Here is a 106956-nt window from a genome sequence, read left to right as displayed (position 1 = left end):
GGATATTAAATATACTAACATACAATAAGTAATACGCTTCTTGAGCCATTGAATTCACTCCTATAATAGTAGGTCTACATCTATTATAATAGTATCTAGACTCTAGATCTAAGTCTAAATATATGTAGACCTACAAGCAAATGTTTTTATTTAAAAAAATGGATTTAGGTCAATTAGCTATTTTAATAGATCCATTCATACTATTTTTTTAAATTCACGCATTCGCTTTCTTATAGCATTATTATTTCGTTTAATTGTTTCCAAAACACTAACAGCGATTATATCAAGAGTGATACGCAAATTAAGACCCGAGGGCCGAGGGTAATATATGTTTAGTAGGTTTATAATTATGAGTTATTATCTATGGCCGAGGTTGTCATTGAGTCAGATCTCATCCATTCGCTATTTAATTTCTATATTCTATTTTAATCGGGATAAAGGTAATCAAGAAAATGACTACTAATCAAATTTAAATCAAAACACTGAAAGACAGTTGACATACACAAACGTAGATTAATTGATTTATCTCAATACCGCATTACTTCTGTTCTTTATAAAATCATGGCTTTGATTTTTTTAGAGTGTGTTCTCATCTGTCGTTTGACTTTCATGGTAGGGGCGCTGTGACGGTTCGCTTACAGGAGCTAAAGAATAGAGGAGCTAAAGAATACATGACCTAAAGAATACAAGAGCTAATGAATACACAAGCTAAGGAATACAGAAGCTAAAGACTATAGAAACTAAAGAATACAGAAGCTAACGAATACATGAGCTAAAAATACTGGAGATAAAGAATACAGTAGCTAAAGATAAAGGAGCTAAAGAATACAGGAACTAAAGAATCCAGGAGCTAAAGAATACAGAAGCCAAAGAATACAGGAGCTAAAGATACAGGAACTTAAGAATACAGAAGCTAAAGAATACAGAAATAAATTATTTGTTTTTCTCTCTAAGTTACAGATAATGCACTTGTATCTTCTTAGCCACTATTGTTATGATACCAGCTATTGTATGATTAATTTACGCCATAGTACTAACAAATACACTAGCTCTGTTCTGACATTTGAGCATATAAGTTAATTCATTGTTACATTTATAGCAATTTTTCAATTTATTATGTCCATACCCCTTGCAGGACACTAGAGATGACAGTCAGGGTTCGAACCTTTGGACTATCCTGATGACAGTCCGAAGAGCGTACCAAACGACCACGCTGCTATTCAACTTGACAGTTTTCAGGACCTTACGTTCAGTATTAAACTTGTCACGGAGACTAAACATGTCTCTTTAGAACGAGGCCATTTATGCAGATCAATTTATAGATTTCTTGTCCTCTAACTACTTTTGTTTTTCAAGTTAATCAATACGATTTTGGAATTTAGAAGAAAAAAGATCATTGCATGATTTGCCTCAATTTGATATCAACATGTGCTGAAATGTGCTTAATCTTTATCACCATTTATTGGCAGCTGAAAGTTCCGCAATTCTCTTACTCAAGCAACTTGTTGTCATTTCTAATTCAGGTGCACAACACAAACTTCCTTCGGTCCTTTAAATTATGGCAATTTGTGGACATATTTGGTCAGTTAAAAATACCGTGCATAGAAATGTCAATGTCTGTGATTCCAAAGATTAAGTTTGAGTGCAGTGTTTCACATGACTAAACAAACCCAGTTTCAACCTGCATATTTTTTTCCACATCTGATGCAGACAAGCCGTTGTCAGATGAAGGTGTATTTAAGTTATCTTTACGCGGGACGCACTTTTAAGACCCAAAGAAAATCCTTTGTTAAACAGGCCCAAAAGACAAATACCATGTATAATCATTTGTTATAAGCTTACATAGCCTACATATTTATATAGTAACAAACGCCATATATTAATTATTTCATATGCCATCGGGAGCCAGGGAAGTTGATCGAATTTCATTTGAAATCGGCCAACTGACTTTGCTTTTAGATAAGCTCCATATGTTTATTACTATGCATCTTCAGAATTTTTCGTCCAGTAAGTGTAAAGGATAAGGCGTGATGGCTTAGCGATAAAGCTTTTGTCGTTCGAATCTAGAGGTCTCGGGTTCGAATACGAGTGAAGACTGGGATTTTCAGTGTGCCCAGGAGACAACCAAGATCTAAATGGGTACCTGACATTTGTTGGGGAAAAGTAAAAGTCGAGTGGTCATTGTGCTGGCCATTGACATCTTCGTTAACCATGTCCACAGAAACAGACGACCTTTACGTCGTCTGCCCTATGGAACGCAAGGTCTTGGAGGGGTACTTCACATCTTTTTAAATTGTAAATGAATTTATAAATGCAAAAATTATTTCAGCGACTGTCAAAGGCCTGTTTTAATAATACGTGTATCATGAAAGTGGGTAAAAATCCAAGTACATGTCCATATAAAAGACGGATAGAATGGGGTGAAAGTAAACGTTGTTTCTTTCTAGCTCTGAAATTAATTCAGCTTCACAACGACTCCATTTCCTGGCTTGAGTGTCAGCTTCTGAAGATCGACGGTAGAACCCTTAGCAATGGCGGCGTCAACGTTTCCGGTGTCAGAGACGACGACTCCAGAGTTGGTGTTAACAAGGTGAAGGCTGTAGTCATCAGTGGACTCACTCTGACCAAAGTTAATGGCCACCAGATAGCGGTCAGTGCTTGACATTGAGGGGAAAAAATATATAAAAAAAAACAAGTTAGAAGTTAAATACAGAAACGCATGTATCGCAATGACATACCCAGATATAAGCATGAGTAATATAGAAAGTTAGAAGCATCAGAAAACAGAAAACAATGATGTTCGAAAAAGATTCAACCGACATAAATGTATATAATGTTGTTAATGATGCTTCTAGTTATTTTGTTTCTCTTCCTCCCAGCCTTCTCTCTTCTTTTTCACACCTTCTCTACTTTATCAAGCCTTCCACCTCTGTCTACTTTCTTCTAGCCTCTGTCTACTTTCTTTCGAATTCTCTACTTTCTCAAGCCTTCGATGTACTTTCTCCAACCTCTGTCTACTTTCTCCTAGCCTCTGTCTACTTTCTTCCGAATTCTCTACTTTCTGAAGCCTTCGATCTACTTTCTCCCACCTCTGTCTACTTTCTCCCAACCTCTTTCTACTTTCTCCAGAATTCTCTACTTTCTCAAGCGTTCCATTCACTTTCTCCCAGCCTCTCTCTACTTTCTTCCACCTTCTCTACTTTCTCCCAGCCTCTGGCTACTTTCTCCCACCTTCCATCTACTTTCTCCCACCTTCCATCTACTTTCTCCCACCTTCTCTGTTTTCTCCCGACTTCCATCTACTTTCTCCCAGCCTCTGTCTACTTTCTACCACCTTCCATCTACTTTCTCCCAGCTTCTGTCTACTTTCTCACACCCTCTCTCTACTTTCTCCCATCCTCTCTCTACTTCTCCCTCCTGCTAGCTTTTTCTAGTTTTCTCTCTCCCCTCTCTTCTCTACTGACATCTTCAACTATATGTACAGAGCTCAGTTTGTCTTCTTCTCTTATAAAATATAGACGTTACTTCAGTGAAGAAGATGGTTAGATTCTACACGTGTTCCTATGTCTACCTAGGCATGCATGTTAACCAATGACTTAAATTCTGTCATCATCACTGGTTTTTCTGGCTGGCTCAGGCAACCCATTTCATGCTATAATAGCACTAGGGAAGAAAGAGCATTTGTACAAATTTGTCCTAGCATATGGGACGAGGAATGTGCCTTTGTATTTTATTAGTTTTTAGCGGCCCCCGAAAGGGGAAAAGACGCTATTAGTTTTGTGTGAAATGTCTGTCCGTCTGTCCGTCCGTCCCGATAAGAATTCGTAATTCGTAAACTAGAAAAGATATTGAAAATCCGACATCACAATATTTTAGACCAGGGGTGGGCAACCTTTTTGTATCGAGGGCCGCATTAAAAAAAGTTTGGGAATGGCGGGCCGCATATATGTATATACCTTAGAAAGATACGCTAGCTAAGTGTATAGACAATTTTTTAATTCATATTTACAGTGTATTATAGTCAAGTTTCTTTCTTTTTGTTTTCACACTCCGCGTTGAAAAATTACAACAAGAGTTTGCAATTTTTGAAACCAATTTTACGATTTTTAAAAAAATTGCTGTTGTCTTTTTATATCACAATATCCCCACAAATATACAGTTGTACTGAAGGAGCAAGTATTTTACTTTTTACACTCGTGCATAATGTTCCGGAACTGCGAAAATAGCTTACTAGTTGTTACCCCTGCGAATGCTGTCAAATTACAGTCAGTTAACATTGACCTGTGATAATACTTGATTAGTTTCCACAAATTAATGTTTGCTCACTGAATGAGACAATAATATATGTTCCGAAAGTTGCATGTCGGGACGAGAGAAACCTGCCCTTGTGGAGCATCCCCAGAGAATGCTGACCATGTACTTCAATGGTGCATACTAAATCAAGAGACCCGAACAAGACTCTCCAAAGACTATTCGGAGAGCTGCCTGATTCGGAAACCACTGCGCGGTTCATCTCAGATATAGAATTACTGATCTGAACCCTCCAACATGTAAAATGAGAACGAAGAAGAAGAACGGATGTATGTGTACCCAAATAGTGGGAACAGCAGCAACGTTTTTTAAAGTGTGGAAATACAGCTTCTGGCACCCATAAGACTCCCGTGGTAATACTGACTGGAACTTTTCTTTGCTTGGAATTATGGCCTCTTGAGCTGAATCAGCTTCTGTGATAAATGGTGAGCTGAATCAGCTTCTGTGATAAATGGTGAGCTGATGGTATTGAAGACTGGTTCTTGACGTCTCAAAATTTGCTTTTATAAATTGCACAATTAAGGTAATAAGTGTTGTACTTTTAATTATTTCACTAAAAATAGTTTCACCTTTCAGCAAAGAAAAATGACAAAAACTATTTTCTTTTGTTTGCCTATAGAAATGTTTGAAATATTTAACATGCATTTATATTTCATATCTAAACAACCAACCGCAATAGTGGAAAACATTCAATCTGTCTTCCACTCTTCATTAGAAAAATTGGTAACAAGGTCACAGTCCTTAAGGTAACATAACAATTTCTTCCTTGTGATTTTATATCTCATTTGCATTCCCCGTGATAGGCTGGCGGATACATTGGATTATTTTGTTCATAAATTGGAACCACCTGTGGTTAACACCCCCTAGCTATACTAAGTTTGATTACTGTTTGTATTGAACCATTGTGATGTTGAAATTTTGATGCAGCTTTGTGCAAACTTTCCTGTTTAGAATTTATGGTTGGGATATTTTTTATTTAAAAGAAAAAAAATTTTCTCAGTCAAAGATCGAGCTCCATCAGTTGTTACACTACCATCTTGTTCCAAGGCTACCCAACACTCAGACATTGTGTCTTGAATAGGGGTGCACCGGATAGTCGCTCCGGCTCCGGCTTCTGCCGAATATCCGGCATTTTTTACTATCCGGTGCTATTCGGCTCCGGTCGGATATTACTACCGGATAGTAAACCGGATAGTAAAAAAATAAAATTTAATATGCATAAAGTGGACCTCGTTCCATTAATGTCTGTTGTAGAATGTATTAATGTTTATATTAAAACAAAATAATGTGCTTAAAAATAGAGCCATTATGAATATGCACCAAACATCGTTTATTATAAAGACAAGGCGTGGTAATAACTTAATATAAATTGAGATGAAACTTAACATCATAAATGCGCTTTACATACAGAGCAGCAATGGCTGACACTTTTTTCAATTTGTCTTGACCTTTGAGTAGGTTAGTTAACATGTTAAAATGCTACATTCCTTGACTACGTCATGCTGACCAGACGTCTGTCTAGCTGTGCGGGTATATCTCCAGAGGTAGAGATGAACAATGCCCACCCCTTTTATTTGTTTAGTCCATCACATTGAGTTTTTTTTATAGGCAGGTGACCACAAGTTAAATACGATGGACGTAGGTTTAATGTCCGCGTATTGACACTCTCTAGAGGTCACACCTTTCGAGGGAACTGAGTTTGTTTATTTAGTAGTTAATCTTTATTACGGGGCTGGACTACCATAGCCACACCTCTAAGGTAACCAGGTATATTTCCAGATGAACAACTCCCTCCCCCTTTTATTTGTTTAGTCCATCACATTGAGTTCATTGATTGACAGGTGACCACAAGTCAGATACGACGGACGTAAGCGCGCTCTCTAGAGGTCACACGAGGGGACTATGTTTGTTTACTTAGTAGTTAATCTTAACTAGGGGGGGGGGGTGGACTGGACTTCAAGCCAAACATCTACACGGGTATCCGGACAAAGAGTTTGCTTATTTGGAGAAAAATCTTGAACATAAATCTCAATTAGTAAGCTGGACTAAAGATCACACGCACCTAAACGAGTGAGCTTTAGCTACACAGAACACAAACCGCGAGATTATATAGCTCAGTAAGCCAGTAACTAATTATTTTGTAGAAGACACGACCAGGGCTATCTTTAAATGGAGAGCTAAACACCCCCTACTCTTTATTTTATTTCTTTGGTCCTTGACACCTAATTTATTGATAGACATTGACAATTTTTTAAGCCAGAATGAAAAAACACAACGTGCTAACAAAGGATATTACACTGTCAATAAATATTACGGTTAAATATTTTTTCTAACATGTTAACTTGAATATTACTCATGCAGTTAAGTGTCTTGATTTGATAACAATATTCTTAATAATTTGTGACAGTCAATTAACTCCTTGTTATTACTAATTTTTTTTTACTTAAGATGTGCACTTAGCCACTGTGTATCAGGCTAGGACGACTTTTACACACCTGCCATCCATAGGCTTACTGTGTTCCCTTTTGTAACAGTTACTGAAACCACGAATAAAATAACTAAAAAGGAAGATGTTTCTAACATACGTTCTTTGCATTTAATGTTTCTTACGTACGTTCTTTGTACAATAAAATAAAACAAAGATGTGCATGTTTGCGTGTGTGTATTTTTTTGCCTTTAATTTCATTGTTTAATGCTTTTGACTTAATAAATAACGGAAAGCCTTACACTAAATTTTACAATCGCATAAAATAAATTGAATAATAGTACCGCAGTTAGATCTAGCAAACAAAGAAACAATATGCTGGAGCGTAAAAAAAAACAACAACCCTTGACCTCTAACTAGTGGACGGGTATAATTTATCTATATGCTTGACTGACCATGCCAATGTGTTTTCTTTTTTGACTGACACCCAACTCTATTGCGTGCGTATGCTCAAGGAAAAAACAATGCTTGATGGTTAACACAAACAACTATACACTAGGACTTCATGTGTAGGCTCACTAGGTATATCTGACCAGGTTGTTGGTCTGAAATTCATGAACACATACATCCGACCACTATACAAGGCAGATTGCACTTTACTTATGAGATTTACATTAGTAACTAGTTAAATATATACTAACATTATTTACATTGACCTTCCTACACACATCCTTTACAGTTGGTGGCATCGTACATACACACAGACACACTCATGCTATACAGATTTTTTGAAATACTGTTAAGCTTGAATAAATCAATCAGTAACAGAGTTTAAAACAATAAGGTATATAAAAGGAAAACAAATAAAACCAACCAATATAGGTATGTTTTTTAACAGTTTCGTAAAATGTTCAGCAACACAAGCAACACAAGACACTTAGGTATCCGGCTCCGGCTCCGGCCCCGGCCGAATATCAAATTTTACTATCCGGTCATATCCGGCCCCGGCCGGATATCAAAAAGTACTATCCGGTGCACCCCTAGTCTTGAATTGAGTGTATTGATGTATAGTCAAATGGTATAATCTTTGTTTACTTAAAACTTTTATAATGAGACAGTTTTAATAATTTATATAAATATTATTTTTCAAATTTGCATTTTATATTTTTATATGTATACACTCTGGGCACACCTGAATCTATAGGTGTCTGCGGGCCGCATAAAACAATTCGGCGGTCCATAATTTGCTCACCTCTGTTTTAGACCATTAAAAGTTCTGATGCAACGGCTACTTTTTTTTCTGAAAGCGAAAAATTCTAATTTATAAAATGAGTTATGCTAGCAGTTTTTTTAAAGAGAAAAAGCTAATTAGTATGCATTATAAATTAGACCTAATTTAAAACAAATAGTAATCTTGTAAACATTTATTTTCAAAAAAATTTTTCTATTGCCAAAATCTAATTTTCTTTTGAGTATTCGATATTGAGCGTTTTCAAAACAATTAGATTCATTATAAGACATCAGTTAGGCCAGGGGAGGCGCGTTAGCTGAGCGCGGTAAGGCGCTTGGCTTCCGAACCGGGGGTCCCGGGTTCGAATCCTGGTGAAGACTGGGATTTTCAACTTTGGAATCTTTGGGCGCCTCTGAGTCCACTCAGCTCTAATGGGTACCTGACATTAGTTAGGGAAAAGTAAAGGCGGTTGGTCGTTGTGCTGGCTACATGACACCCTCGTTAACCGCAGGCCACAAAAACAGATGAACTTTACATCATCTGCCCTATACACCACAAGGTCTATAAGTGGAATTAGTTAGGCCAGGTTCACATCTAACTTTACATTCACTTTCACCTATCCTTTGATCTGCTGGTCCGTTGGGGCACTACACAAGATCTGCTAACCTTCTTTCTAAATTCTTATCTTTCATTAGTCTTTGATATAATTTCATTCGGATGTTCTTTCTGAAAATATTGAAGCCTGCCTGGGTGGACCACTTTGAGTTTGTGTTTCCACACACACTGTGTTTTGTAACCTTGTTGTTTTTGTATTTGAAGATTATGGTTCAGTGTTTAATGTATAATTGCTACTTTAGGTTTAAGCAGTGATTTCACTGCTCTGTTTTATGTCTGTTCCTGTCTCTTCATGTATGAGGGTTCCCAAACCGAGGATGGATATTCCATTATTGGCCCTAACCAAGGTCTTGATGGATTCTTTTTCACGTTTTTTTTTTCTTCAACTTCCCATTCTCAGGTCAGATTGAAATTTTAAACAATTATTCATAAATCATGATAACACATGAATCAATCAAAAAATTAACTGATTAGCTAATCAATTAGTGGTATTTCATTAATCATTTTTATATAGAAAAAGAGGTTAACCTTGCAGTATTGAGTCAGTTATTGTGCGGTTGTTCTCCTAGCTAAGTGATCTTTTTAGTATTTTGTATATTTCGTTCTCAAATTCTTTTTCACTCATTCCCCACCCTCTTTCTCTCTCTCTCTCTCCCTCGCTCTCTCTCTCTCTCTCTCATTCTATGTCTATTGAGCGGCTTAGCTTACCTAAATAAACACAGCTTCTAATGTTTTTGCTCTCATTTGTTTAATGTTCCGGACCTCCACATCACGTGATGTTTATTATTGAAGTTCTTAGACTTCTCACGTGACTCCATTCTCCCCCAAACTCTGTAAAACAAAACTAAAAACAACAAAGAAGTGTTACCTGAAGTATCTCAGGTAAGACAGAACGTTGTCATTGGTGACCATATTGACGTTAATGTGTCCATACTTGAAGGCCTTCAACTGTCTGAGACTGGCGTATTCCTTGTACAGGTTCAAGTGAGATCTAGCCTGGACTTTCTCTATCTGGCAGACGTACAAATTACCGCGATTTAAGACATTCACTTTCTTTTAGTATTTATATAATACCAAAACCCTTGATAAATTATATGGTGAAGATTGATTTGTTTATACCACACTTGTCAAACTCATGAGAGCATCATGTATCACAATACTCTACATAAGCCTAGGCAACGAAAGTCATCTTTTAGAATCTAAAATATAAAGTACGATATCACCTGTAAATGTCAGATGCTAATTGGCATAATAGGCATATATTTAATTTATTCCTTTGTTCAAACACAGAAACACAAAATGCTCATTATTTACTAAATATTCGCTTTGAAATATATCACACACACACACACGCACACACATCTTTCTTTCTTTATTTTAACACTACTTTACTCTCTCTCTCTCTCTCTTATACACGCACACTGATAAAAAACACTTAAATCAGTTTCCTGTTAAAGACTATTTCTATCAACTCTTTCTCTCCTAATTGACGATACCATCGTTGATTTCGACCTCATTAAAATAAATTAATGTTTAATTTTATAAACTTGACTTTGTGTTATATAAAAAGAGCATGTATTTCCTTTAATTCTAGACCAAATACAACATTTTCTGATAACAAACAACAAAGCTATTGAAGCTTAATCATAACAGGTGAGTGAAATAGTAATAAGCAAAATGAAGAATTCCTTCGAAACGTGGACAAATAATTACGGAGAGAAAGAGTTAAAGTCACGTAGTAATAAAACTAAGAGTTATTAACATAGAAAAATCTCTCTACAATTTCTAATAATAGCAATAATAATGTCTTCTATTCTGACGCGTGCAGTGTCTCAGAAATAGGGTGCGGGGAGACTATTCATAAAATGTTACAGTTTTTCGAATCCTTACAGAGTGATCTCCCCTGCGCTAGGCGTGAATTCCCTGTCCACTGATGTTTTAATTAATAAAATATGAGCCGATAACAAACTTTACATCCGGGTAACTAACAAGCCGACTTGCCATTTTAAAAGTAGCAGAAATCGATAAAAAAAAAAGGTTCGTCTGGAAGTTTGAAGTTTGGTGCACACATGTCACTGGCTTCACTGAGAATTCGGTGTGTACAAGTGGGTGTAGAATGAAACTAAAAGTCTTTCAATAGCATAATTCATCTCTCATCTTTTTCAACCTCTTTTTTTTTCTCTCTCTCTTTACTCAGTCTTCACATCTCTTTATTTGGCTTCATTTTTTTTCTCTCTAATTACTCTCTCTCTCTCTAACACACACACCCACACACATAGACATAGGCCTACATATAAATACATATATATATAAATATATACCGGTATCTAATATATAAATCAGAAAGTAAGGCCTATTTTTGTATGCCCCGAATAGAAATCATAACCGTTTGAGCGATCTTAACAAAACTTTGCATAAATGTTCCTTAGATCATGACCGAGATCGTAGTGCATGTTTAATGTCCCTCTCATAACCGGAGGGCCCTTAAAAATAGACAAACAGTACTTAATTATATCTCTATTAAACAACGAAACGTTTTAACGGATTGGGTAAACCCGTTTTCACAGTATTTTATATTTGCTATGAAAAGGGTCGGGTAAATTCCATTATCACATTCTACTTTTTATTTTCGTGACAAAATAAATAAAATGTGAAGGGACTATTCTCCATGTCTGACATCTCAATTCAACCCAGATGATCAGTAATGCCCAATCTAAGACCCACAGGTCGCGGGCCATATCCGGCCATTTTAACTTTTAAATAGTGAAACAGTTCCATATTTCTTGTGCACTAAATAATACTAAAAATATGTTCTCAGACTAAGGGCAACGTTAGTCTAAACTCCGGCACTATGTGAATTAACTCACCTCAACATTCAAACTGGTGTAGTTGGCCTGGATGGGGAGCCATGTCTTATTGCCAGTGGTGAAACCGGCCTGGGGGCTATCTGACCACTGCATGGGTGAGCGGTTCACATCCCTGGACACCAGAAGGTAACGATCCTAAGTCATAATAAGATAGAATCTATGTTTTAAAAAAAATCATAAGTAGGTTAGTAGCAAGGTGTCTAGTTACTTTATCTAGGTTAGTGTGGTGACCTATAAATGAACTTTGTAAACTTAAAAAGACAGAGATCAGCCTGTTCGTTGTGCTAAGAAATGGGGATAATTTTTAAAAAACCTATTTAAGTGTAAGTTGAAAATGACATCAGACCTTTGGAAATGCATGTATTAGCAATATCAACTTATTGGGGGGCGGGGGATGGTGGCAGAGTGGTAAGGCGCTTAGCTTCAAAATTGGAGGGTCTAGTGTTCGAATCAGAACTCTAATGGTTACCTAACATTTGTAGAAAAAATTTGGGTTAACTTATGGGAGGGGACGGGACATGGTGGCAGAAAGGTAAAGCGCTTAGCTTCCAAAGCCAGAGGATCTAGGGTTCGAATCCCAATTCTAATGGTTACCTAACATTAGAAGGGAAAATTTAAGGTAGTTGGTCGTTGTGCTGGCCGCATGACACCTAGTTAACTGCAGACCACAGAAAACTTTACATCGTCTGCCCTGAAAGGAATACTTTTTTTCAGACTTATTGTGGACTGGTGTCCATTAATGTCCAAAGTATTTACCGGACCGGCATTGATTGCCCAGGGATCTTGGGACTCTTGATATGTCAGACTTATGTCTTCCATGCCAATTTCCTCTCCGTAGTAGGTCGTGGGCGTTCCCTTCAAAGTCATGAGAAGCATATTGAAGGCGTTGACCGTGTAGCGGCCATATTTGCTGGCAATGCGTTTCCTGTCATGGTTACCCACCTGTAAAATAACAGAAGCGTTACCATCTATCTATGTTACTAGATGACTTGATACAACACTACATGGATAAGTGAGAGAGAGAAGAGAGGAGAAGGGAGACAGAGAGAGAGAGAGAGAGAGAGAGAGAAAGTGATAAATAGAGAAGGAAACTAAGAAAAAGACAGAATAAAGAGAGACAAAGAGAAAAAAATGAATTCAAAGCTAGAGAAAGGCAGAGTGCACTAGAGAAGTTTAGAGACAGGCAGAGTGCACTAGAGAAGTTTAGAGACAGGCAGAGTGCACTAGAGAAGTTTAGAGACATGCAGAGTGCACTAGAGAAGTTTAGAGAAAGGCAGAGTGCACTAGAGAAGTTTAGAGACAGGCAGAGTGCCCTAGAGAAGATTAGAGACAGACAGAGTGCACTAGAGAAGTTTAGAGACAGGCAGAGTGCCCTAGAGAAGTTTAGAGACAGACAGAGTGCACTAGAGAAGTTTAGAGACAGGCAGAGTGCACTAGAGAAGTTTAGAGACAGACAGAGTGCACTAGAGAAGTTTAGAGAAAGGCAGAGTGCACTAGAGAAGTTTAGAGACAGACAGAGTGCACTAGAGAAGTTTAGAGAAAGGCAGAGTGCACTAGAGAAGTTTAGAGAAAGGCAGAGTGCACTTGAGAAGTTTAGAGACATGCAGAGTGCACTAGAGAAGTTTAGAGAAAGGCAGAGTGCACTAGAGAAGTTTAGAGACAGGCAGAGTGCCCTAGAGAAGTTTAGAGACAGACAGAGTGCACTAGAGAAGTTTAGAGACAGGCAGAGTGCACTAGAGAAGTTTAGAGACAGCCAGAGTGCACTAGAGAAGTTTAGAGACAGGCAGAGTGCACTAGAGAAGTTTAGAGACAGGCAGAGTGCGCTAGAGAAGTTTAAAGACAGGCAGAGTGCCCTAGAGAAGATTAGAGACAGGCAGAGTGCCCTAGAGAAGATTAGAGACAGGCAGAGTGCACTAGAGAAGTTTAGAGACAGACAGAGTGCACTAGAGAAGTTTAGAGACAGGCAGAGTGCACTAGAGAAGTTTAGAGAAAGAACGAAGGAAGGGTGCAAGAGACACTGATATGGAAAGTCTGTAGATATTTGTGCATTAACTCTTTCTCTCCGTAATTATTTACCACATTCAAGTGGAATCAACTTTTTTATCGTCAGTTAGGAGAGAAAGAGTTAAAGTTTCGTCTATTTCATGTAAAATTCGTAGAGCTTTATATTTATTAGTAATTTGACAATTTTACATATGTGAGATTTACATAAATTTCAAAAGCTACATCATAGGGGGCGTGGTGACTGAGAGTTAAAATGCTTGGCTTCCGAAAGAAAGGTCTCGGGTTCGAGTCTTGGTGAAGACTTTTTAATTTCGGGATTTTCAGGACGACCCTGACTCCACCCAGCTCTAATGGGTACCTGACTTAAGTTGGGGAAAGTAAAGGCGGTTGGTCATTGTGCTGGCCACAAGATAACCTGCTCGTTAACCGTTGGCCAAATAAACAAGGTCTGAAAGGGCGCCGAACCAACAAAAAGCTGAGAGAAGAAGCAGGCCTGTCTGCAACTGACCAAACCTACCCATGCCACGTATGCGGCCGGCTTTTTAATGCTAGGATTGGACTTTACAGTCATCTTCGAGTCCATAGGAAATGAGAAATATACTCTTCTTTGATCACGAAGGAGGAGCTATTATTATTTATAGAGCTTATCTGCAATAAATATTGTTAAGCTTTAATTCATCAATCAGTAACAGAGTTTAAAACAATAAGATATATAAAAGGAAAAATAATAATACGAATTCGGTATGTTGTTTTACAAAATGATCAGCAACACAAGCTATTTACAAGACGTAAGTATGTAGGTATCCGGCTCCGGCTTCGACCGAATATCCTATTTTACTATTCGGCAGTATCCGGCTCAGGCAGAATACAAAAAAGTACTATCCGATGCACCCCTAATATATATATATATATCATGGGCGTAGCCAGGGGGGGGTTCTTGGGGTTCAAACCCCCCCCCGAAATGAAATCCCCCCCCCGCAATTAAGTGACTAATTTTTGCTTTCATTTTGTTTATTTTAGGTGAGATTTTAATACTAAATCATCACTTACCACAGCACAGCCGAGGCAGTTTTGAGTTAAAAACCCTCTACCAGGGGGTTTTGAGTTTAAATCCCCCTACCAGGGGGTTTTGAGATTTTAAAAACCCCTATCAGGGGGTTTTGAGATACAAATCCCTCTACCAGGGGGCTTTGAGTTTAAAACCCCCTACAGGGGGTTTTGAATTTTAAACCCCCTACCAGAGGTTTTTGCAGTTAAATCCCCCTCTTCTATAAAACAAAACAAAAAAAAATGCAAATTCCAACAGCACAGTTGAGGAAGATTTTGATTTTAAAACCCCATCCAAAATTTACGATAACCCCATCTTCAATATAAAAAAAGCTAATTACACACTCAAAATTCTATGAGCGTAGCTAAAGGGGTTTTGAGTTTAACCCCCCCTCCCCTTTCCAGTTGGGGTTTGAAGCTAAAAAGTACCTCTTCAATATTAAAAAAAAAGCAAATTATACACTATAAAATCTATGAGCGTAGCCAAAGGGGTTTTGAGTTTAAATCCCCCTCCTCCAGATGGCTTTTTCTTTAAAGTTTAAAACCCCTCCAGATGGTTTTGAGTTTAAAATTCCCCTACATAGCGTTTAGAGTTGAAAACCTCTCTCTTCGATATTATTTTAAAGCAAACTACAGTCACCAAATTCTATGATCGTAGCTAAATGGGGTTTTGAATTAAAAACAAAACAAAAAAAAAACCCAGAGATTTTTTAGTTTAAAACCCCTCAACAGATGATTTGACGAAAAAACTTTCCTTTTCCATATTAAATCTAAAGCGAAATACAGGCATGTTATTCCAAGAGCGTTGTCAAGAAAGGTTACAAATTTCTACCAGTGGCTTGGGCTCCATTAATTAAGTGTGAATAGTCTTCTACCGAAATTGAAAATCATTAAATGTGTCTCAACAAAGATGGCTAAGACAGATTTTAGAAGTCAGTCATAGAGATCGGGTCTAAATCAAAGAAATCATATGCCGAACTGGCAGTCGAATCCTTAGTAAGGTTGTGACAGAGCGTCGCATGAGGTTTTGAGGGACATGTTTTCCGACAAAATGAATTACGCAAAATAAGAGTTGCGGAAACAGCTTGCCGGAAAATGCGCCGAACGGCGCGAGAGGGTCTAAGTCAATAAAAATAGCACATTAGGTTTTTGAAATAAAACTTTTTAATAGCAAGATAATGCACTGTAGATACCTCAGAATATGCATTTTGTTGGCTTTCAATACCAGAAATAGTGCTCGGCGGCGGGGCTTCGCCCCGCGCTGGGGGGAGCGCTGCGAACTCCCCCAGACCCCCTTGCTAGCAAGGGCGGGGAGTCTACAATAAACAATAAACGTCTTCCGAAAGGGTCAGAATGTAATAAAGATTAATTATGTACACACACACACATATATATATTTTTTTTTTTTCGCGGGGGGGGGGGGGGGGGTCGGGGGGGGGGGAATTCCCCCCCCCCCCAAAACCCTCCCCGAAAAAAAATCCTGGCTACGCCCATGATATATATATATATATATATATATATATATATATATATATATTTTAATATATATATTTGGTCTTTACTCACCACGAATGTGGGCCAGTATGATGCAGGTTTGTTGGTGTACTCCTGGGACACTAGGCCCATGATTTGACTGGCGTTAAGTGGAACGGTCAAGCTGTCCACCAGGTCCATGTTGAATGGGTGGGCACCAAACTCTGCCATTTTGGAGCGTGTGTCCGAGTCTGTGTAGAACTCGAGAACCATAAATCTATTAGACAGACACAAAAATACTTGAAATACCTGCGTTCTAGTCTCCGATTTACTTACTGATTGACAATGTTTTCTGACATAGGTTATAAAGGAATATCGATATAGAGAAATGCAAGTGAAAAGAAAAGATTTAACGACGATTTTATACAGGATTTAAATAGAAACTTTTTTTCATATTGTTGGCCATCTTCTGTCGTAACGACTGTGGATAATCTCGTAGAATACTTTTTCATGTGATTGTGGAGGCCTATTTTGGACATTCCCGTCCACATATATCAAGTTCAGGTTGCTTTCACTTTGGTGGTGGAGGAGCCAGCCATTTTTCATATAGCACGCTTTTCTACCTTAGCTGAGGTCCATGTTTTTTCACTGTCTATAGCTTTCTTGGTCACCATCTCTCGCCATCTAGTGCGGTCTAGGGCTATGTCTTCCCAATAGTCAGTATCAATGTTCACTGTTTTGAGGTCCAGTTTTATTACATCCACGTAATGGAGGTGGGGGCGGCCAGTTTTTCTTGAGCCAGACGCGAGTTGCCCGTAGAGAATGACTTTCGGGATGCGACTGTCTTCCATCCGGCGAACAAGACTAAGCCAGCGCAGGCGGCGTTATCTGAGGACTGTAACGATGCTGGAAGACCCGTTCGCGCAAGTATCTCAGTATTGCACACTCTCTCTTGCCTTATGATTTTCAAGATCCTTTCGAAAGATTAAATGATTAAGATAGACATGGACGTTGAATTAAAACAGTTTAAACATTTCTGCAAAAGCGTTAAGGGTCTGGAGTCTAGTCTGTGTGTTAGGACACATGAATATTACGACAATCTTGAGAAGGTATTAGAGAAAGAGTTATCGAAAGAACTGGTTTATGACGGAGTCAGGCTCTTCCTAATACGTGGACAATGAGACCCTATGACACACCATTTAAGTTCGCGTACTAAAATAGACCAAGTCATGATGAAAGTGGTATCAAATAAGTACCTACCTTTCTTTGCCATCCACTTTGGTCATGCTATCAAACACACTTTGCCACCGAACTATTTCTTGGGGCACTTCCGGTTGCAGGTAGTTCGTATATTTTGCAATCAAATAGTTCCAGTCGTCCTGTTGGCGTAGAGATACAATCACATAATTTTTTTTTAGTATAGTATCGAATGGTTACAATCAATCAACCAAAAAGTAGCCTTTCTGTGGTCAGTATTCAATCGAATCGGGCCATATTTAGTTGTAATGCCTGAGTGGTTAAGCGCTTAACTACCGAACCGAGGGACCCATGTTTGAATCCTGGTGACGACTTGTATTTTAAGTTTCAGGATTTTTAGGGTGTCTTGAGTCGAGGCAGCTCTAATGGGTATCTGACATATGTTGGGCAAGTAAAGGTCGTTGGGCAAGTAAAGGTCGTTGCGCAAGTATAGGTCGTTAGGCGTTGGTCTTTGGCCACATAACACACTCTTTAACTTTCGATGAGCTTTACATCATTTGTCACCATAGGCCAAAAGGTCTGAACGAGATATCTACACAAACTTGGTAGCTAGATAACAAGAAATACGTACTGGACCTGACACACAAACTTGGTAGCTAGATAACAAGAAATACGTACTGGACCTGACACACAAACTTGGTAGTTAGATAACAAAAACACGTACTGGACCTGGTACACAAACTTGGTAGCTAGATAACAGAAACACACACTGGGCCTGACACACAAACTTGGTAGTTAGATAACAAAAACACGTACTGGACCTGGTACACAAACTTGGTAGCTAGATAACAAGAAATACACACTGGACCTGACACACAAACTTGGTAGCTAGATAACAGAAACACGTACTGGACCTGACACACAAACTTGGTAGTTAGATAACAAGAAATACACACTGGACCTGACACACAAACTTGGTAGCTAGATAACAGAAACACACACTGGACCTGACACACAAACTTGGTAGTTAGATAACAGAAACACACACTGGACCTGACACACAAACTTGGTAGCTAGATAACAGAAACACACACTGGGCCTGACACACAAACTTGGTAGTTAGATAACAAAAACACACACTGGACCTGGTACACAAACTTGGTAGCTAGATAACAGAAACACACACTGGGCCTGACACACAAACTTGGTAGTTAGATAACAAAAACACGTACTGGACCTGACACACAAACTTGGTAGCTAGATAACAGAAACACACACTGGGCCTGACACACAAACTTGGTAGTTAGATAACAAAAACACACACTGGACCTGGTACACAAACTTGGTAGCTAGATAACAGAAACACACACTGGGCCTGACACGCAAACTTGGTAGTTAGATAACAAAAACACGTACTGGACCTGGTACACAAACTTGGTAGCTAGATAACAGAAACACACACTGGGCCTGACACACAAACTTGGTAGCTAGATAACAAGAAATACACACTGGACCTGACACACAAACTTGGTAGCTAGATAACAGAAACACACACTGGGCCTGACACACAAACTTGGTAGTTAAATAACAAAAACACGTACTGGACCTGGTACACAAACTTGGTAGCTAGATAACAGAAACACACACTGGGCCTGACACACAAACTTGGTAGCTAGATAACAGAAACACACACTTGACCTGACACACAAACTTGGTAGCCAGATAACAGAAACACACACTGGACCTGGTACACAAACTTGGTAGCTAGATAACAGAAACACACACTGGGCCTGACACACAAACTTGGTAGCTAGATAACAGAAACACGTGCTGGACCTGGCACACAAACTTGGTAGCTAGATAACAGAAACACGTACTGGACCTGGCACACAAACTTGGTAGCTAGATAACAGAAACACACACTGGACCTGACACACAAACTTGGTAGCTAGATAACAGAAACACGTACTGGACCTGACACACAAACTTGGTAGCTAGATAACAGAAACACACACTGGACCTGACACACAAACTTGGTAGCTAGATAACAGAAACACGTACTGGACCTGGTACACAAACTTGGTAGCTAGATAACAGAAACACGCACTGGACCTGGCACACAAACTTGGTAGCTAGATAACAGAAACACGCACTGGACCTGGCACACAAACTTGGTAGCTAGATAACAGAAACACGCACTGGACCTGGCACACAAACTTGGTAGCTAGATAACAGAAACACGTACTGGACCTGGCACACAAACTTGGTAGCTAGATAACAGAAACAAGTACCGAGGGCACAGGCTGGCCAGACAATGGGTTATCACGGAGCTGCTCGTCTTCGTAAAGGTTGGCTATAGCGTCCATTCGAAGTCCATCAATGCCTTGGTCAAGCCAATACCTCATGGTCAGCTACAAAGAAATAATAATAACGTGTACACAAATTGTATCAGACAGACAGAGATGATATACGTTTTGTAAAAACAGTGTAAGTGATCAGTAATGTACACAAATCTCGGTGAAAATACCAACGACTAGATGATACCTAATCGACTATATATGGCTCCTTTTGTCTCGAAAGGCAATGGATGCGCCCAAGTGAGTCACTGGTTTTGGCTTAATCTTGAGACGGGGCAGAATCTGGTGTGGCTAATCAAGCCAATTCTAGAACGGCAGACTTTGCCACAATTCGTACATTTGTATGCCTCTGATTTAGGGCTAGCAGACAGGGCAGCTTTCTTTTTTTCCCTCTTGATTAAAGCCGCTTCAATTCTTTTGTTCTCAGCAAGGGTTGTCCCAGCACGCACAGTCTGTCTCCATGCACTCCGGTCTTTGGCTATGTTTTCCCACATACTTTCACTGATGCCTGAGGCTCTCATGTCTCGCTTGCAGACATCTCTATATGTTAGTCTTGGGCGGCCCTTGGGTCTGACTCCTTCCACAAGCTCAGCATATAAGATATCTTTCGGGATTCTACCATCTGGCATGCGGGTGACATGTCCGAGCCAGCGTAATCTCCTTTGTGTCAGGAGAGCATACATGCTGTTCATATTGGCCAATCTCAAAACTTCCTGATTGGAGACATGGTCCCTCCAAGAGATGCCCATTATGCGTCTCAGGCAGCGCAAGTGGAAACTATTCAATCTGTGCTCTTGGTACATGTATGTTGACCAGCTTTCACTGCCATAAAGGAGAGTGCTCACAACACAGGCGTTGTAGACTAGGATTTTTGTCGCTGTGGTCAATTTACCATTTTCCCAGACGCGCTTGGAGAGTTTTGCCAATGCTGTGGTAGCTTTTCCTATCCTTTTTGTCAGCTCGATGTCTAAGTCTAGGTTACTGACAATTGTTGAACCCAAGTAGGTAAATTCCTGATCGACTACATGATACTTAATCTCAAGACTATATGATACTTAATCTTAAGACTATATGATACTTAATCTCAAGACTATATGATACTTAATCTTAAGACTATATGATACTTAATCTCAAGACTATATGATACTTAATCTTAAGACTACATATGATAGTTAATCTTAAGACTACATGATACTTAATCTCAAGACTATATGATACTTAATCTCAAGACTATATGATACTTAATCTTAAGACTACATATGATAGTTAATCTTAAGACTAGATGATACTTAATCTTAAGGCTAGATGATACCTAATCTAAAGACTACATATGATAGTTAATCTTAAGACTAGATGATACTTAATCTTAAGACTAGATGATACTTGATCTTAAGGCTAGATGATACCTAATCTAAAGACTACATATGATAGTTAATCTTAAGACTAGATGATGCTTAATATTAAGACTAGATGATAGTTAATCTTAATTTTGTCTAATTATTTGTGGTGGGTTTGGCACAGACAACTAAATTCTAAATGATGAAAGGAACTCGTAGGCCGATTTCATTCTCTTTATTACACACTGCAGCCGTACATAAACACAGGGTGTAGAACCAGGCACAAACAGGGAGTGGAGACGACGTAGGTCCAGTAACATACGGACACTACAGCGAATAGAGATGCCGGTCGAATGGGCAGTGCCCACGTTGGTCTGCCTTTTTATGCGCGGACACAAGGTGCCATCTAGGGGGAAGGGTCACGTGGATATCGGGTCGGCCGGTGTGGCCTGAAAAAGTATCCACTCCACTACATATGAATGTAGGAAGTTTTGTTTTAAAATATAGTTTTGTTGAGTTTGTATTTGACTAAGCCTGCAACCCTCGCTATGCCACTGTGACTTTGGATCTAGTTTAGTCAAACTAATGACTCACTAAGACTCTCCTGGGATATTGTATAAAGAATTATTTACTCACCATCACTTCCTCTCTGACGTCAGGGTTCCTAAAATTCAGGTCAGGCTGGTACGGAGTAAACTGATGGAGATAGTACTGCTGACGTTCTGGCACCCAGGTCCAAACGGTTCCTCCAAATATCCCCAACTGTAACAAAGATAAACGCAACTCTTACATTTCATTCGACGACCTATCTTGGTCTCACTGATGCTAATTTCCCTTACCACTTAAAATATCAACAAGGTTTAGGCTATCAAGAAAACTGAGGTGCTAGTATCGAGCAGCCGGAACATAAATGACATTGACTTATAAATTTTTTTTACTGTTAGTTATTATTAAAACAAAAAGTTATCCTAAATATAAAAGGAAAGTTATCCTACTTTATTAAAGGAGGATGAAGGGTTATCCTACTATATTAAGGAGAAGTTATCCTAGATTGACCTAGAATACTTATCATTATAAGAATTTATCATCCTAGGAATACTATTATTACATATCAACGGAATGTTTTCCTAGTAAATCAATAGAAGATGACACAACTATACTAAAGGGAGGCTATCCTACTATATTCATTTTTGTTAGACTTAATAGGTGGTCTCCCTTAACTTACCCAGTTATTAGGACGAATGAGAGTCCCGTTGTCCAGTAACTTCCCATCGGCCCAGACATAGAAGTCGGTATACTTGCCCTCCTTCCGGAGACTCTTCTGAAACCAGTCGTGTTGGTCACTTGTATGGTTAGGAACAAAGTCCATCAGGATGCGGAGACCTGTGCATAGAGCCATCCGGAAAAGTGTACCAAATTTAATGTATTTCTAAAAGGCCGGTGTTACGTAAATATGAAATTCCTGCGCTACTTTCATATTAGAGATTCAGAGATTCTGGTCTATTGAGAATGAAACTATAAATAGCCAACATTGTGGTGCTACCGGTGTACAGAATAAAGGAATTTTGCTGAATCAAAAGCTTCTAAGTTCTTCCGTTTTTTTTTTGTTTTTTTTGGGGGGGAGGGGGGGGTATATATATTCAAAATAACAGACTACGTTGAGCAGGTCACCTTGAAAGAACGTCACATAACAGAGGAGCGAAATTGTATATAGGCAAGAACCAAAAGGCAGGCGATCCAAAGGCAGACCCCGAATGCGATGGATGGATGATGTGAAGGCAGATCTGCAACACTACCGGCTCATGGTGTATTTTTTTTTTAGAGTGGCGGGAATGTGGGGTACATCTGTTCGTATTGTATTTTAACTTGGTTTTTTTTTTTTTACCAATGCAACACACTCTTGATGCTTTGTTTGGGCGGTCAACCCTGATCAACTCTTGTAACGCCGACTTCCCTACCCATCCTAGATCAATGATGTAGCGAGGTATCCGTGGGTTCAGGCTCACGAAAATGGATGCTGAGTCTGCTCTTAGATACCCAAATGTTAAATTAGGTACCTTAAAGATCATAAGGCCGGGTTCAATCATGACCCTTCGCGCCATATTTGCTACACCGATACCACCAGGGCAGGCCTTAGGTTATTGGAGGTCCAAGGCGAAGCGAATAAGGAAGCCCTCTGGTTAGACGAAGCGAATGGGGTGGCACTAAATCAACTCGAAAAAAAAAATCGAAAACTACGCAATGAATTATTAACCATAATGTTTCTAAATCGAATTCAACAAGTAAGTTAAATTATAAAGCACGTATGTGCTTCATGGACGATTCATGATCCTCAGACTAGAAATAACGTTTCGATTCGACATTTCACCAGAAAGAAGAAACATTAATGGCCTTCTAACATTTGTAGTCTAACAAGTATAGGCCTAGATCTAAACATAGGTCTTCTGACATTTGTAGTCTAACAAGTATAGGCCTAGATCTAAACATAGGTCTTCTGACATTTGTAGTCTAACAAGTATAGGCCTAGATCTAAACAATGGTCTTCTAACATATGCAGTCTAACAAGTAGATCTAAACAATGGCCTTCTAACATTTGTAGTCTAACATGTAGATCTAATTATTGGCAAATAAACATCAAATCATAATAAAGACTTAGATCTGCCATACTTGAGATTCGATCCATGTTTCGTAATTATTTCACTAAAAATAATTTCTTTGTTCTGTGCGAGACCCACACCAATCGGAGGCCCTAGGTGGCTGCCTAGTTTGCCTATGCCTAAGGCCGGCCCTGATGTTATCGGTCTCTTCCAGTTTCCCTAGTGATTCGACTTAAGTGTCAACTTTATCGTAAAAATCTCACGGTGACCAAAAGTGAAGGCATAAATATGGAACCAATGCCATTTTTGGCTGTCGGCTGACCTAATAATGATGTTTACATAATGGGCTCGAGACCATGAAACGATTGGTCAATGGTGCTTCGTATTAGGCGGGTGACAGAAGTGGGTCAAGGCTACTAGAACAGTAACGGCTTCTGGTGAAGATGATTTATTGAGCTACAAGTCATGAGTGCCTCTTGATCGGCCAGTGTGGCTTGACCAGATGAATCAACTGGGAGTCGATCAATAGATATGTTTTACTTTTTTCCAGGATCTAACAGTTGGCGAAACAAAAAAAAAAAAATACATGGCTCTTGTGGCTTGCCATAATAATAGAAAACTGAGAGATGGACGTTTTCGTACAATATGGATGACTCAGTATCTGGAAAGTATACACCGTCTTTGTTTCTCTCACTAGCAAGAGATATGTATTTATCTTTAGGCCGGTCTCTATCGCTCATGAGAATGTCTGTATCCGGCAGTCTTTTTTTTTTTTTTACAAAGCTTGTATTTACTCACTCCGTTTGTCTGTCTGGGTGGACTCTTTTTACACGTTAGTTCTCCCAGCTTCCAGTTTCTGATCAAGCTGAAACTTTGCACAATTTATTCAGTGTCGATGACGTCATATGAATCAATAAAAAAAAACATTAACCAATTTATTAATCAATTAGTTGTAATTAATTTATTTTGTTTTGGATAGAAAATGTACTAAGCTAAGGGGAGATAAGCCTTATGTAGAGCGTTACATCGCTCGCTAAAAATGTTAAGCTAAGAATAGACTATAAAACCTTTTTTTTTTTAAATGTTCTTGAATGGCTCAGTGTTAAACGCGTCAGCCTTCTATCGTGAAGATGTGAGTTCAATTTTTCTTTATCGAGCAACTTTAAAAAACAAATCACTTTTAAAAAGGGCAGCACAGAAACCTTCTCCTTGATACAATCTTCCCCACCTAGTCTTAAAAAACAATAGGACCATAGCTCACTGATTATAATATAAGCATGAAGGTTGCGGTAAACAAAAACAAACAAAATGTTTCCAATCACACACATTTATTATTGTTAGTCCAGGGACTAATGACATAATTAATGGAAAAAGTTCCCCTTTCAGACCATGCGGTCTATAAGGCAGATGATGTAAATGTCTTCTGTTCCTCTGGTCCACGGTTTACGAGGATACCATGTGGCCAGCACAACGACCTATGCTTTTCCGCTACTAATGTCAAGTACTCATAAGAGATACGTAGACTAAGAGGGGTTAAAGAGCCAGAAATTAAAAAAAAAAAACTAGTCTTCACCAAGGTTCGAACCGGGGATCCTCTACCAAGCCAAGCGCCTTATCACTCAGCCACCGCACCTCCTAATTAGACGATTGATTCAAATAGATGCAGTTTCACTCTCGTTTTGTGTCTGTTTCAATAGGCCTATCTTTCCATCTGTCTGTTCATATACACCTATTTTTCCATTAGTCTGTTTTTATAGGGCTATTTTTTACATCTTTCTGTTCATATAGACCTATCTTTCCATCTGTCTGTATATATGGCCCATCTTTCCATCTGTCTGTATATATGGCCCATCTTTCCATCTATCTGTATATATGGCCCATCTTTCCATCTGTCTGTATATAAGGCCCATCTTTCCATCTGTCTGTATATATGGCCCATCTTTCTATCTGTCTGTATATATGGCCCATCTTTCCATCTGTCTGTATATATGGCCCATCTTTCCATCTATCTGTATATATGGCCCATCTTTCCATCTGTCTGTATATAAGGCCCATCTTTCCATCTGTCTGTATATATGGCCCATCTTTCTATCTGTCTGTATATATGGCCCATCTTTCCATCTGTCTGTATATATGGCCCGTCTGTATATATGGCCCATTTTTCCATCTGTCTGTATATATGGCCCATCTTTCCATCTGTCTGTATATATGGCGGCTATGGCACGTCTATATATATGGCCCATCTTTCCATCTGTTCATATAATCATTTATCGGAAGGCAAGTGGGGCTACAGGCCCGGTGATTACACAAGAAAGGGGCCTCCACAAAAGAGATAAATATATATTTAAATTTTGTCAGGTTAGAAACTTAATTTTTTCTTTTCTAACATTTTTTTTTCGGCATTTTTACGGCTTGCAAAAATGTCATGATGAAGAATTGTACGCTTCTAGCATGCTCGGAATAAGTAAATACAGCTCCGGATTTACGACAGTGCTTCTACCAAGAGCCTTACCCTTCACAAACCTCAAAAATATCAACTTTTTAAAACTAAACAAGGTTACAAAAGACAGTTTGTGTGGTCAAAATCGGCCCCCGAAGTAAAATGTTTTACATAATTCGGATAATCCTTCAGAGTTGAAGATAGTTTACTTCCTAGTCCAAACCTCCCGCAGGACGACGGGGGATGGGAGCAGGCAGGGTTTGAACCTTCGATCGTCGATAAATCCAAACGACAGTCCAGCGCGCAAACCGCACGACCAGTGGTCCACCCAGGTAGGCTTCAATATTTTCAGAAAGAAAATCCGAATGAAATTATATCAAAGACAAATGAGAGATAAGAATGGAGAAAGAAGGTTAACAGATCTTGTGTAGTGCCCCTACCGTCCCGCAGATCAAAGGATACGTGAAAGTGAATGTAAAGTTAGATGTGAACCTGGCCTAACTAGTTTGTGTTCTATAGGGCAGATGATGTAAAGTTCATCTGTTTTTGTGGCCTACGGTTAACGAGGGTGTCATGTAGCCAACACAACGACCAACCGCCTTTGCTTTTCCCCAAATAATGTCAGGTACCCATTAGAGCTGGGTAGACTCAGAAGTTGAAAATCCCAGTCTTCACCAGGATTCTAACCCGGGACCCTCGGTTCGAACTAAATAAGTTAATTGTTTAGAAAAGGCTCAATCTCATATTCGAATCCTCAAAAAAAAAAAAAAAAAATTTCCGCTATATAGAAAAAATGTTCACGAAAATGATGTTTATAAGATTATTATTCGTCTTAAATTAGGTCTAACATATAATGCATACTAATTAGCCTTTTCTTATAAAAAAAACTGCTTGCATAATTAATTTTAAAAATTAGAATTTTCGCTTTTAGGAAAAAAAAAGTAGCCGTTGCATCAGAACTTTGAATGGTCTAAAATATTGTGAAGTCGGATTTTCAATATCTCTTCTAGTTTACGAGATCTAAACGGGACGGACGGACAGACGGACAGACAGACAGACGGACAGACATTTCGCACAAAACTAATAGCGTCTTTTTCCCTTTCGGGGGCCGCTAAAAATGAATATTGAATATTTTTTAAGGAAAGTGAGATTAAATTTACAAGAACTTTATTTCTTTTTTTTTAAATATAAGATATAATCATTCATAAGTGGATCTTTATTAAAGCTTTCGAAAAATTGTTGGGGCATCCACCAAAATTTTGTCCCGGAGCCTCCACATACGGAAATCCGGCCCTGCTTATAGGTTTATTTTCCCATCTGGTTGTTTATATAGAGACATCTTCATGTTTGTCTGTTTATCTCCTTGTAACTTTCATTCAACTCTTTATCTTTTTGCATGTTTTCCATTATTTTCATAGCTGTAACCTTCAACAATGAAAACATGTCAATGAAACATGTTGCCATGTTGTTGTTGCCAATCTGTCCTCACCTGTGGCAGATTCAATTCTCAAGTCTCCTGTTTACTTACTACTAGTCGACCGGCGGCGTAGCATACGCCGCTATTTTACGTATGCGACCTCAGTGGGCCCCGCACTATCATAGGATCCGCGCTAATTCTAGGTGTATAAATTATTAAATTAAACCATTTTATAACTTATAACAGATTTCCCGAGGCTTCCTATCGATTTACCAGGAGCTCCTGGAAATCTCCTGAAATTGCAAAATATCCGAAAAATTCTTGGAAATATCCGGAAATTATTGAAATCTTTTGAAAACTCATACAAATCTCCTGAAATATATAGACAAAAATTGTCATTTCGGGGTGTCAGACAATATGGAAAACGCCAATCCTACGCGCGATAAAAAAAACGGCATTATCATGTAATTGTGGAATCTGGTAGTTATTGCTATTGAGCGTGATCTATGTAAGCAATAGAATTTTTATGATTTACTGTATGACTTTGCTACACGCAAGGCTCGTAAAGTAATTCTGTACGTAGTAAAGAATGAATAAAATGCATAGACGAATATATTTTCTAATTCCAAACTCTTAATTTTCACTTATTATCCGTATCCCTATCCAACTGGGCCCCGCGAAGTCCGGCCCTGCTATTTAGTAACGGGTGAATACAGAGTAGTTTACTTGTTCTCTTTCCATGAATTCTTGGTCACAATGGTTAAGTCCTGCCCTGCTATTTAGTGACGGGTGAATACTACTTGTTCTCCCCCCCCCCCTCTTTTTTTCGCCTCTATAATTACGTGGGGTAACTCTAGCCCGTCCGACTTGCAGAAATAAAAGAGTGATCTTTCCATTACTTGGTGTTCAAACTCTTGAGCCACAAAGAGAATTATATATATATAGATGCTTTCAATGTTAATCAACCATAGAGTGTTTAGATGAAAAAGAGTTAAAATAGTTTCAAAATAATTGTGCATATGGCATGGTTGACCTAGAAACAATCTAAGAATGTCAAGAATCAATAGAGCGGTTAGCCCGTTCACAAACTTGCTGTTGGAACATTTTTCGTCTAATACCTTTAAGTCAGCGATTCTCAACCTTTTAAGCTCGGCGACCCCTTTATACAATCCTCCACTCTGCCGCTACCCCCCCCCCCTCACACACACATACGGCAATAGAAGAATAGACAATACCAATCCATATTTTCAATGGTCTTAGGCGACCCCTAGCAAATGGTCAATCGACCCCCTAGGGGTCACAACCCACAGGTTGAGAACCCCTGCTCTAAGTCATCCAGTTGTTGTGTTCTTTCAGGACAATTAAAGTACGATACTAAGTAAACGTGCGATACTAAGTAAACGTGTGATACTAAGCGAAAGTGCGATACTAAGTAAACATGCGATACTAAGTAAATGTGCGAAAACTAAGTGAACGTGCGAAAACTAAGTGAACGGGCGATACTAAGCGAAATTGCGATACTAAGTAAACATGCGATACTAAGTAAACGTGCGATACTAAGTAAACGTGCGATACTAAGTGAAAGTGCGATACTAAGCGAAAGTGCGATACTAAGTCAATATGCGATACTAAGTAAACGTGCGATACTAAGTAAACGTGCGATACTAAGCGAAATTGCGATACTAAGTAAACATGCGATACTAAGTAAACGTGCGATACTAAGCGAAATTGCGATACTAAGTAAACGTGCGATACTAAGTAAACGTGCGATACTAAGCGAAATTGCGATACTAAGTAAACGTGCGATACTAAGTGAAAGTGCGATACTAAGCGAAAGTGCGATACTAAGTAAAAGTGCGATACTAAGTGAAAGTGCGATACTAAGCGAAAGTGCGATACTAAGTAAACGTGCGATACTAAGTAAAAGTGCGATACTAAGCGAAATTACGATACTAAGTAAACATGCGATACTAAGTAAACGTGCGATACTAAGCGAAATTGCGATACTAAGTAAACATGCGATACTAAGTAAACGTGCGATACTAAGCGAAATTGCGATACTAAGTAAACGTGCGATACTAAGTGAAAGTGCGATACTAAGCGAAAGTGCGATACTATGTCAACATGCGATACTAAGTAAACGTAGAAGATAAGAAAGTGATAAGAACGATTTAGTGTACTTTAAGAATGATGACGTTATAACCTTGTGATAGTGACTGAGAACTATTGAACACTTTTCGAATTGTACAAGAAAAAGTTCTACTTAAAAACCATTGAATTAACAAGACTAGCAATAGTTCTTCTTGTTTCCATTGGCAGGCCCGGACTTAACTGTGCGTAAAGTATTGAAGCTAAAGGGGGCCTCGTACATAAATGATCAGCCGTAAATATATGATCAGCACTGGTTCCTCCGTCTAAATTATTAATTACTGCTGCTCAGAATGCAGGAATTGGCCGGGGGGGGGGGTTACACTGCACTATTTCAAACATACTTGCGGAAAAGTCGGGGCCTCTTTTAAAGAGGCCACGTAATAAAACCTGATAATATGAACAGGGTCGTAACATCCCAAAACCAGGCATGCCAAGGTTATCTGTTTAAGTAAAAAAAACAAAAAAACTAGAACTTTGAAAATGCACAATGAACATGAACTTGAACAAAGAGTGCAGAGAATTATAAATGCATAATGAACTATACCTAGTAAGTGCACAATAAACTAGACTTCATAAATGCACAATGAATTAGACATTATAAATGCAGAATGGGCTATACCTTTTTAAGTGTACAAATAATTAGACCTTTGAAGTTGAAATACTGTTAGACCTAATAAGTGCACAATAAACTAGACATTAAAAGTGCAAAAAGACATAGACCTTATAAGTGAATATTAGATTAGACCTTATGTTCCAAAAAGAATTAGACCCTAAACGTGCACAATGATATTAAAGTTATAGGTGCACCAAGAAATAGACCTTATAGGTGCACAACTCACCCAATTTTTTGGCCTCATCTACAAGCCTCCTGAAGTCTGAAATGTTACCAAACAATGGGTCAACATCTCGAGCATCCGATATGTCGTAACCAAAGTCCCTCTGGGGAGACTTGTAGAAGGGGCTGATCCACAATGTCTCCACCCCAAGATACTTAAAGTAGTTCAGCTGTGAGATGATGCCTGGATAGATAAATGTTAAAGTCAGTTTTTGTGGGGGGGTTTTCAATCATTTTTTGCCTGTGATAGTATATATATATATATATATATATATATATATATATATATATATATATATATATATATATATATATATATATATATATATATATATATATAGAGAGAGAGAGAGAGAGAGATAGATAGATAGATAGATAGATAGATAGATAGATAGATAGATAGATAGATAGATAGATAGATAGATAGATAGATATACACACACAACAGAAACAGAAAGAAGGGTGAAAATGCAACGGCGCCTGGTAATTACATATGCCCAACCTGTGACCGCAGCTGTGTATCAAGGATTGGCCTCTTTAGTCACACAAGAAGTTGCAAAGGGAAAAGATCGTCTCTCGAGACGTAAAATGCCACAGATACATACTTATATACATATATATATACATATATATATATGCATATATAAAACTTTGAGTAAGCTAAGTTTAAATATACGAAAATAAATATAGGAGTGTTATGGATTGTATGCATGTGTTTCCAAGGTAACGACGAGGGAACAGAGCGTTTTTTTTTTCTTGGTTGTGTAGGCTGATGAAACTACGAGCTGGTCTGTCATAATGGATATTAATATAATTCACGTGGGGAAGAGTTGGGACGAGTTTGAGAGACGTGAGACAAAAAGGACATGTTTTTTTGTTGTTGTTGTTTTTAGTTATCTCTCTTGTTTTTACATACATCTACTAATTTTGAAGCTGAATCTATGTCGATTTTTTAAATAAAAGTTACATGAAGTCTTATCTAATCAGGAAGTTTGTTCAAGTTTATTAAATTTTCTACTTTTAAAATGTAATACGCCTACATCGGTTTAGTTGTATTAACATGAAAGGGGGTTTTATCATATATGAAGTATCAGATGTATCCAGGAATTAGAATATGGAAATATTGAGAAGATATAATAATTTTAAATCACATAATATATATTTCGTTTGCTTATTTTTAGCACAGAAGAGTGCCATCCAAAAATTCGAAAAGAGTTTTGCTTATTTTTTAGTTGGCAATAGGGATTTTTAAAATAAACGCTTGTGACTGATCTCACCGAACGGCGCGGAAAGATTTAAGCTGGATTTAAGCAGGACCTGAGCTAGCCAGGAAAACCAGTGACTTGGCAGAATTTAATTCATTGGTTAAATGCATGACGCGTAGGACGTAATCATCTTCTTTTTTTTTTGTTGAAGTAACGTCTGTATCATATAAAATAAGATAAGCAGGGTCGGATTTACACTTGATAAAGCCCTAAGCTATTTGAGATTTAAGGCAATTTAAAAAAAAAAAAATATTTGGGCGACCTCAAGCAATTTAAGTGGGGTCCCTAAGCTATGTTGCCTATTGGTAAATCCAGAACTGTGTGTAAGTCTAAGTAGGTAAGTCTTAGAAATATAGAGAACATCTAGGTTGTGTAAGCCCAAGCTGCTTCTTATTTTCCTTTAAGAAAATAGAAATTTGTAATGATTTAATATATAATTAATTAACACCCTCAAAGCCTATAGTAAAAAATGTTTTGTTTGTTTTATATGTTTCGGATGTTCCTTTAGAGTTGAAGATAGTTTACTTCCTAGTCCAAACCTCCCGCAGGACGACGGGGGATGGGAGCGGGTAGGGTTTGAACCCGGGACCATCGATGAATCTGAACGACAGTCCAGCGTGCAAACCGCACGACCAGGCAGCCATCCATCTATTTATTTAGTAATGTTCATCTTCGCCTCACAGCTAAAACCAACCTGGAAATCTCCTTACATCTCAAACAAGACTAAACTAAGAATCTTTAATTCTAATGTCAAGGCTGTCCTACTGTATGGTTCTGAAACATGGAGAACAACTGAAGCCACAACAAAAAAAATACAGACCTTCATCAACAGATGCCTGAGAAATATCCTAAAAATACACTGGTATGACAAAGTAGAAAACACCAAACTGTGGGAGATGAGTGGACAGAAAAATATAGAAGTGCAGATCTTAGAGAGGAAGTGGAGATGGATTGGTCACACCCTTAGAAAAGATACCAGCAACAGAGCTAGGCAGGCCATAGAGTGGAACCCCCAGGGAACAAGACGCAGAGGAAGACCAAAAAGAACATGGCGACGCAGTGTACTTGAAGAAGCAGAGAAGACCGGGAAGAGCTGGGACACCATCAAAAAGCTAGCAAGAGACCGTGGAGAGTGGCGTGTTTATGTCGAGGCCCTATGTTCCATGAGGAACTCAAAGGAATGATGATGATGATGATGATCTTCGCCTTTCCCTTAGTCTGTTGGGGCACCACATGAGATTTAGAAATGTTAGCTTTTAATTTATCAACTAAATAGTACATTAGTCTCCTTCTGCCGTAAGACAGCTAGGGTTCTTCTAGTGGAGAGTTTGGATTTAGCTATGATCGGAACAGTCCGCCATAAATGAAGAAACACACATTATATAACAAGATCCAGATATATATATATACATACAAACTAAAACTCACTCCAAAACTACTGTTTTCGAAATGAAATACAAAAATCCCGCGTTGTTCTGTCTCCCATATTCCTATCATCTGCTGTTTACCCCCTTTTTTTTAATTCTCTCATCCAAGGCAATTGCCCTAAAAGTTTCGAAGGCCTCTCATCCCTCTCCACAACAATTGATTTGTCTTTTTCACTTTGTTTCCTCTTGAAATAAGTGTTATGTTCTGATAACGCCTTGAGCCTACGCTACGTTTGTTAACAGCGCTATAGAAGTGAAATAATTATTATTGCATGCATTAAGATGTAGATCACTCAGTGTCAGCGTTGAGCCCAGTTGGAAGTTAGTTAGTTAGTTAGTTTAGTTAGTAAGTAAAACAAGACCCTAGTAGAGGTGCCAAGGAATTTAATTCATTGCAATGGTTGGGGATGGAAAAGCATTAAGATGTAGATCTCTCAGTGTCAGAGTTGAGCCGAGCTGGAAGTTAGTTGTTAGTTTAGTTAGTAACTAAAACAAAACCTTAGTAGAGGTGCCAAGGAACATAATTCATTGCAAAGGCTGGGAATGGAAGAGAGCCTGAATAGTCCTGTTCCAATCCATACATCGTTCCTCAAGGGGCCGTTTTAAGACGGACACCCGCAAGGTCACTGAGGTACATGTCAGGGCGAGAGTGAATATGTTACTTTGATATTCTGGTATGATAGTCATATCCAGGCCCAGGTTATGAATGTAAATAGTCTTGAACGTGTTATGAACTGAATGGTTTAGTCTTCTTTGAATGTGCGAGAGAGTGTGTTAGACAGTGAGGTCTTGTTCCCGGTCCAGGAAGGATGGACGGTCGCTTCCTGGACTGGTGATTGTGTATTAATATTTACTGAGAGTTGATGGCATTGTGTGCTTTATTAACTATTAAAGTTATTATTGTTATTCATGGATTGGAGTATATTTAGTATTAATTGTTCTTATTTAAGAAACCCCTAACGAGCCAAGCAAGAATAGAACATGACAGTACAGAGAATGAAAATGACGGTGTTTCCCTGTGATTCTCGGCCTTATGCCTCGCCTTTTAGTCTCGAGTTTCTGGGGATATGAGCCCTGGAAACAGATGCAACACATGTTGCTTGGATCCCTTTCAGGCAGGAACATTGTTCAAACAGGCGGAGTAGGGGATCTTCCATAGACGTAGAGTTTCAAAGACATAGTCTTAACTCTCACAACGATTCCGGTTTGGCACGGAACAAACCCTAACGTGTGAATAGGTCCAACAAATATTTGACTTACCTTGAATATCCCCGACCCCGTCCCCGTCCGAGTCCTTAAATGACCTCGGGTACACCTGGTAGATGATAGTGGTCTTCCACCAGGGCAGGGTCTCCACTGGGTCCGGGTCATCAAACAAGAAACAGGAGCAGCCAGATAGGGCAAGTAGAACCAAACAGCATAGTCTAATCATTGTGAATATATGTTTTTTACTGCAAGGTTCAAGCTCAACAAATGGTTAAATACATTGCACCGCTAGCTGATAAGATAGGAGCAAACAATAACTAGAATACCTATGTCAGGACTGAGTTCTGGTCAGCCTGGGTCTCCTGTTTACTGTAGAGGAGAAGGGGGGCAATCCAGGTTGTTGGTTTCAAAACTGTTGTTGTTTTGGGTTGTTTTTATTTGGTGAGATGTTTTGAAAAACATAATGTAACTCATGATAAGGGGTGTGTTTTTTGTGCCTAGTGCAGGACGGTTGGTTTTTCAGAGATATATTCTAAGTGTAGAGACTCTAACTATTTTTGCTGTATGAGAGTGAAAATAATGGAATTAAAGATGTTTATATGTCGGTAAAGTGGCATTCTGAATCTTATTTTATCGTTGTATGTGTCATTATGATATTGTCCAGGACTTGGGTACAATTAGCATGAAAATGAGTCTTTGACATTTTGGGGGCCTGTCCAAAACAACTACATGCGATGGATGCATCAATCTCCAGTGAAGTATCTGCTGTATCCAGACAGCATATATCTCTGAGTACTGCAACCTGAAGTATCTACTGCACCCAGACAACGCATATCTCTGAGTACTGCAACCTGAAGTATCTACTGCACCCAGACAACGCATATCTCTGAGTACAGTAACCTGAAGTATCTGCTGCACCCAGACAACGCATATCTCTGAGTACAGTAACCTGAAGTATCTGCTGCACCCAGACAACGCATATCTCTGAGTACAGTAACCTGAAGTATCTGCTGCACCCAGACAACGCATATCTCTGAGTACAGTAACCTGAAGTATCTGCTGCACCCAGACAACGCATATCTCTGAGTACAGTAACCTGAAGTATCTGCTGCACCCAGACAACGCATATCTCTGAGTACAGTAACCTGAAGTATCTGCTGCACCCAGACAACGCATATCTCTGAGTACAGTAACCTGAAGTATCTGCTGCACCCAGACAACGCATATCTCTGAGTACAGTAACCTGAAGTATCTGCTGCACCCAGACAACGCATATCTCTTGAGTACAGTAACCTGAAGTATCTGCTGCACTCAGACAGCGCATATCTCTGAGTACAGTAACCTGAAGTATCTGCTGCACCCAGACAGCGCATATCTGAGTACAGTAACCTGAAGTATCTGCTGCACCCAGACAGAGCATATCTCCAAGTGTGTACTAATGAAAGAGTTCAAGTCCATAAGGAGCGGAAACTCGTCGTCTGTATTTTAGGCTGTTACTATCTAATAATAATGATTTAACATGCCGAATGTGTTCACTATTAGCAAGTAATAGTAGCACCCCTTCGTACGTCTAAACATAAGTGTATATGCATGGCCAATTTCGTTCCTTATAATTGGATTACCAATACGCTCATTCCTTAGATTATACTGAAGAAGCTGCTGCTGGATCTCATACTTATATGAATTTAACTTTTGTGGTACATTCTATTTGGATTATACTGAAGAAGCTACTGCTGGATATAATACTTATATGAATTTAACTTTTGTGATACATTCCAAGTACCGATACCGCGCGTAGGTATAAAGCCATGTTGGGATTACCTGTTGGATTATCTACCTGAAATAGACTAAGAGAAATCACATTATTGGATAACCTTGGACAATTGTCTTTAACCTGTTGGAGTACCAGTTGAACAACATAAGTAGGAACAGAGGTATTAGTATTATTTTAATTTTGCTTTAATTTTTTTTGTATGTATATCATTTTGTGAGGTAATATTGTAATAAAGGACACTGCTCTAGGAAAATGTCAGAGTTTATACCTCGTCCATTTGAGGAGATAGTAGCCCAGGCTCAGATGTTGGGGTTTAAGGGCAAAACGTTAAAGAAATTTATAGAGGCCCAACAGAAAATTGACTCAGATAGACTGACAAGGGAAGCGGAGGAGAGAAGACATATAAGAGAGATGGAGGACAAACAACTAGCAAGACAACATGAAATGGATAAGAAAGACATGACAGTTAACGACAACCCACAACAGAATAAACAGTTAGACAAAAACCTAAAATGCATGACAGACAACGAGGACTTGTTATTCTACTTAGAACTGTTCGAAACGACTGCTACTGCTAACGACATACCCAAGACAAGATGGCCACTTGTCCTCACTCACAAGTTAAATGAAAAACTAAAATTGTTTATGATACAAACAAAACTGATACATAACACTGACTATGATTTTGTTAAGGGGGAGCTCCTAAAACAAGCCCAACTCACAGAAGAAGCCTGTCGAACACTGTGGCATGAACTTTCCCCAAAGACGGACGATATGAAAGATTTTTATGTCCATTTGAAAAGGACATTTGACAACTGGCTTAAAACATCACAAACCCCAATGACAGTAGACGGTATAATTGACCTTATAATGAGAGACAGACTTTACAGTGTGCTATCTTCTGAGGCCCTGAAAGATATTTTGCTACGAAAGCCTACTTCAGCCCAAGAGGTCTTAGACTGTATTGATCAATTTAGAGATGCCACGAAAGGCTCCACACATATTGTAAAGGGAAGTAACAAAGTAACTAGTAACGATATCCCATATGTAGCTTTTGGTGCCACTGGTCAATCTAACAGTCGTCGCCCGAATAATATAAACACAGAGGGTACACAAGTGATATGCTATAGATGTGGAAAGGGCGGACACATTGCTCGATGGTGTCGGGTAAAGATAAATGAGAATAGAGGGCCAACACAGCAATGACTAAGAGTATTACCAGAAAGGGGGCAACACGTGGGATTATTTGCATGTCACACTGATACATATAATTTTCTAGATTATAAAGATAAATCAGTTGGTGGATTGAAAATAGTTGAGGGATTTTTAGGAGATCGAAGGGTATCTGTCCTACGAGATACAGGGGCGAGCATAATTGGGGTCCGAGAAAGTTTGATAGAAGAAAGTCAGAAGATAGATGGGTTTTTCACTTTAAAATTAATAGATGGACAAACTTTTCAGTATCCACTTGCTTGGATAGACATTGATACTCCATTTCTAAAAGGAGTCTTTGTAGCGGCCATGTTCAAGGACCCAATAGCAGATATTATTATTGGAAATGTTGATCAGGCTAAAGCATTTTTATATGGGAATGCTGTTACTAGGGCCATGGCGAAAGCAGAAGACAATAGGGTCAAATCGGAAGATAATGACAGGATTGGTCTAAGTAAGTGGATGGAATTGGACAGTGATTTTAGAGAGGATCAAAGAAATGATAGTTCGTTAGTTAGATTATGGGAAAAGGCGAAAGCAGGAACGGTCGAAGATAAGAAAAAGGGATTGGTATCATTTATAGTGGAAGAAGGTCTACTTTACAAAGAATTTGAGAGAAAAGATACCCCTGGGGTAATAGAACGACAACTTGTAATCCCTACGAATAGACGTGAACTAATATTAGAAATAGCACACTCTACACCTTTAGCTGGACATATGTCTATAAATAGAACCAGATATCGGGTATATTCGCATTTCTTTTGGCCGGGGGTAGATAAAGATATAAAAACATACATTAAATGTTGTGACCTTTGTCAAAGAGGTAGACACCCAGGAAAAGCTGGAAAGGTAGAACTAGGGCGCATGAATATTATTTCCACTCCATTTGCTAAAGTTGCTATTGATATCATCGGACCACTCCAAATGACAGATCGGAAGAATAGATTCATTTTAACGTTGGTTGATTTGGCAACAAGATGGCCGGAAGCTGTACCACTACCTAATACAACAACACCAGTAGTAATAGAAGCTCTAAGTGCTATTTTTACTAGAATAGGATTCCCGGAACAGATACTCTCTGACAATGGATCTCAATTCAAATCCGAATTATACAAAGAAATATGTCAGTTTTTTAAAATAAAGATTGTTAAATCAACACCATTTCACGCCATGTCAAATGGGGGCGTAGAACGCTTTAACGGGACTTTGAAGTGCATGCTGAGAAAGACGGCCGAAGCAGAACCTAAGAATTGGGATAGAGCTATAAACGCACTTCTGTTTGCGTACAGAGAGGTACCAAATGAGTCTACTAACATTTCCCCTTATGAAATGTTGTATGGAAGGAAAGTCAGGGGGCCTATGTCAATTCTAAAAGATCTTTTTACTAATCAACAGGTAGAACCAGAAATAAAGAATGTGTTTGACTATTTATTAGACCTAAAAAGTAGGCTGGCTGTGGCTTGTCAAATAGCTCAGAATAATAGCTCAAAACGTAAGGAAAATTATAAAAGGTATTATGATAGAAATAGCAAAGAAAAAGATATTCAAACAGGTGATTCTGTGCTTTTACTGAAACCACAGAGACAGAATAAGTTAGCCTTGCACTGGGAGGGGCCTTATAAAGTAGAAAAAAGAATTAACAAGTTTAATGTAAAAATAAAGAAAGGCAATCGAGTAAAAATCCTTCATGTTAACAGATTAGTAAAATATCATGAAAAAAACAACACGGAATGTACGGGTAAGGAAAATAGTGATCTACAACCCTCGGGAAGTGCGTCTCATGTATTGTATGGGGGTCAAGGGGAAGAATTATTACATGCGTGCATAGCGTCCCTTGTAACCGACCAGGAAGATGATAACCAAGAGGATGAAGTTACTGAGTTACCTACTCTTGAGAGTACAAATTCCAGGGAACATATTAGTATCAATACTGAATTAACCGAATCCCAAAGAGAACAGATTCAGACGCTAGTTGAGAAGTATAAAGATATAATTACTGATATACCGGGTAAAGCGAAGGTTAAATCATTCAACATTGAGCTCACAACAGAAAAGCCTATTACACTGAGGCCATACGCAGTTCCTATTCATATGAGAGATGTCTTAGACAAGGAGATAGAGAACATGATTCAAATGGACATTATTGAAGAGTCTCAATCGCCCTATGCATTTCCTGTCGTTTTGGTTAAGAAAAAAGATTCAACAGTACGTACTTGCATAGATTTTCGGAAATTAAACGCGGTTACCAAATTTGACGCGGAGGCTATTCCAGACCAAGAAGATCTTTTCCTACAACTTAATAGTGCCAAATTTTTTACAAAGATAGATCTAACAAAAGGCTTCTGGCAAATACCAATAGAAGAGAATAGTAGGAAGTACACTGCATTCAGGGTACCAAGTGGTCACTTTCAATTTAAATATCTACCGTTTGGTCTGATTAATTCTCCTAGTTTTTTTAATCGGACTATTAGGACCATTCTTAAAGGACTGGAAAATGTTGTGTTTTATTTTGATGACATTTGTGTATTCGGGCATGACTGGTCATCACACTTAATAGCACTAGAGAAAGTGTTGTCCAGGCTAAAAGAATATGGGTTTACTATCAAGCCAAGCAAACTTGAAATCGCGTATCCTAAAATAACTTTCTTGGGTAATATTGTAGGTGAAGGAAACATATACCCAGAACCCAATAACAGAGACAAGGTATTAAATATAAAAGCACCAAAAACGAAAAAAGAGGTTCGATGTTTGCTAGGTATTGCTAATTTTTATAGCAGATTTATTCCAGCATTCGCGGAAATAGTATTTCCAATTACTGGATTGTTAAAAAAAGGGACACCGACGAGGGTCAATTGGACTCCAGAATGTGACCGGGCATTAAGAAAAATTCAAATGTGCATGACACGGGATCCTATACTGAAATTACCAGACGTTAATAGACCATTTATTGTGCAAACAGACGCGTCGGACATAGCCATATCATGTTGCCTTTTGCAGGAAGTAAAAGGAATATTCCATCCTGTTAAGTTCTTGAGCAGAAAACTGTTGCCCAGAGAACAACGGTATTCTGTAATAGAGAGAGAATGCCTTGCCATTGTTTGGGGGGTGCAACGCTTGTCCAGATATTTATATGGCGCTAAATTCACAATTCAGTGTGACCATAGACCACTGGCCTTTTTGAAGAGCGCAACATATGGGAATAATAGAATTTGTCGTTGGGCTCTATTATTACAATCATTTAACTTTAATGTAGAACATCTAAAGGGCAAACTAAATGTAATTGCTGACTTTCTATCTAGACTAACAGAATAGACCAACATGACATTGATTACAGATAACTGACATTTAATATTTATTCATTTCAAAGTTATTTGTTTGCTAGGATTGGGGATATGTAATTAACCGCCTTCTACAAAAGGTAGAATATATGTTTGCACAATATTTTTTGTTTACATGTTGACATGTATATATATATATATATAAATATAATTATAATTGCTTAGTATGTTGTATATAACATTTACATTTCGGAAAATATGCTTGTTCACTGACTATTTTTTTTGTTTACATATAATTATTATTGCCTAGCAGGTTGTGTATAGAATTGACATTTCATGTGGATACATCTTTTTTTTTTGTGGGTTTTTTTTTTACAAACTGTAGGCTATGTTTTAGTACCAAGATTACTTTTATTTGCATGTTGATATATGTACGTTTGGAAAATCTCTTTATCGGAAGTTTGTCTGTTTTAAACGAACCCAGAAACAGACAAAAATTAGAGGGGGGAGAAATGTCAGGACTGAGTTCTGGTCAGCCTGGGTCTCCTGTTTACTGTAGAGGAGAAGGGGGGCAATCCAGGTTGTTGGTTTCAAAACTGTTGTTGTTTTGGGTTGTTTTTATTTGGTGAGATGTTTTGAAAAACATAATGTAACTCATGATAAGGGGTGTGTTTTTTGTGCCTAGTGCAGGACGGTTGGTTTTTCAGAGATATATTCTAAGTGTAGAGACTCTAACTATTTTTGCTGTATGAGAGTGAAAATAATGGAATTAAAGATGTTTATATGTCGGTAAAGTGGCATTCTGAATCTTATTTTATCGTTGTATGTGTCATTATGATATTGTCCAGGACTTGGGTACAATTAGCATGAAAATGAGTCTTTGACAACCTATATAAGTGTTATGAGAGCGACCCAGTTTTGAACATAATGTGATCTATTTATAGATTTGTAATCATTCAGGAACTGAAGTACAATTGTGCCATTTTTTTTTTTTTTACAAATTTTTCCCATGAGCGTTCAAATTCTTAATGGGTTCAGAAAGTTGAACGCTAGGTGGAGCCTGGGCATTTTAACAAAAGGAAAACGGCTCTGACAATGGACCTCATTCACCAATCGTAAACAAACAACATTTAGCCACGTGATTCTATATATCTTCTATACAAATTATGTAATCCATAGTGGCTGTCACGTGATACGTATTTTTCATTGTATTATCAATATTATGACGTGGCTAAATGTGTTTATTTACGATTGGTGAATGAGGTCCATTTTAGTATAAATTCGACAGTTTATGTTTATCTTTGGGAAAAACAATTCTATCTAATAGACCACGCAGTGAAAAACATGATTTGACTATTTCAAGAATATGATCACCTCCAAATTAAATTACTTGAAAGTTTTAGTTACACAGGTGACCATGTGACCCACGTGATCGTGTGATCTTGTACGACACTAAGGAGCGTGAAAATTCTGTTCTTGTCATTTTGTATTTACAGAAAGGAAAAAAAAGGCGGGTGGGGCTTATCCAATTTGGTTTAGGAAATTGGAAAAAAATAATCTATATTTTTAAAATCCTAATATTATTTTGGTTCAAGTGAAACCAATCCAGCTGCTTGAACTGAACTGTAAACTAGTGAAATAAATCCTGCAGCTTGAACTGAACTGTAAACTAGTGAAACCAATCCTGCAGCTTGAACTGAACTGTAAACTAGTGAAACCAATCCTGCAGCTTGAACTGAACTGTAAACTAGTGAAACCAATCCTGCAGCTTGAACTGAACTGTAAACTAGTGAAACCAATCCTGCAGCTTGAACTGAACTGTAAACTAGTGAAACAAATCCTGCAGCTTGAACTGAACTGTAAACTAGTGAAACCAATCCTGCAGCTTGAACTGAACTGTAAACTAGTGAAACCAATCCTGCAGCTTGAACTGAACTGTAAACTAGTGAAACAAATCCTGCAGCTTGAACTGAACTGTAAACTAGTGAAACAAATCCTGCAGCTTGAACTGAACTGTAAACTAGTGAAACCAATCCTGCAGCTTGAACTGAACTGTAAACTAGTGAAACAAATCCTGCAGCTTGAACTGAACTGTAAACTAGTGAAACAAATCCTGCAGCTTGAACTGAACTGTAAACTAGTGAAACCAATCCTGCAGCTTGAACTGAACTGTAAACTAGTGAAACCAATTCTGTAGCTTTAAATGTAGCCTACCTTAAAGTAATGAAACCATTTAAGAAGCTTATTTAATCAACCTTAAATTAAGTAATACTCTTAACCACTTATTTCTAAATTAATTACTATTCTATAGGACATCAAAATCTCATGAGTAGACAATATTTGTGGAAATTTTACATCGTATAATAATAATAATAATAATTTTATTTATAAAGCGCTGTTAACAAACAAAATGTAGGCTCAAGGCGCTGTAATAACATTACAAACACAAACACGACAGCTAAATTGACAAACTAATCTAAAAACGTTTTTAACAGGTAGGTCTTAATGTTCTTCTTGAAAGAAGCGTAGCATACTGTCTGTCTGAGATCAATGGGGAGTGTGTTCTGCTGTCACAGATAAATAATAACATATTGTAGACATTAATTAATAGTAACAATAATAATAACAGAGACTTTGTGTTTATACAAGTAGACAAAGAAGACTTATCTTTTTTTATTACGTCACATCCTACTTTCTTATCAATAATGCACGATAAACAATGACGCAATATAAACATATTAGCACAGAGTGAGTTCCAAACCCTTGGTCCGTGCACTGAAAAAGCCCGCGGACCGTAGCTTCATGTAGTTAAACAAAAATTAAATAACGTAACATTGTAAAGCTGTGTCAGAAATAGATTGACAAATGAACACCTCAGTTCACTGTTAAGGATAAGTACAACTCAATTAGGACGAATCATTATTAAATCACGCTTAGATATATAATAAATCGCTTAATCTGATAGTAAACTAATAGAAATATTCGACTCGCTATATTTTAAATGAGAAAAAAAAATAGATCTAGATCTATGCGCTGTAGAAATTAGTTCTTTTTCTGCTAGCTAGGCCTACTTAAAAAATAAAAGTTTGCCCAATCGCTGGTAAGTGACGTTTATACGGACCTGTCATAGAAAATAGATCATACCGCGGCTGTATCAAGGCCGATAACTGAAATCATACGCAGCGTTCGCCATGAGATCAGTTATCTCCCTTGTTAAGTGCTTTTCTTGCATGAGATAATCGGGAAGAGCATTAGGAATAATGGCATCATGAGTCTAGCACGAGAATGGAATATTTCAGTATTGAATAATCCAATTTTGTCTGTAAAGAGCTTAAATCAGAAACACTCAGTCGTTATTGGCTACATTGTTTATACTAGTAGTACGTACTTTTCACTGTAAGAATGGACTTATTCATTAGTTTGAAGAGGAGCACCGTGTTTATTGTTTTCAGTGTAATACTACAATCAACTACAACTACCGGTTGGACTCATATTCCTTTTGGTAAGTTGATCAAATCTTGATCGAGTATGGATCTAGACTCTGGGCTCTAGCAGTGATGGCCTTATGCTTAGGAAAACTAGTCAGCAGCTTAGGGCCTCCGATTGGCGGGAGCATCACACAGGACTCAAAATATTTTTTTAGAGAAAAAAAAAGCGAAACTTGTGCCCAATGTTATTGATAGAGTACCCTTAAGTTTGTGTTTTTTTCTATTTCATTTGGGGCCACAAATTTCCCTTGGAAATGTATATCATCTCTATATATCATTCTCTTCATGGCTCAAGAGTTTGGACAAGAAGTGAAGGAAAGATCACTCATTTGTTTCTGCAAGTCGGACTAGAGTTACTCTATGAAAAAAAAGAGGGGGGGGGGAGAACAAGTAGTATACACCCGTCAATAAACAGCAGGGCCGTCCTTAACCATTGTGGGGCTCAATGCGAAACGGATTTCACGGTGCCGAGTTTGGGTAGGGATACGGATAATAAGTGAAAGTTAAGAGTTTGTATAAGAAAATATATTCGCCTTTGCATTTTATTAATTCTTTTTCTTTTTTAACTTTAGGCATTCTATTGGATGCTAGTTTGGAACCCGAATCGAAAACAGCCATGATGTTTGCTCTTTCTCTCCACAACAGCAAGAAACAAAATGAACCAAAGCTCCAGATGCTGTTCGATGACTATAACACAGAGAACACTTTTGAATTTGTGAAAAAAGGTATCTCTCTCAGTCTCAATCTACTTGGCTGCTGTTCCAACCAAGACAATAATTAATGTACCCATACAGAAAATGGAATCCTCTATTGTATGAGAATAATTGTATTTATTTGTTTTTTCTTGCTATACTAGTTCAACTCTTTCAAACATTATTTATTTCTCTCTCGTCTCTACCTAACAATCTAATCTCATCAGAGCTAAAGTGAAGAACTCCACACTTACAACTATATATCTCAATAATGTAGAAGTTATTCTCCTTATTTAATATCAAACAAAATAGTGAATCACCAATAATTAATTGAATAATTACTTAATTTTTTTATTGTCTCTACATAACAATCAAATCTCATCAGAGCTAAAAAGATCCTATTTAAAAAAAACTACAAATCTTTTCCAAGGGTGAAAAATTCTGTAGTTCCAACTATAAATCTCAATGATATAGAAGTTATTTCCCGTATTCGATATCAAACAAATAACTAAACACCAATAATTAATTGACTGATTGGTTAATTTGTTTAAAAATTGATTCATGTATAGTCTTTGCAAATGAAAAAAATTGTGCAAAGTTTCAACCTGATCCGAGAATGGGTGTTCGAAGAAATTATGTGTACAAAGTTTTTACCAGACAGACAAACTGGGTTAATATAAGCTTTGTACAGATAAATAAATAAATGTGTACCTTGTAGCAGGGGATATTTTTAGAAGAAATTTATTTTTTAAACACAAAAAGGCTATAGATAAGTGACTTTTTTTCTTTTTTAAAAAGGACATTTAAAAAAACAACACGAGAAGTCTAACAAGTTACAAATTTTCAAGAACAGATAAAATTAAAACTATTTGGCCTAATAAAAGGTGACATGAAGAGTCAATTTAATTGTTTCATATTTCCAGCATAGCACTACAATTAAAAAAAAAAAGACAACACATATTTAAAGTCATATCTGCCTATAGTCGCTCTGGACTGTTGTCTCGTTTATTCTTGATTTGAGCCCATGCAGCCGCCACTACCCTTCGTCTTGCAGGAAGTTTGGGCTACGATGTAATAATCTTTATTTGTGAAGGAAAATCCAAAACAATTAAAGTTAACAAAAGCTGTACACAGTGGTAGATCTTGTAAGTCTCCCTGGTTTTTTGTGATGGTGTCCAGTTTGAGCCCTGCCATCTTGCAGAAGGTTTGGGATTGAATCTGCGGTTATCTTCATTTCTGAATGATTGTATTAATCAAACAAAAACCACCAAATACTATTAGGTCTAGTCCAGTGCTTTTTTTCTTTTGTAAAAAAAAATTGTTGCCGGTAGGCCTACTCAGTGATGGATCGCCCTAACATTTAACTACGGTACTAATAAATTAATAATAAACGTTAAAATAAAAGAAAAGTAATATTTTTTCCCGACATTGAAAAAGGTGCCGGTACGCTGTACCGGTGAGTACCGTCACAAAAAAAGCACTGGGTCTAGTAAAATCATAATGTCAATATACTATGATTCCTAAAATATAGGTGTCATCAAAATATATAATAAATCAGTAATTAATCTTTATTACAACGTCGTGTGTGAAACATTCATAAATATGTGTCTTAAATTCAATGTCATGTTTCAGTATGTAAACAAATGTCAACTGGTATATTTCTACTCTACGGCTCCATGTCATTCCGAACCTTCCACGTCTGCCAGAGTTACAGCCATCTTTTTCATCTTCCTTACATCACAAACTATTTTCCAGGTAGGAGAGTTATACATGTTGAAGCAAATGTTGTACTTCAGTGTGTTTTACCTTATCTTATTGTATCATAAAAAATACAGACGTTACTTCGAAAAAGAAGATGATTTTGTCCTACGCGTTATGCATCAAGTCATGCATGTTAACCAACGATTTAAATTTTGCCAAGTCATTGGTCATGATTGGTTTTCCTGGCTGGCTCAGTATCTAACTAAGTATCTATCAATTATAATCAATTAGTATCATATTGTCAACAATGGAGATGTTTTTTTTTTACTGAAGTGGATACACACAAAACACAACACTTTCACAGAAAAGTCAAGGAAGCTCAAACTGTCCAATTTGTTACAATAGTTAGTAATAATGTATTTTTAGTGCTTGCACATAATTTATTGGTTTTGGCCTCCATTAGCACACACCCATGATCACGAAAATGGTGGATGTCGAAGTATCTACCTCCATAGTTATAAATTTGTACTACCTAAAGTATAGTGATTTAATTATGCATTGGATTTTGTGTCTTTGAATAGATGAAATTTTTGTGTAATTAATTTTAAATGTGTCCACCTTAAATGCTCATCAATTTTGACCTGGTCCATTTTTTTGAAGTAAATAAAATAAAGTACATGATAAATAATTTAAAATAATTATTATAAGATCAGTATCAGTATGTTTATCATAATCTCCCTCAACCAGATAGATAACCATTGGCCATCACTATATTATTCTCATTATTGAGTGTTCAATTAAGGTCATGAATACTTCAACATTGACTGGATGAATCAAATGGATTAGTCTAGAATATAATACATGTAAAACATATAACATTTCCAATAATTTTTTAAATAATACATTATGAGTTTAATACTTGAAGCTATTTATAAAAACTATTGAGTAATAAGATCTTATATTAATTATATTAATTGAATGTTGTGTTTGATTCATCAATGCAGTGCAAATGTCTTTCATTTACTCTCTAGGGATGAGCCTGACAGAAGTTAAAGGGAGATTATTGTTTCTCAAACCAGACTATATTAGTGCCCTTGCTGAGTTGATCATGACACTAGGGTGGAAACAGTTCACCTATATGTACGATCATTTAGATGGTAAGTACTTTTTGACTATTTACTTTGAAGAAAATCTTATATCTGTTTTTATTATCTTATTACAAATACATAGTCAATGCACTTTATTTTGCTATCATTGCATGTATAAGCATTGTCCACCATTTTCAAAAGTTAAATCCTACCATTCTGTCCATCAAATATTTAGCAGAGATTTAGTCCTAAGGGCAGTCTTGGTGCATTTTGAGGATTGGAAGTAGAGGAACAAAGATAAAGACATAAATACATAGTTTGTGTCACACTTCAGTGTGTAAACCAGAAGAAAAAAATTGGGCCAGTCACAAGGATTTTAACATATAGTGTCATGCTTGGCAATGCACAATTAACTGACCAGTAGGAAGTGATCTGTCCATTATATCAGGTCAAATCACATATATGCATGTGAACTTGAGACAGATAGACCCGTCTAGTTAACAATACTTTGAATAAACATGAGGTGGGGGTCAATGTATATGCTTAGAGAAGGTACTATCGAAGACGTCAAGGATCCAGAAAGATCAATAGATGCTGTTATATAAAGGTGAAGCTACCTATCTGGCCATTCAGTTGTTCATGGTCGCTAGTCATTGTTCACATGTTATTTCGAGTAGCCATTGTTACAAGTATTTAGTATTAGATTTTTATTACTTTTCATCAATCAGTTATTATCGTATATGTATCTCTACTTATATTTCAACTACATTATAAATTTTATGTCAGCCAAGTTATCATTGTGATTTCTTTTTGGATTATTTATTCTGTTGATCTGAGTTTGAGAGTATTTAACTTAAGGACATTATATATATCCAGTACTGCATTACTTCATTGTGACCTCTTAGCCAGTTAAAAAAAATGTAAAGGCAACTCAGAACCAGCATATGTCAGATGATTTTGGAAAAAATACAACAGCTTTCTCCAAATAAAATTGTGACCTATTGTTTCTCCAAAAGCAAACTGAAGAACATAATTGATACTTAAGTATGATAAACTTAAAATAGGTTGGCTTTGATAAGAATTTCCAAATAAAGGTTTTTTCTTTTCCTAAGATTAAAAACAACATCAATGAGAAGATGAGTAAATAACAGTTAAAGAATTCTATTCAGACCTAGCAATCTTTAGGGCAATTGATGTAAAGGTCATCTGTTTCTGTAGCCCATGATTAACAAAATGTTGTGTGGCCAGCACAATTTCCAATCGCTTTTACTTTTCCCAAACTAATGTCAGGTACCCATTAGAGCTGGGTGGACTCAGAGATGCCCTAAAGATCCCAAATTTAAAAATCCCAGCCTTTGCCAGGGTTTGAACCTGAGAATCCAATTGTTTTACCACTCAGCCACTGCACCTCTATGAAAATATGAACATGTACTTAAAATGTTTTCCCTTATTATCTCATTAGAAATATTCCAATTCTTCTTTTTTTTTATAATTCTATTTCTTTTTGCAGGAGTTCAAAGAGCTGAGACTATCAAGACCAAACTTTCTGATGTAAAGGTTGTTATGATGCAGCTCCTACAGGTGTATAGCGCCCATGAGGATCTGAGACTTGCAGATATGGGCAAGAAAGACCAGGAGACATTCATCCTTCTGGATGTCTCCAACTGGACTGCCTACAGCGCAATTGTCAAGCAGGTGATAAACATTAATAATGGTTGCCTGTTTGTGCAGAGTCCGTTGGGGTGCCACACAAGATTTGTAAGCCATCTTTCTCGATTCCTCCCTGCCTTTTGCCTTGGATATAACTACTTTCAATGGCAGGTCCATTCATTCTTTTATGTTGTCGTCCCATCCCTTTCTCTGTTTGTCTCTTCTTCTTTCCTGGTACTGTTCCATGAAGTAAGGTGTTTGCAAGCCCTAAAGTCCTTTTAATATGGCCATAAAGTTAAGTTTCCGTTTTTTTACAATTGTTAGAAGGTCATCTTGGGGTCCAATTGCTCTAGTAATTCTGTCTCTAATCTCGTCTTTTGTGATGAAGTCTTTCAATGTGACAGCTAGGATTCTTCTGTAGAATCTCAATTCCATTGCTAGGATCCTCCTCTCTTTATCTGCACTCAGCGCCCAAGACTTATAAGCATATAAGAATGTAGCCGTAACCAGGGAGCGCATCAGTCTGACTTAAGTGTCGAGGACTATGCATGTATCTCTATGACGTTTAAAAAATGTTTAAATAAGTCAAAATATATACACTTACTTTAAGAAGGACAATACCTCCTGAGAATGATTCAATAATTTTATCAGTATTGATTGCAGTGGGTTTAAGAAGTACATTTCTCAGAATAAGTAATTTTTGTTGTTCTAGGTTTTTCCTCTGGGTTTTTATTTTTTTGCAACTCTTCCAATAGTTTAATGTGAAATTTACTAGTCACTCTTTACTATGAACTCTTCAGATTGCTGAGGTTGGAATGAATCGTGAAGGCTACAATTATATACTTGCAACACTGGTAAGTAAAAGTTTCCTTCAACACCTTTCTGTCACAGGGACAAATTCTATAAAGCTCATCTGTTCCTATGGCTAGCAGTTTAATAAAGGTGTCATCATAGACAATCACAACAAACTATCACCTTTCCTTTTTTCAACTAATGTTGACTGGACTCTGTGATATGCTTATAATCCTCAATTTTAAAATAATATTGGGATTTGTAATTAGAAAAAAAAGTCTCCAATTCTCTTTATCCAAATCATGGTTATCTTCAATCACACATTATATAAGGCTTGTTTTCGAGTCCGAAAATTAATGAGGAATGTAGTATTTCCCGTGGTTATGCAGCCCCAGCTGTGACCTACATATTTGGCCAAATCCAGGGCAAGTATAAGCATAACCTTTGTCCACCGGTGGTCGATTAAGATTTTCTATTCGGCGTCTGTCATCAGCAGTGGATTTTCTTTTGGTCTCAAATGTGTATCCTGTGGCCTTTGTGTGTGATCTTCAATCACACATTACATGGAATGAGTATATCCTACTTTGTTTTGTCTTAAACTTCTTTTTTAAAATTTAGGACATTTGTTTTAAGTTTTTATTTATTTTTTCTTTTACAGAGTTTTAAATTGACATTTAGATTCAGGTTGGCATTAATACATGAAGGACTTCCTAATTTTGTCAAAGATAGTTAAAATTCTATTTTGTTATTTCTTTTTGCATATATAAAACTGGTACTATGCTAATATTGTACATGTTTTAGAATTTTGTTTAAATATTAGATATGCTTTAATTTGAGATCCAATTACTAGTTGACAAATTTAGAATGAAAATTTCTAGAATTGTTTCAAATTTGTTTTCAGGATATTGCTACATTAGATCTGTTCCAGCTGCAGCAAGGGGGAGCTAATGTAATAGGATTTCAGGCTGTAGATTTTGATGATGATCATGTGAAGGAATTCCAAAGCCAATGGAAGTCCTTGGAGCCAACACTATGGCCAGTTGCTGGGAGTGATAGATTAACAGTTAGTAGCTTTCTATATTTTAACATATCATTACCATGCATTAAAATAGAACACTTGACTTTCTATGGGGTAAAAATATAGGGAGGGCTTTTACTTATGTTGTTCAGAAGCCTTTAAAATTATAAGTTAAGTAACCCTTTCAGACTTTGTGATCTATGGGGCAGATGATGTATCTGTTTCTGTGGCCCATGGTTAATTAGGGTGTCATGTGTCCAGCACAATGGCTAACTGCCTTTTCTTTCCCCAACTAATGTCGGTACATATTAGAGCTGGACTCAGAGGCACCCAAAGATCCTGAAGTTTGAAAGTCTTCACCAGGATTTGAACATGGGACCTCAGTATAGAAGACAAGCATTTTACCACTCAGCCACCACACCCCCCTTTGAAATTATAATAATTTATATTGCAACTAATTGATCCACTCATTAGCTAACCTTTTCTGCATTCTCTTTATATGGTATTTTGAAGAGTAAACTTTGCTAAGAAGTCGTATATCACATAGTTATCAGTTCATAGATAGTTATGATAAGACAATATTATTTATTTTTCTTTCTGATGTCTTAAACCTAATAGTTAGCCTTTTTCAGAACTTATCCACACTATGTATTTTCATTGAATCTACATGTCCATCAAGTCTGAAGTTGCATTCTCCTTGGATGTGGTTGAATTAATAAAGCGAGCCATTTCAAAACTATTGCTCTCTAGGCCTGACATCTTTCAGTACACTTTCAGAAGGGGTAACATCTACAATACGAATTTCACTGTGGGGATCCAATGCAATCATCGACCCATACAACCCTGGATGCATGGCAACAGTTTGTATGATGCATTGAGAGAGGTAACTAAAGCATTTCAGATCATACAAATTTATTTTACATTTAGTTAAATTTTTTCAAAATGTGAGCACTTCTTTTATTTTTCATGCAGGTTAGTTTTCAAGGTTATAGTGGCCACATACTATTCGACATTCATGGCAGACGCCAAAATTACAGCATAGATGTTTTGTCCTTGACGTCTGGATCAAGTCTTAGAAAGGTTGTTGATTGTTAGAATTTTTTTTCTTCTTAAAAACTAAATATTTCAGAATTATAGAACACATAACAATAAAGTTTATATTCTGAATTAAGAATAGAGAAGAAAAAATATATTTCTATTATGCCAAATTTGAATTTTTCTGTTGATTCCAGTGAGATTCATAACAAATAAATATTCACATTTCATTAGAGTAACACCTTTATTGAAATCATTCAATTTAGAAAGCCTTCAGGATATAAAACTTAAAAGTAAATTAGCATTTATACATAAGACACTGAACCATAATCTTCAAATTACAAATATAAAACCTAATAAAATACTCAGAAAGACACAAAAATAAAGGCACTTCTTGTTCAATATGCTAGGACAGATTTGTACAAATGCTCCTTCTTCCCTAGTCCTATTAGAGCATGGAATGGAAGTCATTGTTTAACAAGCATGACTAGATATATCTAGGGACATATGTAGTATGTAATCATCTTCTTTTTTGAACTAACATCTGAATTTTATTTGGTCTTATTCAATAAATATTTATTCATAATATTTCCCTATTAGGAAATGTTTGTATCAATTTGTATTCCATTAGATAATTTAATTTTTAGATGTGTATTCTGTGATAGGCCTTGATCTTGTAGTTATTGATGGCTGTCTGACTTCAACCAATTACTCTGGAGATGTCTGGGTTTCTTGTACATTTAAACTACTAAGAAACACAACATAAACATGTAACAAGGTTAAAGAACTAAGTGCAGACCATTATATACTTGAATGAAGGCAACAGTCAAGTCTCTGTCCATAATACAAAGTTATCCTCTTGAAGTCCTAACACCAACTGACTAATAATAAACTGAGCTATTCCCACTAATCCATGACATCACTAAATGTTGCATTCAAAGTCCATCAAATATGGTTTGTCTTTATATTAAGTGTCTAATACATTCCACTGTGGCCTTTTCAGTATTAAACTTCACTGGAGTATATAATGGTCTAGACTTAGTTCTTGTTACATGTGTATGCCTATACTAAGTGTCTAACAATCCTAAATTAAAGTATTGGTGTTTTCTATTCCTAAAAGTGATTGTCATTTTCATTGAAGTAAGGGACTCATAGTAGGCCTTTATGATTCATTACTTTACTTTATTAACACTGCTACTTTCATCAGTCTATGAAAATCTCATAAGTTTGTGAAAGGTAACAAATCTTCTTATAACAAATAATGCCCCCTGTGAACAGTGTACAGTATTTTTTATTTGCTCTTCAAACATTAGCAAATAAAGAAAACTCTTGGGGAGAACAGATTTCTTAGTGAATAACAAACATTAACGGCAAATAGAAAAATATTTTCAACATGTTACTACTAGGGGACACTAAATAGTAAAGCGCTTGGCTTCCAAACAGGAGGATCCCAGGTTTGAATCCTGGTGAAGATTTGGATTTTTAATTTCTTGATCTTTAGGGTGCCTCTGAGTCCACCCAGCTCTAATTGGTACCTTCAATGAAGTTCAGTAGGGCATCGGCGCCGAAGGCGCCATTATCCCGTTGATGGTTAGAAAGGCTTTTATCCAACCACCAGGCCTGGACATGGGGCTCTTCACCCCTGTCCTGTCTGAGGGCACCCAACGGTAGGCGGCCATATCGGTTGACTGAATGGGAAAATCGGGCCGTGCCATGTACACAGCGCACCGCCCCCGTTCCTGGACCCCACTCGCTATAAGTGGTCGGGAACAGCGCTGACTGCGGGGAGCTTGTCTCATATTCCTATACTGTAACTGCCACTATTCCGTGCAGGGACCGCCACTCCAGCCACGGATCCACTGATGACGGCCCCCTTGTGGAACGGCATGGCGGACTTTTTGGACTGGGTTCTGGGCGTTCTTTCCATCCCAACCTCGAGTGAGAGAAAAAAAAACAAAAGCTCACCCAAGGAAGCCCGGCTGGGCCTGGTTTGCTACTCGTACTTAGCCTATCTAGTATCCACCCACTAGACGTATCCACCGGAGGGCCATGCTGAGGCGACGGGTAGCGAATTCCTCCGGCTAATTGGTACCAGATATTACTGAGGGAAAAATAGAGGTGGTTGGTCATTGTGCTGGCCACATGACACCATTGTTAACCATGGGCCATAGAAACAGATGACCTTTTCATCATCTGCCCCATAGATTGCAAGGCCTGAAAGGCAAACTTTTTTATTACTTTAACTACAGGGGAGTAGCTCTAGAGCGTCGGGGAACAAACATCCAATCTGCATAAAACAATTTTTGATACAATATTTATTGGAGTTTTTTAATTGCATAGCACATAGGGCAATAATGTAGTACACTATAATAGGTTACTTCATTATAATAAATATATAAACCATAAGAAATAACAATACTATATCACTAGACAACCAAATTTTCCATTGATAAAAATAGAACCAAACATTCTTTACCATCTGTGGAGTACTTATATATAAAAAATGAAGTGGACCTAATCACTATTTACAAATTTTACTTTTAGATTGGTCAATGGCATTCATTGTCTGGTTTATGGTTAGACAGAGAGGAAAAAGTAAAAGATCAAGTGAGACCTGACATGAGAGACAACAGAACAGTTATAATCTCCACACTTGTAAATATGTTCTTTATATAAGTTTTCTTTCAAGACCTACTGTTAGGCCTTGACAAGCAAATGTTTATGTTCTACGTTTAGTTTTCTCCCTTTGTTTCCATAGCTTGCTTCCCTTTCCATTTTATGGTTCCTTATAGAGTAGCGGTTTGCATGCTGGACTGTCATTGGGTCATCTCTATGGTCCTGGGTTTAAACCCTGCCCACTGCCTTCCCCCATTGCCCTGTATGGACAACTAAGTATATTATCTTCAACTCTGAACATCCAAAACATGTAAAAAAAAAAAATAATTAAAAAAATATATGAAGTTAATTCCTCTGATTCTTAACTAAAGTCCATGAGGGTGTTAAGTGATCATCTCAACAACATATTTCATTTGCTAATTTTAAGGGGCTGGCTACTAAGAGTAGCTAGATGTTATCAGTAGTCTTAAAAAACATTTTAGTATCCTGATTTCAAACTCTCATTTTCTCTTGGTCTTTACCTTAGGACCGTCACTTTTTGTCTAATTGTTAATTTTCTTTCTTAAAAGGTCAAAAATAAATAAAGACAATTTTTTTTCCCAGCAAGTACCTTTTCTGATGCTTAGGACAAGTCCCACAATGGATGGAGTGCCTTTAGTAGATAATAACAGATTTGAAGGTTGCTTTTCAAACTTCTGTATTAAATTTTACAAAATAAAACAACAATTAAAAGTCTTTTTTAAAGAGTGAGTGATTTATCACATGCTTATCTAGTTAAAAAAGGGTGCGGTGTCTAAGTGTTTAAGTACTAGGCTTACAAACCTGGTGTCCTTTTTAAATCTCTGTGAAGACGGTTTTTGAATTTCTGATTTTTAAGGTGCCCCTGAGTCCATCCAACTCTAATGGGTACTTGATTTTAGTTGGGGAAAGTAAAGGTGGTTGTTCATTATGCTGGTCACATGAAATCTGCTTGTTAACCGTTAGCCAAAGAAACAGATGGCCTTAACATCATCTGCTCTATAGATCACAAGGTCTGAAAGGGAGACTTTATCTAGTTTAAATGAATTCAGTTTTTGGATTACTTAAAGGATGTAACAATTTTAAATGTTTTGTCACATGACCAGGTTATTCAAAGGATCTTGCAGATGCAATTAGCCAACACTTAGATTTCCAGTATGTCTTAAAAATCATTGAGAATAATGAACATGGCAGAGATCTAGGGAATGGCTCATGGACTGGAATTATTGGCAGATTAATTGACAAGGTTAGTTTATGTTCCAAAATGTTTTATTTCAAAACTATTTTAAATGATTGAAGATTTTTATAGGCAAGTTAAGATCAGGTTGTTTGAAAAACGTTATTTTTTTAATTAAATTTATATTAAAATAAAAAAATAAATTTCTTAGGTGAATGATATATTTTTAAAAATTGTTTCCCATTTATTGATTTTCAGAAAATGTGTCATAAATTGATTACTTTTTAATATTCTATTATATAATTACTTATCAAAAGGCCATCTTTAGTAGTTTTTAACAGAGCCCTTTTTTGGAGGCTGGCAGATCCCATCCCAGATCACTTTAAATTTGATTAACAACAGAAAAAGTGAAATAGGGAGTTAAGTGAAATTTATTTTAAAGTTTTAAATATAAAATATGCTTGAAACATTTATATTGTTGGGCCTTGACATAAGCAAACATTTATGTTCCACATTCAGTTTTTCTCCCTTTGTTTCTTTAGCTTGCTTTCTTTTCCATTTCATGGTACATTATAGGGTGCTGTGTGGTTGTGTGGTATGTGCTCAATAATCTCAGGTTCTAACTTTGTCTCCAGAAGGAGGCTTGAGCTAGGATGGTATAAGCTTCAATTCTGAAGGAATGTCTGAATGTCTGAAACTTGTGTTTCAATGGAAATAGAGTTAACAATTTTTATCTATCTCCTAATTGATGATACCATAGTTGATTTGACCTCATTAAATGAAATTAGTTTTTGATTTTATAAACTTAAGTTTGTATTATATGAAAAAAACATGCATTCCCCCTTTAACTCTATGCCAAATAGAACATTTTATGAAAAAAGACAAAAAGTTATTCAAGCTTAATCATAACAGGGTAAATAAATACTAATGAGAAAATAACTACGGAGAGAAAGAGTTAATATTATTTTCACTGTCTAAATTGCAGACTGCAGATATGGCTATAGGACCATTAAGTATCACACTGGAGAGAGAGAAAGTGGTGGATTTTTCCATGTCTTTCATGAAGAGTGGCATCTCTGCATTGCTGCAACAGCCTGCCAAAGTGAGGCCAAACATGTTCTCATTCATGGAACCCTTCTCTCTAGCCCTATGGCTGAGTATCCTGTTGGTTAGCATTGTCGTCAGTCTGACTCTATTTGTAGTCTGTTGGTAAGAACATTTTGTATAGTTAAAACTGAGTATTTCCTTGCTTTTCTTTATATTTCTTTTGCACAGTTCTCTAAGAAGAAAAATAGATGGATAACTATTATTAGTAATTGTCATTGTAAGTGCTTAGGCTGCATGGAAGAGGAATATACAATGAAGGTCAACTGGTCATTTCACACACAGGCATACACAGTAATACACTTACAGCACTACTAGCCACGTAAAACACATACACTTACTATCACAATCTGTAGTTAGGATTACCAGAGAAATGGCCCAGTTATGAATTTACATTTTGAACCAAGCCTATAATACACTCGAAGATTCATTGAAATATTACAAACTAAAGATACCTGCAATCTCAAAATAATATCAACAAGGATAAGTATTTCCTTTTATAGGCTTATAATTCTACATGAACATAACAAATTACAAACAAAATGTAGTTGACTCTACTTAAGCTGGCTAAGATAGATTGAAACAAGGTTTGGAAATGGGATTCACAGTTTTAAACTGCACTAATGCAAAATAGATATTTTGTTATGATAGTCATCCATTCGAAAAAGTTCTATGGCTGAGTATTGTGATGTGTTGAAATGCATTTTTGTTAGTCTGGTTTTCTTTTTGATCTGTATGCTATCAAAACACTCAGCATCATGCATTAAACATAGTTCAAAGCATTGACTTTATGCTAAGCTATAAGCTTTATTATGTTTGGTTGTCTGCCTGGTCATTTGTTTTGCACACTGTATTGTCATTCAGATGGTGTCAATGGTCCCAGGTTCATACCCAGCCTCTACCAGCCCCATCATCATGTGTAATGTTTGGGCTTGGAGGAAATTATCTTTGAATCTGAAGGAACTTGTATAAACATTCTATTATTTACTCTCAAAGTAAAAAGAAAATAAAAAGTAATGTGATCTCAATATGTATTTGATATTTAATATTTGGTAATGATTCTTCTGTTCACTTTATCCTAGTTGGTTTGTTTAGCAAGACTTAGTATTATTTAACCTGTGTCATGATTTGTTTTTGAAGTTATGTAGTTCACACTATCAATTAAATTTTTTTGTTTTAATAAGCCTGGCTCTGCAGGCTCTGAGGTGCCTCTATTAAATGCAAGATAAAAATACAGTGTGGTATATAATTTAAAAAAAAAATGTAATATCTTCAAACTCAGTTTAACAAATGGATGAACAAATTTACATAGGTTAGTCATACATATTAAAACTGATACACCCAACTGTTATGGTACTTCAGCACTAACCTTTTCTTTTTGACACACTTTATGTATACTTTGTATTTCCAAGAGTTCTCCATCCTTTTTTTTCCTTCAGTATATTTACACAGAGCAAATCTTTTTTTTTTAAAGCATTGCTTATGAAATGTTGTATCTAGGCTGAGAAACATTCATAAATTTGAATTGATATTTAATGCATCTCATTCTTATTTACAGTCTTGTGGCTGACCCTAATGAGACTTCAAGTAACATTAATCCAAGACTAACTTTAACAGATTCATTTTGGTTTGTTGTCAGCTCAATATTATCACAAGGCAGTGACATTGTCTTGAGGTAATTCATAAATATATTTCATTTATTGTTATCTAGATTTTTACACATATTTATCTATACAGAAGATGACTTAAATTTACTTTATAATTAGAGATAGGTATTATTTTAACTTCTTAAATTAATCTAGGTGATAAGGCAATTTATTTTATTCTTGAGTAGTTTTTGAAGAATTCTTGTTGTTAATCTTAGCAATTATTGTTGCTTGTATCTAAGCCTAAGAAAACAATAAATTGTTATTTTCTCATCATGGCTTCACACAACTTTAAGCAACACTATAGCACCCCTGTAATAATGCAGCTGGTACTGATTCATACTGGTGTGACTGGCAACACTATTGCAGACTCCTTGGCTCACCCACCAACCAGGCTGTTATTTTTCATCATGCTCTGGCTATAATTAAAAAAACAGAAATGGAAAAGTGGTTTGAGTGTGTGCTGGGACAAGTCCCAAAAAGCCCATGGAGTCTGGGAGTGCATGAGGCGCCCTGATTGCACTTCCCCCTGGAGGCTGTCCAGGCCTGAACAAGCTATTATAACACAGTGCAAAACAGGCCATGTCCTTTTGGTTCATATTTCTCATGGCTATAGCCAAATTTTGATTCACGGTGCCCCCGCTGTGGGGAAGAAGAGGAAACCGTGCCTCATATTCTGTTTGACTGCCCCAGACTTGTTGATCTCTGTCTGGACAGGTCTGGGAAACCAAAAATTCTCAACTTATATGGTGACATGTATGCATAACTATGCAAGACAGCAGGGTTTCTGTCCAGAGAGGATTTAAGCCTCTCAAGACCTTGTTTAAATGGAGTTTGATGATGAGGATGATTTTCTCAAAATGTTTCCCATTAATATTTTTTTAGAAAACCTATTTCCCATAAATTTTGCTTTTGAAATTTTCACAGGTCACCAGCTAGCCGTATTGTCGGTGGTATTTTGTGGTTTTTCACTTTGATCCTGTTGCTATCATACACAGCTAACTTGGCTGCTTTCTTAACTGTAGAGAGAATACGTCGACCAATCAAATGTGTGGAAGACCTTCTCCAGCAGAATGAAGTCTTCTTTGGAACAAAGGAAACTGGATTCCCAAGAGACTTTTTGGAGGTTTTAAATATAAATCTATATACCAAAATTTGTTGTTGTTTTTTTTAATTTCAAGAAGACTAGCAAATTTTTTAAATACTTGTATTTTTATTAGTGACTAACTTCAATGCTGGCATTGTTTGTGAAGTTCAGTCTTGTATTTCAAGAGTATCCAAACTTTGCAGAGGACTGTATTAGTATTCCACTGAAGAAAATTGAATATTTTAAAATGACAAAGTTGTATTGTAAAATGAACAAAACACATAAAATACCTCAAGCATGAAGAAACAATATAAGTTGAAATAATTTTTTTTTTAATTCACAAAAACAGTGTTGAAATGAAATGCAAATAAACAAAATCCTAATTTTCCATTTTCCTCTTTTTATACTCTGGGAGCTAAAACTATTTCTATAAATCATTACTGCAAAGTCAAAGTTTATTTGTATCTGTCTTGATCTAGTTCCAACTCTTCTTTAAGGTTAGAGTGAATCAGGGAGTAAATAATTAGCCTTTAACAATTTGTTGCAATTTTTGTGACCTTGACAGTGAGATTCTAGTTCTGCAAACAAGGTAAACAATAATCTTATGTTATTCATGCATTGTAAATGTTTCAGTCCACCAATATTGCAAGCTATCAGCAGATTTGGAAAACAATGACAGACTCCTATAACAAAGTGATGGTCAAGACTGATGATGAAGGTTTACAGCGTGTTCAGGTTTACAGAATAATTGTAGGATTTGTACTGGTGTGATGAAAGAATTTTTTTTTTTTTGCAAGATAGTCGTGTGTGAGAAATTACTTTTAACTAGAATATCAAAGTAAAATTTCACTTTTACATCTTGCAGATTAGTATAAAATGGGATGTGTGGCCAAGAGGCTAAGTATGCTATCAAGGGGGTTCAAGGTTCAACACCCCATTCAGGCAGCAATGAAAACCTTATCCCACTGGTCCACAAATCAAATTGAACCTTAGTGCTCTGAGCATGCTACAAGCATGAAAGTCACACTATATATAAGCTATAAAAAAAGGCATTAAAGTTGATTTATTTCAGTGTCAGAATGTAGTATGCCAATATGACCAGGTCCATGGCTACTAGATTTTATTCTCCTTAACTATTGCCAGACATCTTCTGTAGTTTTGTGAATTCAAGTCTTTTCCTAAAAAGTACAAAATATTGACTTTTGTACCTTAACTGGGAGTTAAACCTTGAATCCACTTTGACAGTATTGTCAACATGTCTCCTAACATAATGTCATTTTTATTCTTTTGCTGAAGTTTTTTTTCCCCCCAAAATAAAAAAAATCCAACTTTTTAAAAAGATGAAAAGAAATATTTAAATGAAACTTTTAAACATTACTTTAGCTTACCCACAGAAAGATGTTTGTTGACTAGCTAGTATAAAGAAGTATTCATTAAAAATCTTTTGTGTGCCAATTTTGCAGAGTTCAGGTGGAAAATATGCTCTCTTACTGGAGTCTTCACTGGCAGAATACTACAACAACAGAAAGCCCTGTAGTACCATTGAAATAAAGTCCAGCTTCAGCCACAAAGGTTTTGGAATAGCTACTCAGCTCAGATCAGTTCTTACGTAAGATATGCTCATAATTTTAGCTACTAGTTTGAAAGTCTATTTTTGCTTGTTGGTAACATAAGCCATTTTAAGTTGCAGCATTTGAAAAGCATTACTTTACAATTTGAAAGTTAGCTCCTAGTGATTATATGCTTATTACCAACTTTCTCCTTGTCTGTATGTCTGATGATCAAATCTCTTAAATCATTTTCATTCTCTTTTTAATCTCAAGATACTTTTCAGAACCATGAGTTCATCCCTGCATCCTTCCTCACCCCTGTGATTTTTTTATTGTGCCTACTAGAGTAATTAAAGAGGTCTTGTTTCACCTTGAATTGTTGTGCTATTTGATGTCGCTAGGTCTACTTTAGATAGTACAGGACAACAGATATTAAAATTCATCAATTAAGACCTCGACAATATTTATTCAACCATAAAATAAAATAACAGTTCACTGGCATTTCCAGCCATCAATAAATCACCTGTAATACTTCACTTACATTCACAATATAATCAAATCACAATATAATCCAAACAGAATACATCAAATACAAGTACCTAGCTAGTAACACTTTTTACACAAAATCAATATACGTTGTCTTATTCTACTTCTATGGCTTTGACTAATTTTCTGACCACTGTTTCTCATGTGAAACACAAATATAAAGTGTACTCCAAGCTTCCCAATTATATTCATGCCACTGGCTATCAAACAATGATGTGACAACCCCTTCTCACTCTTTCCATTTCTGATCAAACTTGATTTCAAAGTAAACTTTTTTATGAGTGCTTGGCAGTTGTCTCATTGGAAAATGACATAGCTCTAATAAACCACAAATTAAGAAGATGCCCAGCCTGTGACTGTTGCTGGATATCAAGGATTGGCCTCTTTAGTCATATGAAAAGTTGCAAAGGGTAAAGATAATTATCTAGAACCGTATAACACCACAGACAGACATTGGAACAGAATCTACAAAGATAAGACTTCACTGACATATATGACAAAATAGAGTTTTATCTGGGAAACAAGGAGCTTCATAATGTAGTCATGTTACCACTAACACCTTTTTACTATCCTTATCATATTTCTGTAGCATCTGTTATGGAAGCATTCTGGGTATCACATACAAAGAACACATTACGAATGTGGAAATCCAAAACAAGATCACAATGGCGATTGTGCTGCCCATTGATGAAAAAAAGAGCAAGTTACTTATGGCCATATAATGAGATCTTCAGGGCTCACAAAAACCTGCTTATAAGGAACAGAACCAGGGGAAACAAGGAGAGACAAAGAAAGCAATAGAAGAAGTTGATGGGCCTGCTACAAAAGAGAATAATTCTGAGTAAAGAGAGAGAATGTTGCCCCAATAGTCCAAAAGACTAACGGACAAATAAAGGAATCATCTCACTCCATTTAAAAGCTAAATGAACTTAAAAATATAATTCATGACTGCTGTTTTTATTTCATGTCAACATTTAAGCAAAAAAAAAAAAAAAAAAAAGAATTGTAACAATTTTTTGGGGTAGTCAGTAAAATTATAATTGCATCAGTGGTAAATCACTGCCACTTAACAAAACATTGGTAGTGTAGTTTAATCTCTTTCAGTGTTAAGTCACTGAAAAGAAATGTATGTAAAAGTTTGTATGACTTTCTTTTCTCTTTCAACATGTTTTAGAAAAAAAAATATGATTTGGACTGCAAAAGATATATGTGTTATCTTTAAGTTGACAATTGATCTATGCAGTCACCTGACATTTTTGTTTTCATTTATGTTTCACTTAGGAAAGAAATTAATTTTGCAATTATGCATTTAAAAGAAGATGGAACTCTTCAAAGATTGAAACAAGTTTGGTGGGATGAAAAAAATGAATGTTTTAAGAAGAAATCTTCAAAGGTATGGATTTCAACCATTTTCTTTTAGACTTCATAAGTAAAAAAAATCATTTTGTAAATCTTTTCATTTCAATAGTTCCATAATAAAAGTATAAATAATATTCAATTCATAATTCTATAAGTATAAATGATGTTCAATTCGATTGTGTTTCTTACATCTGCAGGACTCCAACACACATTCTCTGGAACTTACAAGTGTTTTGGGAATATTTCTTATTTTAATTCTAGGATTGTGTATTTCTATGTGTGTGGTTATCATAGAGACAATATTTCAAAAGAAAGATGGGAAAGAACTCAATGAAAAGAAATTAAACATTCTACTAAAATATGGAAAAATAGTGAAGTTCAAACCACTGTTTGCAAAATAAAATTATAGTTACCAATAGGATGTCTCTGTTAGCATGGAAGGGGTTGCCTGAATCAGCCAGGAAAACCAATAACTCAATAAAGTTTAAGTCTCTACTTAACTTGCATGACTAGACACAGATAGATGTTGGGTGATATTTGCTTCTTCTTTAAAGGAATGACTCTAAAATTATGAGTATTCCATAAAAATTACATGTGTGATTTGTTTTTTTATGAGGAATTCTATTCTTTGCTTATTTATTATCTGACATCTTGTTATGGAGTGTGTGTGTTTGTTTCTATGGTGACAGTGGAAAGATGTTAGCAATTGGTTGCAAATGATGCACGATAGAAGGCGATTGGTCTTAGTTACGACTAGTTATGACCTAGGATTCCAGTACATGAGACTGAATGGATGAGTTATTGTAGTGAGTTAGATTTTGATCCAAATACCTTTTATATTATTACTGAAGTCTACTATATTAATTGAATTTCATCACAAGTTATTTTGTATTATAACAAAAGTAATATTTATTATCACAGAAGAAGTAAAAGAAGTTATTCAAGTTATTTCAAGTTTAACAAGTTAAGATATAATACGCCTACAGCAGTTTAAATACAGTGAATTAGTGAGTAGAAAATAAAAAAAAAAAAAAAGCTTATATGTGTAATTGTAATTGCAAAGTGTAACTGTTGCCATGAGTAGTTTGGACAGTTGAGTTTTTTCTCTCTACTTGAGCTTCTTTTCTCTCTACTCGTAAGCCTTGTACTTTTGAGTGCCTTGTAGTTTTGTTTTTGATTAGTTCAATACATCACAAAGCCCCGTGATGTTTAGTGGACATTCTTTGTGCATAAGGCAGTTCACCTTCTGTTCTGAAGTTGCTTTTGTCTGTACAAGATTCTAAGTTTGGTGAAACTAGTGGGCAGCTTTTGTACTATTTTCTTGGATGTAATATTTCTATAGGAGTTTTGGACGCCTGTTTAGGGTGAGTTTCTGTTTGTTACATCTCTATTTCTAGAAGGTTGTAGTTACTGTTTCTAGTCTTAGATTTTTTTTTAATTTTGTATAGGGTGCTTGTGTTGTCATTGTATTACTGTGAGCCAAAGTTGTGGCTGATGGCAGATACTGAAGTCATAGATTTGTAGTAAATTTAGATGGTTAAACTACAAGGTGTGAATTGGTTGTTACAACCTTTGTTTATTTATCAAGATTTGATAACATCACCAGTATTTGTTTTTATTAGTCATACTTTAAATCAGGGGTCTCAAACTCATTTCAGTATGTAGGCCACAGTGGAAAGTAACAACCATTCAGCGGGCCACACCACAAAAAGATAATGTTTTTACATTAAATTGTACGAACACTACTGTCACTGCAGTTAAATGCTAAAATAAAGTTTTTATAATTTTAATTACATTTAGTATAGTTTATTACATGCACAGACAGTTTAGTTTACTAAAATAAGTTGACATTGTCTCTGTCACTAATTAAAAAGCAGAAACTGTAGTTTCCCCCCAAAAAACAACTATAATTACTAGGCCTACTGCAGATGGCTCGTCACTATGTTTCTGTCCACTCAGCTGAGAGTGTTTGGCAGAGACCAGACTATCGACGTTAGGCCTGAAGTCGCGTGTAGTGGCAAGCCGCAAGGTCGCTCTCAGATGCTCACCAATCAGTCTTGATCGTAATGCTGTTTTTTTATCTTCAATCTGGAAACAACTGTTCGCAAAAGTACGTGCTCGCAAACATCGCTAGAATTCTAGCAGCTGCGCAGAATAAGTGTGGAAACTTCTCTGGGAAGAAACTGACGTTTTCACTTCAACTGCGAACGGAGTGGCAACAAGGAAAAACTGTGGTTCGAGAGCAGTGAATTGATGAAAGCGGGGTTCAAAATCTTCCAGTAGTCTGGAGAGGATGTTTACGTAGTCTTTCAGGCGCTGTGGTTCAACCGTTAAGCTCTGTAGAAAAGAGAAATGAGCCAGGTTTCTATCTGCCAGCTGAGTGGCCCACAAATTCATCTTGTTTCTTAATGATTTGATGCGGTGAAACATCACGGTAATCAGCTGCTTTGTGTCCTGTAGTTGTGAATTGAGTGCATTGAGATGTTGCGTGATGTCAGTAAGAAAAGCAAGATCCGACAAAACATTGGGTCACTGAGCTTAGGTATGTCATAAACAATTTCCCATCTCAGTTCAAAAATCTCTGCAGCACTTTTCCACGATTCAACCATCTGACTTCCGTATGATAAAGCAACTCTCCGTATTCCGTTTCTAAATCAGCTAGAAAACTGTCTGTGGTTGAGACCCCGTGTACGTATGAAGTTCACCGTCTTCACGACAACATCCATCACGTTCTTCATTTGTAGACTTTTGCCACAGAGTGCTTCTTGGTGCAGACTGCAGTGTCTGGCTGCAAAAGGTCCCGCCAAGCTGAGCTGATTCCGTTTCTCTACCATTATTCCAACAACACCAACCTTATCTAAACACATTGCTGGTGCACCGTCCGTAGCCACTGAAACAAGTTTTTTTCCCACGGTAGCCCACACCTGTCAATACAAGCTTCCAGTTTTTGAAACACGTCGCGTCCATTCGTCATTCCTTTCATGGTAGTAAGTCCAATAACTCTTCAACAATGTTCAAGTTTTCATGGACCCCACGAATGAATACGGCACAGTATGTGGTGTCTGTTACACCAGTAGACTCGTCCACTGTAATGGAATATGCTACAAAGTCTTTTGCAGCGGCAATCAGTTTCTGTTGAACATTTGTCGCTGACTCGGCGATCCTGCTTGCAACTGTGATCGCAGACAAACTTATGCCTTCGAAGAGTTTCATTTTCTCGGGGTAGATAATTTCACACGTCTGTAGCATACACAATTTCATAAATAGGCCTTCAGTGAATGGTCGTGATGCCATCTCGCTAACAACAAAGCTTGCCTTCACAGAATCTTCGCTTGCATTGAGGGGACACCTCATTTACTGATGTGTGCAGTTATATGTGGTCATTGTAAATTTTATCAATTTTTTGTTTGAATTCGTGGACGTGGCTGCGGGCCACACAAATTTGTTTCATGTGGCCTGCAGGACACGTGTTTGAGACCCCTGCTTTAAATATTACCATCACTTTCATTGTCTACATTAACTGTAAATACCCAGTATATGAAATATTTTATCTGTACATCAAATGAGTTATCCAGTCATTGTATTGATAGTCATTTATCACATTATTTTAGATAATGTCAGGGGCCTGGGAAAATGAGCTTAGGCTTAAAAACAAAACCCTGACAATTGTACCAATTAGTTTGGATCAGTCATATAATTAAATGTGTAATAGGTCAAGGCAAACAATAATAAATCTGTGCAATAAGAAATATTTTTACCAATTGTTTTTGTTCATTGCAAATTTAATGCTTTTAGCTTTATTAATGATTCTATCACTTTGTCTGGACCAGTTGGGAGGGGGGGGGGGAGAGAAGGAGGGGTTATCCTTGTGAAGGGTCACATCTGTCAAGTACACTTTCTTTCCCTTGTTTGACACCAAAATAATTAATTACCAAATACTCTAATTAACTAAGTGGTTACTTTTTTAAAAATTGATTCTTGTGTTGTCAAGTACAAGAAATTATTGTGCAAAATTTCAACCTGATCTGAGATTGGGTTTGGGTGAAATAATGTGTACAAACTTTTTGGACAGACAGACCGAGCTAATATAAGCTTTGTAAAAAGTAAATCAAAGGTAGCACTTTTGTTTTTTTTACAAATTTAATAATAGACTACAAGATAATGGAAGAACGAGAGCAGCTAAATAATATTGACTATAAAGTCTAAAGTACATGAGTTAAAAAAAACAACATGCTTATAATAAATACAAGTGTAAATCAGCAAGTACATTTGGCCATCTTACATGTTTGGCCACCTTAAGTGTTTGGCTAAATTGGGTATTTGGCTGTCTAGAATAACAAGGGTTCAATTGGTTGTTCTTAAACAGACAGCAAAATTTATTTGTAAATTTATTGGTAAATATATATTAAGAAAGTAAAATCGAGATGAGAGTGTTCAGACCAATAGTGCTAGCTAGTTGTTGACAATCTTTAAAGGCCAAGAATTTTCAATATTTAACCCTTTAATAAAGAACTCCCAAGAATTTGAGTCTCATATGTTAGCCAAAAAAGATAAACAGAAACTACAGTTTATACAAAGGTAGTTGATTTTTTTTTCTAGGGGGAGATAGAAACAACCAATGGGACAGTTAGAAGCAAAAAAAAAAACTATAATTAAGTTTAATTATTTTGTTACAATGCCAAGAAATTTTCTCAAATTACCAGAATGATTAAAATACTGGGACAGACTCAAGTGCTAACTTAAACCTCAAAGTGACATACTATGAACAAAAATCTTGAACAGCATTTTCAATATTATAATCAAGTAATGATGTAAGCCAAAACTCTAGCTTCAATTATCATTAGACATTTTGGTGAAGTTATATGTAAAACATTCAGGAATGTACAAATGACTAAAAGCATTATAGTTTAATTAAATTCAAAATTATAAGTTTCTAAAATAAATGTCCAGCAACAGTGTTTCATTGCATACAATATTTGTGAATAAGTAATTTTATAATTTATACAATTCTTAACATCAGATTAATTGTATAAATATACAAATTAAATGTGCAATTATATTTTCTGACCAGTACCATATTCAAATTAAATGTGCACTTGTATTTTCTGACTTAATAAATATACAAATTAAATGTGCACTCATATTTTTCTTACCAGAAATGGTTGCTGACATTTCAGAACAAGACACTAAGAAAACAAAAAGTCTCCAGTGTTAATAGTTGTAGTTGAGTAGTGGTAAAGTGTAGTGATAGCCATTGCAAACTTATACATTGAAGAAATGTAGTTTGAATCAGAAGCATACTGTTTACTCCTAAAGTATGAAAAATATTTAAAAAAAACAACAACAGTATACTTCTGATTCAAACTACATTTCTTCAATGTATAAGTTTGCAATGATTGTGCTAACCCAGATTTTAAAAAATGCCAATACTGAACCAGAACATTTATTTTAAAAGCAGAAAAAAAGCCAAAGAAAAATAGATTCATATAATATTATACTATAATACAACACAATACTGGGTCACTCAAGTCAAAGAATGTTAAAGGTGGAATTCTACAGTCTACTCACTCGAATAGCGAAAATCTTTAATAATATTTTGTATTCATTCATTAGTAACTCTGATTTTATATTGAGATCAAACATAATATATAATTTAACTACTTATAAATAAAAATATGGAGTCAAAATGTATATTGCAATATCTTCAAACAAGATACATTATATTTTGAGGACGATCAATCTTTTACATAACCAAACCCAATGAGCCATTCATTTCTCTATTAAAGAATCAGTATTGAAATTGAATAGAAAGTGATAATTGCTATAATCATGGCTGGCCTTAAATATAGGCAAACTTAGGCAGCCACCTGGGGCCTCTGATTGGTTGGGGCCTTGCAGATCTCAAACATAGCAAAGCTCTACATTGCTCTATGTCTGCAAGATTAGCTTTAAAATTTTACTATGACTCAAGGTTTAGTAATGAAAGTTTAGATTTAATTGTTACACTACCAATGTTTTAGAAGAGCTTTTGGTGAAAATGTCCAGATGTTATTTCAATTCTGGTGCATCAAAAAGAAAACAAAAAGCAGATGGCTTTAGAAGAAGTGGTCAATGAATCGAATAATTTGCAGAAAATAGTCATGAACACAATCTAAGAAAATGCAGGTTACTTCAAGCGATACAAGGAGTGTCAGCAAATCTGATTCAATTGGAAAGATATAGGCTTATCTTTAGTTAGCAATAAAGAAGATGTTGAAAACGTTGATTGATTTCAATATAGATACAGACATGTTTTAAATAAATTGTGTGATTTTATTTTGTTTATTTTTAATTTTCAATTGGGGTCACCAAATTCCAAGATTATAACAGGGCTGGTGATTGAAGTAATTTAAACAATATCTGTGTTTGATTACAAAAATGTAAGGAATCTGTGTCAAACTAAATTCAGTTGAAAGATAAAGATGCTAACCAAAGATGTAATGGAGTTACAGCCCTTACAGTTCTTAAATGCTTTTGTTGCAACACTGGATTTCTTTTCCAGAACAACTTATCCACATGTGCATTCAAGACATTGCTTTCGTTTGAACAGTTTATTTTACAATAAGTTTTCAAGATATTAAAAATATGGAGAAGGAAATGAAATTTGATAACCTCATAGTTAGGAAGTAAACATTACTTACACATAATTTGATGACCTCATTGTTAGATAGCATTATTTAAATTTAAACAATTCATGACATTGACAGCAGTAACAATTTCCTCATAATTCACATGGGCATTAGTTTCAATTTCAATTACAGCTTTCACAATGGATGCATTGATTATCAACATTCATACCAATCATAAAATCATATCTTTTATGACATTAATATCAATTCTGTTGTGTATTAATCAATATGCCAAGGTAACCTAATTGCTCTTTAAAAACACAAACAACTGCAGTGACATTGGACCCATCACTTCCAATGTATGGATATAGCATTAAGTGCCATCAGCATCATTACTCATCAGGTCTTCTCGCTCATGAGCAGCTGCAGCCTCAGAACTCTGGGTCAAACAAAAAAAAAATTAAAATCCAAAAATTAATTTCTCTTTCTAAGATTAAAAAAAAAAACAACAGTTATAAATTTATTCTTTGGAGCAAAGAATGTAAACATTAATTATGAAACTTTTCTTTAAACATGAAAAAAATTATTACAAAATGAAGTACACCCTCCAAAGACAAGAGCTTCATCTGTATTACATAATGTGAATTTTTTAAGTCTTGGTTAGATTCTCATAGCTCTACAACATTATTCAATTAGCTCTGAACAATAAGACATTAACTTTTTTTTCCATTCTTAATAAACACCAGTATATTTGTATGAAAAATTGCTCTTCTTTCTTTTCAAATTTAAGCTTCAAATTAATTACCTGTTCATATCATAATTAGTAAGTTTCTTTAAAAGTGTTCTCTCCCCCTCTCCTTTTTTTTTAAACTATTGAATTAGCCAGCTTCAACTATACAATAGGTTTGTACTGGTACTTATAAGGATTAACTTCAATTAAGTGTCAGGTTCAATTAACCATTAAACAAATTTGACTGTATTGAAATATAAACAGAAAACATACTTAAATGAGTGTCACAGCTGGAAGAAGATGAAGCATACTGTAAGTTTAGTTTCACTGAATCAACGTTGTAAGCATAAGACCTATTGTGATAAAGAGGCAGAGAAAATAACAACCAACTTACATGACCATTCTCCCAGACTGGTTGTGACACAGACGCTCTGTTGGAAGTAGATCCAAAGCAAAGTCGTTGTGGTGGGGGAGGTGGATTTGGTAGAGTGTAACTTTTAGACATCTGAAACATCACTTTACATATTTTTAAAACAGCATAAACTATAGAACAATTTTATTATTTAGTAAATCACTCAAAAACAAAATTTTCAAAAAAATTCTTGAAATCATGTTTATTCAAGGGAACATTTTTGTGATGAACTAGTAGTGATAGGAAGCATGGTCAAGAGGCTAAGTATGCTAGAACTTGGCTTGGCTTGGCTACCTATGAAGGGGGCTCTAGGTTCAACACCTGACTCGAGCAGAGTTGTGTTTACTGAGCACCTAAAGGCAACACAGAAAAATCTTCTCCCAGATAGCGCTCTGAGAAAGCTAAAAGCATGAAAGTAGGGCTGTATAAAAGCTATAGTGTAATAGATGTTAAAAAATGTGACAAACAATGCATTGAAATATAATTTTCATGATGTCATCATGATGGTGCCAGGCACAAATCCTGCTTTTTACCATTCCCTGCCATTCTGGAGGAAGTTTGGCTAGAATGTAATAATCTTCATTTCTTATGTAATGTCTAAAAACTTTTGCAGTTCAAATCATATAGGTGTCAAATATAAAACTATTTTTTAGCAAGAAATAATCCTTAAAATATAAATATTCATAATAATATTCACTCAATTATAATACTATGTGAATACCATTTTTTCCACTTCAGATTTGGTCTTATAAGGTTAATACATTCATATATGGATATGAATATAGATAATGGTCAGAAAAAAATGAACTCTAATTATTCAATATTTGCAACTTATTTTTTCCTTCCTTTTTTAAACTTTAAATTGGGAAATAACTTGACCCAAAAAATAACAAGATTGTTTACCTTCAAATGACTCCGTCTCTTTCTGAGTTTTCTCTGTATGAAATATTCTAAAGATGACGTGACCATTGCCAGAACTAACCCTCCAATTAAAATGTGAAATATTCCAGAGACATTACTCAAAGTCAGAGCATTCTGGGTTCCAGTTGATTCCTTCATAGCCAAGTATTTTCAGAATATTGGACAATAGAAAGAAAAAAAATATTCAGCTATAATAAACATGTTTTTTTTTATGTATTGAAATCAAACAATGGAAGCAAAGAAGAAAGCTGCAAAGCATTTGAAAACTAACAGCATTTGATTATAATGTTAAAATTTTGGTGAAAGAAAGTTAATGAAAACAAGTAAAAAAGTCAATTTAGTAGTAAATTAAAATAGTACAAAAAGATGTCTCACCTTGCTAACACTCTGATCTCCACATTTTCCCTTGTCATACCACCATTTCTGCTGTAGTTTAATCAATTCACCTTTTTCTTTCAGTGTTAACACTGCTATATTGATTTCATTTCTACAATAATGAACACTGCTATATTGATCTCATTGCTACAATAATGATCACTGCTATATTAGTTTCTTTCAAGTAATATTAATAATAATTTTCTATATTGCTCATATTTTTAGAATATTTGTATTAAAAAATTATGTTAATATAAGAAGTTAAAAAAGTAAATTTCGCTACAATCAGAAAATAAAAGTTAGTAACTATTAAATATTAAATATAGCCAAGCTCTTAGTACTTCTATTAACTTTAACTAACAGTTGTATCACAAAATCACTGAGATTTTCTTCTCTCAAAGGACATAGTTTATAGTTTACCTTAATGGGAAATTGATAGTGGATGCCACACCATAACCTTTGTAGTCCAGCTTCTCACCAACCATCATGGTGTCACAGGGCTCCTGCTGGCCATAGTAGGTGTTCATGGCCGACTCCAAGAGAAAGGCATAGGTACTTTTAGACTCTCGAACCTATAAGTAAGGCATTATAAAAAAATGATGGCTTATAGCAAAGCTATCCTTTATTATTTTAAACTGAACTGTCATATAAAAAAGGGACATCTATCCTTATGTTTTGTCTCACTGAAAATTATCATTACTTTCATAATGACTTAATAGATTCGAAAACATATATAAGCTCAAAAATTAAAATTGATTCTCCAGATTTTGATAATTTCCATAATTAACCAATAGTGTTTAGAAAATATGTGTCGTTGTTTTTATTCAGAGATATCTGATAAGAAAATAATGACTTATTTTGCACTGAAGTAAAGTCTGTAATTTTATAAGATAAGATTTCAAAAAGATTTCAGGTTTGCTTTACATGTTTCAGATGTTCCTTCAGAGTTGAAGATAGTTTACTTCCTAGTCAAAACCTCCTGCAGGACGATGGGGGATGGGAGCGGGCAGGGTTTGAACCTGGGACCATCGATAAATCCAAATGACAGTACAGTGCAAAATTGCACAATAAGGCAGCCATTTTAATTCTCGAAATAGTTGTACACATTTAAATGAAAATAAAGTCATTCAGAACAGTGCTGATGAAGTAGATGACATTTTAGCTCACCTTTTTGACTCCTTCATGATATTCAGAAAATAAAACTTCATCCGCATTGGCCAACATTTCATTTCTCATGGTGACATATTTGTCCACTGTTGATTTCTGTAAACAAACCTAACCCCTTAAAATACATGTAGATCAACAGAATATTAGACAATATTTTATGATTTATGTTTTCTAAGATGATTTAATTTTATAATTTTGTTTCCTTAAGTTAGACAGTTCTTTTTAAATTGCTCCCTATATCTCTTCTATACACCACTTTTCAATGCAAGTTTCCTGTGTTGAATGAAACCAGTAGTCCATTCTTATATATTCTATATGAATCCTCAAGTCTCTGATGGCCCCCTTACCAGAGATTCTCTTTCAATTTTCCTTCCTTTGCTCAGATTCTCTTTTGAGTTTTCTTTTGTTAAGAGGGAACTTAAAGATATGATCAGCATTAAGGAACCAAGCTCAACAAAGGTCTGATGTACAATGGACTTCCAGAAGCACCTTTTTGCATGCAGCTTCAGATTGAGACAACTGGAGATCAATTACAAAAAACACGAGATACACATTTGAGACCAAAAGAAAATTCCCTGCCGAGGACAGATGTAGACAATGAAAACAAAATCTTAATCGACCACCGGTGGACAATGATTATGCTTGCCTTTGTATGGCAAAATATGTAGGTCACAGCTGAGGCTGTGAAGCCATGGGAAATACTGCATCCCTCATAATATTCATTAATCTTCTAACTCAAAGACAAGTCTTATTATTATAATTTGTAGATAGAAAAAATAACTCATCAAACTTTTATACAAATTGGTTTTATTTTTTCTTTCTTTCTTACAATGTCAAGGCTTTTATTTTTAAGTGTTTGTAGAGCTTATTTTAAATAAGTAAAGCAAAATATATATTTAAAAAAAAAAACAACTTTCAAGCGATCCGTGACCCTCACCTACAATAAAACTACAGACTCAGCATATTTTTACATCATTGTTTGCTATTGTGATTTGGTAGTTAATGCCTAAGGCCTCTAAGTCTTCTCCAGCCCAGAATACTAGTGTACAAAATTTTCTTCAGATATATAGATTAGTAAAATGTTTGAAATTTAATTTAGATATCAGGAAATAGAATCTGGTGATTGTTTTTCTGTGGAAAGTTTCATTGAATATTGTTAAGTAGAAAGATAATCTGCTGCAACCTGGGAATTTAATCTTTTGCTCCTTTAAAAAGTTTGTCTGACAATGCACAATACAGACCTCAAAAAATCTCCAGGATGTTCCACTTCTCTTGGTTCCATATTTGATGGTTGGATGTCCAACAAGATCGTCTGCTGAACTGATAGACACAACCAGTTTCTCGATGGTCAGGAAAGCTGCCAGGTTGGCTGTGTAGGAGGAGATGATGATCAGGGTGAAGAACCACCAGGCAGATCCGATAACCCGCCCAGATATAGACCTACATGAGTTTTGACACTTTATAAATAGCAACATTTAAATAAGTATAGAACAAAAAAAAAGGTATTAAATGTCAGCATCCAGGAACTGTTATATTCCCAAGATTGTTGAGTGTAAATCTGATCTGCACTTTTAAGAATCATAAGACCCAAAATTGAAACCTACGTGATTGTAGACACACCATACAAGCAAATGAATATGTTACTTTATGAATATGTAAATTATCATAATTATCATTTTAAATGTTTGAAATCAACAACCACTTGATCAAATAGATCTTAACAAAACAAAACAAAAAAAGTATTAGAAAAATAAAAAAAATTATACCATAAAAAAAATTCTGTAGTTAGTATAAATATTATATATTGTCTAAAAGCTTTTAAAACAAATTTAGAAATAATATATAATTAATTTAATTTAATAATTAATAGTGTCATCAAATAGGCCTAAGTATGGTGTGTCCATGTAGGTTGTTTGCCAGTTAGCTGACCATTTCTTGTTCATGTTAATTTTGATTTGAAGTGTTGAGATGTGATAGCAATTTCTTTTTTGTTTTTTTTCAGTCAGTTTAAACTATAAATTAACTTTTTTTTTTTGGGAGTTATGGCATGCTAAATTTTATAAATATAATCAAACTTTGATATTTTTATCTGGCTTTAAACATCTGAATATCAGAGATAGAACATTATTTAGATTCTGTGAGTTCTACTTCACAATTTATTTTAGTTTATAGAAACATTTTTAAATATGTTTTTCTGGTTTAGTTTTATTAAATCTGCTCTAGATCACTAAAGGTTTTGTTTTTATTTTACAAAGTGATTTGAATTTTTTACCTATTTCCTTATACAAAAACTAATTTCTTTTATATTTCATAATGTTTTTGATGTGATTAATTATATGTCTATTCTATCATTTTAAAGAATTAGTTGTAAGCCAAAGTTATATTATATATGCATATTTACTGCAGTGTATTGAAAGTTATGTTAGATATGCATATTTAGCGCAGTGTATTGAAAGTTATGTTAGATATGCATATTTATAGCAGTGTATTAGAGTTATGTTAGATATGCATATTTATAGCAGTGTATTGAAAGTTATGTTAGATATGCATATTTAGCGCAGTGTATTGAAAGTTATGTTAGATATGCATATTTAGCGCAGTGTATTAAGAGTTATGTTAGATATGCATATTTATAGCAGTGTATTAAAAGTTATGTTAGATATGCATATTTATAGCAGTGTATTAGAGTTATGTTAGATATGCATATTTATAGCAGTGTATTGAAAGTTATGTTAGATATGCATATTTAGCGCAGTGTATTAAGAGTTATGTTAGATATGCATATTTATAGCAGTGTATTGAAAGTTATGTTAGATATGCATATTTAGCGCAGTGTATTGAAAGTTATGTTAGATATGCATATTTAGCGCAGTGTATTGAAAGTTATGTTAAATATGCATATTTATAGCAGTGTATTGAAAGTTATGTTAGATATGCATATTTAGCGCAGTGTATTAAGAGTTATGTTAGATATGCATATTTAGCGCAGTGTATTAGAGTTATGTTAGATATGCATATTTATAGCAGTGTATTGAAAGTTATGTTAGATATGCATATTTATAGCAGTGTATTAGAGTTATGTTAGATATGCATGTTTATAGCAGTGATATTAAAAGTTATGTTAGATATGCATATTAAGCGCAGTGTATTGAAAGTTATGTTAGATATGCATATTTAGCGCAGTGTATTGAAAGTTATGTTAGATATGCATATTTATAGCAGTGTATTAAGAGTTATGTTAGATATGCATATTTATAGCAGTGTATTGAAAGTTATGTTAGATATGCATATTTATAGCAGTGTATTAAGAGTTATGTTAGATATGCATATTTATAGCAGTGTATTAGAGTTATGTTAGATATGCATATTTATAGCAGTGTATTGAAAGTTATGTTAGATATGCATATTTAGCGCAGTGTATTGAAAGTTATGTTAGATATGCATATTTATAGCAGTGTATTAGAGTTATGTTATATATGCATATTATAGCAGTGTATTGAAAGTTATGTTAGATATGCATATTTAGCGCAGTGTATTGAAAGTTATGTTAGATATGCATATTTATAGCAGTGTATTTGAGTTATGTTAGATATGCATATTTATAGCAGTGTATTGAATGTTATGTTAGATATGCATATTTATAGCAGTGTATAAGAGTTATGTTAGATATGCATATTTATAGCAGTGTATTAGAGTTATGTTAGATATGCATGTTTATAGCAGTGTATTGAAAGTTATGTTAGATATGCATATTTAGCGCAGTGTATTAAGAGTTATGTTAGATATGCATATTTATAGCAGTGTATTAGAGTTATGTTAGATATGCATATTTATAGCAGTGTATTGAAAGTTATGTTAGATATGCATATTTATAGCAGTGTATTAGAGTTATGTTAGATATGCATATTTATAGCAGTGTATTAAGAGTTATGTTAGATATGCATATTTATAGCAGTGTATTAGAGTTATGTTAGTTATGGCTATTTATAGCAGTGTATTAGAGTTATGTTAGATATGCATATTTAGCGCAGTGTATTAAGAGTTATGTTAGATATGTATATTTATAGCAGTGTATTAGAGTTATGTTAGATATACATATTTATAGCAGTGTATTAGAGTTATGTTAGATATGCATATTTATAACAGTGTATTGAAAGTTATGTTAGATATGCATATTTATAGCAGTGTATAAGAGTTATGTTAGATATGCATATTTATAGCAGTGTATTAGAGTTATGTTAGATATGCATATTTATAGCAGTGTATTAATAGTTATGTTAGATATGCATATTTATAGCAGTGTATTAGAGTTATGTTAGATATGCATATTTATAGCAGTGTATAAGAGTTATGTTAGATATGCATATTTAGCGCAGTGTATTAAGAGTTATGTTAGATATGCATATTTATAGCAGTGTATTAAAAGTTATGTTAGATATGCATATTTATAGCAGTGTATTGAAAGTTATGTTAGATATGCATATTTATAGCAGTGTATTAGAGTTATGTTAGATATGCATATTTATAGCAGTGTATTAGAGTTATGTTAGATATGCATATTTATAGCAGTGTATTAAGAGTTATGTTAGATATGCATATTTATAGCAGTGTATTAGAGTTATGTTAGATATGCATATTTATAGCAGTGTATTAGAGTTATGTTAGATATGCATATTTATAGCAGTGTATTAAGAGTTATGTTAGATATGTATATTTATAGCAGTGTATTAGAGTTATGTTAGATATGCATATTTATAGCAGTGTATTAAGAGTTATGTTAGATATGCATATTTATAGCAGTGTATTAGAGTTATGTTAGATATGCATATTTATAGCAGTGTATTAGAGTTATGTTAGATATGCATATTTATAGCAGTGTATTAAGAGTTATGTTAGATATGCATATTTATAGCAGTGTATTGAAAGTTATGTTAGATATGCATATTTAGCGCAGTGTATTAAGAGTTATGTTAGATATGCATATTTATAGCAGTGTATTGAAAGTTATGTTAGATATGCATATTTAGCGCAGTGTATTAAGAGTTATGTTAGATATGCATATTTATAGCAGTGTATTGAAAGTTATGTTAGATATGCATATTTAGCGCAGTGTATTAGAGTTATGTTAGATATGCATATTTATATCAGTGTATTAAGAGTTATGTTAGATATGCATATTTATAGCAGTGTATTGAAAGTTATGTTAGATATGCATATTTAGCGCAGTGTATTAAGAGTTATGTTAGATATGCATATTTATAGCAGTGTATTGAAAGTTATGTTAGATATGCATATTTATAGCAGTGTATTGAAAGTTATGTTAGATATGCATATTTAGCGCAGTGTATTAAGAGTTATGTTAGATATGCATATTTATAGCAGTGTATTGAAAGTTATGTTAGATATGCATATTTATAGCAGTGTATTAAAAGTTATGTTAGATATGCATATTTATAGCAGTGTATTGAAAGTTATGTTAGATATGCATATTTAGCGTAGTGTATTAAGAGTTATGTTAGATATGCATATTTATAGCAGTGTATTGAAAGTTATGTTAGATATGCATATTTAGCGCAGTGTATTAAGAGTTATGTTAGATATGCATATTTATAGCAGTGTATTGAAAGTTATGTTAGATATGCATATTTATAGCAGTGTATTGAATGTGTGCACAAGAAAGGTCACTTCAATATGTTTGGCTATGGGCCCAACCTTGGGGATATATCAGAGCCCTGTTGCATGAGAGCACCTAATGAGAACCAGAGAGTGTTGGTAATTGAGAAGACGGTGGTGGCAGTTCTCTCCTTGGCGTCTTCACAGACACTCCACTCATAGGGGCTGAAAAATAAAAATTTAAACATTTTTTTAGATAGAAATTTTATTATTACTACATAATCGACTAAATCAATGTTTATTTGTTTCATATCATTTAATTTATATTTGGCAAAATATTCAATTGTGTATGCTGTAAAAGGGAGCTGCATACTGAGAAAGAAAATAATCGGGGAGTCTTTATGAGCCCTAAAGTGTAGCAACATGCCCATGCATTAACCAAAAACTAGTAATTTTGAAAAAAAGATTCAAAGTATATGACCAACAGCACAGAAAGACATTGTGTCTCCTATGAAATAATCCGCTGCTATTTTATTCTATTCAATAATCCGCTGCTATTTTATTTCAAGTATTGCAATTAAAAGGAATGAATACAACTCAACAGTTCCTAAGGTATGATTTAGGCCTTTTGTTCTGTTTTTTTTAAAGTTAAGATCCACATGCTTTCAGATTAGACTCTGAAGCCTTCAAGAATTACAAGAAGGTGTGAGACCTGACTTAGCAAGACAGAGAAAACAAGACATATATGTAACAACATAAAATACCAAGAGACTTTTTGAAAACACACCACATAACAGGAAGCACCACGAGCAAACCTGAATCTTCCTACAAAGTAAAGAACAAAGCTAACAGCCAAGAATCCAATGGCGATGCACAACCAGACGCGAGTGTCCAGGGGATCCATGAAGGAGAAGACTCCAGGTTTGGTTTTGTCCGGCTTCTTAATCATGATGGAGATGCCTGTATCCATGAATGGCTTTGTGAAGTCCACAACCCTCTCCCTGTCCTGTGTGATGGTGAGTGGAGCCACAGCGATATCCCTTTCCTGCAGAGTGGTTGACCATAAACTGAAGTTTAAATTGCATAAAAATTTTGAGCTTTTTTTTAAAAAATATGTTCAAACAAAGTTATAAAATATTTCAAAGTAAATCTGCTGCAAAAATATATTCATTCATTCATTTATAGAGAAATTGTAAAAATATTTTAATGTCTAGTTTTCAAAATGTTTTTTTTTAATTTAGTTATTCTTTTTTTAAGCATGAAGAAATAATCTGAATTTTTCAAATAAAAATAAAAGATAATTCTAATAAATAAAAAAAATAAAAAAATTACAAATGAAGACATATTAACAGAAAAAGATTTTTATAAAAACAGTAGGCCTTTAGTATATGACCTATTTAACGACCATAGTATGTGAACTTAACAATTAGGATAGTTTGTAATCTTAACAAAAGTCATCCTTATAGAACCAATAAATGTGTACGCTCTTATTTACTCTTTTAACCCTCCCCCTTTTCTAGAGCAATGAAAGTTTTAGCTTCTATATAACTCAAAACCCAGATAGGTATGTAAGTTCTAACCTAGATAAATCAAGAATGCTTTTCCATACAAATGTGTCACAATATTGCAACAGAGAAGTGACAAAAAGAAAAGAGATTTCAAGTCTAGAAACCTGACTAATGAGCTGTCCAATGATTCCATTCCAGGTTCCGTCAGTCTCATTCTTATCACCATAGTCGTCTGCCAGGTACACCTGATACTCAAACAGCTCACTCCGAGCCAAGGCTTCAATTAGGTCAATACAGTAGCCTTCCAGATCCAGGTTGGGGCCCATGGGTGGAGCCCCATTTCTGTTCTCGATACGCATCACAAATGGAGGTTCCTTTAAAAGAACAAAATAAAAAAAAAAGAGTTAAAATACTGCAAAAATTTGTGCTGATTACATTGAACAACTTTGATATTTATTTCAAATTAGAAATTACATTTGATCATCACATCAGGGCACTGTGCAAGATAGAAATTGAGAAACTAATAATGGCAAGATAGGTGAATTACTTTCTTAGGACAGGTTTGTTTTAAGGACTCTGTAAACAGGTCTGAGATCAATAGTGGATGAAGACAAACAGCATGAAAATGTGAATAGGTCAACATTGTTGCCCCAACACTTTTGCTTAGGGTTACAGGACTTGGAGGATAGAAGAAGCAGCATACAGAATTTAGTTTTGTATTTACACATTCGAACACTGAAAATTAAGGATAAATGCAGTTTTTCACATGGCTTCACAAACCCATGTGAACTATTGCAGACAAAGCCACTCTCTACCAGGGTCAATTTCAGTTTTCATCTTGTGCAACTGTCTCCCACAAGGGCTTTTATTTGTATCTCAAATATGTGTCCCCCAGTCTTCATGCGAGCTCTTTTTTTTTAGGCCATCTGATGCCAGCTACTTTCCTCTATGCCAGTGAGGAGAAAATGTCTAAGTTGATTTTCATAGCAATTCCAGGGGGCGCATCTGCTATGCTGTCCTCCTTTAAGCTCACCAAAAAAAGTTCACATTTGGCTGGCATGGCCTCCCATGCGGTATTATGGAGCAGAGGCAATTTTCACAGAAGCAGATAACTGAACATTGATCGTGAAATAAAAGTGTTATAGTGATAGGGAAAAAAATAGATTAGCATTGTTTAACTAAGGATCAACTTACTATAACAGTTGCGACTTTCCAAGTCTTGTTATGAGGTGCTGTTTCAGGACTGTAAGGTTTAAATGTCAAGTCCTGAAAATCTGAAGATTGCCAAGTTGTCTCCTGAACACAGACATTCAAAATGGATTTCAATTAATGAGAGTTTTGTTCAGGTAGTTTGATTAAAAAGTTGAAGTTTTTAATATTGGCCTACTGTTCTCTATAATGTCAGTTCTGGTATAGAAAAGTCTTAGTGTTTGGATGATGTGATGTGTAGATTTTGTGTTGCAAGATGCCATTTGTTTTTCATATATGTGTATGTTGTGTGTGTTATAAATGTAGCAGGGAATCAATATATAAAAGTTAAGTTCCCCATTTAGACTTTGTGGTCTATAGGGCAGATTATGTAAAGGCCATCTGTTTCTGTGGCCCATGGTTAACCAGGGTGGCCAGCACAATGACCAACCGCCTTTACTTTTCCCCAACTAATGTCAGATACCCATTAGAGCTGCTGGGTGGATTCAGAGGTGCCCAAAGATACTGAAATAAAAAATCCCAGTCTTCACCAGGATTTGAACCCAGGACCTCCAGTTTGGAAGCCAAATGCTTTACGAATCAGCCACTGCACCTCCATATATCTATAAATTATATATATATATTTATATAATCTATAAATATATATATATGTATATAACAATAATAATATATGTGAGTGTAGTGTGTGTGCCTGTGTAGAACTTTATATAGGCCTAGACTGTAAACCATATAAAAAAAAGGTTGCCTTACTTTTCTCATAGGTTCCTTAAATCTCAACTTGTAAACATCAATAGAATATTGAGTTCGCCTTCCATTGTTCATGACCACTGGCCCTGTTAACCCTTCAAACTGAACCTGTGTAATACAGAAGGGCTATTAAATCTACTTAGAATCTAGATCTGGATCTAGTCAGCGTCTACATTTAATCAATGTAGATCTAATCTAAACTCATTCGTATAGTTAACATTAATTTTTTCACAAACTAGCACTCCACACCGGCTACATCCGTTGATGTGTTCCCAGGCTTTATATTGTTTAGTATGGCCGGAATATCCCCTTCCCCTTTCTTTGAGTTTCCAATAATTGATGTACATTTTAACTATCCCCTAACATACTTTTTAATTTGTGAATTATTGTATCTGTTACAAAGGAATAAAATAGCAAGCTCCTTCCTTCTCTGGGATTTAACTCTTTCAGTTTGAAATTTTCTGGGAATCTGTACAACAATTGTTGAGATATCTTGATTTATTCTTGATACACACATGAATCAATAAGTCAGCCAGTTATACTAGGTTATATAATATAGTGACCAAAAATGTCATAGAGTTCCCCTTTTCAAGGGAGGTAATATTTCGCTTCCAGTTTTTGAAACTTTTGCCAGGATAGTAGGCTATAAAGTCATCAAAAATATTGATTATTTTGGTCAATTCTAACGTATAAAGCTTGAACTATATTACATACATTAATGTTAAAACTGGTGTGAGGTGTAGGAAAACAAAGAATTGAAGTGGTTCATAAAGTTTACTCCGGGGACTAGCCAAAATTTACCCCGTTTAAAGCAGACAGCAATGAAGAGCCACCGTCTGAGTACCTCGAACTGCTGGCGTCACAGGTTCTGACCGCGTTTTCTTTCAAACTCTTGTGCTTCTGGAGATCAGAAGTCAGTGCTTTATGTAGCAAAAGTACGGCATCCATCATGAGCGCCGAACCTGTCTGGAAGACGATGAAACAAACCACTAAAGAGATTAGTGATCAGGACGCCAATTGAACATTTCTTCAAAAATTAGTAATTCTGACCAATCAATTTCAACCTTTTGCACTGGATTAATTAATTTACTAGCAATCATATGCTAAAAAAATATCAGAACAAAATTTACTTTTAGAGGGAAGAGGTCTGGGTACTGGTCCTTGTACTGTTCCCATATCTGCTGCCACTTCCGGTAAGTTTCACTACGATTGTTGAGGAATTGAAAGGCAGTGATGTCAACGCCTCCGTAAATAAACTGTGCAAAAAAATCTCGATCAAGATTCAAATCCATGGCATCCTAAGGGGAGATAATTGTTATTTTTGTTTTCTAAGCCACACTGAAGATTTGCATATAACAACAACTAAAACTTACAAGTTTTCATTTCTGTAGAGAAATAAAATGCACATTTTCGGTGGCTATAATTATAATTGATAGGAGTCAAGGAGTAGCTGTATAGCGTTGCAGTTTACATTCCTATAAGATAAATCAATCAAATCAGTTCTTTACAGTTCTTACCTTTAAATCAATAAATTGAGAGATAATAACTTTTGCACTAATCAGAGGCATTCACAATGGGTGGTGAGTGGGTTAACAGCTTCAGAAGGACCAAAAAGAGACAAGAAAGAGACGCCCAATAATCCCTAGAATGTAAGCAGCTCGACAGCTGATGTCCTATTCCTTAAAACAAAAATTGTCACAGGAAGCCCCACGATAAGGAAAATCGTCTGATGCCGCCAGTTATGTAATAGCGTAGCTAGGGATTTGTGGCCCGGGAGGTGGGAGCTTGGCATCTTTGGGGCCCTGCATTATGAATACTCGTCATCATGACATGACATAATGTACTTAATAAATATATAAGTCTAATGTGTGGAATACATGCAACATGGTCATTAATTTACATAACAACATGAATAGCAAGATAACACGGCATTGGCTTAATATTAAATGTAAAAAAAAATAAAAAAATTGGATACTCATTTGGGGACTTTCTCAAGTGGAGGCCCAGGGGGATTTTCAAATTCGGACACACCCTACCCCACCGTAGCTACGCCACTACAGTTATTATTGCTAAAAAATAGAATTGAAAAAAAAATTAAAACATTAAACGCAATGAAAAAAAGTAGAAATTCATTAAAGCATTAAATATAAAGTAAAATAGGCAAAAATGAAGCTGTATCACTGAATATCAAACGATTGCAAGATTGACTTGTTTAAATGATAATGTCACTAAATAACTTCCGATGTCCGATGCGTTTAGATACGTGACATTAACCCTCATCAGTTATAAGTAAAGAAAACTTTTTTTTTAAATAAAGTTTATATCAACTCCCTCTGTCTTTCAGTCTGTCGGGTAAAAAGTGAGTAGGCTACACGTTATTTCTCCCACACCCATTCTTGGATCAAATACAAAACTTCGCAAAAATATTCATTGGCATAGACAAGGCATGAATCAATATAAAAAAAGTAACCAATTAGTCAATTGCTTACTGGTAATTAATTATTTTGTATACCAACAAAAAGACAACAACTAACCCTTCAGTATTCACATAAATGGCTAAATGTGTTGGGTCTAGTCCCCTTCAATAATAGTTTGCGCTATTTCTCCCTGACGCATTCTCCGATCAAGTTGATACTTTAGAAAATTATTTATTGTAACTAACAAAACATGAATCAATTGAAAAAAATACTCATTTAGGTAATTAATTATTTTGTTTGATATCGAATAATAAAATAACTTGTACATTATTGATATAGTTTTAAGGGTGGAGTTCTTTCCCTTTAAATAAACTTTTTTTAAAATATTTTGCTTATTTTTAAACGTATTTTCGTTTCAATTTCCATTGAGACAACTTTTACATTCTGTGCAATTATTGAATACAAATGATAACATTAGATTTTGGAACCCAGCAACACAAGATCTTGAGTTTTAAAACACAGACTCTACTTACTGCACCGGCTAAAATATAATGATAATTTTCTCTGTTCATTCCGACGTCCACTATCTGAGGACAAAAATAAAATTGTTATGCCGAGTATACGAATCAATAAAATAAAATATTGCAATAACTGAAGGGGGCAACTCAACGAGACATAGATGTTTATTTACAAGAGGACATGACAAACACATAGGACATCTGCCTTAAGCACAGCATCTTCATTTCGGCTCCAAACATGGGCGGAAATCGTTCTTCTCCTAATGTAAACATCAGGGGCGGACTGGCTATATGGGCATTCGGGCAAATGCCCGGTGGGCCGGTACCCAAATGGGCCGGTAGGACCATAGTAATCATCTTTTTAGCGGCCCCGTAAGGGGAAAAAGCCGCTATTAGGTTTGTGCAAAATGTCCGTCTGTCCGTCTGTCACACTCAGATCTCGAAAACTAGAAGAGATATGAAAAATATTATTTCATCATTAAATGCGGCTTGAAAAGTTTAGGTGCAACGGCTACTTTTGGTTTTCTAAAAGCAAACCGTTTAATTTATAAAATTAATTATGCAAGCGATTTTTTCATAAAAATACACCAATTCTAAAACAATTACGTAAATGTAAGGGAGGCAATGTTACAATATGCTTACAAAGATAGACAATTTATGTGTATTTTCAGTATCACTAAGTCAAATATATTTTTAAAATATACAGGAAATGTTTACAACAAATATAAATAATAGTTTTTTCTGGTCAACTAGCTGCTAAAATTAAAAGAAAACATTTCTATTTGTTTATAAAGGCTAATAATGCACTTTGTATGTAAACATTTTTTTTAATGGACTTTTTATGCAGCGATTTTCGTGCAGTAGCGTAACGTCGCAATATGACCAGGTGCTAAACCAATTCCTTAAACTTTAAAAAAAAAATCTGATTTTATTTATTTTTTGCTTAGTGCCCCCATCTGAATAAAAGAAGATTATTTTTGTGCGTTTTGTCTGTTGGTCGGTCTGTCCGTCACGATTAGATTAAAAAAACTACTAGAACTCTAAAAGCTATTAAAAATCTGATTTACCCTTTAATGTTCCTCCCGTAACATCTCAATAGTGTTAAGTATCTAAAAAAAATTGATTGTTCCGGATTTTTTTGTGCAAAACTAATCAACCCAAACAAATGTTTGTTTGCTCTTCTAATTTATATTACATTCCATTTCCATGCATAAACGTTGCAAAAACACATTATCAATAATATGTTGTTCCGTTTTTTATGTAAATAGCATATTAATGCTAAATCAAAATCTCTATACTGACTTATATTTCATTAAGTGTAAAAATGTTCCGGATATTGTTTTATAAAACATGAATTATGCCTAATGATTGTTTGAAATCGCATAATTTAATAATATTACACTTATATTATTTGACAATGCGTCAATATAATTTGGTTATCAATATCAAATAGTTCCGTATTTTCATCTTTAAACAAATTTTAAAAATATCGACAATAGGTTGTTCAGGGCTTAAAAAAAAGTAATTTACTAGAATTGATTACTGAAAATTACTTTTTAGACATTTCATTTTCTTGCTGAAACATAACATAGAAGTTTTGTAGACGATAAAGAAAGTTCCGGATTTAGTTTCTTACAAATCGTCGCCAGATATTTCCGAATTTATTTAAAAATCTACTAACGCCAAATAATTGTTTGAACTCCCTCTTCTAATTAATAAACAAATAATCTTCTCATTTAGGAAATAATGTTTTTACGGATTTTTATGAAAAATATTTTAACTCACTACTCTCTTACAGTACATTTAACTTTCTACCTAAAACATTAAAAAATCTAATTATCGTTAACATTATGTTCCGATTTTTAAGGAAAACATAATCCAAACACCAAAGTAAGGTATGAAAATCTCTCCACATGGCTGTAGTACATCTAATTTTTATACGAGACCATCCAAAAAATTTAATTAACGGTATTTCATTTATCTGAAATTCTCTTTTTCTTTTACTATTTATACAAACATCCGGAACAATCCAATATATAAACTTTTCAATTGTGTTCATACCTAAAAATTATTGCGATGTTTTGAAACGTAAAATAAAGGTTAATCAATTTTTAATAAGTTGTTTTTTTTTATATCAAGATGACGGACAGACCGACTGACAGACAAAACGCAAAAACAATGCGGCTTTGATCCTCTTTAAATAAATTCTATTAGAACTCGGTGCACCAATGTCAATGAACCCTCGTTAAATATCTCGTGTAAATAAAGACATTTTTTTATGGTACCGGTACTAGCCTATTGTGAGGTAATGGAATTTTTTTTCTTTGACGTCATATGAATGGACTCTTTAAATGTGATGTTAAAAGAACGCACTCGGTGCACCAAAGTCTATGAACACTCGATAAATGGCTAGTAATGATGAAGGCGATTTTTTTTTCTAGCAAGGCCGTGTGACGTAGTGTTTTTTTCCTTGACGTCATATGGAATGAATTCTTTAAATGAAATGCTAAAAGAACGCACTCTGTGCACCAAAGTTTATGAACACTCGATAAATGGCTCGTAATGATGAAGGCGATTTTTATTCTAGCTAGGCCGTGTGACGTAGTGTTTTTTATCCTTTGACGTCATATGGAATGAATTCTTTAAATGAAATGCTTAAAGAACGCACTCGGTGCACCAAAGTCTATGAACACTCGCTAAATGGCTCGTAATGATGAAGGCGATTTTTAGTCTATCTAGGCCGTGTGACGTAGTGTTTTTTTTTTCCCTCTGACGTTATATGGAATTAATTCTTTAAATGAAATGAAAAAAGAACTCGGCATAGTAATGTTTATTAAGCCTCGTTATGTGACTCACGTTTAAAAAAGGAATGATATCTTGATTTAGATCTAATCTAGATTTTTTAAACTAGATCTAGATTTTTATTACAGTATATCTAGATCTGGATTTATATTCTAATTAAAATTATTTTAGAGTCTAGATCTAGAATTTCTAGATCTAGTTTAGACTAAAATAGACTAGATTAAGATGTAGAATTTCAATTTCTAAACTTAAAGTGTAAAAAAAAAGTGTAAAAAAAAAGTGTAGATTTTCATTTCCAAACGTTTTGATCAATATTGCAATGTTATAATATACTAAAACTAATCTACTATTTTTTATTTAATTTAAATTTAAATTTACGGCAAATCAATCTTTGAAACATTATTACTTTTGACCATCAAAATTAAATCACCTCTTGAATATTATTTGCGAATATGCAGATCCGACAGGGATCCGACTTCGACGGGGGCCGCCTCTGAGTTTGTGTAACACAAACTCTCTTTGTAATCTTGTTTTAAATCACGTCTGTATTTTATAAGATAAGGGCGGCATGGATGTCAGTAAGGCGCGCATGAAACTGTTAAAGCTTTTATTATAGGCCTAGTATTCTCGTACAAAAGGGTCCCTCTGAGCGACGTATTTAGGACCTATATTCACTGTATCATAGCAATCGATACATTATCAAATTTAACATAATGCTTTTGAGGACAGGTAGACCTAGAATTGGATGTCCATCATATAATATAAAATTTATGGGCCGGTTGAAATAGAAATGCCCGGGCCGATTATGACACCCAGTCTGCCCCTGGTAAACATCCTTCCTAGTCTATTTTCTAGAAGTGCGCACCTTCTGCACTATCTTGAACGGCGGCGGTGCGCATGGCAGAGTTATAACAATATTTAAAAAACCCAAATTTATACGTTCAATATTAACGACGACGGAGGTGCAGTGGCTGCGTGGTAAAGCGCTTGGCTTCCGAACTGACTGGGATTTTTAATTTCGGGATTTTCAGGGCACCTCCGAGTCCACCCAGCTCTAATGGGTACCTGGCATTAGTAGGGGGAAAGAAAAAGGCGTAGTGCTTGCCACATGACACCCTCGTTAACCGTAGGCCACAGAAACAGATGATCTTTACATCATCTGCCCCATAGATATAGCAAGGTCTGCGAGGGTAACTTTAGTAACAAAGGCGAGTCATCGAGCAAAACGAAAAGATCTGGTTTATTTAAAAGACACCTCTCTAAAAAATAAAATCAAGGTAAGAAACTATGAGAAGAGAACTCGAAGTGGGGAAATTTGATGTCAGTATAAAAAGAAGCAAAGGATACATAAGAAAAGATGAAGATTTGGGAGAGATTTTGATACAATAAACAAAGTCTATGCTGCTGTTAGAGATTTTCATTCATGGCGACAAAAAAAAAACACTTTAATTTGCTAGATGTGTTGGTGTATCTGGTGCACAAACTAAAGGAAGTCTCGATACGCTGGTTACAAACCATGTTTAGTTCTATTCATGGCAGGGCTGAATGTAGTTTGAAGACACCTCACTGCATAACAGATCTAAGACCGGCCCTGCAAAATAGGTGCGTATGCTACCCCGCCGGTCGACTAGTACAATTTAAAATATTATTTAAAAAAAAATAATAATATTAAAAAATATTTTGTTTAAGCCGGCTATTGACACAGCTGCATGATCTTAAAAGCAAAACTGCCACCTAAGACCCAGCGCAATGTTCAGAAAAAGAAAATGTAGATTATACACTTGACAAGCACGCCTAAGTTGTCATGCTCTCTTCCAATCTAGATCTATATTCCCTAAAGCCTTACAACACCCGTACTTCCATCGTACCTTCTGCTCTACAGAATCACATTCGTGGTCACTGAACTATACATAAAACTGAACTATATAAATGTGTTTGATCGCATTGTTTTCTTCTTATAGTTTCATTCAGTCTTAAGCTTCTATTAATTTATCCCACTTCCGGATTCTTTTTTTTTTCTTCACCGTACAACTCCCCACTTTCTTTTTCCAGTAATTTTCCGCCTGGTCAGTTTGTTGGTTGAGTCACGGACATTTATTTGGACACGCGATGGACCTCGGCTAACATTCAGTTGAGGTTTATTCACGTTTAGTTCGACATTGGTTCGTTTCATGGCTTTCAGGCGACGACACAGGGACGACATTGAATATTTATAAATATACATTTAATCCTCATTAAAGTCTTGTTGAAACCAACTGTCGGGTGGACAAAGGATTTGTCTGCGTTAGATGAGGTAAAATATGCAGAGCACATTAGAGTCTGCGTAGCCACGTAAATTTTTTTTTAATTAAATCTTGGGATTCAAGATTAGATTTTATAAATTGTTGAGTTTATTTTGGGTTGAAATTCCATATATTAGCTTGGGTTCAAAAAACAAAAACATGAGTTGATACAGATCTCGAAAAATGACTCTGAGATGTATATCTTTGGTGAAAAAAAACAAAAAAAAAACAACAAACTAGCTAATTGGTCACGCAGGGACATTTTTTTTTTTCAAAATATATCTTCTTTAAAATTAAATTTGGTCTGGAGGTCAAGACAATTTATATCTTGAACCGAAGGATATTCCCGCATGTATTCATTAAAGAATTAAATAGAAGTTCAGGAACATCTTGCACACCGTCTTCTAGGTCATGATAAATAGGCCTAACATCAAACTAGAATCTTCTATACCATAGCTCTAGATCCAAAGCACTTTCCTGGCACAGTGGATGATGTTTTAGCCTGAGGAGGCTTCAGGAGGCTTTAGCAAGTATTCTAATTCAGTTAATATTTTTTTTTTATAAATGCATTTAAAAAGCGATCACAGTGATATTCACACAGATACCCCCCCCCTTTTTTTTTCTTTCTCTCCTTCCCCACCCCACCCTTTCCAACTCGTCCAGACTGTCACAGTCTTAGTTGACATTGCATGATCTAAAGTTCACGTCATGTTAAGAGTTTAAAAGACACGTGGAATTTCTGATGTAGAAAACAGGAAGTAGAATGAATAAAGTTAGACTTAGAGGTCAGTCAGTCAAGTCAAGCAGACAAGTGAAGTCAAGTTAGTTAAGTCAAGTGGTATTCTTTGGACCGAGTGGTCAAGTATATTTTAGTCCGGGATGGACAGTAGCGACTTAGAAAAGTCTGTAGTAATTTCAGTTAGAAAGTAACTTATCGGCAGTTGTTGCCAGTGGTCTTTTGAGACATGTATTAGTTGATCTATATTTCTGCACAGTGTTACCCGCTGAGATGCGGACGTGATTTGTAACTAACATATATTGGATACATTTGATACCGCTGTTATGCGGATAGGATTGTTTATTATTTCTTGACTTGTAGCACTAACAAGGAGTGCAGTATTATTATTATTGTGTTGTAAATAAACTTCATGTTTGTCTGCTGAAACGGACTTAGGTCAGTTTATAGTATTTGTCTTGTCACGTTTCAAGAGTACTTCAGGAAGCAAGAACCCAGCATTACACGACATTCGCATTCTGCAACCTTTTACACAGACAAGTTATAGCATCATAGCGTATTGAGAAAGCTATAAGCATTAAATTACGCTAAACAAAACAAAAAAAAATGGGTAAAAATAATTCTAATCGAATACATGTATTTTTGTTTGTTTAGACTTTAGATCAAATTAAAATTTAATTATCTGACTGGTACAAACTAATTGATACAACAACGATAACTTTAAGCTATGTTTTTTAAATGGTATTTTAAAAATATTTTTTCTTGTTCTTTATTCAGTTTAGTGTTGTTATTAAGTATGCACCGGGACGCCAGGAGAATGCATTACCTGCTTCTACAGCGCTTCACCAGACCATCTAAGCTTGCTAAGAGGGTCGCGACGATGTACTATTTTTTGATCACCAATAGGTCAAAAAGGTTGTGAAAATAGTCAAGAGATACTAACCTGTTCCAGGACAACTTTATAAGCTTCGGTCGAGGAAAGGTCAAGCACGATGGTTTTATCCAAAGTTTGCTTGAGGTCAAGGCTACGCAGAATAGTGTAGGAATTCTTTACGTCTCGAATTCGGAATGCGTCCAAAATTGGTGGGTTTATATCCTTCCGCTGAAACAACTGATACAGTCTTTGAATTCGCCACAGTCCTGTGAAGAGAATACAGCATATCAGAACATTTTCTACTTTGTGATACATGACAACAAGCTCTTATTAAATCTCTATTAGAACTATTAAGTTTCTTACAACCGATGACATGAAAAAGTAATATCAATTTTTAGGGCCGGGTTTAAGTAGATGGAGACCCAGGGCCGTGTTCTTGGTGGAAGTGTTTTTACACATGTTGAAAAACATAAATCTAAAAGTATGTCATATTTGTCAAGAAAGAAATTAAGTATGACTACTTGCAAGTCCAATGTCATTTTCCTAATATTTTCACATTTATTTCATATATCAATATTTGTTGTTGTTTATTTTAAGTTTGTAATGATCCCACATGAGGCGGTTGAACAGTCTGTACTATCGTAGATCCGGCTCTGAATCTCTCCATGACTAAATTCTGTACATCATGCGCTAGATGACTAGATTCTATACATCAATCTCTTTATGACAAGAATTATCATCCTCTACAAGACTAGATTCTCAACATGACTAGATTAGAAACATCATCCGAGCGGTAAAGCGCTTGGCTTCTGAACCGGGGGCCCCGGGTTCGAATCCTGGTGAAGACTGGGATTTTTAATTTCGGGTTCTTTGGGCGCCTCTAAGTCCATCCAGCTCTTATTGATTGACATTAGTTGGGGAAAAGTAAAGGCAGTTGTTCGGTGTGCTGGCCACATGACACCCTCGTAAACCGTATGCCACAGAATCAGATGACCTTTACATCCTCTGCGATATAGACCACAAGGTCTGAAAGGGGAACTTTACTTTATATCACTAGATTCTATATATTGTTATCAACATGTCTATATTCTATATATTGTTATCAACATGTCTATATTCTATATATTGTTATCAACATGTCTATATTCTATATATTGTTATCAACATGTCTATATTTTATATATTGTTATCAACATGACAAGATTCTATACGTCTAGAGGTGTTCCACGAACTACTGCCATTATTAACTAGTAGGCCACCACGTGTATTAATCTCTCTGAAAAAACAAGCAAAGTGTTCCCCTAAATACTCAGAACTAGCGAAGTGTTCCATTAAGGAAAAAGTTAGGGAAACATTGCTATACATCATCCTCTAAATGACTAGGTTCTATACATCATCCTCTAAATGACTAGGTTCTATACATCATCCTCTAAATGACTAGGTTCTATACATCATTCTCTAAATGACTAGGTTCTATACATCATCCTCTAAATGACAAGGTTCTATACATCATCCTCTAAATGACTAGGTTCTATACATCATCCTCTAAATGACTAGGTTCTATACATCATCCTCTAAATGACTAGGTTCTATACATCATTCTCTAAATGACTAGGTTCTATACATCATCCTCTAAATGACTAGGTTCTATACATCATTCTCTAAATGACTAGGTTCTATACATCATCCTCCAAATGACTAGGTTCTATACATCATCCTCTAAATGACTAGGTTCTATACATTATCCTCTAAATGACTAGGCTCTAAACATCATCCTCTAAATGACTAGGCTCTATACATCATTCTCGAAATGACTAGGCTCTATACATCATCCTCTTAATGACTAGGCTCTATACATCATCCTCTAAAGACTAGGCTCTATACATCATTATCTAAATGACTAGGCTCTATATATCATCCTCTAAATGACTAGGTTCTATACATCATCCTCTAAATGACTAGGTTCTATACATCATCCTCTAAATGACTAGGTTCTATACATCATCCTCTAAATGACTAGGTTCTATACATCATCCTCTAAATGACTAGGTTCTATACATCATCCTCTAAATGACTAGGTTCTATACATCATCCTCTTAATGACTAGGTTCTATACATCATCCTATAAATGACTAGGTTCTATACATCATCCTCTTTAAGACTTGATTCTAAACACTATCCCCTACACGACTAGATTTGATAATCCTCCTCTACAAGACTATATTCTATACATTATCTTCTACATGATTGGATTCTTTACATCAGCGGTTCTCAACCTTTTAAGCTCGGCGACCCCTTTTTACAATCCCCCAACTCTGCCATGCCCCCTCCCTCCCCAGACACACAGCAATAGAAGAATAGACAAAAACAATCCATATTTTTGATTATCTTAGGCACCCCTGGCAAATAGTCAATCGACCCCTAACGGGGTTGCGACCCACAGGTTGAGAACCCCTGCTTTACACCATCATTACCACGATTATGTCTATTTCAGATAAAGATTTTTAAAAGAATAGGAAAGACATCTAGTTAATAACGGCGCCTGACAACTTGACATCTCTCGTGACCCACTTACCGTCATCGCTGTCATACACGTAGAAAATTTTGTTCTCAAAAAGTGTCAAGTTGGCAACTACTTTCATAACAGCCTCCACATAAGGGGGGCATATGCTGACGTCATACTGATAGCCTTCCAGTAGGCTGGGGCGCGAGGGCGTTGCCAAGATGTAGGGCAGCCGCAGTGCCTGGCAGTAGGACTGTATAGTATTGAAACTGGACGCTAGACTTGTCCCCACGATAACTGACACACCTTCGCTGGCCATTCCACAAACTGTGGAGGAAAAAAAAAAAGGACGCTAAATGATGCGATTAGGTCATGAATATGATGCTAAATGTGTGAGTTTGAGGAGAATATATGAAGTGACTTCTAAAAAAAAAAAGATACGGAAAAATGGTTTAAAGTCTCTCTTGTTGCGAATACAATGTGATCAGACATTCGTGAAATTCGATTTTAGTTTGAATCTGATTCTCCCAAATTTTATTTAAGTACTGTACTATTGGAGGGGACGTGATGGATGAATGGTTAAGCGCTTGACTTACTGACAGGGATTTTGAATTTCTGGATTTTTATGACTGTCATAGTCCACCCAACTCTAGTGGGTGCTGGACGTCAGTTGGAGAAAATAAAGAGGGTTTTTAGTTGTGCTGGCCACATGATACCCTTGTTAACCGTCAATTATAGAAACAGATTACCTTTACATCATCTACCCAATATTGTTTGAAGGATACTTTACTATACCTTTTATGGAAATTTTTCTTACCAAGAAAAGAATAATTGAAATGGATTTATTTGGGGCACAAAATAGTTTCCAAGTTCCCTAAAGCAGAGAGCACCACTATAGGCTCAATACAAAGATTGTGAAGGGAGAAATTCAGATTCCTTTTCTGTTTATTTGTTATTTTACGAAATGTCTCAGGAATGATTGAAGAAGCACTATCGTGTTATTTGTCTAGCTCAGCAGCTGTCTGTTACTTGATACGCTAAATAGAACGCTCTTTTGACAAGCTAAGACTTTTGAGTTCGAATCACGATGCATACTGGGAATTTTGAATTCGAAATTTAGCTCAAAACGTGCCTAAAGAAGCGAAAGTAAAAACTCACTTGCGCCTCCAAGTTTGTAGTTGTCGCTAAAGATGGTCTTGTTCCTGACTGTGTTGTACACCTGGGCCTGGTCACGTTCGTGTCTGAGCTCTTTCAGCAGGTTGTTGTTGATGACCATCGTGGCAAAGTCAAAAGCCTGCTCGTAGTCTTGGTCCTGCGTGGGAGGGTCATCTTGCAGAATCAGTCCTGTAAGGTAAGAGACGTCCTCAAATCAAACTACTTAATGATATCGTTCAATTGCAGTGTTGAAATTGTCATGTAGTTTATGTTCACCTTGATTCTAAAAACTCAAAAATGTAATGGTTTAAAGATTTGTGATGCTACACTTTAGACAATTTCGTACTGCGTCTACACTATATTGATCATCACATCATTGTCATCATCTAAGACCGATACCAAAGCCTTTTCCTAATGGTTTAAAATTTTAACCCGCTTCAAAAAGGATATAAAATATATAATAATACGACAGAATAACTCGGACAAAGAAAACAAAAAGAGTTATGTCCCTGTTTTTGGAAAAAAAAATAGGTCACAATGTTATGTTTGAAACTTTGGTTTGAAAACAATAAGCTAGTGAAGACAGTTCATAGCAGCACTTATTATGTTTCATTAAAATTGTCTGGATTCAGTGGCGTAGCATCCATGGCGCGAAGGGGCTTGATGAACCCGGGCCCACGACCATCAGGGGCCCACTGCGCCTGGGCCCATGACTATTGACTAGTTGAGAACTTTGGGGTGACACCGAAGTGAAGAAATAAATGCACTTTAGTTAAACTCGATAAAAAAATAGAATTTAAAAAGCTCTCTCAAAATATCCTGAGCTATGTTCCAGGGTTTATATAAACGTAAAAGGCAGTGCTTTCCATCCGATTTTTGAAATTGTAATGGTGGCTAACCCTAATCGTGCGTTTGAGGTGACAATCGTCTCCATATTGTCCCATTCGTTTTTTTTCATGTCTGATTATAGTTATACACTTATGGGTAGTACAGGAATGGTGGGGGATAGAGAGAGTTTGGCTAAGAAGCATGGATAGTCCCGATTGACACTAATTAAAATTTCGAGACAGCTGCAAATTATTCAAATTTTTCAAAGCTATATATGTTTTATATTTCTTTTTTATATAAAGTATGTCAATTTCATCTTGTTGTACTTATATGCCAAACCTGTGATCGCAGCTGTGTATCAAGGATTGGCCTCTTTAGTCACACAAGAAGTTGCAAAGGGAAAAGATCGTCTCACGAGACGTAAAATGCCACAGAATTTAAACTATATTTGCATTTCTTGATTACAAAAAAAAAAAAATAAAAAATAAAATAACAAACAAACCAAGACGGATATCTTTTCAGTCTATGGCAGGGGTCGGCAACCTGCGGCTCGCGCGCCACGTGCGGCTCTTTGGATGTGAAGCTGCGTCTCTTTAAATCCATGGGCAAATATTATTTATTTTATCGAAACAAAAATCAATTAAAAAATCGTTCTGATTCGATTCTATCTCTCAGCCAGGTGTGCTCGCTTTTCAGCGCACCCCTCCCCCATGTCTTGAAGGTGACATATTTGCAGGTGGAAGATATTGAACTTTCTTCTGCCTTATCCCTTGTTATGGATGTGTCTTGCAACATAAAAACTCTGCACAATTTGCACTTTTTGTCAGGTATATGTCTTCCTAACGTCCAAAAGAAGAACTTCTAGGATTGCTACCGCTCTCACTACAAACTATAGGAGAAGATACAGCTAATGTCGTGCGAGCAAGCGTTCTCTTGCATGAACAATTATTTGCATGAATATAATTTTAAAAAAGTAAGAAGCCAACTAACAAATGAAAATTTATAGTCGTGTTTGAAACTAACAACAAGTTATGAGCCAAATTTATCCAAACTTTCTAAAATCATGCAAAGCCATAGTTACCACCGAATTTGTTTTCTCAATTGTTTGTTATTAAAGTACAAGTTAGTGTATGTAAATGTTTGTATATTTAAATGTTATACTTAAATAAATAAGTAATTATCTAATAAGACCACATATATATATATATTTATATATATATATATATATAATAGTATATATATATATATATATATATATATATATATATATATATATATATATATATATATATATATATATATATATATATATATAATCTAACTTGTTGTGTAAAACATTATTTATATTAACATAAATTGATATTTTTTCTTATGAATAAATAGATTGTTTTTTTTAAAATAAAAAACTATTTATGTTAGTGCTATTATTGTTTGGAAGAAAAAAATCTTATGGCTCTTTAGAAACTTTAAAATTTTGTAAATTGTAATTTTTGGCTCTTCCGACTCAAAAGGTTGATTCTAACAAAACTTCAGGACCTCTCGGTGTCTTGCTAAAATACTGCTACTTTAGGACATCCATTCTGTACCATTTGTCTTTCATTAGTGGCAGCACTCAAGACAAATACAAAGTTGATACCAAATTCGTATTATTTTTTTTTTATACTGGTAGTGATCTCCTATGATGCAACAGCGGCAATATCCAAAGAAATAGAATTAGTCATTTTTAGGTTTTCATATTTTTTAGAATTTGCTGAACAAATGCTCCAAGTAATTTAAAAAAAATCCCTATTTATCCTTAAGTTGCACGGCTTAAGCTATGATGGTGCTTCCAACATGACTGGATACTACAATGGCATTTGGGCATTGTTTCATCAGAAGAAGCCGCTCGCGCATTTAGAAATAGATGCACTGGTTTCTTACTTTGCTACTTAAAATGGCAGAAAAATGTTCAGTAAATAAATATTCGATCTATTTACTGTTAAATAATGGACGTAGAACTAGATACTAGTTTGTATCAATGTTTCAAAGTTTGACACCTAGAAGTGTTTTAGGAATGTCATTGTGTAGAATGGTAACTAGAACTAGAACTCATCTTTATATATTTGAAACTCCGCGTACTCGTTTAAACTTGTACAAACATTGACTTTGAATTCCTGTTGGAGACTTCAAACAGAGTAAAGTGATTATAAAATAAGATTATTAACAAGGTTACAAAGACAGTTTGCGTGGAAACACAAACTCAAAATCGGCCCCCGAAGTGGTCCACCCAGGCAGGCTTCAATATTTTCAGAAAGAACATCCGAATGAAATTATATCAAAGACAAATGACAGATAAGAATGGAAAAGGGAAGGTTGACAGATCTTGTGTAGTGCCCCAACAGTCAGCAGATCAAAGGATAGGTGAATTTAAAGTTAGATGTGAACCTGGCCTAACTAGTTCCCCTTTCAGACCTTGTGGTGTATATGGCAGATGATGTAAAGTTCATCTGTTTTTGTGGCCTACGATTAGCGAGGGTGTCATGTAGCCAGACCAACCGCCTTTACTTTTCCCCAACTAATGTCAGGTACCCATTAGAGCTGGGTGGACTCAGAGGCTCCCAAAGATTCCGAAGTTGAAAATCCCAGTCTTCACCAGGATTCGAACCAGGGACCCCCTGTTCGGAATTCGGAAGCCAGGCGCTTTACAGCTCAGCCACCGCGCCTCCCCTGGCCTAACTGATGTCTTATAAGTGATCTTATGGTTTTGAAAAGGCTCTATCTATTATTCGAATAGTCAAGAACAAAAGACATTTATATTTTGCCCATTGCAGAAAAAAATAGAAAAAGAAAATGCAGTTTACAAGATTACTATTCGTTTTAAATTATGTGTAACTTATAATGCATACTAAATAGATTTTTTCTCTTTAAAATATTAGTAAGCATTAGATTGTGTGTAAATGTAGTACTTAGTATAACCTAAATATAAAAACAAAAATTTTTGACAAAAAATCTCTAACTGTTTGCATAAATGTGTTACAAATATAAAGCACAAACGTCCCCCCTGATATAGAGCCTCAAGTGTTTGTGTGTTTAATAGTTAATAGTTATAAAAGTGGTGCATTTTTATGAAATAAATGCTTGCATAAGTGATTTAAAAAAAATAGATTTTTCGCTTTCAGAAAAGAAAAAAGTAGCAGTTACATCAGAACTTTGAATGATCTAAAATATTGTGATGTCGGATTTTCACTATCTTTTCTATTTTACGAGATTTAAACAGGACGGACAGACAGATGGACAGACGGGCAGACGGACATTCACACAAAACTTATAGCGTCTTTTCCCCTTTCGGGGGCCGCTAAAAAGCTACTCTTCTTGCATTGGAATGTCTTTTGGTCAATGTACCGATACATTCAGATGACTCAATTGTTTTGTCATACATTGTATTTGTCTTATTGGGGGAGGGGCCCACCAATATACTCTTGAACCCGGGCCCACGGGTATCTTGCTACGCTACTGTCTTGATTACCAAAATATTGCAGATTTTTCACACTAGAAGTAAATCACCGCAATCTTACACTTTGATTTGTCACTTTGCGATTGTCATTCTTTAAACAATACAAGACAGAAGAAAAATAACAGAAAGCGATATAAAAAAACGATAAATGTGGTGCCTATGTAATGGATAAAAAAATGACTTAAGAAAATGAAAAGAGGAAGAAATGGAAGATATATTGAAATAAATAGACACAATTAACAACATCAAGGCCGCCATTTTGAAATATCAATGTGGCCAACTAAATATAAGAAAAAAATGCTTTTGGCTACAAGAGAAAAGGTTCGGAAATTTTATTCTACTGCGCTGAAAAATACCAAACAATTATTATATTGTTTAGGAAAATAGCTAGCTTATCAACACATGTACTGCCGTATTCTGTATTGCTATTTACGAATTCGTCTCAAACTATGAAAATCTTCAATACAAACAAAACACGAATCGATAACAAAAATACTCAATGAGTCAATTAATTATTGATACATTTTTTGTATACCGAATAAGACAAATCACTTGTACATTGTTGGCAGATAGAGTTTTAAGGACTGAGTTCTTCCCCTCTAGATAACCTTTGTTTGTTTGTTTTTTAAAGGATTTTTTTTATTTTGCTCTTTGTTTCCCCTACCGTTCGAAAAGATGGCTGACGAGGCGAGTGGACTATGTACATACATGACAAGAAACTATCCAATACTATGTTAAAGTAGCTCTAACTTGGCCAGAGTGTTCAGGGAAATAAACTCTGACATTTCATTTGTTATTATGTTTGGGTCAAAGCTCAGCAGTATGTCTGCATTTATAGAAAAAAAAATCATTCCGTTTCAAGATCTACATGTTTCTTGCGTACTACAAAATCTTTAGAACTTTACACCAGCTCCCCCCCCCCCCCCGTTTCCCCCTTTTTCTTTCTCCTACTTTCTCCCTCTTTTGTTGTCAGTCTCCTCTTTTTTTTTTCTTTTTTTTGGTCTTTCTCCGTCCCTCTTTCTTTTTGCCTCTCTCTCTTTCTCAATTCTTCACTGTGAGAGTAATTGTGTCTTTGTCTTTGTTCTTGTTTTAAAACTATTTGTTTGTGTGTACGTTGCATTAACTCTATCTCTCCGTAATTATTTACCACATTCTGGTGGAATCAACGCTGATATCGTCAGTTCGGAGAGAAAGAGTTAACAAGTAGATCTAGTATCAATATAATCTTCAAGAGGCAGAGAAAGCGATGGGAAGACAACGTCAAAAAGAAAATGGACGGGCCTCTCCATTGAAAGAAGTTCTATCCAAGGCAAAAGAGGAATGGAGAAAGATGGTTGACAAATTTTGTGTGGTGCTTCAACAGCCCAACAGACTAAGGAATAGGTGAAGGTGATAAACTTCAAATAGCCCGGAAGCCCAGAGTTTGTGTCATTCCACATCTATATCATTGTTTTAATGAGAGATATTTTGTTGTTAATTCCAAATGTTCACATACCGGTAATACTAATGCTTCCCACACTGACTCCTATGTATAACAGAGGAAATAATAATATCACTATATTATATTATGATCATATAATAATAATATTATATACAATTATTATTTAATTAAAACGTGTATTAGTGTTATTTGTTTATAGAGTTTCAGACGCTGAATATTCTAAATTATACTTCTGGGAGAAGAATAAAGTGGTGTCAGCTGCTGGACTTCATTAGCTTGACTTTTAAATTTAGATTAATTTATGATTTTATAAGTAGCCTAAAGATAATATGGTTTTGTTCTAAAAGTTTCGATTGTCCTACATCCTAATCAAGACAGGAAGCCAGCGGGCTAGGTTGGAACTCGAGATCATCGCAGATACCACACAACCAGCTGGCCACGTAAGTAAAGATAAACTATTTTAGCTCCGCGCATAAAAAAAAGCGACTCATAATCACGAAAAAAAAAAGGCTGAAGAAACTCCAGTTGAAATATATTAAGTAGAAAGATATAAAGGAATCTACTTATAAGGTACGGCTGTTTTAAGCTAGGTTTTATATGCTGGTTTTATTCTTTAAAATCCTTATAATATGTTATCATCAATTATTGATGGCTTTTTAAGCATATCTTTTAATATATCAAGTAAAATATTCACCGACGCTTGTGACGTCTGCACTTTTTGTCCTCCTATCCCATAATGCACCCAATCAACACGTGATTCATCAGCCCAATTGCTGACAAAGGAATCCTTCCGTTTAGTCACGTGAGAATTGAAATAACTTTGAGAAGGAACAGACACAAAATATCAAATTCAAAACATCAAAGAAAAACATTTTCCCGGACAAATGGTAAAGTTGATTAATAGGTCGCTAGTTCTCTTGGCTTAGTTTACATTTAATTTCTCTTTTTGTCGTCTGCTCCTGTGTTCGTCTGCAGTTTTTCTTTTGAGTATCCAATGTATCCAATGCGTATCCCAAAGCTTTTGTAAGCTTATAAAAAAAAAAAAACTAGTCGCCCCGCGGCGTAAGTCGCTATTTGCCGGAAGTATTCATTTAGGCAGCGTATTGTCGAGCAGAGTGTATAACTGTGCTTCCATGAGTAACAACAACGGACAGAGCGTCGCCATAGTTATCTTGGTAAATATAAGCAAAGAGTAAATAAAATTCTCAACACTAAACTGTCTGGCAGTAACCTTATCACTGCCATAAATAGCTGGACCTTCCCAGTGCTCCTTTACACTTCCGGTGTCATCAAATGGACTGACACCGACCTACATGACATTGACAGGCTCACGAAAACATTATTGACCGAATTTTGATGTTTACCCCCCAAGTCCTCCACCATAAGGCTATACCTGCCCCGGAAGGATGGAGGCCGTGGATTGCAGAACATCTTCAGACTGTGTAAGACGCAAGTTAAAAAAATACGATCAAAACTGCACGCCTCTATCAATGAACTAGTTTCCTTCCTACGCAAATATGACTATGATGCAGCCCCTCTGAACCTAAACAATGGTGATGATAATGTCGGTTTGGACGACGTAGGGCATGAGATTCGCCAATGGGAAGAAAAAAACACTCCACGGAAAATTCTTGGCTTTATTAGATGGGAACAACATTGACAAGGCTGCTTCCTTAACACGGCTCAAAGAATGTCATCTCTACCCTGAAACTGAAGAATTTCTTAATGGACAGAGTAATTAGGACAACAAATTACGAGAAAAATATCCTAAAACTCGATTTTGTTGACAAATGCCGAAAATGTGGAAATGTGGGTGACTCCATTGAACACATAATGGCAGGATGTTCAGCCCTGTCAGAGTCTGCCTACCTAGCTCGTCATAACCAAGTTGCAAAGTTACATATAATTTGATCGTTAAGGATACTCCTCATTATTACAAATAAGAGGTCTGGTCAAAAGTGTGTACACGCTAATTCTCCCACACACACATATCGGATCAAGTTGAAACTTCGCACAATTATTTATTGGCAAAGACAAGACTTGAATCAATTTCAAAAAAATAATTTAAAAAATTTGTAACTGGTAAATAATTATTTTTCCTAATACCAATAAGGGAAACTAATACTTCAGTATTCACAGATATGGCTAAATTTGTTGGGTTTATTCCCCTTAAAATAATTGTTAATGCTATTTCTCCCTCACGCATTCTCCGATGAAGTTAATACTTTAAACAATTATTTATTGCACCTAACAAAACAAGAATCAATAAACAAAAATACTCAATTAGTCAATTAATGGTAATTAATTAATTTTGTTTGATGCATAAAAATCTTGTAATCTGAAGAAACATCCAAAACATTGGCAAATAAAACATACCCACTCAATATCAATGTACTCACCTATCTGTCTTTCAGTGGCTACTGCGATGAAGGATGCAGAGAAAGTCAAGAAGAGAATCCAAGACAACGAGTCCAACATTTTGAGATCTCAGATCTTTACGATTGGATGTCTGTTAGCTGGGGAAGTAGCAGATCTGTTGGAGACACATCACATTATGTCGAGATTGATCCACAAGAAGAAGAATGAACATTCGAATTTTAAAAAATAATAATGGCAATGTCTTCGATACCAAAGATTAAGATTGCTTAAGCTTACATGGTCATTTTTACTTAAAGAAAAATAAATAAATAAACCATTTTTAATAATAATAGGCTAATAGCAATATTATTATTATTATTATTATCATTTTTATTATGTAAGAAACGAATAAGTATTCATTATCTGGTGCTGCCAGGGTCGAGTTTCGTTAAAGAGAAACAAAATTCATCGTAGACCCTTTAACAGTTTCCACCGAGGAATTTTCTGGTGATGTGGCAGGTCTGCAGCAGTACTGCCCTCTGACAGGCAACGAGGATGTTCCTAGGAATGTTATGGGACTTGAAGGTATCTGTGAGGTCAGTCATTATTATCCCATCGGTTGATATAATTATTATTATTACTAACGTACAAATGTAAGGACCCCTTTCAGACCATGCAATGTATAGGGCAAATCAAGTAAATGTTATCTGTTTCTTGGCCTACGTCAACGAGGTTGTAACATGGACAGCACAATGACCAACCGCTTTTGCTTGAACCCATAATTATAATAATTATAATTCTTAAATCTTAGAAAACTTTATTAAAAAAAAAGAATTAAAAACAACTTCAACAACCATTAGTGAAATCTAAAAACTGATCCAATACAACACAAATTAATAAATACATAAAACATAGAAGTAGAAATTTTGAAGAAATAATTTCAAAACTTTTTAATATGTTTTTTAAACCTATCTATCTATTTATTTATCTATCTATCTATCTATCTATCTATCTATCTATCTATCTATCTATCTATCTATCTATCTATCTATCTATCTATCTATCTATCTATCAATCTATCTATCAATCAATCTATCTATCTATCTATCTATCTATCTATCTATCTATCTATCTATCTATATCTATCTATCTATCTATCTATCTATCTATCTATCTATCTATCTATCTATCTATCTATCCATCCCTCCCTCCCTTCCTCTCCCCCTCTCTCTCTCTCCTTCTATCTCTCTCTCTCTCTCTCTCTCTATATATATATATATATATATATATATATATATATATATAATGTACATGTATAAAGAATTCGTTTTAAGATGATATTAATGATAGAACAGAATTAAGTCAAACACATTATTTAGCCAAATACTAATTAGCTCCAGCAAAGAACCCACATGATCAATTGAATAGCGTTGTCAATTATCAATGAAATATGTTTCATAATGATCGCATTTAAATATTCCAAATAAATCATAATAACAATAACAATAACAAAACTGCAAAAATACACACACGATAAAGTTGTCATAGCTCAGGTTATCTTTCTTGAAATAAGGGCATGAATATACTGTGCGTGTTCAACAGAATAACACACTTAATTGAAACAATTATCCGGTTAAAATGAAAGTCGACGATTCAACAGGTTTTCCCCTACACAACTCAGTGCTACAAGTTTCACTTCTTTCCAAAGGCTTCCGTGTCTCACATTGCCATTTGTAAACAAAGCTAAGCCGTAAGAATTCGAACGCGTTGCTTACACTGAAGGAAGATGGTGAGGCCTGCACATTGTCATCGCTGTTTCCCAGAGGTGTTAGACTTGGACATTTTCATTTTTGTGTGTGTGTGGACCTTTTCCCCCCCTCTCTCACCAGGGGTGGACTACATGCGTGCTGGCCAAGAGGACACCATCGGGAGAGTCGCGGAAACACATGAACTGAAAAGATGTGCTCACACTCGACTATTGTGTGTGTGAGAGAGCCAGTTGGACTTCACTCACGGCGCTGGGTGAGAGAGAAAAATCAATACTGTTCACCCAAATTGCAGGATTGAACTCAAGAAACAAGGAGAGAGGGAGAGATAGAGAGGGAGAGAGAGAGAGAGGGGGATACACAAAACAAATTCCTATTCACTTCACGATCTGTTGTTGCTACTCAGGCCCTATGCCACGTAGATCTATATTCATCACTCACAATGATATACGATAGATCATGATCTAAATTCTTTGCAGTAGACACTTTTTCTCAATCAAAAGGACAAAGACGTCTCTCTATGATTCTCCTTTTTCCTCTTCAATAAGTGATCACTGCGTTAACTCTTTCTCTCCTAACTAACGATACCAACGTTGATTCCACCAGAATGTGGTAAATAATTACGGAGAGAAAGAGTTAATTGATAGTAAGATATATATACTACTATAGTACATATTGTTACGACTTTTGGAGTAGACTAACGAAAGTTAACTCACCGATTGTCAGGTCGCCGATATCCTTCTGATTGCAGAAGCACAGTTCAACTACGAACAGTCAATACTCCAAATAAAAAGAAATAATTTCACAGTTCTCCTCATTAAATGTACATACCCCTGTTCACAAAAACAGATTCAAGCAAAACGATCCTCCGTCGAAAAATCAGCGACCATAACTCCAGCAGTTACTTAACACATCAACACACTCGCTCAGGTCAGTTTCACCTCCAAGCATAAACAAAAGTTCAAAAAGTTATATATACTTGGGGGGGGGGGGGGGGGGGGAGAGAAAACTGCCCACCCCTCCCCCGAAAAAAAAATCCTGGCTATGCCCATGACTAAGATAGTGTGGAGCGGTGATGTCATATTCGTCCGTCATATGTTTTCCGGCCCCACGAAACGTGTGCTCAAAGCGAAGGCAGAGGTTCGACTGGATTTGACGATTGTTTCGCAAGTAAGACGCGTGACGGAAAGTTTCATGGACTTCATGTCAACATAAAAAAACAACAACATCTATGCACTTTTTACTATTCCTCTATTAAAGTCGCATATTCCGAATGGGTGGGCAAATGCTTCTAAGCAAAATTTAAAACTTGGGTAAACACGGTTCTTGAAAACGGCTCTAATGTTTTTTTCTAGAAATTTGACTATTGATGAATATAATTAGACAAAAGAATGACTAGCTCGTTGAGCACATTAGGGCAAACTTTTGTTTGACGTTATACATTTTCAAAGTAAAAAAAA

At 35.7% G+C, this 106956-nt stretch overlaps 3 protein-coding genes across 6 annotated transcripts; 1 reads left to right on the top strand and 2 right to left on the bottom strand.

Annotated features, from left to right (window-relative positions):
• Positions 1-2320: 2320 nt before the first annotated feature.
• On the bottom strand, positions 2321-34527 carry LOC106051155 (maltase 2-like). Of its 2 annotated transcripts, XM_056039035.1 has the most exons (11): positions 34257-34523; positions 30309-30488; positions 22090-22247; positions 21501-21626; positions 19462-19581; positions 17234-17352; positions 16067-16250; positions 12206-12391; positions 11450-11584; positions 9451-9593; positions 2321-2657 (listed from the first exon to the last, which is right to left on the bottom strand). In XM_056039035.1, the coding sequence occupies exons 1-11, from the start codon at positions 34426-34428 to the stop codon at positions 2456-2458; spliced, it is 1725 nt and encodes a 574-aa protein (XP_055895010.1). In that variant the 5' UTR covers positions 34429-34523; the 3' UTR covers positions 2321-2455. The 2 variants fall into 2 exon arrangements, with proteins under 2 accessions (XP_055895010.1, XP_055895011.1); XM_056039036.1 differs by lacking the exon at positions 30309-30488 and having other exon boundaries at positions 34257-34527.
• Positions 34528-43790: 9263 nt separating this feature from the next.
• On the top strand, positions 43791-66782 carry LOC106058156 (glutamate receptor 2-like). The gene is made up of 19 exons (XM_056037962.1): positions 43791-43968; positions 44527-44679; positions 46279-46401; positions 47379-47504; positions 48946-49130; positions 49886-49939; positions 50779-50940; positions 51575-51778; positions 51868-51975; positions 54475-54585; positions 55150-55225; positions 55671-55810; positions 56727-56950; positions 58404-58520; positions 59419-59617; positions 60212-60313; positions 61042-61187; positions 62956-63067; positions 63231-66782. The coding sequence occupies exons 1-19, from the start codon at positions 43869-43871 to the stop codon at positions 63432-63434; spliced, it is 2646 nt and encodes an 881-aa protein (XP_055893937.1). The 5' UTR covers positions 43791-43868; the 3' UTR covers positions 63435-66782.
• Positions 66783-69343: 2561 nt separating this feature from the next.
• On the bottom strand, positions 69344-106401 carry LOC106058155 (glutamate receptor 3-like). Of its 3 annotated transcripts, none has more exons than XM_056037958.1 (20): positions 106213-106401; positions 103772-103905; positions 95614-95799; positions 94528-94782; positions 92022-92218; positions 85274-85327; positions 83454-83621; positions 83125-83289; positions 82327-82431; positions 81562-81663; positions 80532-80741; positions 79675-79904; positions 78959-79084; positions 74488-74686; positions 73247-73342; positions 72500-72651; positions 72080-72191; positions 71687-71836; positions 70766-70876; positions 69344-70080 (listed from the first exon to the last, which is right to left on the bottom strand). In XM_056037958.1, exons 2-20 carry the CDS (start codon positions 103848-103850, stop codon positions 70015-70017), a joined length of 2763 nt encoding a protein of 920 aa, XP_055893933.1. In that variant the 5' UTR covers positions 103851-103905; positions 106213-106401; the 3' UTR covers positions 69344-70014. The 3 variants fall into 3 exon arrangements, with proteins under 3 accessions (XP_055893933.1, XP_055893931.1, XP_055893932.1); XM_056037956.1 differs by lacking the exon at positions 106213-106401 and adding an exon at positions 105261-105691; XM_056037957.1 differs by lacking the exon at positions 106213-106401 and adding an exon at positions 105506-105691.
• Positions 106402-106956: the final 555 nt, after the last annotated feature.

Source organism: Biomphalaria glabrata, chromosome 8 (genome assembly GCF_947242115.1).
Source record: "Biomphalaria glabrata chromosome 8, xgBioGlab47.1, whole genome shotgun sequence".
NCBI lineage: Eukaryota > Metazoa > Mollusca > Gastropoda > Planorbidae > Biomphalaria > Biomphalaria glabrata.
The sequence above is the reverse complement of the archived record's forward strand: the minus strand, read 5'-3'. Positions and strand labels throughout refer to the sequence as shown.

Excerpts from the sequence above, each read along its gene's own strand:
- LOC106051155 (XM_056039035.1), bottom strand. The coding sequence starts at position 34,428 with ATGATTAGACTATGCTGTTTGGTTCTACTTGCCCTATCTGGCTGCTCC. Across the intron at positions 17,353-19,461 it reads CTGGCCAGCCTGTGCCCTCG|GACGACTGGAACTATTTGAT; the intron begins GTACTTGTTTCT and ends CTACGCCAACAG. Across the intron at positions 11,585-12,205 it reads GGGCAATCAATGCCGGTCCG|GATCGTTACCTTCTGGTGTC; the intron begins GTAAATACTTTG and ends ATTATGACTTAG.
- LOC106058156 (XM_056037962.1), top strand. The coding sequence starts at position 43,869 with ATGGACTTATTCATTAGTTTGAAGAGGAGCACCGTGTTTATTGTTTTC. Across the intron at positions 46,402-47,378 it reads CATCACAAACTATTTTCCAG|GGATGAGCCTGACAGAAGTT; the intron begins GTAGGAGAGTTA and ends TTTACTCTCTAG. Across the intron at positions 60,314-61,041 it reads AAGGTTTACAGCGTGTTCAG|AGTTCAGGTGGAAAATATGC; the intron begins GTTTACAGAATA and ends CCAATTTTGCAG.
- LOC106058155 (XM_056037958.1), bottom strand. The coding sequence starts at position 103,850 with ATGTTGGACTCGTTGTCTTGGATTCTCTTCTTGACTTTCTCTGCATCC. Across the intron at positions 85,328-92,021 it reads ATAAAGTTGTCCTGGAACAG|ATAGTGGACGTCGGAATGAA; the intron begins GTTAGTATCTCT and ends TTTTGTCCTCAG. Across the intron at positions 70,081-70,765 it reads CAGTCTGGGAGAATGGTCAT|AGTTCTGAGGCTGCAGCTGC; the intron begins GTAAGTTGGTTG and ends TGTTTGACCCAG.